General features: G+C 35.2%; 1 long non-coding RNA gene across 2 annotated transcripts; it reads right to left on the reverse strand.

Moving 5' to 3' along the window:
* Window positions 1–20,584: 20,584 nt before the first annotated feature.
* Window positions 20,585–108,161, reverse strand: LOC116873391. Of its 2 annotated transcripts, XR_004383807.1 has the most exons (4): window positions 108,018–108,161; window positions 107,522–107,888; window positions 28,308–28,430; window positions 20,585–20,856 (listed from the first exon to the last, which is right to left on the reverse strand). It is a non-coding gene; the product is annotated as an uncharacterized LOC116873391 (long non-coding RNA). The 2 variants fall into 2 exon arrangements; XR_004383806.1 differs by lacking the exons at window positions 107,522–107,888; window positions 108,018–108,161 and adding an exon at window positions 28,577–28,968.
* Between the last annotated feature and the right edge of the window lie 36,018 nt (window positions 108,162–144,179).

Consider the following 144,179-nt stretch of genomic DNA (forward strand, 5'->3'; position numbering starts at 1 on the left):
TGGTTCAGTTGCCCAAGAGTCTGCCTTCGGCTCAGGTCATGATCCCAGAGTCCTGGGATCCAGACCCTTGTCCAGCCTCTCATCAGGCTTTCTGCTCTCCCACCTCTCCCTCACCCTGCTCATGCTCCCTCTCACTCTCTCTCTCTCAAATAAAATCTTTACCAAAAAAAAAAGAATAAATAACGACCAAATCTGAGTGTATGATAGTTCAAAAAACTTGGAAGGAAACAGCATCTGGATACCCTGGTATAAAAACTTTGTTTCTGGGGCACCTGGGTAGCTCATTCAGTTCAGGGTCCCAGCTCTTGATCTCAGCTCAAGTCTTGGTCTCTGGGTTGTGAGTTCAAGCCCTGCACTGGACTCCATGCTTGGCTTGGAGCCTACATTTAAAAAAAAAAAAAAAAAAAAGTTTCTTTTTTTTTTTTTCCTGACAATGATTTGCTGTGGGATCCAAAAAGAAATATTAGAAAATAATTAGCATTCAATACAATTACGCAAGAATCATTGCTTTTTATAAAACAGAAGGAGAAAGTCATTTAGAGAGACAATGTTCAGATGAAATGGTAAAGAAATGAGTTAAAATAAGAAAATTTAAAGACATTAAAAATTGTATTAAAAGAAAAAAAAATCTATTGATACTCCAAAAAGCTTAATGATGAAGTGATGAATCATTAAATTCTACTTCTGAAACTAACAGTACATTATATGTTAATATTCAGATGTTCAAATTTAAAAATTTGGGGGGAAAAAAGAATACCTGGTTCAACATGTTTGCAAACTGCTAAGCCACCAGTGTTTTCATATTCTGAATAAGAGAAAAAAATAAAACTTTTCATAAGGTAAAACAAAAACAACATAAAATAATAAAATAACTTACATAAGTCACAGGGAAGTAAAGTACAGCATAGGGAATATAACCAATAATATTGTAATAACTTTGATGACATATGGTAACTAGACATAGTGGTGGTGATTTTATAATATGTATAACTGTCAAATTACTATGTTGTACACCCGAAACTAATATAATATTGTATGTCAACTGTGCTTCAACAAAAAAGAATTTTTAGACGTGTTCTACAAAATAAATGATAAAAAATTTAAAAAAACACACAAAAGACAAGAAAAGAGCTTAACAATAACAGAAAATACACCTAAAACAGTCAACAAGAAAGAGAAGTACAATAAAACAATAGAAAGTGACTTGTACTATTTTTAATTTGATGTTTTGGTTAAGTATAAAATGCGGATGGAGGAATTTGAGAATAAGATTAACTCTGTAGATCTTTTCCACAGAAATATGTATATATGCATTTATAGCAAAATCCCATATCAATTTCGAGAGGTTCATAGACCTTTCAAATTGCATTCATGTACCCCATGGTAAGCAGAAGAATTTGCCATATTCAGTGGATCTGAATAATCTAGTTCAATATTCCCAAAACCAGTATTCCATGAAACACATTTTCTTCCCCTGGCTATAACCAAAGTATTCCACAATCAAGTTTGCAAAGTGCTAGAATAATCAATATTAAGCAGATTCCATTACTTTGTTACTTCTCAGAGCCTTTTATATGCAATGTATCAAATACTTAGCTCTTTTTAAAAATGCTTACTCTCTGTTAGGCTCTGTTGAAGGTGTTCAATACATATTCATCTTACAATCCTTATAACACTCCTATGAGATAAATGCTATTATTTTCCCTATGTCACTAGCATGTAAACTGAAGAAAATTGAGATTAAATAAATTGCCCAAATTTACACAGCCTGCCTATAAACTGGGGGATCTAGGATTCAAATAACCTGGTCCCAGAGTCTGTGTTATTAACCTCTACAATAAAGACAGAAAGCAGGGAATATACGGACCATTAAGCTTTTTATTTTGAGGTGAACCTATTAAAAGATAGTATTTATAGAGCATAATATGGGAAGTGGTAACATGATTACTGAGATAGATTGAATAATATACAAATATAAATATATACAAAACTTATACATATATACATAGTTATATATCTTTGAATACTAACAAAATACAGGAATATTTACAAAACTAACAATTCAGGATTTACAAAACTTGATACTTAGTAGGTACGAAAAAATATCTCAATACATTCCAGTCAGAAATTGTGCATATTCTTTATTCTTTGATAATGATCCAAAGATACTAAAAATTATTAACTGCATTATTTATAATTATTCTCATTGATGCAGAGTCTCAAAATAACAGTTCTTGAATGAGATAGAAGTTGGGGGGTTTTCTATTGGTTTTTGTCTCTGTCTCACAAACAATTCTGTCATAAGCCATCAAGATAGATAGAGTAGCTCCTCGATGTCCAGGACCCAGCCATCTTCTATTTGTTTATTCTACACACCCCAACCTGTGGCTTCTATGCTGTACCAGATCCTCTCTCCTTTGTGTTTGTATTCCAGACATTGAGAAGAAAGCATACTTATTTTCAGAGTAAAAGTTGGCATCACTTTACCTATCACAATTCCTGGTTGAACTAAGTCACACAGCAACACCTAGCCTCAGGAGTGACTAAGAAATAGTAGTCTTCAGATTGGTGACCATGTGCTCAACTAAATATTATATTATTCATAAGAATGAAATAACAAATTTGGGGGTCCTGGGGTAGCTGCCAGCTTTGGCCTATTTAAGAGGAAAAACTCTCTTTACTCAGATAAAAGATGAAATCATAACTATAATTACAGAAGGTTTAAAACTGGTGGGATGCTGCCAAATCTATACTCAGAAGAAAATTTAATGCTTAAATGTAGTGATTTTATATTAAACAAGAAAGAATGAAAATATATGAATTAATCATTCAAGCGGAGAAGCTAGAAATAATTCTTTCAAATGAGTGTAAGAAAAGCATAGAAGAATTAATAAAATGGTAGATTAATAATTTATAAATAAGAAAAAACATAGAATGATAAATAAATGTAAATGCTGGCTCTTCCAAAGATCATTAAAAGAGATAAGCTACAGAAAATGCAAGCCAACACAAAAAGATGAAAGTCCTTTACATCATGTATGAAAGAGAGACTGTAATCACAGATATAAAGGGAGATTAGTAATCATGAGCATATACTGGAGCGTCTGGCTAGCTCAGTTGGTAGAGCATGCAACTCTTGATCTCAGGGTTGTGAGTTTGAGTCCCACATTGGGTGTTTATTTTAAGAAAAATAAAATCTTTAAAAAAAGAAAAACATGTATCATCATCTCATCACTCAGTACAATGCCTAGCAGCACACCTGACACAAGTACCAGGATCTTAATTTTAATTAGTTAATAGGCCCTTCCCCCCCCACACACCCAAAGAGCCCTTGTCTATAAAGTATTTAATATATAAATCTGTTATAATAACAAAATCAACTTAAGATGTTGGAAATGTGAATCACCAAAAGCAGAGAAGAAGGAAGGAAATCATTATTTTTGTAGGACATTCCATGTACCAGGTGTTTTACATACTTTTTCTCATTTTACTTAAGCTTTATAATCCTTTAAGGAAGGATTACTACATTTCAAAGCTAAGGAAACTGAGATTCAAAGAGGTTAGTGGTTTGCTCAGTCTCATGATATAAATGATTGAGCAGGTGTCTCTCCTAGTTGGCTTCACTTCGAAGGTGATGTCTTTCCTTTTTGTTCTTCCTGGCTTTTCTTTGCTGAGGAAATTTTATCTATATATCTATATCTATATATCTGAGCAGGTCCATTTAATCCAGTTTATTTTTTTTTCTTCTGATTTTTTTTATTTTTTATAAACATATATTTTTATCCCCAGGGGTATAGGTCTGTGAATCGCCAGGTTTACACACTTCACAGCACTCACCATAGCACATACCCTCCCCAATGTCCATAACCCCACCCCCCTTCTCCCAACCCCCCTCCCCCCAGCAACCCTCAGTTTGTTTTGTAAGATTAAGAGTCACTTACGGTTTGTCTCTATTGTTTTAAATATTGGGACTTTGTATAGACCTTTTTTTGAAAAAGCAGTTTGCTGGTCAAAATATTTTTTTAAATATTTCATGTAGGTGGGAGGGAACTTACCTAAGGCAGAGATTTCTCTCAGGTCTCAGGACAAACCATATTGCTGCTAGTCAATTTTTTTTTTTTTGTTTTGTTTGTTTGTTTGCTTGTTTTAGTCATTCAGACACTTGTATCATAATCAACTCTCCTCTTTGCCTGGTAGGAAGCTCAAAGAGCAGAGACTGGTTTTTCTCCAAAACCCTATAAAACCCATGAATGTTTATAACTAATCGTGTCTCTGATTGTATTTTCTCTAAACATTTGAAGTTTTCTTTGCTTTTTTCCTATGTATTTATTTTACCCATGATGTTCCAAATATTTTTTGTAAGCCCTTTAAAATAGTACATGCACTAAAGTGTTGATCGTATAAAAATATACCAATTGATAATTTCCCTAAGCATTTTCTTACTTTTGAACATTTAGTTGCTTTCATTATATTTTTCTGCTTTTCTAACATAGCTTACTAGCTTGCTCTGACACTAATGATGTTTAAAATTGCCAATTTTACCACTATCATACAAATGGTGGATATCATTATAGTCCACATATACTTTAATATTAGGAATAATAGGACTTTAGCATAGAAAGGGAAGACAATCAGGAATGGGAAGGGGAAGCATAAGGGGATTCTTCTGATAATAGCTTAAATACTTAGGAGGGTGGTGAGCAAACCAAATCATAGTTGAAAAGGATTTGACAGATTCAGGCTTGATTTTGTCCAAGATAATAATTTCTAAGTGTAAACTACTGGGCTGGAGCAAAGCAGCAGGAGTTTTAGGATGGTGTTAATTTTTGTGGTAAGGCCAGTGGTAGTGCCAGGATTTGATGACATCATTTTTCATGTTTTATTGTTTTTCTGTTTTTTAGTGGGGGAAGGGGGAGTTCGGGGAGGACCAAAGGGAAGGGAAGAAAGAGAATCTTAAGCAGGCTCCACATCCAGCACAGAACCCGAAGCAGGCCTCAATCTCACAACACTGAGATCATGACCTGAGCCAAAATCAAGAGTTGGGCCCTTAACCAACTGAGCCACCCAGGAGCCCCCATCATTTTTCAGTTTAAAGGAAAATCCAGCTAACAGCTAGCATTAAGGATCAGGGTCTAATACCTAGGAAGTCATACCTAGAGGTAATTTGAACTGATTTAATGGGCAAAAAAATACTAATTTTCATTTGTGTTTTTTTATAAATTAGTCAGTTTAGCAAATTCTTAAGTGTTAATCAACTAAAGCTGCCTTCACATTAAAACTTTTATAAAGTTTGTCCATCTACTTATTGAGGTATTGTTCTAATATCAACCTCTATGAGCTCTTGGTATAATGAACTCTTTTTAATATTTGCTGAAAATATTTTTCCAATCTTTTTATTTAAATACATAATTATTTACAACTTAGAGATTTATATGTAGATATTAAGTTAATGTACCTTTATTAGTATATTGATCCTTTCAAGAAATACCACTTAAGAGGTATATCCACTTGTTGGTATGATCGAGTATCTTGCAGTAGACCTGTTGAGAACAATAAAAGGAGATTAAAATATACATGCGACCTCTGCACATTCCCTTCCTAATTTTTCTGTAAACCTAAAATTGCTCTAAAAATAAAGTCTATTAATTTTTTAATTTGAATTTTTAATTTTATTTAATTAAATTTTTAATTTGAATGCACATGTCTAAATGCACGGGGGAACTGTAGAAACAGGACTAGGGAGGCATAAGATTTTGGACAGAGGGCAAGTTAAAAGCAGTGAGCTCATAGACTGATGATACTTTTTTTTTTTTTTTCCCTTGAGTGTATTGGATTAGGAAAGGATATGAAAATCCAGACTTTCCTTGTGCAGAATGAAATTAGGAACAATAAAAATAGGAGAGCCTTTGGCAGGCTTCCAGCATAATAAAGGTGAAATTTACACCTGTGGGGCTGATATCCTAGTGGGAAGGGATGAGCTGAAAACTGACATTTGTATGGCAAATTTTCCCCACAGGCTATTTGCCAATTTCTGAAGGTGCACAGATGATGATATCATATGGTGACATTCAATTATAAATTACTAGGCATGCAAAAAGACAAAAATACTTGAATTAAAAAAAAAAAACAGGGTTAAAAACTGGGGAAAAAAGGAAAGAATAACATGATAAATATATGAGAAATTATAGACAAGAACTTTAAAGTAAATATGATTAATGTATTAAAATAAGTAGAGGAAAAGGTGAGCAAAATAGGTGAAAATACTGAGAATTTCACCAAAAATTATATTATGTAAAATAAATGTGAATTTTAGAACTGAAAAATAAAATAGCAAATTGAGAACTTTAAACTTTAAAGAGAGGTAAATAGCAGATTAGGCACAGCAGCATTGAGGATAATAAACTGCAAAATGAGTTAATGAAATTATGCACCTGAAGCACAGAAAAAACGGAAATCCAGAAAAGCCTAAGAGAAATGTATGATGTAGTGAAAAGATCTAATGTACATGTATTTGGATCTCATAAAAAGAGCAGAGAGAACAAGGAAGCAAAATTATTTGAATACATAGTGACCAAAATGTTCAGAGAAGTGAGGAGGAGATCCACTATCCAGTTCAGAAGTTCTTCCAAACTTGAGTAGGCTATATACAAGCCAATCCACACCTCACACCCAGACACACCATAGTAAAACTGACTAAATTTAAAAACAAAAATAAAACTATAAAAAGCCAAGGTAATAGAAATGTTGCCTTGAATGAGCAACAAGATTGATAGTGCATTCTTAAAAGAAACAATAAAAGAACAATAAAACCAGAAGGCAATGAAATGATATCCCAAGTGCTGGAAAGGAATTCTGTCTCGTAAGAAAATATCCTCCAAAAACTAAGATGAATACAGGTTTTCAGATAAATATGGACAGAGAGAATTTTTGCTAGCATAGTTAAACCAAAACTGACACATATCAAAATCTAAACAGAGGTCTTCAGACAGAAGGAAAATAATCAAAAGGAAAAAAGTAATTAAGAAAGGAAAAGTTAAGTATATGAGTAAATATAAATGAATATTGGTATTACATAATAATACTAATGTCTTGAGGCCTGTATAATGTATATATAATTAAATGCATAATAATAACAGAATAATTAACTCAGGATAATTATTTTACAGTATATAGGTCTATAAAATCATAGTGTTACACACTTTAAGTATCTTACAGTTTTGTCAATTATACTTCAGTAGAGCTGAGCACAAATAATAGCACAAAAAGAGAGAGTGGAAAAAATGGAGACAATCCATTCCAAGATCCTTGCATGTCTCAGCAGTGAAAAAATAATAATTTATAGTCAAGGATGTATATTTTAATAACTATGGCAATCATAAAAAAGAAATAGTGGGGAATATGATAGTGGAGAAGTAAAATAATAAGAAATAATTGATCCTAAAGAAGGTAAAAAAGGACATAAAATTATAAAACAAATGGGTTATTTAGACAAGTAATGGTATGATAATACCTATCAATATCAATAATTATACTAAATATAAAAGGATTAAATATTCTAACTAAAAGTGCAAAAAATAAGACAACTATGTTGCTCATTAAAAGTACACCTTACATATAAGAACACAAATGATAAAAGGATATGAAAAGATGTATCATAAAAACATTATTCAAAAGGAAGTTAGGCCTTATATTAAAATAAGACAAATTAGATTTGGAGGCTAGAAGAATTCCTACAAATTATACATATATATATATATATATATATCTAGAGATATATATATATATATATATATATATATCTCCATGGATATTGATGGTTGGATGGATAGATGGATGGATGGATGGAAGAAAGGAAAGAAGGAAAGAAAGGAGGGAAGGAGGAAGAAATGAAAGTGAGCAAGCAAACAAGCTAAGCAAAGATTGACAAGTAAAAAGGAGAAGTGAACAAAACATGTGAGAGTTTAATTCATTAATATGCATAGCTGATAGAATAGACAAAAATAAATTATAAGACTACAGAAGTAGACAACACTATAATTTATTGGCAAAAATTGAACAGTGTGTACAATTATGATAGAATATACATTATCTTTAAATATGTATTGAATAATCTGCCCAAAATCATCTTAATAAGTTCCAGAATAATATAAAATATTCATAAAAATAAAAATTTCAAATAATTTAATAATACAGAGTATAGGCTCAAAGCCACTGCTGAACTATAAAATGATAACATAGATTACTAGGAGATCTCCAACTTTTGGAAATTAAACAATGTACTTTTCAATAATGCACAGTTGAATGACAAAAATCACAAAGGAAATTAGAAAGTTTTATGAACTAAATAACAGTACAGCCTATGAAAACTTTTGGAATAGAGCTAAAGGAAGGTTCCCTAAAGACGATTTATAGCTTTAAAATCTTATATTAAAAAAGAAAAAAAAGGGTGATAATCAGTATCTAACGTTCCATCTCAAGAAACTAGAAAAGTAACAGCACATTAAACGCAAAAATGTAGATTGAACAAAATAATAAAAATAAAAGTAAACATAAATGAAATAGAAAGTAAACACGGAGCAGTGAAATTAAACCAAGTGTGGAGTTGTTTGTTTGTTTGTTTTTTGAATTATAAAATCAATAACCCCCCTTAGGCCTGATCAATTTAAGAAAAAGAGAACATAAACTTACCAATATCAGGAACAGAGATGGAGACATCACTTTAGGACCTACTGATATTTAAAAGAATTAATAATGGATATTTTTAATGACTTTAAACAAATGTATTTGACAATTTAGATAAAAGGAATGAATACCTTGAAAAACAAAATTTGTCAAAGTTATCAGGAGAATAAATAGAATATTGAATAATTAAATATTTTAAAAATTGAACCCATTATTTAAAATTTTACACAAAAAAGCATCGTGTCAAGTTGATTTCACAAGTGAATCTTCCAAGTGTTTATGAAAAAATAACACAAATTCTACACACAGACTTCTAGAAGATTAAAACAACAAAAACAAAAGAACCAGAGGTTACATTTCCTATGCATTTTATGAAATCTGCTTAACCTTGATACCAAAATCTGAATATAATCTTATAAAAATCGAAATCATACAAAATCTCTTTAGTGAGACAGATGAAAAAATCCTGAACCAAAAAGTGCAACTTATCGAAATGGGACCATTTTATTCCATGAACTATAATGGTGTTTTAGCAATCAAAAATGAATCAATATATTGATGGACACTTGTGTTGCTTCCATATCTTGGCTTTTGAAAATAATGCTACAATAAACATAGGGGTGCATGTATCTTTTTGAATTAGTGTTTTTGTTTTCTTTAGGTAAATACCTAGTAGTGGAATTATTGGATCATGTGGTATTTCTATGTTTAATTTTTTGAGGACCCTCCATACTGTTTTCTACAGTGGCTCCACGAATTTGCATTCCTACCAAAGTGCATGAGCTTTTTTGTCCACATCGCTTCCAAAACTTTTCATTCCAAGCCTCTTTTATTTGAGCCATTCTGACAAGTATAAGGTGAAATTTCATTATGGTTTTGACTTGAATTTTAAATTTCTTTTTTTAGCAAGGGGAAAGGCAGAGGGAGAGGAAGAGAGAAAAAAAAATTTAAATAAAGATTTGATTTATTTATTTGCCAGAGAGAGAGTGTGCACATGCACAAGCAGGGGAAACAGGAGAGGGAGAAAGCAGGCTTCCCAACAGGGGATTCAATTCGGAACTCAATCCCAGGATCATGACCTGAGCCGAAAGCAGGCACTTAATAGACTAAGCTGCCCAGGTGCCTCATAAAGTTTATCTTTTTACCACCAATGAAAATGTAAATTGGAATAAGTTTTCTGGAGGCCAATTTGTCAACAGGTATCAAAAGTTTCAGTAATCGGTATGCTCTCTCACAAAGCATGCTAGGAAATGAATAAGACATATATAACAATTTAACTCCAGGTTTTTTCTTCAGAATATAGAATATTGAAATATAGAACAAAACAATTCAAAGAGCCATGTTAAGTGAACTAAGTCAAGCAAAGAGAGACAATTATTATATGGTTTCACTCATATGTGAAACATAAGCAATAGCACGGAAGAACACAGGGGAAGGGAGGGAAATCCAAAGGGGGAGAAATAAGAGAGGGAGATGAACCATGAGAGACTATAGACTCTAAGAAACAATGTGAGGGTTTCAGAAGGGAGGAAGATGGGAAGAGGGGGTAACGGAGTGATGGGTATTGAGGAGAGCACGTGCTGTGATGAGCACTGGATGTTATACTTAACTAATAAATCACTGCATACTACATCAAAAACTAATTATGTACTCTACAGTGGCTAACTGAACATAATTTTAAAAAAAGAATACATCTAGGTTCTTTCCATAGTTTGGCTATTGTGGACATTGCTGCTATAAACCTTCGGGTGCACATGACCCTTCAGATCACTACATTTGTATCTTCAAGGTAAATACCCAATAGTGTAATTGCAGGGTCGTAGGGTAGCTCTATTTTCAACTTTTTGAGGAACCTCCATGCTGTTTTCCAGAGTGGTTACACCAGCTTGCATTCCCACCAATAGTGTAGGAGGGTTCCCCTTTCTCCGCATCCTCACCAGCCTCTGTCATTTCCTGACTTGTTAATTTTAGCCATTCTGACTGGTCAGGTGGTATCTCTTTGTGGTTTTGATTTGTATTGCCCTGATGCCGAGTGATATGGCGCACTTTTTCATGTGTCTGTTGGCCATCTGGATGTCTTCTTTGCAGAAATGTCTGTTCATGTCCTCTGCCCATTTCTTGATTGGATTATTTGTTTTTTGGGTGTTGAGTTTGATAAGTTCTTTATAGATTTTAGATACTAGCCCTTTATCTGATATGTCGTTTGTGAATATCTTCTCCCATTCTGTCAGTTGTTTTTTGGTTTTGTTGACTTTTCCTTTGTTGTGCAAAAGCTTTTGATCTTGATGAAGTCCCAATAGTTCATTTTTGCCCTTCCTTCCTTGCCTTTAGCAACATTCCTAGAAGTGGCTGCAGCTGAGGTCAAAGAGCTTGCTGCCAAAATCCTCAAGGATTTTGATGAATTCCTTTCTCAGATTGAGGTCCTTCATCCATTTTGAGTCTATTTTTGTGTGTGGTATAAGGAAATGGTGCAGTTTCATTTTTCTGTATGTGGCTGTCCAATTTTGCCTACACCATTTGGTGAAGAGACTGTCTTTTTTCCATTGGACGTTCTTTCCTGCTTTGTCGAAGATTAGTTGACCATAGAGTTGAAGGTCTATTTCTGGGCTCTCTAATCTGTTCCACTGATCTATGTGTCTGTTTTGGTGCCAGTATCATACTGTCTTGATGATGACAGCTTTGTAATAGAGCTTGAAGTCTGGAATTGTGGTGCCACCAACTTTGGCTTTCTTTTTCAAATATGCCTCTGGCTATTGGAGGTCTTTTCTGGTTCCATATAAATTTTAGGATTATTTGTTCCATTTCTTTGAAAAAAATGGATGGGATTTTGATAGGGATTGCATTACATGTGTAGATTGCTTTAGGTAGCATAGACATTTTCACAATATTTTTTCTTCCAATCCATGAGCATGGAACATTTATCCATTTCTTTGTGTCTTCCTCACTTTCTTTCATAAGTACTTTATAGTTTTCTGAGTATAGATTCTTTTCCTCTTTGGTTAGATTTATTCCTAGGTATCTTATAGTTTTGGGTGCAATTGTAAATGGGATTGACTCCTTAATTTATCTTTCTTCTTATTGTTGATGTAAAGAAATGCAACTGATTTCTGTACCTTGATTTTATATCCTGACACTTTACTGAATTCCTGTTCAAGTTCTAGCAGATTTGGAGTGGAGTCTTTTGGGTTTTCCACATATAGTATCCTAGATGTCCGTCAACAGATGAATGGATAAAGAAAAGAAGATGTGGTATATATATATACAATGGAATACTGTGCAGCCATCAATGAAATGAAATCTTGCCATTTGCAACGACGTGGATGGAACTAGAGAGTATTATGCTTAACGAAATAAGTCAATTAGAGAAAGACAATTATCATATGATCTCCCTGATATGAGGAAGTTGAGAGGCACCATGGGGGGTTTTGGGGGTAGGAAAAGAATAAATGAAACAAGATGGGATCGGGAGGGAGACAAACCATAAGAGACTCTTAATCTTACAAAACAAACTGAGGGTTGCTGAGGGGAAAGGGGTAGGGAGAGGGTGGTAGGGTTATGGACATTGGGAAAGGTATGTGCTATGGTGAGTGTTGTGAAGTGTGTAAACCTGGTGATTCACAGACCTGTACCCCTGGGGCTAATAATACATTATATGTTAATAAAACAATTAAAAAGTTTAAAAAAAAGAATACAAAATCATTTTTAAAAGTTGGAAAAGTTAGCACAAAAAAAAATTAAAAGTACAATATGACTTAAATTTTATTATTTGTATTTTCCTGGTCTGTATAAATATATACACATATTTACACAAAAAGATTACCTGACATTAAGCATTTTTGCAATTATTATATCATGAACTTCTCATGGTCCTTTCATCCTCAACAGAATTTTGATGATTGAAAAGCATTCTATTATATGGATATACTATAATTTATATTATTCACTTCCTTTGGTTGGTCACATAGGAGAGAGAGAATCTTAAGCAGGCCCCACACCCAGTGCAGACCCTGACATGGGGCTCAATCTCATGACCCTGAGATCATGACCTGAGCCAAAATCAAGAGTTGCATGTTTAACAGACAGCCACCTTGGCACCTCTGAGTTTTGAATTTCTCTAATGATTAGTGGATAAAAAATTTGGATGGAAGAGATCCTGCTATTTGTGACAACATACATGAACCTAGAGTTTATTATGCTAAGTTAAATACATTAGAGAAAGGAAATAAGACATTATTTCAGTTATATATGGAATATAAAGAAATTAATAAAGGAATCAGACCTATAAATACAGAGAACAAACATGATTATCAGAGGAAAAAGGGCATTGGGGGATGGGTAAAATGGGTGAAGGGGATGGGATATACAGGCCTCCAGTTATGGAATGAATAAGTCATGGCAAAAAATATTCAGCATAGGGAATATAGTCAATGGAATTATAATAGCTGTGTGATGATAGATGGTGGCTACACTAGTGGTGAACATAGCATAATGCATAGAGTTGTGGAATCACTATGTTGTACATCTGAAACTAATGTAACATTGGGTGTCAACTATGCTCCAATTAAATTTTTAAAAAATCAGTATAATTGACATTAATGGAAAAAAAAGAAAATACATATATCATATAAATAGATAAAGAAAAATTAAATACCATTGATGGAAAAAAAGTTTTAGTAAGCAAGAAATGGATGGGTAATTCTGGTACAGAATCTACAAATATCATAGTTAATGGTGAATTGTTTAAAGCTTCCCTCAAAGACTGGGGATAAGACAGGGTGGCTGGATTTCCCAGTCAGTACAGAAAGACATGAAGAAATGAAGGAAAGTATATGGATATTATAGGAAGAAATAAAACCATCATTATTTATAAGCAATATAATTATATATATAGTAAATCCAAGAGAATTTGTAGGCAAATTGTTAAATGTATGTCAGTCTATCAGGATCACTACATGCAAGGTCAATATACCAAAGATCTGTAGTACACCTGTATACCAGCAACAAGAAAATATGAAATAAAAATTTTAAAGGTAACTTTTATAATAGCATAAAACAAACTATCCAGAAATAAATCTAACAAAATATGGGAAAACTCTGTATATTGCAAACTGCAAAACTTTGTTGAGAGAAATTAAACACCTTAATAAATGAAAGTTAATATGTGTAGGAAGTGGAAGAAATAATAGTGTGTAAGAAGGCCGTTCTCCCCAAACTGATCTGCAGATTAAATGCATTCCCAGTCAAAATCCCAGAAGAAGGTTTTTTTTGTTTTTGTTTTTGTTTTTTTGGTTTCTTTTGTTTTTTGGGTATTTTTTATTTTGTTTTTTTCTGCTGTAAATTTATTAGCTGATTCTAAAATCTATATAGATATACAAAGATCCAGGAAAAATCAAGGTAATATTGTAGAAAAATAAAATGGAAAAACTTCCTATATCAGTTATCATGTCTTATTGTAAAGCTTTAGAAACTGAAGACAGAATGGCAAAATAATAGACAAATAGACCAAAGGAACAGAGGAGAATCCAGAAACAGACTCACACTAAATTGGCTGATTTACATATGGCAAAGATGACTCCAGGGCAGTGGCGGATAAGGGATACTGGTTCCATTGAATATCCACATGGAAAAGGGATTTCCTTCTGTCTTGTGGCTGAATAATATCCCATTGTGTGTGTATGTATGTTATATATTCCATTGTGTGAGTATATAATAATATCTGGGGTTTGTGTGTGTGTGTGTATGTGTGTGTTCCACCTCTTCTTTATCAATCCATCCATCTACAGATACTTAGATTGTTTCCATATCTTGACTTCTGTAAATAATGCTGTGATGACAGGAGAATACAGATATCTCTTCAAAACTGTTTTCACTTCCTTTGGCTATATACCCAGAAGTGGAATTGCTGAATCACATGATAGTTTTTGGTTTTGTTTTTAATTTTTTGAGGAACATCCATACTGTTTTCCATAATGGCTCTACTAGTTTACATTCCCACTAACGGTGCACAAGGTTTCAATTTCTCCACATCCTTGACAACCCTTATCTCTTGTCCTTTTGATGATATCCATTCTAACAGATGTGAGGTGATCCCTCATTGTTTTTAATAACGTGTATACATATGTTCTAATGATCACAGCTACGCTATTCACTTTAGAAAAAAGTTGCACACAACTCAAATATTCATCAGTAGCAGAATGAATAGGGCACCTGGGTGGTTCAGTCATTAAGCATCTGCCTTTGGCTCAGGTCATGATCCCAGGGTCCTGGGATCGAGCCCAGCATCAGGCTCCCTGCTCAGTGGGAAGCCTGCTTCTCCCTGTCCCACCTCTCACCCCCTCTTGTGTTCCCTCTCTTGCTGTGTCACTCTCTATCTCTGTCAAATAAATAAAATTTTAAAAAAATAGTAGAATGAGTAAATCAGTTGTAGTATATTCATATAATTCATACAATTTAGTATTACCCATGCTATTTAAATGATTCTTTACCCTCAGTTATCCTACAGAGAGGAAATGATAAATCATCATGGCAGAATTTGATATAATCATGTTGGTATTACAGAAGGACAACACTCATACAGATACTGAATTAGAGGGAAGAAAGACTAGGTATGGAGACAATTTTAATATTAAAGACAAAATATAGCTAGGAATTGAGATAAGCCTGAATGCTGGAATGGTGGTAAAGATCTGAGAGATATTCATGAAGTATAATTGGTGGTCAGCTAAATATAGGGACCATGAAAGTAAGGAAATAGTGAAGAATAATTATACTTTGGAATATTTGGTAGATGGTTGTATTAAAAGCTTCTGGTTTTAAACAAGAAGATGAAGAGGTTTGGGTTCTAAGATATTAGAGAGTTTGCCTTTAAATTACTTGTAAGGTGCCTAAATGGAAATATGGAAATTGATGTTAGTTCAGAAGAGATGATGAGGCTACAGGCAAAGATTGGAGAGGTGTCAGGATCCATAGATTAGAAAAATCATTGAAATGACTTTTTTTTCTTTTATCATTAAGAGAAGTGGAAAATAATAAAATCCTTTAAAAAATAATTTAAGGATTGGGTGATGTTTGAAGGGCTGCTACCCTGCAGGGCTAAGATAAATTGTCCCAGTTCAGTGATTTTAAGAATGCTCTCAGTAGCCTCACCAGCTAGGACATAGGTTCCTTGTCTGTAACCTTGACCCCAGTTTCAGCATTTCAACCCATCTTCCTCAAATGGAGGTGTTAATAGAATGTTTTGGTTAATCCCAGACTTACCCTTTGTTCTTGACTTTCTAATCTTTCTCTTCTCTGTATTCTACAAGCTGTGATGACTTTCACCTTACCCCTGTGACCTATTTCAGAGAACTCCAACCTAGGTATAGCCCTCAGAGCCCCTCCTTAGCCAGAAAGGGGATCTATAAGGTGTCAGTGAAGCAGGCAGAAAACTAGCAAACAGAAAAGAACCACGCTGATTGCATGAACACTAGATTTCTAATTGCCCTAACACTTTTTTTTTTTTTTACCACCAATAGTTTTTCCACATTGATGAAAATTAATTGTAACTCTTATTTCTTTCCTGCTATCCTCCTGGCACACATTTATTACCAACATAATTAGTATGTTTTCAGATACTCTACCTTGGGAGAAGGTTCACAGAGTTGAAATCCCTCTTCATAGAATACTGTGCCTTGCCCTTACGATAGCTTTACAATGTTTATCAAAGTATCCCAGAAACTACAAAATTTTCCAATGGCTTTGCTTCTTTTATCCCCTTCTTTTATTTCCTTATTCTCTCTGTTCCTTCTGAAGTTTTATTTCCACATACATGTAGACTTTCTCCTTGTCATAAAATGCTATTCCCATCCCCCTTCCACTAAGCCTATTTTAAAATATATTTGTCCTTTTCTCTCTTACAATATTGAGCTATATCCCAAAAACTTTTTGGTTGACATTTCAGAGGAATTTTTGTATTAAGTATATACTTCATATAGAATCTAGAACAATCAGCTTTCTGTTTGTTTTTTTCACTTATTATAGTGGCTTAACTTAGAGCCCCCTCAGAGTTTCAAGTACATACATGAGAAACTTCATTTTCTAATTGACATTTTCCTTCATGATAGACCACTCATAAGAGGAATCAATTTTAGAAATTACACAACAAATCTATTCTCACTACATTTAAGAGAGGCTTAAAAATAGGTTTTTTCAGGTGCCTGGGTGGCTCAGTCGGGTTAAGTGTCTTCCTTCAGCTCAGGTCATGATCCCAGGGTTCTGGGATCAAGTCCCATATCGGGCTCTCTGCTCAGCAGGGAGCCTGCTTCTCCCTCTCCCTCTGCTGCTCCCCCTGCTTGTTCTCTCTTTCTCTGTCAAATAAATAAATAAAATCTTAAAATACATATATATGAATATATATGTATATATATTCATATATATATTCATTCTAAAAGTATTTATTGGGGGCAAATGTTTAAAAAGTTTAATTCCATAATATATGAAAAATGTTTGACATCTGGTTAGTGGGAGGGGGATGAAAATAAGAAAAAAAAAAGACTAGAGCTTATACAACTTCTGGATTCTGAAAAGTTTTAGGTATTCTAAACCTAGCATAATGCCATTTTCTCTTCTGTCTGAACTTCTATTATTTTCTCACTGAACTTTTTATTCCTTAAATCCTTTAATTACAACACTGGACCAGCTGAAGCAGTAAGGACTGTAACTATGATCTGCTAAAACTCTGTACTACAGTCTTTCAGTTTCCTACAATCCACCACCTCCTAAACAAACTGGACTTGCACTTCAGCTTTCAGAGAAAATGTATGGGCACTTACACTCACATGCGATTGACTGCAAGCAAATCCATATATTGCAGAGATGGACTGTACTGGGCTCAATTTATGCACTACCTGAGTTCTGCATAAAACCACCTATGTCTGCATGAAACCACCTATGCCTCAGCCGCTTGCCTCTCTAGTGATGAAGTGGAAGGAGAGCGGCTCTAGCAAATACTCACACCTTCCACAGTCGTGACGTCCTGGATACCTCCATCTCCATCACCACATATTTAGGTGCTTCCACACTTTGCACCAACTGACATCAAAACACTCCATCAACCTATTGGGTGCACTGGATGCCTAGAGGCTCTGGCTTCACCAGCATCTACCAGGAAGGGCCAGCTAACACAATCCAGAAATTTGGGTTGTTAATACTATATAGAGCAGGCTATATTGCCAACAAAAAATAGTAATCAGGAGTCACCTCCTGGGAAAGGATTGCCCAGACTTCTCCAAGCATAACACCCAGAGTTTAAAAAAAGACAGGGGTGGGGAGGAGGTGGGGTATAAGGACATTGTAGCTTTCACTACTTTTTTCCCCAGGTCAAAATATCTGTGAGGTTGGTGACTATACTTAATAATCCTGTATTATATCTTTGATACTGATGAGAGTAGATCTTAAAAGTTCTCATCACACACACTAACTCTGTGCTGATGGATGTTAAGAAGGCTTATTGTGATGGTCATTTCACTATATATACATATAACAAATCATTATGTTGTTCAAAAACTAATATATCATATGTCAATTTTATCTCAATAAAAAAATCTGTGATGACATAAAAAAAAAAAGAAGGAGCCAGCAAATAAATTGTTTGCCTTTCCTTCCCCCCAATAGACTATTTCAAGTTGAAACAGTTTAATATAGTCCCTCTGGAGATTCCCTGCAACAAGGAACAGTCAACTGTGATGTAGAGCTATGACCAGCTCAGGATATAGGTCTTATTGGCCTCAGTTTTCCCTTCTCCTGCTTCTCTGGGATTGCATTCCCAAGAAAGCTATAGCACATGAGCTTTCGCCTCAAAGTCTGTTTTCTAAACAAGCATATTTAAGACATGGACTAAACATCAGCAAAGAAGACATTTTTAGATCCCCTCTGCTAAGGGACCACCAGTATATATAAGGTTAGGGAAAATTGAAAAAAGTATAAAAATACATATAGCAGGCAAACATTAATTTAAAAACCTGTTAAAAAACTGAGAAGATAAACTTTAATGAATAAAATAGCACAATTAGGAATATAATGACTAAATATGTAATGATAAAAACACACTCCTCAGAAAGATTTCATAATTCTTAAGTTGTGTGCACCTAATAAAACATTCTCAAAATATATACAGCAAAAATGGCTGAAACAAAGTGACAAATCCACGATCATAGTGAGAGACTTCCATTCACCTCTTTAAATTGCTGATACATTAAGTAGAAAGAAATTTTAAAAATAGAATTTGAATACACGAGTAATATATTACTAAGTAATTTTTTAAAAAACTGGGAAAAAAAACAATATTTTTGGAAGTGACTGAATTAGAACCTTATTGTATAGGTACCCAGTGAAATATTATGTAGTCATGAAAATGAACAGATTGCAGCTACCTGCAATATCATGAATCTAAGAAACATAGCCTTGAGTGAGAAAACCAAGATACAGACCACATGTGGACATTATAAAACTCCTATTATGTGAGCTCAAAATTATAAAGTTTAAATTCTAGAGACACATTTATAGTAGAAACTATTTGAAAAAGCAAAGTAACAGTGAAACCACCATTCAGGATATTTGTTACCTTTGGGGATTGGCAAGGGGGTAGGAGTTGGAGAAGAACATAAGCACTACCTCAGTGATATGCATAATATTCTGTGTATTGTGCTGCCCAAAATGTTCATGACTATTTTATTTGTATTGATTTGATATGATTTTTATTATCAAATATTGTTATTGATATATATCAAATTTTATATATCAATTTTGCATATCAAATACTACATAACAAAATAATGCATAAAATTATAAAATTAGTTTTAAAGATCATGTCTATTAAGTAGATCATAATTATTGATAAAATTATTTAGGAAAAGAAGTTTTAATAATTTCATTACCTAATTTTATTCACTCTAGATCTTGAGTTTTGGTCTATTCAAAAAATATCATACTTTACTATTCTGAGCCTCCTATATTCTCAAAATCAAGATGATAATAATTTTTAAAATAATAAACTTCGACTAATAGTTTACTTTTTAATTCACCTTTTTTTTTTTTATAGGAAGGATGTATAGTATGTCCAGGGAAATATGGCATGTTTTATGTAATTGTGTTAAGTGATGTCTATAACTTTGAAACCACCAGTGAACATGTAAAATTTTCTCAGTGTAGAAGAATATCAGTCTTGCTAGATGTCATTTTAATGTTCTTCTTTAATTGCAGTGCTATATATACAGTGCTATATATCTTCCTCATACCCGCAAATCATTAGTGTAGTCCATTCACAGAGCTCTAAGTGGCAAGCTTAGAAAACACCAAGATGATGTGCTAGTCTGTTCCTTTTATTCCTACATGCCATCAAGGGTCCACATATAGACTGTATCTGAAATACACACAAGCATTAAGAGAAAGCATAATGATCATTGGCTCATTCCAGTCATTCCTTGAGTTTATTCATTTATTAGATGTGGGATCTTGGCAGGTTACTTAGAATCCCTTTGCCACGTTTTCTGCATTTTTAACAGTAGGGATAATGCTATTCCCCAATTTAGAGATTTGTTGTGAAGATTAATGTATGTGAAGGTTGTAGCACATTGTCCTTTTTTTATTCATTGAAAGTGCTCAATAATCGTAAGCTGTTGCTCTTATTATTATATAATTAGTGTGGTGCTTATTATATAATTATTATATAATTGGGGTAGGCTTACACCTGTGATCTGTTTCTTTCTCAAAGGAAACTGTGCTGTTGTGTTATTTTACGCTTATCTACGATTTTAGACTGGGTAGGCTCTATAAGAACATGGTGTTTATGTACATGGAGATTGGAAATAAACATGAGTGTATCAATTCAGCTGCAAGAAACAGAAGACCCAACTAAAAGTGGTTTAAACAACAAGGAAAATTTATTATGTCACATATCAAGAACTTTTAATAAAAGTAGGGTGGTACAGGGTTGGTTCAGAGACTGTCTTCTCTGTCTTCCTTAGAATGTCTGATATTCTCTCCAGCCTTACAAGATGGCTATAGCAGCTTCAAACAGCTTCTCGTAAGACTGTTCAAAGGTTGGATGAAAGGCATCTCTTCCTTTTGTCTGAAGAGTGGAAAAAATCTAGAAGATGTTGGCTTGTGTCTCATTGGCCACAATTACATCACATACCCCTAGAAGAAGTGGGGGTGGAAGGCTGTTAAGGTACATGACACTGTCACACTGAGGATGGGAAGGAGGTATTGGAAGCAGCATTGAAAAGATTAATCAATCAGGAAATATTTACTGTATAACATCTAGTACAGAGAACTATTCTATGAATATTTAGGAAGTATTCACAGAAAACACAAAAAAGACAGCATTAAGAAGAAAAATAAATGGTAATTTTTTTATTGAAAAAAGAAAAATACTAGCAAGGACATAGAATTAAAATAAGAAAAATATGTAAAGCTATAAAATAGTATTAGCACATTATTTATCTATAAACAAATGTATCTACCTACTTATCAATCTATCTGTTTATTTACCTGCCTCCTCTTTATCCTTAATAACATTTCCCTCAAGGGAAATAATTCATTTTATTTTCAGTGTTAGCAGATCACATGGTTTGAAGAAGTTCCTTTTTTGGCTTGTTACTTGGATACCAACATTTTTAAAATAAATGGGGGAACCCTAGAGAAGTTATGCAATTTGCAATTCAAGAGGGAAATTAGAATGACAAACTAAGCTCTTAGCGTGTATATATAATATTGTACTTAAATTCTTAGGCTTACTGACAAATGATAAGCATAAAAACATTTGCACAAACAAGAAGATATATTATACTTTAGTTCAAAGCCATCACAGAAGCTAAAAAATTCCTTCATGTACACTTTTGAATTTTGAAAATATTGATGATTTATACATGCCGTGTATCGAATCAAAATGGTCATCAAGAGAGTAAGTAGTGAATATTTAATGGATTTGTGAACATTAGGCCTATTATTTTTAACTTGTTTCCATTATAGGTAAAAGGGAATATTGAAAAAAAATTTTGTGTGATATTTTTTGCTGAAGACACCATGTTTTTAAAGGCTCTGAACTCATAAAAATTTTAAAGCTAATAGCAACCTTATAAATTATTTCATCTTGCCTCCTAATTTTACTAATGAGATCTGGGTAGAGGAGGGTTAAATGACTTCAGCCTGCATTGTACCTTTTTCACAAGCTTCTGCTGTTTTCTCCTTTAATGTATTAATGTCTTTCATTTCTTTCTCTTTTACTTTTAGAATACACAGTACCTTAAAACCTGAGTTTTGAGCAGACAAATAATATATTTTAGTTAAATGTTAAACAATTGTGTCAGAAACAATCTGGAGAGATGGTTTATTTTTTAAGTCAGTTATATTCCCCACCCCAGCTTTATTAAGGTATAATTTGACAAATAAAAATTGCATATGTTTAAGATATATAATGTGGTGATTATACATATGCATTGTGAAATGATTACTGCAATTAAACTAACATATCATCGGGCGCCTGGGTGGCTCAATGGGTTAGGCCGCTGCCTTCGGCTCAGGTCATGATCTCAGGGTCCTGGGATCGGGTCCCGCATCGGGCTCTCTGCTCGACAGGGAGCCTGCTTCCCTCTCTCTCTCTCTGCCTGCCTCTCTGTCTACTTGTGATCTCTGTCTGTCAAATAAATAAATAAAATCTTTAAAAAAAAAAAAAATAAACTAACATATCATCTCACATTGTTATAGTTTATGTTGTTATTGTTTGTGGTGAGAACACTTAAGACCTCCTCCATTAGCAGATTTCAAGTATACAATATGGTATTATTCACTGTAGTTACCATGCTGTAAATTAGATCCCTAGAACTTATTCAACTTACAACTTAAATTTTGTGCCTGTTGACCAACCTCCCCATTTCCTCCACCATCCCACCTTGCACAACCATCATTCTAACTCTGTATTTCTATGAGTTTAACTTTTTTAGATTCTACATTTCAGTTGTCCTTCTAACTGTTCAAGTTTGGATCCTACTATCTAGGACATCACTTATCTGATAGCTGGGAAATCGAAACAGCAGCCCCATTTCTCACAAGCACATTATCCTCAATATTATCCAAAAGAATATTTAATAAAATAGAAGAATGACAGAACAGAAAATCAAAATGGTTCAAAGTCCCTTCCCCAAAGCAATATATAGTCCTTGCAGGGAGACAGGTCTGAATAAGGGCTTTTTATCTCTGATCCTTAGCTCTGCACTAAAATCTACTCCTTTCTCCAAACTAGAATGCCCTCAAGGGGACAAGACCCAACACTACCTCCTGAACCTACCTCTGTTGGATCTATATTGCTTAAGTCATTATATGTTTGACACATTTTTTAGGCTATTTTCATCTGGTGTCCTTACTGTTCATGTCCATTTCCTCTGTTTGTAAAACCAACTAGCTATTTTTCCATTCAGAGATTTATTCCTTCCATAAGTATTAGATAAGTCTTTTGCATATTCTTGGCATCCTAATAAGCTGTGGATATGCTGGTGAGCACGAAAGAAACATTTTTTTTTTTCCTTACAGAACATGTAATCCAGTAGAGGAGACATACAATCAGATATCTAAACTTAATGTGCTCTGATCCAGAAGTTATGGAGTATGATGAAAGCACCTCATATAACTTCCAAAGGAAGTTTAAACTCTTAAACTGGACACTGAATACTGAATAAGAAATTCACAGGGAAAATGGGCCAATTTCATTTTCACTGGTGAGTTTGGTAGTTCTTCCTTATTAGTTTTTCAACAAAATCATTCATAAAATACTTCTTTGAGAAACTTTGATATAACTCTTCTTCTCTAGAATTTATTTGCCACATCGAGTTCCAATTCCTAGAACTGAGTCTTAATATTGGAATTTAATTTCTGCTGTGACTCTGGTTTCTCAAAGAGTCACTGACCTCCTATCTTAGACTCACTCAGGGTACTGTATAAATTTGGAGATATCCACCACTAGTCCTATGATTTAGGGAGTATGAGGAGGATACTTTCATAATCTCTAGGAGGATATACCAATAATCTCTGGAAGTATGAGGAGAGGAAGAGAGCTAATCGAAATCTACATCCCTAACAACTTCCTCTCATATACACTAAAACCTGAGCCTTACTATCTGCCATCATTGAGTATATATTCAAGATGTAACTAAAATCTTCCCCAATTTTCTTCTAGTTTTCTCAAAATGAAATGTATGTGTCTTTTCAAGGGAAAACCATCCCTAGCTCTCCAAGTGCCAAAAACTCACCTTGATTATTTCCCATGATATTTCCAAAGGCACTATGTTGGTATGTAAACATTTCTTGGGACTAAAATGACACATGCCTAGGGCAATCACCAGTTATTGTGGCCCTCTTCCATGGTAGAAGTAGAAATTAGAAAAGCCAGTTTCCAAAATTCCTGCTTAGCCTATCTAGAGTTGTATGTTTTTATCTGGGGAAACAATATCACAGTTACTATAAGTGACTTGCCTCTGGTCAGTTCAGAAAATTGGGGCAAAGTCTTTCAAAGTATCCTCGAGTTTTTGACCCAAGATCCAGTGTTTGCCAACTGAATCATTTTGGTGCCAAATATACTATGTAAGAGTATTGTATTAGTTAGAATAAGAGTAACCTGCTGCAAAAAAAAATAAATAAATAAAAATAAAAACCCTAAGAATTATTCAGTGGCTTATGGAATTTTCAAGTTTATTTCTCTCTCATGTTATAGTCTAAGATGAATGGGCCAAGTTGGAAGGTGGCTCTACTCCACATGGTTTTTAAGTGACTAAAGTTCTCTTGATTGTGTACTCCTCCATTCTCTAGGACATGCTACCTGCCTCCATGATAAATCAGTTTGCTGTAAGTTCCAGTTAGTGGGAAGGAGAATGGGAGCATAAAGAAAGTCCACAAAATGGTAGTCCACATCACTTCCATTCATAGTCTTCAGGAGGAAACTTTGGCCTGTGGTCATACATAACTGAGAATAGAACTCATAAGTATAATCTCTGACTGAGTGGCTACATTCCCAGCTCAATGTATTACTCTGGAAAAGGAGAAGACCAGATATTGGTGTACAACTAAAATCTTCATAACAGTACTTTAGAAATGCAAACTGAATGTATTGCTTTTTGCCATAAAAGAAATAACTGACCCTCCCCAAAATGTATTTTTTCGTGAGCATAGGACTTTATTAGTTTAATAAGAAATGAGGCATATCCCTTTTTTGAAAATATATCTGTGCTCTTTTTCTACTGTTACTTAACAAACCACCCCAAAACTTAGTGCCTTAAAAAACAGGATCAGCAAACTTTTTCTATAAAGGGGAAGATAGATAGGAAATATTTTAGGCTTTGTAGGCCATACAGTTTCTATTGCAGCTACTCAACTCTTTCATTATAGAGACAGTACATAAGCAAAAAAAGAGGAGACAGTACATAAGCAAATGAGTTTGGCCATGTCCCAGTAAAATTTGATTTTCAAAAATATGTGATGTTCTGAATTTGGCCCTTGGGCTGTAGATTGGCAGACCCCTGGCTTAAAACAACAACTATTCCATTTTTGTTTATAATTTTGTGGGATAATAAGTTGGTTGTCCAGTTAGCAGATAGGTCATCCAAGGCTGAAACATCTAGAATGGGCTTGTTCATGTGTCTGGTGTTTGGCAGCTTGGTTGGTCTAGTTGTCCTTAGCTAGTAGAGCTCATTTCTACCCCATGTGGTCTCATTCTCCAGAAAGCTAGTTCAAGCTGTTCATAGTGGTCTCAGGGCAGCAAAAACAGCAAACCCTAACGTGCAAATGCTTTTCAAACATCTGCTTTCATCATCTTTGCTTTGACTAAAGCAAGCCACTGGGCACAGCCTACACTGAAAGAATAGAGAAACTGTAGCTCACCTATGGTTAGAGGAAAAGCAAAGTCATACTGCAAAGGTGTATGTATACAGAGATAGGAGGAATTATTTTAGTCATCTTTGCAAAAAAATCTACCATGTCTTTGGAATAAGAGAGGATATTAGAATTCAGTTCAATTTCAGTTGTTTTTTCCTACTACAAAATACTTAAATGAATTTTAAAATACTTTAAAGACATGCTTTGTGAAGTATAGTGGAAAAAGTATATGTATAACTTATTTTAAAATTTTATAGGGTGCCTGACTAGCTTAGTCAGTGGAACATGCAACTCTTGTACTCAAGTCATGAGTTCAAGACCCATGCTAGGCATGGAGCTAGCTCAAAAATACGTAAATAAATAAATAATAAAAGTTAAAATAGTCTGAAGAATTATATTCCAAGGACAGAAAAATGAAATAACAATCCTAAGAATAAATAATCCACATCAAAGAATATCTAGATGAGAGAACTATTAGCAGAGGCAACTAAGCAGGGTTATCTCTAGACTGGTTAATCCTTTCTTAGATTCCTTATTTCCTGCAGTGCCCACCTTTAAAGTTTCAAGACATACATACTGCCTGTCATCTTGATAGATACAGTGGCCTCTGGCTCAGAATTTTGTTTGAGCTTTCTAAACAGTGGGGTGTATAGCCAGAATCAGTCTTTGTATTAACTTATCAAGAAGGTTGAATAACTGAAGCCATGCATTTAATCTAATTCAGAGAACAGTGGGTTAAAACCCCAAGAGATGCCCTTCAGCTTTTATATATGAGTTACCATAGGAAACAGAAGTTTTCTAAACTAACCATATAGAAGAAATTACTATGCAAGTATTAGTAATTGTTTATCTTCTTTACAAAAATCTTATGTAAGGGAAACCATTTCATCTGTAAAGTCAGTAAAATAATTTTTACAAATCCTTCTCTCCTAGAATTTTAATGAACTAATTGAAATGCTTTCTAGTGTGTTGAAAAGGCAGAATTGTTCGATGTTCTCTGTGATAAGCTGAATTAAATAACTAGAGTGCTACTGTTATTGATGCTTACTAGGTATCAAGCACCATATGAAATATATCATCCATTGAAAGGTCTGCAGAATTCTAAGAAGACCTGTCATATCTATTTTTTTTTTCTTTTTGGATGAAAAAAACCCTAAAGCTTGAGAAGGTTAGGAAATTCACTCAAGGTCCAGTGCTGTACTGGTACACCAGCACATGAAGAATAAGGACTATATCTATAGTGTTTGCCAATTTGGGGGATATAAGTAATTTCAATTTGACTGATTTTAAACTACCAGTGTGTGATGTCATTGAACATGATACTGGGAAGAGATGGAAAAGATACACATAATCAGGAGCCTATAGGAGGTGCCTCTAGCATGCCACTGCCAAGAACAAAATCCTAATAAGTCGGAGAGCCAGAATCTCTGTTCCTGGTTGCCTACAAAAGTCCATCCTCTAAGCCATCAGATAATAATGCTTATTCACCTGACAAATCACAAAAATCATAGATGTCAGTAACGTCTTTAATGCCACAAACATAGATTCATCTCTGTTCCCTTTGAGAAACGAATGCAGGGACTATTCTCTTAGAATTTTTCAATAAGCATATGTGAGCGGACAAGAAAAACTATGCTTCGTCCCTCACCATTTACATTGGTCTTCCATTTCCATTTCCATCCTAACCTTCCAGAATTTTTGCCAGTGTTGGATTTTATTCATATTCTGCTACTACTTTTTATCTTAAAATCTTTATTCTTGGCCCCCAACAAACTCCTTTGCTACTTCAGATGGCTTCTTTTTACTTTATTTTATTTTTGTTTTCATAGTTCTTTTCTTCTTATCTTATGACATAACTTTCACACTTCTGCTCTTTCTTTCTTCAACGTTCTGGCATTCCTTGTTTGAGGAAGTAAGTAGATGGACAGAAGTCAAATTACCAAAATAAAGTCGGTTCATGTACAAATTATTTAAACTCTCTGTACCAGAATATCTTTATCTGTAAATGAGCAGAATCATAACACTTACCTTGCTTTGCATGAGTGGTTAATCTATTTTTTAAAAAATAACTGTAGGAGAAACAAACATAGAGAGCCTGAGATGGGGATATGAATGATGCCTTGAGAATGGGTGAGACCTAATATTATTTTATGTGATGAAAAACATAATTTTCTGTTTGATGGAAACACATCTTAAAAATTTGGAAACAATAGGGTGTGCCTGGCTGGCTCATTTGGTTAAGTGTCTAACTCTAGATTTCAGCTCAGGTCATGATATCAGGGTCATGACATCAAGCCCTGCATCCAGCTCCACACTAGGTATGGAGCCAGCTTAAGAATCTCTCTCCCTCTCCTCTCCCCTCATGCTTGTGCTCTCTCTCTCTCTCAAAAAAAAAAAAAAAAAAAAAAAAAAGTTGGGAATGATAGAACTTTTGAAAGTAATAGTCTTTTCAGAGTACAAAATGAAATTGTATTGGGGTATTTTATTCACATAACAGATTTTATACTAAGAATTTTCATCATTTGTTAAAAATAATTAAGGTAATCTTGAATACCATTTACCATTACCAAAGATCGAAAAAATGACAAATGGCAAAAGTTATTTTCCCAAGTAATATTATATGTATTGAGCTTTCAAAGAGTAAAAAAAAAAAAAAAAAAAAAACAATTTTGCAAATTGGTGTAAATTTATATCTGATTGAGAAGATGAAATTTATGAAAGCATACCTGTGGTGATAGATCAATGCATATTTGTACTACGAGTTTTAAAACTCATCAGAATTTTCATTATTTCTCCAAATGGTTGAATTGAAGTAAATATATACCCAGCAAAATTGTTCTCATATACGTCTGTAGAAAAACAAAAGTAAAAATTAAGTTGATTTTTCTTTTCATAAATATGAGCCCCAATGTATATTTTCTTCCCATATATGCTTTGAAAGAAATAACTTAAAATAAATAATTCTCACTGTCAAGAAGTAAAACAAAAATCTTACCTTCTGTTTGATATATTATTCTTGTGTCTCTCTGGCAAAATTCAGTGACATCTTGACTTTCTGTTGAAGTTATTATTTTTATTATGTAGCATATCCTAGGATCTTGAAGAGTTGTATAGAATGGCAAATAAGGAATTATATATATATTATTTTTTTGGCCTGATACATTTTCTTCAAGGGCATCCAATCAAATGAAAGTAAATAGATAAGAAACAGAGCTAACTTAGATGATTGAGGTTCAAATGAAATAAAATTGGCAGTAGGAAAAACATTGAATTCAATCAGGAAGTAAAGCCATGAATTAATTTGACTTTAAGTAACAGTTAATTATAATTAAATTTCAAACATAATTTGTAAATCATGTATCAGACCATTAAGTGGAACATAAAACAAAGTTTAAAGTTTGTATCTTTTTTTTAATGTAGATTTCCTTCCTCAACTCCTACTCTAACATTGCTGTTATACCATGGGAAGCCAAGTTTGATAGTAACAATAGCAGATAGTTTAAGACTCTAATGATATCAGAGCTAGAAGGGAATTCTGGGGAGAAGAATCATTGACTTAAAGTTTAACCAGTATCTTTCCAATAAATGGAACATACTGATGGCATATACATTGCTTCAACAAAAAGAAAATAAATCTATTGAACATAATACCTCTGTTCTTTCCAAAGCCAAATAATTCTCTTTACTATTTCAGTGGCTTTGCTTGTTTAATTTCATCACTTAGCAGACAGGATGTGCAACTTGCAATAACATAGTCATATTGGCATTTCTCCCCCTACAATGAAGGAACTTGAATTTTCCCTCCGTATAACATATTACAGTATAGACTTACATGTTGTTTCTCTTCAAATTTTGGTATTACCATAAGGTGTGAGTTTCACTTACTAAAACATAATTGAGAGCTTTAACTTTATTCAGGGAAAAATATGGGGGGAGCTTAGTTTATCCATAAAATTTTAGTAAGTCTGATTTTACTCATAATTCTGGGTTAGATTTTTACTGACCAGTAAAATAAAATAACATTTTAAAAGCTTATGATTATGATTTAAAAGTTATAATGTATTTTATCTGTAAAAAAAGTCTCACTGATGAATGTTAAATATAAACATAATCTAGTTTAAACAGATTGGAAAGCAGAAGTAGTGAGAAAGCTAAATAAATAATAAAGAGGAGTTGGGATTAGTCACAAAGTGCAAATGAAAGCTCTAATAATGACAAGGTTGTGAACAAAACATTTAAAGAAAATGCAAGACATATATTAGATTTCTAAATTTCTATTCCCTCATAATTTTTCTGGGCTTCGTTGCATTATTCAATTATGAAATCTAGCCTAATGAGTATAAAGCATCCTGAACTTACAAGGAATGCTACCAAAATTATCCTGCAAAATAAACATTGATTTTGTAGATCCTTAATATAACCACTATATTGTTAAAATGTTATATTTAATGGATTTAATCCTTCAATTCAGACTACTAGAATTTTTCAAACCTTTACTTATTTATAGAAACAAACCCCTTCATTATTATACCTTACTTTTTGTCTTGAACATTTTATTTTTATATTCTAATTTCTAGCAAACAGTGGAAGATGTTTAAATTGACCATTTTCATGGAATACATGGTTTGTCATGAGCAATATAAATAAATACATTAATTGCTTATCATACTTGTATCTGACAGATGGGTCCCCAGGCACAGAGCCTAACCTTTTATTTTGACACCTGCCACATTTTGCCAGCCCTGACCCTTTTTCTTTGCCAGAGTGTTGTGCTGTTCACCATGGTTGCACTAATCTCCAGCTTTTAAAAGGCATAATATTGGAACCCTTCTGAGAATCACTGCTATCAATCAGCTGATACTACAACATGAAATATTTCACAGATCCATCCAACATCCCTTCTCTCCAGTGATTCAAACACATTTTCTCTTATTTTTGTGACCTACTGGCTCAATAAGATTATACAGGGCTTGTTTTAATCTAAGACCCCATGTTGTTAACCTCTGAAATAAACCATTCAATTTAACAGTCATTTAAAATCTGAAATATACTGGAGAATAATAAAAGAAGTTATGCTTCCATTTTTATACTAAAAGATACTTCTTTACTACAAACCAAGTATGTTATAATATAACTAAAGAGATAAAAATAATCTGAACATGTTCATTAAAAAAAGCATCAGGGCAATAAAACATGTTTTGAGAATCACTATGCACTCAATCTCAAGCCTGCACCTTTATTTCTGGGAGGATTCCAGAAACCACTAACACATAATATGTATCTGGATTCATACACACTAAAAGCACATGTCTGGTCCATTAGATCATTGGTCCTGGTTCTAAAAAGCTCTGCAAATTGAAGTCCATACAAAGAGCAGGTGAACTATGGAAGTTTCTCCATGACTGAAGTAATTTGATAGAAGTTTGAAGGAATTCCTCCATATAATTAACTATGGAAAATATTGTAATTAATATATTTCAGGAGTATGTTGGAAACAAAGAAACTGAGAAGTAGTTATGTAGGTAGGAAGGAGATGGATATTTGGTACCAGAGTTCCACCAGATCAGCGCAGTTTTGCTTACAGTCTCACTGCAGACTGAAAATCAGTTAGAGATGTATGCACTACCAACTTGTCTTTCAAATGTGACATCTGTTGTTCCTGGCATAAGATTATTAGGTATAATGGAAAAAGCTTTGGACTCTGTCTTCAATAAACTAAGTTTCGTGAATAATTCAGAGACCCATTTATGCCAGTTAGGATATATATGTACATTGCAAGAAGTATGGGATATGTATCTTGGGACATTGAAAGAAAATGCTACTTAAAGCCTGGGGCTATGGGATATTGGAGTTGAAAGGTAATTCCAGAGTTATGGCAGCTTTCTGTGCCTCAGCATCAGCAGTTTTTGAATCTTTAGTGAGCTGCTATTAATATGACTCAGCTATAGTTCCTATCTTCCCCTTTCTTTAGTGCCCCAATCCACCTTGCAAAGCTTACTCAGAGTTTCTGCTAGCTCATATTTTAAGCATGTACAAAACTTTGGACTGTCACAGAAAATCCTTTCTTTACTTATTAGACCTAAATACAGAGACAAAAAAACTCCTGGGTCCAGCTCATCTTTTCAAGCCTGGCCAGAGTTCATAGTTTTCTGGCCAAGCATTCTTTGGTCTCAGTCCAATCAGCTGTAAATGGTGGATGGCAGAGATCACTTCTGAGTCAACAGGGCCACTTAGGTGGCAGATGTTCTGGATGAGGATAATTCTCCTAGAAGGGGTATGTCATGATTGACAGAGACAATACTCAAAAGTGTGGTCCAGAGACTGGAGATGATCCGTGTGTTATTTGTTCTCCATCCAAAATGATAAGCACATTGAAGATAACCATTTCAGAACTTAAAGTTATTTGTTGAAGTCATTTGATGGCTGTTAAATCAAGTAGTTTTTTAAATGGATTTGTGTTATGTATATTTTTTCAGAGTATTCATTTATACTATATTTTTTAAAAATAATAGTTGGTGATAGAATGGGAGTGAGTGTGAAACTGATCTTTCACTAAACATAGTTTGAGTGGCAGTGGATTAGAAGTCTCTTAGATCCTAGTCGTGGTACCCCCCTGATTAATTCTAAGTAATAATGATCAAATCTTTACAGTTGAGTTATAATTCTCTGAATATCAGTTTTCTCCTAAACAAAACAAGGAGTATAATGTCTGTCACTAACCTTCCCAAGTTATTAAAAGTCATGAGATAATACAGGAGAGTGCATTTTGAGAAGTTCTCATAGGCTAATCAGAATTAAGTTACTATATTTCACTGTTGTTAAAGTATCTACATACAAGTATACACAATTATATACATACATACATATGTATGTATGTATACATGCACATATGATATATATACATACTTTCCCATATGAAATATAAGATACGATCATGTAGATTTTATTGTTTGTTTATGTTGTATATGTTATTTGTGTCATATTTGCTGGATTTTGCAAAAGACAATTAGACGTCAAATCGATAAAGATTTACTCAGGAAGCACTCTGTTCTTAATAATTTTACAATTTAGGGACACCTGGCTACTCGGTAGAACATACAACACTTGATCTCGGAGTTTTAAGTTCAAGGCCCATGTAAGGTGTAGGGATTTATTTAAAAATAAAGTAGTTTTAAAAATAATAATTTTACAATTTACCTTATTGTATATAAAACATAAATGAAAATATTTAAGCAGTGAAACATTCTAAGAACTATGAGGAGGAAGGACATGTTTAATAAACAAATAATACAAATGTTAAAGACAAGATATTCAAAGGAAGGACAGAGGAATTCATGCTATGATGATCAGAAAATTTATAGAGCAGGTAGGATTTGTTCAGTATCTTGAAGAATGGATGAGATTTGAAAAGGTGGAAAGGACAGACTCAGTTATCCTAGACAGAACAAAATTTTTAAGCAGAATTATGGAGTCAAAACATCTATGTATATGTGTGTGAATATGTGTGGTTATTCTGATAGTTAGCTATCAGAAAATAAATGAAATTAGAAACAAAATAAAAGTTTTGAAAATTAAACTGTAATATACAATCTTAATTTTTTTGTAGTTTTCCCCATCTAACACATGATATTGAATTATTAAAAGGGGACTCTTGAGGGGTGCCTGGGTAGCTCAGTCAGTTAAACCTCTTGATTTCACTCAGGTCATGATCTCAGTGTTGTGAGATCTAGCCCTGCATTAGTTTCCATGGTAGGCATGGTCTCAGTGTTGTGAGATCTAGCCCTGCATTAGTTTCCATGCTAGGCATGGGACTTGCTTAAGATTCTCTCTCCTTTTCCGAACCCTGTCCCTCCCCCACTTCACTCTCTCAACATTACTTAATCATTAATTAATTAATAAATTAAAAAGAAAAAGGGGACTCTTGAATTAGAATTGATTTTACATTAATATCATTTACTGTTAATGTTAAATGCAAATGTTACAAATGCAAAATAACGAATTTTCTTCAAATAAAACACAATAAATTAAATGATAATTTATTTTAAATTTCATAAATAGTTCAAGCAATAAAAACACAATTATTAAAATATTAGTATACTTTCCTATGGACATTTGGCATCTCAGTCTGATGTTAAGAACAAAACAAAACAAAAACTAAGTGGCAAGAGAATCACTTCCCCTAAAGAGCACCTTTATAACCTAAGGAATTTTATTACTTTATGGTAGGCTCATAATAATTAAATTACAGAATATTATAGAGCATTGCGTTAATCTGAATTATTTTACACATAGTGCCTCACTTAGAAAAGTCCACCTCGTTGAATGCCGTTTTTTTTTTAAACATAACAACTATGATACTGTTAGAAATGTAATTTAGTGAGTTTTTTGTGTTTCAGAATTCAGCTGTATGATCCTAATTTAAAGTATCAAGGTACTAGTAATTTTGTTTGTGTAACATTTTTTTTTTAAAGATTTTATTTATTTATTTGACAGACAGAGATCACAAGTAGGCAGAGAGACAGGCAGAGAGAGAGGGGGAAGAAGGCTCCCCGCCGAGCAGAGAGCCCTATGCAGGGCTCGATCCCAGGATCCTGGGATCATGACCTGAGCTGAAGGCAGAGGCTTTAACCCGCTGAGCCACCCAGGCGCCCGTGTTTTATTTTTTATTCTGAGATTTTTACACCAGAAGAATAAAACCAATAATTTAATTGTTCAAGTTACACAAAAAGCATTAACCAAGAAAATGGTCTGCAATTCTCAAATGGTCGTTGCCTATCATAATAACCCAATACATCAGGGTGCTTCAAATTCGTACTGCAGAAATAGTGCTACTCTGATGTCTTCTACATGAGACGGTATCAAAAGTGAAAGAGGTGACTGTATAAAAACCTGTAAGTACAGGGGTGCGTGGGTGGCTCCGTTGGTTAAGCTTCCGTCTTTGACTAGGGTCATGATCCCAGGGTCCTGGGGTCAAGCCCCCTGTGTCAGGCTCCCTGCTCAGTGCAGAGTGTCTGCTTCTCTATATCTCCTCCCTTCCCCTGCTCATGTTCTCTTTCTCTCTCTCTCTCAAATAAATAAATAAAATCTTTGTAAAAAGTCTTCAATTACATGAAATAAAAGATGTTAAGATAAACTGGAATAGTTTAAAAAAGACTAATAGAAACTATACCTCATTTAATTTTAAAAACTACAATTCCTGAAAACAAAAAGGTAATAAAGATTCTCAAATTACCAAACAAGAACTAGAATTATTTGAAGATGAAAAAATCGGAGGAAAAATGTGTAGAAATAGCTTATAACTTTCCCTGGCTTTTCCCTGACCATGTAGATATGGAAAGAGTCTATTGGTCAATTAGAAAAATTACAATAAAATGGATTGAATGAAGCTTTGTCTCTTAAGATTACAAATTTATAAAACTGAATAATATTATAATATTATTTTGCTTTCAGTTTGTCTTAAAAGATAAATTTTCTTCATTTTTCTAGTATGTTGTTTATTTTAATAATATTTTACTTTTATTAATTGGATCTATAAATAATTTGTTAAAATGATGTTTAATATTTACGTTTCTTAATTTATGGGTTTTTTTGCATTTTGCTTTGTAATGTACTCATAAATGTTAGTATTCAAAATGTACAGAATATTTAATTTTGACTTTTTTCATTATTTTTTAACAATGTGCAACCTATAGCATCAGTCTTACCATTTTATCTTACTATTAGTTGTCTGTCCAAGTGAAGTTCAATATTAATTAAGCTATGCTAGTTGATCTGATTCAAGGTCTCTATTAAGGAAAATGTGGCAAGAAGATCATGGTTCTCAAGTGATTTTTTTTTTTAGTCAGCTGTCTAGCTTCTCTGCTACTTTTATTCTTTTCACTTACAGTCTCTCCCTTCCGTAAATTCCTCTTCAAAGAAGCAATTAAACTTATTCCTACAATTAAAAAAAAAACATATCCTTATATAATACGAAGAAGAAGTCGTATTTATTTTTAAAGATTTGATTTCATCAAAGAATAGTCAGTGTTCCTTGCTTTGCTGTTCACCACACGTGTAATCCTCAACAACTTTCAGCTTGGTTTCCTGTGTCCAAACTTTTTCTTAGCAAGACTGGTTATCGAACTTACGGCCTTGTCTCAGAATTACTTCTGAATCACCTTTTTGATGTTAATCACTCTCACCTTAAAAATTACTTCTCTTAGGTTCCTTGATTCTCTTCACTCAGTTTTCTGACTCCCTCCTTTTTTTTTTTTTTTTTTTTTTTTGTCCTGGCATTCAGGGATTCCCTATGGAGCAGCTTGCTTGCTTTCCTTTCCCAGCATTCTCTCAAATGTAGCTCTTACCTGCCCCTATGTCAATCTCTATGAGGCTTTCTCCAAAACCAGTATCTTTTATTCCACGGGCCTGCTGGACATCAGCCTGACATCCCACCAGCACTTCAGATCCAACATGTCCAAAAGCATCTGTCTTGCCCCTCCACACACCTTTCCATTTCTCGGGTAGCTGGACCATAATTCCAGAAAACCAGGCTTGAATATTGGACTTGGGTCTGATTACCCATGCCACCCTCCTCACCACATGTCTTGAGCTTACAGATTGTGTGGATTTTGCCTCCGTAACATCCCTAACATGTGTTCTTCCTGCTGGATTCTCATTTTTGCCATGAATCTCTCGTTTAACTTTGATCTAAAATATCAAAATAATTATATAACTCAACTCTCCATATCCGCTTCCTTCTTGCAAAACATAACTGATAATGTTCAGTCTCCAATGATTTTTTAATAAGAATTCTTTTTTTAATATTTTATTTATTTATTTGAGAGAGAGAGAGCACAAGCAGGGGGAATGGCAGACTCCCCACTGAGCAGGGTGTCTGACGACAACACAAGGGGCTCCATCCCAGGACCTTGGGATCATGACCTGAGCCAAAGGCAGACACTTAACCAACTGAGCCACCCAGGTACCCCTTTTTAATTTTTCTTTTAGTAACCTCCACTATTTGGCAAGCCATCCTTGTCTAGCCTTATTTTTTATTCTGTATCTTTTCAGATACACCCCATTCCCGTCTTTTCACCCTTATAGTGGACTGTAAGTTGCTTGAGAACCAGTGCTTTGTGTTATTTGTATTTGGGTCACCTAGACCTTCATAGAATACTTTATTCTAAGATCAGTACATGTTTTCATGGTGGGTGAATAAATAAATGAAGTAGCTGTTGCCCACCATCTCCTAATCCCAGAGAGTCTGTCATTTCAGACAACCAATACAATTCTCTTAAGATCAAAGCTAATAAAAAAGACCAGAGTGAAGGTTCTCAGCCTTGGATGCATGCTGGAATCACTGAGAAGATTTTTGAGAAACACTAATGCTCCACCTCCAGAGATTCTGATTTAATTTTCCTGGGCAGGATTGAGTAAATGGTATTTTTAAACACTCCCCAGGCAATTTGAAGTATACCCTAAGTTAAAAACTTTTGAGCTAGAGAGTAAGTGTAGGCTGGGAAACTTGAATTTTGAATATAGTTTAAGATTAATTTTCACATACTATATTTACCCCAACAATCAAATCCACGCAGATGAATCCTTTCACTGTCTCTAGCATCAGAATTTGATACTTAACAGCTAATGGAAAATACACATAAAAAAACTCATTTTAATAGAAAATTAGACTTTTAAAATCTATATATAAGCTGAGATTAGACTGTTCAAAAAGAGTATCAGATTAGAAAGCAAACCATGTTATAAGACCAGAAAGCAAACGATCATAATTTCTGCTGTGCTTTTTATTCTGTTCATGCAGTCATCTATTCATGCAGCCAACTTTAATATTCAATTATTTGGGGTCATTTATAGTTGCAATTTTAATTCATACAGAAGTGATTTCGTATCAGGCTATTTTAAATTCCAGAATTGATTGAGCTTCAATGTATCTTATGTGATCATTAACAGTATCAATTATCTTTGGAGTCATTGGGCCTCTGGTAAAAACTTCAAGCTTATTCTGAAATCTTGAATCCTTTAACTACCCTTTAAAGAGGGAAAGGGTATAAATGACTTTATGACTTTTGAGTTTTTAATGTTCCTATTATTTTGTCTTGCTCTCTCTTTAAATACAGATACAACATATGTTTGGAAATACTTTTTTATGTCTTACATATCACCAAACAGCCAATCAGTATAGTTTAACTAGGCTTTTTTGTTTTAGAAAGTAATTGAATGTTTTTTAATACCATCATTGATGACTCAATAATTCATTAACTAGTTTTGAGGTACTAACCAATTTTTTTTCTTATTTTTTTTTTTAAAGATTTTGTTTATTTATTTGACAGAGATCACAAGTAGGCAGAGAGGCAGGCAGAGAGGGGGTGGGGAGAAGCAGGCTCTCCGCCAAGCAGAGAACCCGATGCGGGGCTCGATCCCAGGACCCTGGGATCACGACCTGAGCCAAAGGCAGAGGCCATAACCCACTGAGCCACACAGGCGCCCCACCAATTTTTTTTTTTTTTAACAAATTCCTCCTTTGCCACTTTCCTCCCTTCTCTACCCTAACTTTGCTCCAAAGCTGTCAATATTTCAGGATAATATAAAGGTAAAAGCAGAAAAAATATTTACTTTGTTTTTCTTTTTCTTTTTTTTTTTTTCTTTCTGTAACTGGTTACAAAAAAGCCTGAAGCCATCAAGGAAATAGAGAGGATTCTATTTTTGGGGAAAAAATTTTTTTTCCTTAAAACCCAAAAACGCACCACTCCCTTTCCCCCATCCAGACTTTTTGGGGATGAAAGAAGAGGAGCAGAAATCACATAAAGAGGTTATTTTTCTTCAGATACATAGAAGGGATGTAATAAAGTGAGCCACTTGAAAGAATAAGCAGATGGGAATAAGGAGAATGCCTTTGTGCAACTCTTGATCTTGGGGTGGCGAGCTCAAGCCCCACACTGGGCATAGAGCTTACTAAAAAAAAAAAAAAAGAAAGAAAGAAAAGAAAAGGAAAGAAAGAAAGAGAGAGAAAGAAAGAAACCAGATGGAAATAAGGAATATGTAACAGAGGGTTACAAGCATGGACTTGAGCCAGACTGCCTGGGTTCAAAAGCCAGCTCTGGCATTCACACTAGCTATGTGACCCTAGGCAAGGTATTGGCAATTATTGTTGACTAATTTCTCTAAACTATAAAAAAAATGTGGATAAATGAAGTACATCTCTCATAAAACTGTTACAGGGATTAACTGATGATGCTACAGAGAACCCAAACTTCCCAATTCCCCATAAAGACCACATCATCTTTCTCCTCCCTTAGCTCTGTGACGATGCTTCATCCTCATTCCTTCCTACTGTTTTGGCTATTGTCTCCAAACTCAGCTCATGAAAGACCACTGTCTTCAAGAGCTGTCTTCTGGCTAACCATCCAGGTCATAGGCATCCTAGAAAGCCCAGCAACCTGCTTTAGAAACTTCTCCAAGCTTTGCCAACTAACCATTTAAATTGAATCTTTTCATTTTTCTTGGCTCAGTCTCTTTACATGGACCTTATATTTGGATGGGATACCAGCCTTTTTGTTTGGCTTCTCTCCCATTTTGTCCTCTTAGGACCGAGCAGTGCTTTCTGTGATGGAGTGGAGCATACACCCATACCCACACCCACCCTGCACTGGACTAGGCTTCCAGATTCTGTTCTGGGCCCAACCACCCCTTAAAGGAGCAATGATCTTTCTGTTTTCTCAAACCTCACATTCCCAAAGGCAATCTCCTTTTCCACCACTGTTTCCACATTCATTGATAGGCTAGTAAAAATAATGACTTAACATCAATTGAATGCTATTATATATTAAGCACTCCCTGGAGACAGGCAGTATTATTATCCCTCATTGTGAAAATAAGGAAACTGAGGCAGAGGATGGGTAGGTAACATGACTTAAGTCACACAGCTAATAGATGGGGGAGGAGAGGTTGGAAGTCTGGGTGCCCATACTGGTTTATACTGAGTGTGGTGTTTAGAAGTAGACTGTCAGGGTTTGAATCCTGTTTAGCTGGGAGCCATGTGACCTGAGGTAAACCATTTAACAGATCTATGCCTCAGTTACTAATTCATAAAATGGGAGTTATTATGCCTGTCTTGCAGGGTTTACGTGGGTGTTAACTGGGATAACATATGTAGGACACTTAGAACAATACCAGCATTTTGAAAGTACTTTAATAGTTGTTGCTGATGTTGATGATGATGGTGTTGATTACTCTGTATTGCCTCTCATGATGGTTAAATCTCTGTCTTTGTTCCCAATTTCTCGAGCTCCAGACCTATATATCCAACTCTACTAGACACCCAAATGTTCCATAGATGGCTCAACTCATTTTTATGTCCTCAACCTATTATTCTTGAATAGCTTGCTTTAGTGAATGCTATCATCACACCAAACACAGAGTCACTCTGAACTCCTTTTTTTTCTTTAATACCAACAATTAATGACCCCTCACTTTATATGTTCCTCCATCTGCCTTCTCTCACTCCAACTTATAAGACTTGTTTCTAGTATATTGAAGTACCTAATGCTAGTTCATTATAAAAAACAAACTAACCAGGAACTCCACCATGTGCCTGTTAAAGATGACCCAGATTTCATCTCTGAACTCCTCTGTGAAAGCAAATGTAATTTATTTTTAAAACTTGATTATCTGCATTGTAATCTTTCTCCCAACCTATTATTAAGTGAGACATCTAGTTATGTGGGGAGTTTGCCAATATAAAAACCTCAGTTTTCTTATAATAATCAACCATATCATCAAATACTCTGCCCAGGTAATAGCAAATTATACTTGGTGACTTCAGAAATTCACCATGATGGAAAATTAAAGTTAAGGATGAAGTTTACATTTAACCAAGATGTTCATTAATACAAATAGTAAAGATGGGTATAAAAATATCTTCAAATAATAAATTACTTTATTATTAAAGTAAACATATTCCACCTAAACCTCGTTTCTATTCAGGCTAATGAAAATAATCACTTAACATTGATTGAATGCTATAGTTAGCAAACACTTTTTGGAAATAGGTAGTACTTTTATATTTCCTTGTGCAAATGAGGAATAGTTGTAATATTATACATAAATAGTAAAGTCTAGTTATTATTGTTGTTAAATCCCTTGTTACTCAGATTTTCTTCATTGAACGTGAGATTTTCCCCAGGGTTTTCTATGTTCCAGTCACTAGACAATCAGACCTGAAAGGGCATTTTTGTGCAATATGAAAAAGGAGACCTTCCTCAAGACATTTCATGTCCACCTGTAGGTAATTTGTCATAATGAACTAATTGTATTGGAACATGGTACTAAACTGCCTGCAGAAAATTGTTATAATACTTAAATCTGCAAAGTCTACAATGTGAACAGCTCCTCTAGAGTTGTGCAGTGAGCAACCTACACAACCATTTACTGTGGTCCAGTTTAGTCTATCCTTATAGAGATAAGAAAAATGAGTGTTTCAATAATACACTAAATCAGAAATTTGAGGTGTATATAAGGAAGCAGTTTACTACAAAGTTATTACAAAGAAAGACCATGTTAGTAAGTAATGGGTATCTGTGTGGTTTCAATTTGACAAAATGCTGTGCTGACTAAAAGACGTAGAAATCAAGCTGTAAAGATTTTTGTGTGTGATTTTGTGCTTTTATGATTTTGACTACAGTCATTGTTTAGAAAATCTGCTATTCAGTAAAAATATCTGAGAATCTGTCAGATACAGAATTATTAGCTTGAAATTGACCTGAATAAGTCTCCAGAAAGGACCATCCTTAAATCACCTAAAATAAATGAGTATCTATCTCTGTAAAATAAAGATGAACAATTTAAGTAAGAAAAATTCCTTATCATTACATCCAGTGCCTAAAATTTAATCTCTTTTCTCTTATTCTCTCAATATAAGAGTAAGTAACACAACAAATATAAAGTGCTTAGGTATAGAAGGCTATCTATAAGTGGTAAAATTTTTAAATCCATGCAGTTTTTTCTTATTAATGCATTTAGAATACTTTCCAGGCTTCATGTATCATGCCAAGTTACACTATTAATTTCTTTCAAACAAATATGAATGAATAATCAACCAGTTGATTGTAGTATCTGAATTTTTTTTTTTAAATGAATACGGTAGTACACAGACCCTGAAGTTCGTATTGGAGCATATGCTGCACAAGTATACAATTTAACAAGGAAATAAATGGTAAGCAACATTGCAAATCTGAAGAAAATGACTTCTTGAGATTTATAGCAATCATTAATTTGTAAAAAATATGAATGCCTAGGTTTGGTGAATTGAGACAAGGCAAAAATAGATAGATAGATAGATCGATCTGAACCATGCTTTTTTATTACCATGGCTTCCTTTTGCCCATTCTCTATTTCTTCATGTTCTCTTTCTTCCAACATTTATCAATTCTTTTCCCATTTAGCTTTTTACTTCCACATAAAACTGTAACACATTAAAGTTTCCCGCAATTTATTTTTTTCTTTCTTTAGATTCTTTTCTTTATCATAGATCATCTTAGATGTATTAGAGTACTTAATGTATTTGGAGTACTGCAAGAATGATTCCATATGGCCCCAATGTCTCTATTGACCTATTTTCTTCAGTTTTATGTATTAAAAGGAGATTTTTTTTTTTGTTTCTGAATTTGAACATTTATGTGTAGAATGTTTGCATTTGCATAGTTTTCTTTTCATTAAGTTGGCACTTTTGGTGTATTTCTAGACTCTTAACTGCGCAGAAAAAAAAAAAAAAACCTTCAAATGTGGCAGCAGGAGGGATAAAAAGGACATTTCTATCTTCATGTTTCATAATCACACCCTGCACTGGAGAATGGAAGTCATGGTCACATCACCAGAGAGTTGCTTATCAGGCATATAAGATTAGGGAGTCTGAGAAGAATGTACCCATTAATTGTAGAGAAAAATAAGAGACCATTTTCTTCATTATATGGAAATGTAGCAAGGAAAAAAATCTAGAAAAAAAAAAACAGACTAAAAATTGTATTTCTGTACCAGTTAGCAGAACAAAGAAACTTGAATCAAGCAGCAGTTTTTCACACTTCCTACACAAAAAGAGTCAAAAGAATACTACCCACACCAAAATGATTTGATTATTTTGTCAGTGAATTGAATAACTATTTCTTTTTTCCCTAAGTGAACTGATCAAGTGCTTGATAACTCTTCATGTATGTTGACAATGTATGATGTCAGCATTGCTGACAATTTTCTTTTTAATTAAATACTGAACTGAAAGCATCCTTCAAATTCCTCATTAAATATGTAAGTTCATATTTATTTCCTGGGTGTCCTCTTAAAGAGACTCTTCCCACCCCCACCTCTATTGTGGGTGAGAAGTATGTATGTATGTAGGTATGTATTTGAATTTAGATAATTACTTTTTATTATTATGTTTAATTAGCCAGCATATAGTACATCACTAGTTTTTGATGCAATGTTCAACAATTCATTAGTTGCATATAACACCCAGTGCTCATCACCATACCTGCCCTCCTTAATTTAATACCCATCACCCAGTTACCCTGATCCCCCACCCCTCTCCCTTCTGTAACCCTCAATTTGGTTCCCGGAGTCCAGATCTCTCATGGTTTGTCTCCCTCTCTGATTTCTTCTGATTCAGTTTCCCTCCCTTCCCCCGTGGTCCTCCGTGCTATTCCTTATGTTCCACATATGAGTGAAACCATATGATAATTGTCTTTCTTTGCTTGACTTATTTCACTTAGCCTAATCTCCTCCAGTTACATGCATGTCGATGCAAACAGGGCCTATGCATCCTTTCTGATGCCTCAGTAATATTCTGTTGTATATATGAACCACATCTTCTTTTTTTTTCTTTTTTTCTATTTATTTTTTTAATCATTGTTTTTTATTTATTTTCAGCATAACAGTATTCATTGTTTTTGTACCACACCCAGTGCTCCATGCAATCTGTGCCCTCTCTAATACCCACCACCTGGTTCCCCCAACCTCCCACCCTCCCACCTCTTCAAACCCTTCAGATTGTTTTTCAGAGTCCATAGTCTCTCATTGTTCACCTCCCCTTCCAGTTTCCCCCAGCTCCCTTCTCCTAACTCCCCATGTCCTCCATGCTATTTGTTATGCTCCACAAATAAGTGAAACCAAATGATAATTGACTCTCTCTGCTTGACTTATTTCACTCAGCATAATCTCTTCCAGTCCCGTCCATGTTGCTACAAAAGTTGGGTATTCATCCTTTCTGATGGAGGCCACATCTTCTTTATCCATTCATCTGTTGAAGGGCATCTCGGCTCCTTCCACAGTTTGGCTGTTGTGGACACTGCTGCTATGAACACTGGGGTAATGTGCCTTTTCTTTTCAGTTTGTATGTATCTTTGGGGTAAATATCCAGTAATGCAATTGTTGGATCATAGGGTAGCTCTATTTTTAGCAGAGCCAAACATCTCTTAGGAAAAAAAGTAATTTACTTCTTTGACTTTACTGAAAACTTTTACTCAAAATTTTTTGTCATTGTTACTATTTTTAATTTAGGGGAAAACTCTATACTAAGGGAAAAAATTGAAATGATACATATAAATATATAATATATATTTATATATTTATGTATAGCCACAGTATAAATGAGAGCACACCAATCTGGCTCCATAAGAAATCCCCTAAATTATATAATAAACAAGTTGCTCTTTATCTGCCACAATGGCCACTTCACTGTCCAAACAAATACACCTCAGAGATATTGCTGGTTTGGTTCCAGACCACCTCAATAACATGAATATCACAATAAGGCAAGTCAAATGAACATTTTGGTTTCCCAGCCCATACAAAGTGATGTTTTTAAGAAAAAAGTTATGTTTATACTGTATTCTGATCCATTAAGTATGCAATAGCATTATATCTTTACGAAAAAATGTACATTCCTTAATTTAAAATATTTTCTTGCTAAAAAATGTTAACCATCATCTGAGCTTTTGGTGAGTCATAATCTTTTTGCTGGCAGCGGGTTTTGCCTCAGTGTGTATGGCTGCTGACTGACCAGGGTGGTGGCTGCTGGAGGCTGGGGTGGCTGAGACAATTTCTTAAAATAAGCAATGAAGTTTGATGCACCAATTTAGTCTTCTTTTCACAAATAATTTCTCTGTAGCATGCAATGCTTCGTGAAAGCATTTTACCCACAGCAGTACTTCTTTTAAAATTGAAGTCCGTCCTGTCAAACCCTGCCGCTGCTTTAGCAACTAAGTGTGTGTCATATTCTAAATCCTCTGTTGTCATTTCAACCATCTTCACAGCATCTACAGTCCAGCTCAGGAAACCACTGTCTTTGCTCATCCATAAGAAGCAGCCCCACAGCTGTGAAAGTTCGATCAGGAGATCGCAGCCATCCAGTCACATGTTCAGGCTCCCCTGCAGCTTCTAGTCCTCTCGCTGTTTCCACCACATCTGCTCTTCTTGCCTCCACTGGAGTCCTGAGCCCTCCAAGTTACCCATGAGGGCTGGGATCAACTGCTTCCAGACTCCTGTTCATGTTGATACTGTGACCTCTTCCCATGGATCATGAATGTTCTTAATGGCATGTAGAATGGTAGATCTTTTCCAGAAGGTTTTCAATTGACTTTGCCCAGGGCCATCAGAGGAATCAGTATCTGTGGCAGCTATAGCCTTTCAAAATATGTTTCTTAAATAAGAAGACTTGAAAGTTGAAATTATTCCTTGATCCATGGGCTGCAGAATAAATGTTGCTTTAGCGGCATAAAAATGATATTAATTCCATTGTACATCTCCATCAGAGTTCTTGGATGACCAGGTGCAAAATATACATATTTTGAAAGGAATATATATAATTTTTTCTCCTGAGCAGGAGGTTTCAACACTGGGCTTAAAATATTCAGTAAGCCATGTTGTAAACAGAACATGCTGTCATCCAGGCTTTGTTATTCCATTTATGAGCACAGCCAGAATGGATTTAGCATAATTCTTGAGGGTCCTAGGATTTTTGGAGTGGTCAGTAAGCATTGGCTTCAGCTTAAAGTTACCAGCTGCACTAGCCCCAAACAAGAGTCAACCAGTCCTTTGAAGCTTTGAAGCCAGGCATTGACTTCTCTCTAGCTATAAAAATCCTACATAGCATTTTCTTCCATTAGAAGACTGGTTAGTCTACATTGAAAATCTGTTGTTGATGTAGCCAACCTCATTAATGATCTGAGCTAAATCTCCGGGATAACTTTCATGCAGCTTCTCCATCAGCACCTGCTGCTTCCCCTTGCACTTTTATTTTATGAAGATGGCTTCTTTCCTTAAATCTCGCAAACCAACCTCTTGCTACTAGCTTCCAGCTTTTCTCCTGCAGCTTCCTCACCTCTCTCAGCCTTCACAGAAGTGAAGAGAGTTAGGGCATGGCTCTGGATTAGGTTTTGACTTAAGGGAATGTTGTGGCTGGTTTGATCTTCTATCCAGATCACTATAACTTTCTCCATCACAGCGATAGATTGTTTTGCTTTCTTATCATTTGAGTGTTCACCAAAGTATTGCTTTTGATTTCCTTCCAACACTTTTCTTTCTCATTCACAACTCGGCTAACAGGTGTAAGAGGCCTAGTTTTTGCTCTCTCTCAGCTTTTGAAATGCCTTCCTCCCTAAGTTTAATCATTGCTAGCTTTTGATTTGAGATACACACAATTCTTCCTTTCATTTGAATGCTTAGAGGCATTCACTCTAGGGTTATCATTTAGCCTAATTTCAGTATTGTGTGTCACAGGGAACAGGGAGGCCCAAGCTAACAAAGATGGGGGACAGTGGATCAGGTGGAACAGTCAGAGTACATACAACGTTTATTGATTAAGTTCTGCATCTTATATGGGCACAGATCATGGTGCCCCCAAACAATTACAATGATAACATCAAAGACCACTGACCAAAGAGCCCCATAATAAATATTTTTAAAAAGTTTGAAATATTGCAAGAATTACTAAAATTTGACCTAGAAATGCCAAGTGAGCAAATGCTTTTGGAAAAATGGTGCCAAGAGACTTGCTCAACACAAGGTTGCCACAGACCTTCAAACTCTAAAAACTGTGATATCTGCAAAACACAATAAAGCAAGGTATGCCTGTAGTACCCTAACAGTAGCCAATGGGTACAACATTAAAAAAGTAGACTCTCAAAAAAAAGTAGACTCTCTCTGATAAGTATTTTTATTTTGTAAACAGGGCCTTAATTGTTTGTAAAGAGTTAATCATTCTACAGTTGCATAATCGACATATTTCACATGTTCAAAACTACCATAACAAAACTGACTGTTGTTTTAAACAAAACAATCTTTTTAGGGGAAACTGGTAAAAGAAAAATCTGTTTTAAAATCTAGAGTTTAAGTTGCTATTAAATTAATGATATTAAGGAAAATAAACTGATTTTGATTACACATTTAATGTTAATTCAAGTGCCTCTTGATATCTCCTCAAATTAATTTAAGCTATAAAATTGCCTGTTGACAATCCATTTTTATAAATCTCTTGTCAAAAGAGATTTGCATTATCCATAATTTAGTTCTAGTTTTTTATTTAAACAATAAAAAATTGTGTTTCTAATATGATTGTCATTTCTAGTTAGATTTAGCAGTATATCTTTGCAACTTATTGCACACTGTTTCTTCCTGAATCATATTCCTTCTTTATGGATTCATTTATTTCTTAATGAAGTATGTCCTTCAGTATTTCTTCCAAGTGAGGGTTAGAAACTATGTGTCATTGTATGTCCTTAAGCTTTTTATTATCCTCTCTCTCTTAAATGATTAACTTTACTTTGAATGTTATTTTCTCAACACTTTGAAGTTTTACCCTAGTGTCTTCTAGTCTCTCCTAAAGCTGATAAAGTCAGTCTGACTCTTCCTTTGTGTATGAAGAGTTTATTTCTCTTTTCACTCTAGTTGATTCCAAGATTATCCCTTTGTCCCCTGATGTTCTGCAATCCTTCTGCAAAACAACTAGGTATAATTTATTTCATTTTTATCTAACTTTTTGATATGAGGACTCATCACTTTTTTCAGTACAAGAAATTTTTCAGCCATCATTTCAAATATTTGCTCTACCCTATGAACACCATTCTTTGTTACTGGAATTCTTATTCAACATATGTCAGAGCTTCTCGATTTTGCTTTCTCCACATCTCTTAAATTCTCTTTTATATCTTTATTTTCTTTCTCTTTCTGTGCTACATTTTGCATGCTTCAATCTTCCTAGTCACTCATTTTTTTCTTCATCTATGTGTAGTCTACTTTATATACTATCTCTTACTGTTTTATTTCAATGACTATCTTGCTTTATTTGAAAGCTCTTTTTTTGACTTATACTTGTGGAAACAGGGAACTCAGGATTCTATACTACGTCTGGAAGAAATAATACTATAATATTGAGATTGTATTTCCAGAAAGGAAAATCCTATGATTATGCTACAAGATGCATGAGAAAAAAGATGTGTCATTATTTTAGTAGCCCTCGTACCTAGCAAACAGCCAGACGAATTGTATATCTCCAGTAAATGTTTTCAGTAATGAATTAAATGCAAACCAACTGAGTATTAAACCTAACGGTAGGTTAGCATCTTTACTGCTTGTCAGTAGTTCAGGTACAGTGATTCACAAACCAGAGATATGTATAAATACCTTGGGCGAACATCAAAATGCAGATTCACAAACCTACCCCATGGAGTTTCTGATCCAGTAGGCCCTGGGAAAGATCTAGAAATCTTATTTCCATAACTTGCATGATTTTTATCCTGGAAGCTCAGGAAGCGCCTTGAGAGAAGCATTCCTAAGTGCAATCAGCTTTAGGAGTGGTAGTGATAGATAAACCAAAGATTCCTTTATGTGAGTTAGTCAGCAGAGGGGGCAGTGGAGACTGACAGGAAAGAATCACCTTGGAGTGAAGAAGCAAAAGCTGAATAGGAGAAAACTGTGAGAAAAGCTGATCCTGGTTTCATCAAGTATCATACCAAAGCTAGAGCATTTAAGAAATACGCAGATAACGAATGCTTTGTTGTTTGCTCTAGGAAAAAGCAGCATTTTACAGCATACCTGTGTTTGTTTTAATTCTTCATACAGTTTCCTTTATTAATTAAAACCATTCTGAAATGGGTAGAAGAGGTTAATATTCAGCCTGTTTTCTTGTGGATTTATTTCTCAAAGGCTTTGCATTGAATTTTGTAACGTGATAGAATGATAATGTAATGTAATTTAGCTTAATATCTATTTTGTGTTAGATGACAGTTTTATTAAGCAGAACCAATAATCATCATTATTCAGAGTCATAACGACCCATTATAAATGGTCTCATTTTTTTTAACTTTAATTTTACCTCTTAGAGTATGCCTTTATAGAATTGCTAAAATGGTTACACTTGGTTTCTTTTATAAATATAATTTTAACAATCACTATGGAAACATAAGTCATCTAGTAGTTAAGTACCGCTATTCTATATATTTGATACAAAACTATTTTACTGTCTTGGTTTCTGTTAATTAAACTTTCAGATGAGCAAATTCCAGGAAATTAAATTACCATCCTTCATGTGTTGAAGCCTTACAATTGAGATGAATAGCCTTTTCTTTCTGGGATGCCACCTTTCTAACCCCTGTGTTTATTAGAGTAGGAATAAGCAGTCAAATTAGACAGAAAAGGACTCATCCCAGCAGCCTCCGAAATAACTGAATTTACAATACCTTGTATAAAAATATTAACAAATTAAGGTGGTTTCATGTTTATTGGGCACTTTAGCTTAAAGTGAATAAATGTAGGCAACAATCAGATTTTCAGTCCCAACAATTGTACTGAGAGGAATTTGGAGAGAAGAGAGAATGAAGTTATTTAGGTCATGGATACTTCAGAGCAAAGAGGACGTTAGAAGTTCTTCAATTTTAAGGATGTTTGCTATAACATCAAATATCTACTTAATGTTTCATAGTTTGCGGAGCATTCTCACTTGCATTCTTTCACAGGGGCCTAAACCCTTCCTCTCCAAGGAAGATTATTATGATTCTAAATTTACACTGTGGGTACTATGTGCCAGAGAAATGAATTCACACCCAAGCCAGTCGCCTAGTTCTCATAGAGGCAAAGCTGATGCTTTTTTCCACAACATCAGAGTCTTGACAGTCAGAGCACATCCCAAAGGCTCTGGGTGTATGGGAACAGAGGCAAAAGGTCAAAGAAGTTCAAAAAATGAAGGGTGAAGGTCATCTTAAATACAAACTTTACCAGCTTTATATTATTGTCCAGGGACCAGCATGCAACAATTGCTTAGAATTCAAGGAAAGTCAACCCCTTTCAGCTTCTGTCACAGCACTATAGGTGGCTCCTGTTGCTTTTGAGTAATAATTCTATTTCATCTATACATGATTAAACATAACTTTCTTCTATAAAATTTGTGCCTGGATGAAGTGAAGTATTTTCAAGCATTCGAGGATGCGTAGGAAGAAACCAGATCCATTCACAGATGCAAACATGGATTATAATCAATGATGCCATTATGTAATTTCATATTTCACTTTAAATTATTCATTTGCTTATTCAATAAGTAATCAGTGAATGCCAGAACTACGTTCATACACTGGGTCATAGAGAAAAGACAGGCTCTGACCTCACAAAGCTCATATTCTAGTTGCGGAAAAAGGCATTTACAATACAACATGGTAAGTGTTACAATAGAATTCATTGGAGATCATGACAGTACCAAGGAAAAAACTTTAAAACAACCTCCCAATAACTTTTTGAAATGATTGTTTCACTGTGATTCATTTGCACACAATTCTTATCAATGATTGAAAGTTTGCGTGTACATATATAGGTATGTAATATGTAGCTTTACGCTTGCTGAGTTGCCACTGAACTTGAAAATAAAATAATGTTTCCAAGTTTGTTCAGACACAGGAACCTCACAGAGAATGTTAGAATTGCTTTGATTGGGCTTGGAGCATGTGGTTTAATATGAGAGATACTGGGCTGTCTATATTAATCAGGGTCTTGACAAACCACGTTGATAATAGCATTTTAGAAAGCCTTGGATAAATTAATGAAAGAAATGCTTCTATTTCTACCCTCACAGATGTTTAGTTTCTGGGTTATAATCATCTCTTAAAACATTAGAATCACTGGAATCCTATGACTACCCAGGAATTCTGCCAGTCTAGCAAAGTCCTTAAGATTAAGCTAAATAAATAAGTAAGTAAGTAAGTAAATAAGAAATAAATAAATAAATAAATAATAGGGCATCTCTGTCAGTATGTCCCATGTCTATAAGGCTCTTGGTCACAAATTATTGTCATCTGAAATCCACGTTCTCCACTTGGGTTTTTAGGTCAATTAGTTATATCCACTGGAAAATATAAATAATACAACTTAAATGAATCTTATTAAGTTGGTGGGTTATATTTATATCATCTCTATGTAAAAACAATCATGGAGTTTGGAGTAACTCTTTGCAGCCATCTTCTGAAGCCTTCATGATTTTTGACCCTGGATAAGTTTCTTACCCCAAGACTTAGTTTCTTATCTAGATAATACCTACCATGTAATTCTGTTGTTAGAATCAAACATATTATAACAGGAATTGGGATAGCATGTGGCATGGGGTAGTTTTTGAATATCAGTGACAGTTCCTCTTCATGTTTGGCTATAAGACCTGTGCTGGATTATGCTTTTATCATTTAAACACACCTTCTTCCACCAGAGGCACTCAGTCAAAAACTTTGCTTTTTTTTATTTTGTGGGGACATCAAACCCACCAGCCAGTAATTGGGCTGGCCCGTAGGAGTCAACCACTCAAAATATTACTTGGGTTGTGTTTTCCCATCAAAAAAGGCTGAGACATACTAAGCATTTTCCTCTTCTTTTCTCATAGTTCTAGTGTTAAGTGATGCCTGGTGCTCTATTATAGCATGCATGCTGAAGTATGTACAGTGAGGAAGCACTGGGGATGCTTTTTGAAATTCATCAAGGTATCACAATACCATTTTTTAAACCCTGGATTAAATAGAGATGCATTTTTTGACACCATCTGGATAGTTAAGCTCAGTTGGTCAGAACTTGGGGCTAATATGTCAGCTTAGGGTATTCAGTCTCGCCTATGCACTAATTACAATCCGATTGATTTTTCACTCACTGGGTTTTTGTCTTGTTTTGTTCTGGGCTCACTGACTGCAGCTGTAACTTCAACTTGCCAATGTACACCACTGCTCACAAGAGGACCAGATGAGAGTGTGTGAATGCATTTATTGCCAACCCTTCCCTACTCTAAAAACAAAGCGGTTTTGTAGGTTTGTTGCTGATGGGTCATAGCGCCATCTTCATATACAAATTACAGCATTTCATATGGCACTGTTTTCCCTGTAAATGATAACAGAGATCATGGGGAGGCAGTACAAATTATCTTGAGCCATTGTCTTGTTTATAAAGTACATTATTTATATTATATTCTGACATCTTAGTTAGTTTTGTTATTTGCTTCTTTTATGCTCATTCTCCCCTTAGATCTGATTTGACTATTCCTTTCTTTAGCATTCGTTCCCTTGTTAGATTATTTTCTCTGAGTGGCAGAATACCTTTTTTTAATTATTATTATGAGAATGCTAAGTATTTACCTAATTACCCTTTAGAGAACATTGGAAGACAATGCAGTTGAACAAATGGATGAATACTGGAAAGGGATTACTGAATAATTGTATTATTTCTGGAAGTCTCGGTGACTGTTATTTTTCTTACCTTCACATATTTTTCTTCTAGGTTACTTTTTTTTTTTTTTTACTATTTTTTTCATGATATTTTTTCCTGATAGTTCTCAAGCTTATAGCTAGTAACCTTTTTGTTCCTGTTCGAAAAAAAATATCCTGAGAGTGTGAAAGTGCTCAGATAAATATTATCCTTAAAAAGATCAATATTGTGAGAATATATCTGTTCATTTATTTAGAATGGAAAAGCATCTAATTCAGTATTTATTACATTATGGATTTCAGTTCATATCGAAGTTTAAAGAATTTCAAATCAAATCTTTCATGAACCCCCAAATTGAAAAACTAATGTAAATGAAAGCGCATAGGCCCAACACAAACAATCAAACAGAAAAGAATCTCACTGATTCATTTAGGGAATCAACTAGCCATCCATTATACAATTATTGAGAGCCTAAATTTTGTGCCAAATATTTCTGTAGATAAAAGATGAAAATACAGGGGCGCCTGGGTGGCTCAGTGGGTTAAGCCGCTGCCTTCGGCTCAGGTCATGATCTCAGGGTCCTGGGATCGAGTCCCACATGGGGCTCTCTGCTCGGCGGGGAGCCTGCTTCCCCCTCTCTCTCTGCCTGCCTCTCTGTCTACTTGTGATCTCTCTCTGTCAAATAAATAAATAAAATCTTAAAAAAAAAAAAAAGATGAAAATACATAGCAAATCCCAACCAAAAACACATACTTTTATCAGAAAGGGAAATGATATGAATGTGTAAATAAATCAGCACCAATACAATATAGCAGATCTATCACACTGATACACAGAGTCACTGAGAGATCACCTAGCCCACTGGATAATCCAGTCTCGCAGACAATTCAACTTGAATGTATTCTGATTGTCGCCAAGCGATTTTTATTATTATTATTTACTTTTGTATTGGATTGATAATCTTTAAATTGGTTTCATTCCTTATGTACATATTATCCAGGAGTAGGGTGAGTAATAGAATGATAGAATCAAGGGTCATGTGGGATTAAACATTTGTAAAAAAATAATTCGAAAAGTGGAATTCATTCCTAAATTGGAGAAGTGACTGCAAAATTAGGAACATGTTTGCAGAAACTCAATAGCATAAGCCGGGCATTGACAATCTGATTCACGGCTTTCTTAACTATCCATTCACATTATTCCTTTAGGGGAAATTTGACAATGATGTCTCACAAATGTGTTGCCACTTTCAAAGCTTCTTGCTAGCATTTTAGCAAAGTGGAAAGCAGTTCTGGCATTTTGGATAAATGTTCCCCAAATCTTCCCTGCCAGACATCTCATTAAGTAGAAAGCCTCAATAGAGTAATATGGAAAAGCAATTTTAAATAGAAGTTTGATTCACAACATAGTGATTTTTGTAAATAATATTCTGGGAAGTCTTCCGTGCTTTTCTGGATTTAATTTTACTGTTGGAGTTGTATGCCTTTTCTCATCTATTGTGACCAGTAATATTCACCCAGCCACCTATCACTCCTTTTCAAAGAGAAGGGACTACAGATAAATGTTTAAAATGATTCCTTAATTAACAGAAGACTATGCAAGAAATGACTATTTTTGAAAGGAGTATTTACTTATTTTGTTCTCCCATACATATTCTCTAAAACATTAAATGTATCTCCTACTTCCTAATGGGATGATACTTTCTAATAATATCATTATAGCCCTTCTTTTAAATATTGTGTTATTATAATTGTCTCTATATAATTGTGATTCTCTTGCTGAAAGTTGATGCTTGAGTATAGGGATTTTTATTGTATACACCTTTGTATCTCCAACCTGGCCACAAACTTTTTAAGTACTTAATTTTTGGTGAATGGCATGATTTATCAATGTTTGATGCTTGTTCATATCCACTTATTTTTTTAAAAATATGACTTTCACCTCAACGTGAGACATGAATCCATCAGAATCCTAGAGGAGAACATAGGCAGTAACCTCTTTGATATCAGCCACAGCAACTTCTTTCAAGATATGTCTCCAAAGGCAAAGGAAACAAAAGCGAAAATGAATTTTTGGGACTTCATCAAGATCAAAAGCTTCTGCACAGCAAAGGAAACAGTCAACAAAACAAAGAGGCAACCCAAGGAAAGGGAGAAGATATTTGCAAATGACAGTACAGACAAAAGGTTGATATCCAGGATCTATAAAGAACTCCTGAAACTCAACACACACAAAACAGATAATCATATCAAAAAATGGGCAGAAGATATGAACAGACACTTCTCCAATGAAGACATACAAATGGTTATCAGACACATGAAAAAATGTTCATCATCACTAGCCATCAGGGAGATTCAAATTAAAACCACATTGAGATACCACCTTACACCAGTTAGAATGGCCAAAATTAGCGAGACAGGAAACAACATGTGTTGGAGAGGATGTGGAGAAAGGGGAACCCTCTTACACTGTTGGTGGGAATGCAAGTTGGTGCAGCCACTTTTGAAAACAGTGTAGAGATTCCTCAAGAAATTAAAAATAGAGCTTCCCTATGACCCTGCCATTGCGCTACTGGGTATTTACCCCAAAGATACAGATGTAGTGAAAAGAAGGGCCATCTGTACCCCAATGTTTATAGCAGCAATGGCCACGGTCGCTGAACTGTGAGAAGAACCAAGATGCCCTTCAACAGACGAATGGATAAGGAAGATGTGGTCCATATACACTATGGAGTATTATGCCTCCATCAGAAAGGATGAATACCCAACTTTTGTAGCAACATGGACGGGATTGGAAGAGATTAGGCTGAGTGAAATAAGTCAAGCAGAGAGAGTCAATTATCATATGGTTTCACTTATTTGTGGAGCATAACAAATAGCATGGAGGACAAGGGGAGATGGAGAGGAGAAGGGAGTTGAGGGAAATTGGAAGGGGAGGTGAACCATGAGAGACTATGGACTCTGAAAAACAATCTGAGGGGTTTGAAGTGGCTGGGGGTGGGAGGTTGGGGGAACCAGGTGGTGGGGATTAGGGCACGGATTGCATGGAGCACAGGGTATGGTGCAAAAACAATGAATATTGTTATGCTGAAAAGAAATAATTTTTTTAAAAAGGCAAAAAAAGAGAAAGAAAAGAAATGGAAAATTTTAAACTGAAAGATAAATGAATTATGAAAAAAAATAAATAAATATGACTTTCAATGTGTTTTCTTGTCTTTGTCTACTATGTCTGTTTGCTAAAATTGGCTGAAACAATCCTATGCCATTCTCCTCTCTATCTGGATTACCTTTGTCCTGGTGCATATTCTTTTTTTTTTTTTTTTTAACATATAATGTATTATTTGCTTCAGGGGTACATGTCTGTGAATCATCAGTCTTACACATTCACAGCACTCACCAGTGCACATACCCTCCCCAACATCCATAACCCAGCCACCCTATCCCTCCCCTCCAACCCCCCAGCACCCCTCGGTTTGTTTTCTGAAATTAAGAGTCTCTTATGGTTTGTCTTCCTCCCGATCCCATCTTGTTTCATTTTTTTCCCTCCCTGCCCCCCACGACTCCCCACCCTGCCTCTCAGGTTCCTCATATCAGAGAGATCACATGATAATTGTCTTTCTCTGATTGACTTGTTTTACTCAGCATAATACCTGGTGCATATTCTCATCCTCTCTTGGTTGGCTGCAGGAATAGCCTTCTTACTACTTACTTGACATAATCAAATGTTACCACTCCATTCTATGTCTAACTTTACTCCCAGAGTGCTATTTTCAACACTCAAATCTGATTATGTCACACTCATGTTTCTGAACCCTTCAGTGACTGCCCAACACTCCACAGTGAATCTAGATTCTGATGTTATCTTACCAGGAGTCCCAGGAATATGTGTGAAGCCCCTTCTTTTCATTTCCTCCAGGTGCCTCACATATGGTGCTCATTAAATATCATTGAATAAGCGCTGCATGACTGAATAAATGAAGATGGCTATTGTAGATCATTTGTGCCAAAATTTGGACAGGTGAGTTCATTCATAGAAGTTTCTAATGGAGCTGTCTGAAAACGGGGGTGGAGGTTTTAGGAAAGCTTTTCACACACTTGCCTCTTCATAAAAATGATCTGAAGTTTGTTTTTAAAATAAAGATTTCTGGAGTCTGAATTTCCAAAGGAAACTTGAGAATCTTTGTTTTTATAAAAATAATTACACTAAATGATTCTCATGTTTAGATAGGTTTGGGAAAGATCTTAGAGCAACAGTTAATATCTAGACACACAATGCCTACTCAATGTGGGAAGCTGGGCGTTATGACCCTAAATTCATTCACTTCCACGATGTTTAGGGTACTTGATTCCGGTGGAGATCACAGTTTTTACATGTGTAGATCTCAGGTAATTGACTTGAGATTTACCTGAATGCAGATAGGAGTTTGGGGACAAATGATTGAATCCAAGTATTGCCAGATATAGAGAGTTGTGACCAGTATGTACTAATCAATGTACTAGTTATGTACGTACTAATATGACTTGTTTTGACTCATCTGTACTAGTTACCTACATTCCCAATATGTATAAGGTATAATTTCAGGTGTTGGCGATATAGGAATAATAACACACACAGTCTCGATGTTCTTTCTGCAAATGTGTCTCAACTTGCTATGCTTGTCTCCAGAACTCTCCAGTTAAGCATTATTTTCATAGTGACTTGGCTCTTAGGCAAATTGAAAATGATCATCCCCAAAGAGCCATCAGTATCCTTGTCAAAAATGAGTGTCCAGGTGTTTTTAGTCTGACTGGAAACTTCAGATGGGTTCCTATGTCCTCTGAAGGTATAATGGTTGAGTTCAGATGATCAGACACCGTTTCTCACCTTTTGGAACCTATTTATATCCTGATGAGAAATTCATTCGAGGCCAATCCCTGAGTCTCTGAACACTAAACGTCCTATCATTTTAAGTGGAAATGCATTGTATTTTTTATTTTTACCTTTTCCCCCCTTTTAATAGTTTGTTGTCTCAACCAATACAGGAATTAAGTGTACAGACTAGTACATAGACATTTACATTTTATGTATGTTACAGGAAGCACAAAAATTTATTTTATCTAAGACTGCTATATTTTGCTAGAAAATGGTTGGTAAAAGTTTAAACCAAATACTTTTCGACCTCTGGAGCTATCCTAGAATGGTAAGAACTATTGGGGTTGTGTGAAAAATCATGCATCCATTTATAATGTATTTTACAAACACTGATTATAGCAATCATGCTAGATCTATTTCCATATATCACAATCTCCATGTCAGTTATAGGGTACAGTTACATGGAACAATTATGAATCCTTTTCTTAAAACCCAGTCCTTAACCATGGGTATTCGTCACTCTAGATTTCAAACCTTGACATTTACATCTACTATATTAATGTCTGTGGTGATAGAGCTGGACCCTTGGGACCTCAATCATTAAGATTTTGCCTTTCCTCTGAGAGAAATCTTTTAAGAAAGTTGAACTTTATGAACATTCTCTTGAAAGAGCATTGATTCTGGTCTGTTTAGATTTCAAACACTTGCTGAAATACTCATTTTAATTAGGGATATAACACAAGAAATAGAACTGTACCTAGCCCTCTTCTGTAGGAAATACTACTACTGTTACTTAATTATTAAGAATAGAATTTAATGTACCTACTCTATTATAGTCTTTGGGGCAATGGATTATTTCATTGTCTCTTAACTCATTTTAAAGATATTTTTATCTTTTGAACTTGGCATTTTTCTCCTCACTTTGATAATCCTATGCATATTTCAAGCTGTACAAGGTAGGAGAGTAAAGTAAGGAGAATAGATCCTATTTCACAAGCTGTGAAATTAAATGACGTATAAAATACAATAACATAGTGACTGGGACTTAAAATCTATACATTAAAATTTCTGTGTAATTTATCTGCAGTTTATGGGATGTTAAGAAACAGAGGTTTGAAATGCCTATGACTTGTAAATTTATACTTGTGGTAATGGAAGCGTTTTCAAACATTGTCAGCTTCTTAGTACACCTAATGTTTATATGAAATATGGTGAGTTAAAATGATGGCCCTGAGGCAGGTGATGTTTTCTAATCTACATTTTTGTTTTTAATCCTATGTGGTAGTCAAGGCTTAGATTTCTTGGTATTTCATTTCTCCATAGTATTACTCCCATATTAAAAAAAAAAACAGATTATGGCACATGCATACAATCAAATTGCTACATTTCACAAGGAAATTCTTTTAAAAGCAAAGTCTACTAAATCAAATCTAAGGACAATAAAAGACCATATTGAAATAAGTCCAATTTAAGAATAGAACTCTGCACATACAAAAACTGAAAACAAAATAATAAACAGTTTTGTTTGTTTGTTGTGTTTGAGCAAAACAGTTGTGTAGGTGGAGATGCTTTGGAAAATGGAAGAATTTTCAACAAGAGCCAGGAATGTTTTGGTGATTTTTGTGGATGTATTTCCAAAGATCAGAAAAAAATATACAAGTCACTACATGGGAATTAAGAAACATAAACTCTTACATACACATTAGAGCCCCAGTAAAGCAAATGAACTAGCTTAACTTGGAGATTTCTTAAAATTTCATTTGTAGTTTTAAAAATAAGACATGGAGAAAATGGGCTTTCTCAGAACTGTTCTATATGTCCATGGAGTGGTGCAATTAAAGAAAACTAGGATATCAAAATAAATATCCTTTTTTGTTTTATTTATAAGAATGAGGGAGATTTTTCCTAATCACCATGTTGTAAGAGAGTTAAAGCTTTTAATAAATAATAAATTCCTTCACTGTTCACATTTCCCTGGGATTTTTTGAAGAGGACTGCATCACATAAAAACATATTTATTAATTTGGTAAATTTTGAAAAAAGGTATCTCTCTTCTTTCCATGGGTTTTTTTATAAGCTTACATTTATATATTTATCATTGTAATTAGGATAATTCCCACTACTACCACTGACACCTCCATCTACCATGTATATTATACAGCAGGGTTTCTCAAATTTTTCCACATTGTAACACTCATTGAAAATAGCATTTGTATAGCACACTGGGTGAAAAAAAAAAAAAATAGAAGGCTTCTTCCAGCAGAGATTGAAAGCTAGGGAAGGTCTGGGCCCCAGGCCCAAACCCAGAAGCCCTGAGGGTTGTAGGCATCACTATCCTGGCACACACATAGCCCATTTGCACACATCGGGGTGTATCGATATACCAGTTGGGAAGCTCTGGATTTGATACGAAAGAAGTGGTAACATTAAAAAACAAAACTACATTCTCCTTTGTTTGTTTGTTTGTTTGCTTGAACCCAAATTTTAGCAAGAGATATTTCTGTATTTTGTATCTCACCTTTCTATTGAGATTGTTTTCAATGTCCCTAGTGATGAAGAGGATGAGAACTACATATTTGAGCTTTATGTCTCCAGTAAATGCAATTAGCAAATGTGAATCTTTTCATGGTGACTTGGGTTCTTCTTTTTTTCCTGAAATTTCTCAACAAAAAATTGAGAGTTCTAAGTCACAAACTGAATTTCTAAGCAATTGTACCTGAGGTAATTATTGACAGTTTGAGGAGAAAGACTAAGGGGCCATACTAGGTAACTTGATTTATTTTAAACTTTTATTTTTTAATCTAAAATATAATGTTTTCATCTAACTAAATCTCATGTAAAAAGGGATCAAGCTTGCCCAGCAGTTTAACTTTAGAGAGAAATGTCTTTAAGATGATTAATGAGGTAAGAAGGAAAGAAGAGAGGAAAAGAGAGGAGGTGGGAGAGGCAGAGACTTATCAATTTCTCTTACTGTGTTCAAAATTTAACAATTCTTTCTGTCTAGAAATTGTTATATGTAGCTTTAATCTCTTCTACTACAATGCAACTTCATTTTCTCTTTTTATGTCTTGGAGGGCAGAGGTTCCCAAGAGTGTAAGAGAAGTTAAAGAATAACCAGCTCTATAACCATGATTGGGTAATGTTGACACAACTATAAAATAAAAGCTATTCCACTTGTTCTATAGCCCTTAAACTTTGGAAAAGTGTCCAATAGTGGAAAATTTAAAAAAAAAAGTCTTCCTTGTTTTGCAGAGGAAAATGATCATGAGTCTGTCTATCCATGATAGATTGGGTCAATTGCATTTCTTTCCAAAGCTTTTAAAAACATAACTGAAGGCTAAAAGAAGTTGTATGTCATCATTATGATGTTGGTAACCTGTGACACTTAAGTAATTGATTCTTATGTTCATTGTGCTTTATTAATAATCCTTTGTATATTTCCTGACACATTATCCTGCTCCTACTTCCATAACAATCTCTTCAATTTTAAAGATAGTCTCATTGCAACATGTACTCATGAGGTCTGGTCTCATCCGATGAAGAATGAGATCATGTATCAGGAATACCCTCTGAGCTTTTGTGACCTTAAAACCAGTGTGAAATTGGATCACAATTACAGAAAAATACCCAGTCTGTAACTATTTGTCTCAGACCTCTTAATGGCAGCTCTTGTACTTGAAATGACTTAGGACTGTTTAACATCAAATTCTTTCTGAGGAACTTACTGAAGTACATTTGAAGTTTGTCATACTCCTAGGAAGTTTTGGAGGAACTGTTGGTTTCAACATATGTGTTGAAACAATGGGGTTCTTCTCATCTTTATTGGATAGGACGGATCCATTTTTTCACTTTGAAATGCACAACACATGAAACTATACCAGCTGTTTCTAACATAAGATTTCTGATGATCCTCAACACATATAATGTATTAAATTTACCCAATATAGTCACTGTTTATTAGAGCTTTATTGCAAACATTGAATTGATATAAACATGGTACAAATGTCTAGAAATTATTAAACACATAAGAAATGCACACTATCATTATTCCATAGCATTTAGAGAAACAAGGTGAGTTTGTGCTGTGTCACTTATTATCTAGAAAGTCCTTCCTCTCATATTTTTCCAAAATGATAATTAACATACTCTTTTTTAAAGTATTTTTATTTATTTATTTTAGAGAGAGAGAAAGAGAATAAGTGCATATGTGAAAGTGAGGGAGAACAGAAGAGAAGGAAGAGAGAAAAAAAAACTGAAGTTGACTCCATACCCAGCACAGAGCTGATGAGGGGTTCAATCTCACAACCCCAAGCTCATGATCTGAGCTCATGGACCAAGAGTCCAGTTCTCAACCAACTGAGCCACCCAGATGTCCCTCCAAACTTATAATTAAATAAACCCTGGGCATTAGTAGATTTTGAGGAGAACCTTATTTTCCTTCTTCTTTCTTTATTTTTTTAAAAGATTCATTTATTTATTTGAGAGAGAGAGAGATCACAAGCCAGAGGGGCAGAGAGGGAGAGAGTCTAAAGCGGACTCCCTGCCAAGCTTGGAGCCAGATCTGGGGCTCAATCTCATGACCCTGAGATGATGACTGAGCTGAAACCAAGAGTCAGAAGTTTAACCAACTATGCCATCCAGATATTATTTGGGTGAGAATATTATTTTCTCCATTTTTAACCTCTGAAGTTCTGTTTAAAGAAAAGATTTCCAGATGCCCACACAAGAAAACTTTCACTTGTAAATAAATTTCCATGATAGTTAAATTTATTTCTAGAACACTCTCAACTAATGTTTCTTATTAAGCCATTTTACCATTTTGAGTTGATATAAAATATGCCACTTCTGAGTTATGATCCTTACAAAGTGAACATATTTTCTATCAAATAAACATTACCATTTTTCTGTTTCTTATAGATTCTTGATTGAACTTTCAGTTAATTACAGTACTACCTTTTCTATGAATTTGGCAGGTCTAAAGTTTTCTTTATAATTCAGTAACCAATTTGAGTGAATTCATTTTGGCATCACATGGAATTAGTTTAAATGATTTTTTTTAGGGTAAGTTTGGATTAAATAACAAAATTCAATTTCATAAGTGTAGCTCCGTTCACCCATTTAATTGATTCTGATTGCCCAAAATATGGACAAATATAGTTAGTGAACTGCATTCATTAGAAAGTAGAAAAGTCAAAATAATTTCCTAACTTGGTTATTAGTGATACTGTTACATGTTCTTGCCAGTTTCTGTATATAAAGCTATATAAAACAAAGTAAAGTTATAGATGAAGTGTTGTTTTTAGACAATCACATTAAATTCCTTTTAAATCATTCAATAGCTATGCAGAAAACTTCTATTTTTATTGAATACTGTTTTGCAAAGTAACTAACTCTATTGCATTTAAAAGCTTTGCTGTAGTATTAATGGATAGATTCTGTCCCTGGTTGCATGCTGAAGAATTTTCTCCATTTATAGATTTATGAGGACATTTTAACATGAAACCCATATTTTAAAAGTATGAAGAAAGGGGGTGCCTGCGTGGCTCCATCAGTTGTGCATTCGTTTCTTGACTTTGGCTCAGGTCAAGAGCTCAGGGTCCTGGGAAGGAGCCTAGCATAGGGCTCCATGCTCCGTACATAGTCTGCCTGTCCCTCTCTCTCCTCCTCTTCCCCTCCCCTTGCTCTTTCTCTAAAAATGAATAAATAAAATATTTTTTAAATAAAAATATGAAGACAAAGGGGGTGCTATCCTGATCTATGGGTTTGGGAAATTCTTTTCTTTCTGCCCCAAGAGAGGTTATTTGTTTGGAGGTCAAGTTCAAAAACTACCCAGTGTAAAATTCCCATAGTTGTCTGGCCCCAAGCTTCACTTGGAAGACCAATTATATACCTTTATTAATGAGAAATTCTAGCCAGAGCAGATCACCTGCAGAACCCCACCATCTGCTGTGAGCCCATATTTTTAATGCAGTCTGGCTTACTCTTTAGCTAATGGTTGATACACATCTAAACAACATATGATACCACTTCCCAATTGCCAAATTAGCAACACTTTACTGAAATTAGAAAACACAAATGATGTAAATACAGTGGGATCAACACTTTAAAACAGGGACAGTGGAAATGAATTGATAGTCCCTTTAAAAATCAATTTTATAAAATGCATCAAGAACTTTTAAATATTTGTATCATTTGAAGCAATGAATTCTATTTCTGGAGATCTATCATAAGGAAAAACTAGAATACTGATCAAAAGTTGTATTGAGAGGTGTTTATGACAATGTTGTTCGTAATATTAAAATAAATATATCATTGAAATTAAACATCCAACAAAATGGAACTGGGTAAATATATTATAATACACTTATATGGGGAAGAGAGATTACTAATAATTAAATTATCTGTAAGATTATTTACAATATGGGAAATGTGTTGAAACTGAAAACTGACAATTGAAAAAACAACTGTTAAAAAAGAAACACATTTATGAATCATTATATCTGCATGGGTGTGCATATCTGTATTTGCTCCTATTTCTGCAGCTTTTGATCTGACTATATTTAAAGTGGGTAACAACCTTCAAAGAGATAATGAAATAACTTGTCTGTTCTTTTAAATTTCTTTATACTTTTCTTCATTCTCAAAATTGCATAAAATTAGATGAAATTATTTTTATAATCACAAAAATCTTATTTTAAAAATGGACTCAGCTCTTGGTAGTGGAGAAGAAGAATACCCTTCATCTGCTCGTGTGGCCCTGTGTGGCCACAAAAAACACTATCAGATCATCCCCATATATTGAAAAGTTCTATCACTTATCATGGGTGACCAGATGGGATACATTTGATAACTTGGTTTATAAAATTATTATCAATAGTTGGCTTATTGCATACTAAAATTCCCAATACTTCTCTTTTGTCAAGTGTTAGAACAATAATAGTAAGTTGAGAATTTTTCTAAAATCACAAAGAAGGTGTGAAAATAGTAACTAAGAAACAATTATAAAATCATACAGAACAAGACTTTTATAACTTGTCAAAATACTATAAAATTATTTTTTTTCCTGTGAAGATGATTTCAATGTATACCTCAAGTGCTTTTTTTACAAACAATATTGACTTTGGAGAACTTGAATCTGTAATGTTTAGCAACTAATTTCTTAATTTCACTTAGCATATATCAAAGCCAAATCTTAGAGTAATTAAAGGATCTTTGTCTTCGTACTAACAATTACTCTGTTTTGTCATATTGCCCCTAAACTGGGAACTAAAGGAACAGAAAAATGGTCTTAGGAAAAGAATAACTTGGAATTATGCATAACTTCTCAATTCCGTCCCAGTAACAGAAGTCTATGGAACTCAGTGGTGCTATCAGATGATTTTTGTTCATGCGAAACACCGCAGCTAACCTTTATTTTAGCACTTTTTTATTGAATAAATATAGGTATGGAAAATGTTTGTGAATGAATTGAATTGAATTAATGTGTATGAAGTTTGATGGGCTCCTGGCACACCGTAGCACAGTGTTCCATGCATAATAAGAACAAGTTGAAAAGCATGCGGAATGAATGAATAAATGATAGGCATTTAATGAACCCTGACTCCCTCCCCCTTCATCCCGGTTTCTTCCTTAACTGATAGCTATGTCAAAAATTCAAGTCTGCAGTAGGGCCTGAAAGATTTCACATTTAAAACAATACAAAACAGGGGCGCCTCTGTGGCGTCGTCTATTAAATGTCTACCTTTGGCTCAGGTCATGATCTCAGGGTCCTGGGACTGAGCCTGGCATGGGGCTCTCTGCTCAGCAGCGAGTCTGCTTCTACCTCTGCCCCTCCCAACCCCAAGCCCCCACCCTTCATGCGTGTGCCTGCTCTCTCAAATATTTTATTTTTCAGTGTACAACCCAACAAAAATTAAATTTATCTTAATTAGCATAATTTTTAAATTTCCAGAGTATAGTAAGTTTAAATAGTAGGCAGAATGCTATGGTTTTTAGTTAAATTCAAGCCTCAGAAAACTGGAAAATTTTACATGTACCTAAAAAAATAACCCCATAATATATGTTTTCATGATTACAATAAAATTAGTGATATACCTCTGTAGTTGTATTACTGTATTGAGAGATACAATCATGATGAATTTGCATGAAGAATGCAAATTTTGTTTTTACTGTAGTGATATGACTTTTATCACATGTGGCTACTAAATTTTTAATGGATGCTTAGCAATTGAATCTATAGCTTTTGTTTGATAATGTCTATTTTAGGAAAAAAATCACATTCAACAGGAGTTAGAAAAAAATTTGATTTTATATTGATTGATGCTCATTAATTGTTTACCAAGATATTTAAAGATTCCCCAAACTCATCTTCTGAACAGATCATTTGCACAATCATAGGGAAATAAAGCATAATTGATGGGACTAGCATTCAACAAATGCCTTGTAACTTGAATTTTATATATACTTTATATACGTGGTTTTATGGATAGCAGGAACCAAGTGACATATTCATTTTTGGTAGAATTTTCAACAGTGAGCTAAGAACTTTCATATCTTTGTTTTAGCTAATTTGAAGATTTGTGTTTGTTCGAAAATAATTTTAAAAAATTGAACTACCCAGTACTGAGTTTTATTAAAAATTACAAATGCAAAGCAACTGAAATACTGATCATTTTTTTAAAAAGGGGGGGAAAGGAAGGAAATGAGAAATTGTTTTATTTTTCAGTCAAAATGCCATTGCTGATTAAAGAAAAATATGAGACTTCATTGTACGCTACAAAGGAGGATCTCATCAAAGTGTCCTCTTGGTAGCCAGCTAGCTATATAAACCACAAAAATAGAGTTGCATTAAAAATACAATATATTGAAACAGTAATTTTTCAATGCTATGTAAATACTATGGACATTTTATATTCAAAGATAAGCAGAATCAGCAGATAGTGACAGTTTTAAATTTGCTAAAAATCAATAGAAGAGCAGTAAAATGCATTTTCCTAAGCCGGGCTGTAACTTCAAGTGAGCTGAACCATTCTTGATTCAACTGAGAGATTTCTTAATAGGACTTAAGAAAGTGGATTTAACATTGTTTCATTTTATTATGAGTCGAGGAATACAAATGTGATATGCTTTGAAGTAATCTACATGCTATTTTTATTAGCTTTAGAGCTTCTATATACATATTTTATGTTCTTTCAGAAGCTTAAATAATATTACATTCTAATTATTATTTGCAGATGATATTTGTTTTTCTCATAATGACCAGTCAGAAATCAGTGCTCTGAGTTCCATGAAAAAGAATCATTTCATGTTGAGTAGCAGTTACTCAGTATGCATTCTAGCTCTTGCTCTCTCAGAGGGAAAGATTTAAATAATGTATGGAGGGTTCCTTTGTAATGAGGCGTTCTTTTTTTATGTTTTGTTGTGATTTTGTCACTTTAGAGGAAATGTCGTTAGTTAAAGGGTCACAAATCATATCAAGGATTTCATCAATGCCATATAATTGATCTATATATCTTTTAATGGGGGGGTGAATGTCATTCAAGGCTCTTGGGTATTTAATTCAAATGCTAAATTTAAGAACCATGAGCATATTGACGTGTTAGAAAAAGATATAGAATTGTGTGCATAAAACAAGACCTGGGTGAATTTTTTTTCCCTTCTTTCTCATTAAAGATTGATCTAAAGATTTTTTTGAGGGAGAGTTATTTGATAGCCATAGTCACTTTTTTTGTTTCCCAGAGTGGTAATAAAAAAATTATTCAATAAAACACAATTTCCCTTTTCTCTTGTGTCCGGTACTCCCTTCCCCTTCAAATGCAGCTGTTTTCTTAAAGCATCTTTCAAAAGTGAAGACCATGGGAGAAAAGAAAAAAAAAAAAAAAAAAAAGAATTTCTAAAGAGCCTAGAAGCTTTTTAAACATCTGATTGAAGTCTTGCTTCTAAGTGTGGCTTCTAAAATATGCTATCTTGAAATAATAAAAATAACAAATCTCTGTAAATTTTAACAGAAGAGTATGCTTCCTAAAGGTATCCTTCATTATTCTGTCATCTCTTTTCTTAAATATTTCCTGTATGTGAAGGCACTTGTATCCTCTAGCACACCTTCCTTGTACAGGTATTGATACTTATTTTGTGCCTTTGTTTTTATTGCCTACACACCTCACTATTATGCCATGTCAGGCCCTTTGTCAACTGACAGTATGTGTAGTCTGTATTTGGGATACATATTTAGGAGGTATATAAGTAGCAGCAACATATAGAACCCAAATCAGCAACCTCATATGCCAGAGAAAATTATTTCTTTCACCAAAGTTCCGTAATATTCTCTTAAAACACTAGCATGTTAATTTTACCTGTTTTCCAAAGAGCATGTCATTATTATTGACGTGCTGCTGGCTTTATGGTCCCAGGATGCATGAATTATTAGTGTTGCTTGACATTTTTAAATCCCCAACTCTATAGCCTATAGCTATATTTCCCGTTAGCTATTACGGGCTTTAAGAGGCTGTGCTAGTTCTTGATCAATGATTGCTCAGTAACTCAGAGGTGTCAGATTCTTTTGTGGGCTTTAAAAAAAAAAAAAAAAAAAAAAAACGAATCATGGTTATTTCTGGACTTTATAAGTCATTATCTAAATAAAATTGTTAAGTGTTGTTATGTATCCAAACCCTAGAGGACATCTATCCTGATTTTTGTAAAGAGGGCTACACTTGCTTTTCCTTTTTAACATTATTTTTTAAAAAATAAAACAGTATTATTCAATGCAATTATTATTCAGTTTTAGTGTCGTTAGTCTCTAAATGCTTTAGTCTCAAAGTATTCAATGAAATATTATAACAGCATATCATACATAATTGAGTATGTCTGAATATTTATTATCCAAAAAGTCCACCTGATTAGGAAGAATAATGAAAATATTTGAGTTACAAAAATGCATAACATATTTATGAGTCTTTAATTTTCTAGGGACAACATACTGATTCTTACTAGACTGAGTTTTTAAGTGGTTATTTGCTTGTCATGGAAAGATATAAATCCTGAAAGCATGAAACATAAAAACAGTAATATCAAGACATCTGCTTTTTTTTCCCCAAGAATTGTCTCTCCTTTTATTTATGTATATTTGCATTCTCAGTGTGTTTTTCAGTGTGAGAAGATGGTAACTGACTCCCAAGTTTTTAAGTAGTTAAGCAAATCAATGTATTCTTGGGGGATCCTTAATTGTTAAAGAATCACAATAGAGATATATTTTATTTCATTTTTTCCCTTTAATAGACACTTAGCCTCACCTATCAGCAGGAAGCACTTTAAATTGGGACACCTGTAATGAAACCAGTACAGTTAATTGCTTGTTAGTCTTTTACACTACCAGTTTTGTTGCTAAATTGTGGGTTTGGAAACGTGCCTTATCCCGATTGACTCCCAACTCATGAAAGGATGTATTCCAAAATCCCATTGATTAGTTCCAGTGATAAGTTTAGAATACGAAACACATTTTCCAGTGTTCTCCTATTCTGAAACCCAATGGCCTATTTTAAGTCCCGTCTGAAGCATTTCAAGCCCTGTGATGCATCTCTCTGTTTTGAAATACCCTTCTCCTTTGGCTTTCATTCTTCTTTTTTCATCCCATCACCTAACCAGTCTTTCTCAACTTCCTTTCTGGGCCCCTTTCTTTAGATCCTATTTTTCGATGCCCTTTTCATTTATTTACTCAAAGAAACTTTATGAACTATTTACTATGTGTACTGTACTGTAAAAATATCTGAAGGATTCAAAAGTGCAGGCAACAAAGACACTGTCCTGAAGACCTTGATCTTTAATTAGTGAAGAAAGCTTGAAACATATCATTCCAAATGGATATCAGTGCCTCCCTTCTCCCCACCTTTTACCTGAATGATCTCCCTGATCCTCAGGACTTCAACCATAGTATGAACTGGCCACCCTGACACTTCTCATCCACAGCTCTATATCCAATTCCATATGGACCTCTCTCTTTGGATGTCCTTGAGGCACTTAAAACCCAGTGTGCCACACTCTAAAATTTCTCTGTGCCAATGCTCCTTTATAAAAAAAAAAAAAAAAAAAAAAAAAAAAAAAAAAAAAAAAAAAAATTCTTGTTCCTCTACTAGATTCTTAGTCGTGAATGTTCCCACTTGTTCATCTACTAGATTCGTAGTCGTGAATACTTTCCCATCTGTGTTAATACAGATTGTGTTAATACTTGTGTTAATATTTCCCTTCTTATAACCTCTAAATTATCTTTTACTAGTGCATTCTGTTTTGTCTTTTTATATTGAATCTGATTTTTGTTTTTGTTTTTTTACATCTCATTCTTCTCAGAAATACCTTCTGAATATCAATCCTCATTGCCACTTTCTTATTTCAGGCCTATATCACCTCTCATCTGGACGAACGGCAGTAGATTTCATATCCTATTTCCCAACCACACAGACCAGTGGAAATTAAAAAGAGGGGTTGTAATCTTTCAAATTGATTAAAAGCACAGCTACACCACTGGCTAGGTAGTGCTCCTGGATAGTGAACCGCTTGAAGCTTCAATTTTGCCACATATGACATGAAGTGATAATCTGAACATTTTAGGTTCATTGAGAAGATCATTGTGTAAAACAATCCCTAGCATATATTAAATGCATACAAATATAGGTTAATTTTTTTTTACTTTAATTTATCCTGGACAACACCATAAGAATTATCTCCTTTAAAAATTTGATCGTGAGGTGCCTAGGTGGCTCAGTGGGTTAACCCTCTGCCTTAAGCTCAGGTCATGATCTTGGGGTCCTGGGATGGAGCTCCACATGGTGCTCTCTGCTCAGCGGAGAGCCCGCTTCCCTCTTCTCTCTGCCTGCCTCTCTGCTTACTTGTGATCTCTCTCTTTATCATACATAAATAAAATCTTTTAAAAAATTTGATCGTATTGCCCTATTAAAGATTTTCATTGACTTCATAATGCTTACAAATCATACTCGCCAGGATATTTTAACTCCAGGTTACTTCTCCAGTCTCATTTCCTGCCTCTTCTCTCCCGGCCCGTATTGAGTAAGTTACGCAACTTTGTCAACCCTCACTGAGCTTTCCAATCCCTGTAAATATTTGATGTCTTACCTACACTGTTTCTGCCCCTGAATTTGAAAAGTTTTTTGCCCACCTTGTCTCTTGGCCAGACTCTTACTCATCTTCAAGGCCTAGATCAAATGGCACATCTTCTGGAAGTCTACACTGACTCATCCAAGAAAAAAATTGTTCTTCCCCCTATGCTTCTGCATCACCTTGTTTACAAATAGTATATTAATTTCTTGCAGTTTTCCCTATGTGTTTCAGTTTGTTAAACAACAATAACAAGGACAGTGACAGAAATAATTTATGGAGTGCACACTATATGGAAGGCGTTGTGCTGTGCCCCTTCTATTTGCTTGTCTCTAATTAGACTTCACTACAACAGAATGAGGTAGATGCTATTTTACCCCTGTTTTACAGATGAACAAACTGAGGCTTAAGAAGTTTGCAGTTAGTTCCAAATGAATCATTTATGTAGCTCTAACTTCAAATCCATATTAAACATTACTCATTTATTCTAAATAGCCTATGTTGGCTCACCAGATCCTTGGAGAATATTATAAAAGTAATAAAAATGCCATTTGCAGATTCTTTCCATGTTGGGTAGCTCATGGATCCTCTGAAACACTTCTGTGGACAGCAAGGAATCCGCTGGTCTGAAGATAAGGCCCCTTTCCTTACAGATCAAATTTTAAATTTTATAATCTGATGAACAAATATTCTCAAACTTTTTGTTTTCAAGCTATATCCACATTTCAAATGACAGCCTGCAGCTAATCTGTATAATGTGGCTTCTCAGGAACTCCAAACCCTTTAGGTTCCATAGAACAAAGCTTGAAAAACACTGAGTTGAGATAATGACACGTTCAATTCCTTAGAAAATGTTGATTTCTCTTCATGTTGGAGAGCAAGCTGTTAGGAACTGTACCTGACTTATCACTGCATTCATCATCGGCTTCTTAAGGGGTTATTTACACAATCAAGATTTTATATGAATATTTCAATGAGTTAGGATTTAAAAGAAAAGTAAAACATGTCTCCACAAACCAAGGTAAGTAGGGCAAATTGCTTTTTATCACGGAAACTGAGCAGCATCGGCAAATAGCTGACAAAAATGGAAATGTGTTGATCCAGATTATTGAGACCACCCCTAGACACATTTGGATCAATGCTCAAACACGTGAATTATAAATTAATCAGTGGATAAAAAGAACAAAGTTGTGATTATAGATGGGTGGCAGCGATGGTAAGCTGACTGCCAGTGGACTGAGTTTGGCCCACAAATGTTGTTTGTCTTGTAATTTTTTTTTTAAATTAAGCCAGTATTTAAACACCAGGGTATTTGTTTTTTTACATGAGTCTCTGGGTTTTCCGCTTCTCTTGAAAATTTGGAAGCTCTGACAACACTGGGCTCAGATTCTCACATGGTGACGATTGGCTAGAAGTGAACAGCAGCTGTTCCCTCGACACAGGACTTGTACATTGCATCATGGCCCCCGGCAGACCCATTTAACACATTTACCATACCTGCCTGTCCCCTGTTGACAGTTGTAACCCTAGAAGACTGGCCTGGAAATCTGAAGAGTTAACAATAAAACTGTTATTTTTAATAATGCATCATATGTTGCAATGAGGAAAAAGTCACTTCTTCTTAAGTGCATATGTTAAAGATACCCACTCCTAGTCACAGGGCCTGCTAAGACTCCCAAGAAATGATGTAAATAGAAAAGTCCCACATTTTGTGTGAATTCATACCGGTTTGACTCTGGAGGAAAAAAGACTCGAACTCTAGCCTACCGGTTAAAGGCAAATCAGTTCTGCAGGTAGTAAGCGGCATGGCATTCAGGCAGTCCATGATGAGTATGAAATCAAATCCAGAAGCCAGATATTATTTCAATGGCTATGGTATCCACATTTAAATGCAATTTTTAATGCCTGTTGTCTATAAGAAAGACAGGGAGTGGGGGCGGGGGAAGGCGGGGATCAATTTTCTTTTTATTCTCTAGATACTGGTTTTAAATCTGTATATCACCTTGTAATTAAAAACAATAATGTAAACAAAATGTAAATGAGCAAACATTTTAGTTCATCACATTTTATAATTCTTTGTTTTCTAGTGTTTCTATGGAGTGATGATGCTGATAGTATTATTAAAATGGTCTAGTAGGTTATAGTACTTCCAGCTATTCTAAGTCCTTACAGTTCTGTAGGGCCTTGAAGGAAGTTTCCTCTTGAGAAAAGAATAAAATAAATAACTATGTCAAGATCTAATTGTTTGTGTTGGCTAATAATTGTAACACTAAATTTCTATTCCTGGGGCTTTGTTGAAGCTTAGACCAGGGTGTATATATTAAAGAACTGATTTGATTTAGGATGACTTTGAGTCCCGTACATTATCATGGAAAAAACAGCTCAAATCTCTTTGATGTGTCACTCATCTTTTGGCAAACCTGCTAATATTAGAGCACTTCATTTTTTTCCAAAGCACTTTCACATACTGCAAACTTGCCTTTAGGTATTGCAATTAAGTCAATTTTAGGATATTTACCCTAATGGAAGTATAGACAAGGGTGGCTCAAAAAGGAGGACAACTGACTGATTCAGGAGTTTTCTTTCTGCTGCAGCAGTCCTTACGACTGAGAGACTTAATAATTCTGCCTAGTAGGTAACAGAAACAATACCTAGGAAGACTCTGGAAATGTAAGACTTGGCATCTATATAGAACCTTACCATTTATTTACCATTTGAGATTTGACCATTCACAAACCAGCCCAAAAGTTTATGACATTTAAGAACTGTGATCATTTTTTGAAGCTGAACATTTGAATTATTTTCTTTTCAACTCTGGTAATCTGGAGAGAATCACTTAGCTAGAATGTGAGTTGAGCCACTCACTGGGTATCACTGCGGTCTGTTCTCCAACCATCTCTGTATACAAAGCATTTCTCTTGGTATGGTTAAAACACACACACGCAGACACATGCAACTTGTGTGTGTCTGCATGTGTATGTTTGTGTGGAAATAAAATTTGGTCTTCAAAGAAAAGAGACACTCAGCAAGACAAAAATAAAAGGAATAACTTCTGGTGAAAGGACGTCTCAGCTGAAATAGGCCAACTCTATCAGTGTTTCTATGTTTGCAAATGTAGAAACTTAAGATTTCAAAAATTAAAAATCTCAGGGGTCCACTGTCCTTTTGGTATGTTTTTTTAATAATAATTCTCTTTAACAATGCACAGCCTTGAGTTTGCCAGTCTAATCTTCAGTCAAATCAGAAAATATTCATTGAAAGCCTATTTAATCAGATTATGGGAAAACAAAGCATTGTATCAAATAAGTTTCCTTCCAGAGGTACTCCTTCCCCTCAAAATTTAAAGGCTTCTCTTTCTGGTCATATGTTCCTCTAATTATTCACATTCCTTTTCACTCTGCTGTATTTTTGCATATGTCTTTTTTTCTCCTTTAGATAATCTCTATGCCTAAAAGCTATTTTCACTCCAGACTCAGATCAGGTGGTAATTTCTCCAGGAAACTTTGCCAAGGAGTCTACCCAGCACTCAGTCAGATGTTTTCTATTGTATGAGATTATCCATTTGTGTGCTTGTCTCCACTCTGGTATCACCTGCCATCCCTCAATCTTTAGCTGAATGAGGGGTTAAGCCATGTTTGTTTGTTTGTTTGTTTGTTTTTCATTAGTGGGTATCTGCAGTGCATTTCAAAGTGCCAGAAACATAAAGATTCATATAATTTCTGATAAAGTTTGATGGAGGAAACTGCCCATCAGGGAGAATGATATGAGGAGGTGAGGTGGACACTGTCCTGGATGTTTTTAAGAAAAGCTAGAGGCAGCAGTATTCATCATAGACAGAGTATAAATGTGCAGTTAATTGAGAGCTGACAGGACATGGCCAAATGAGGAAAGAGCAACTACACTGGAGAATAAACTTGCAACAAATCTAAGAAATATGGTGGCCATTTGTTCAGTGACCGTATGATTGGGTTTGAGCCTGAGCCTATCAGGCAGTACTTTGTCAAAATGATCCTACCAGATGTGTTTTAAATCCAGAGGAAATAAAACATTTAGGATAACCCAAAAATGTTTCAAACTTCTTAAAAATTCAAATGAAATATTTTTAAGAAATGCATAAATTATAAAATTCAACCATATATGTAATCCTAGTAATATCTGTGCTGTCAAAAGAGAAATTATAACCGTATGCTGCTGACTTAACTTTGTAATGATTGTAGTGTTCTTACATGTTTGCTTATTATAATATTAAATAATAGAAATAACAGTTCCAGACAAATTATTTCTTAGTTTGATAATTGCTCTAATTATGAAAATCTGATGAAGCAAGGATTCAACCTGGAATCGCTCAAGTCTTTTGATTCTCCTTTAAAAATTTATATTTATGCTTCCCTAGGTTTGAGGGAAAAAATGCATATATATGTTTATGCCATTCAGTGTAATTTGCAGTCTATTGATATAAAACAGTCTTTAGCACATTGTTCTATTTACAAAGGATTACTTAATTTTGTGTGGGCTCTTTTCAGGATTTTTTAAAAATAATTGTCTCAGAAAAGTGCTGATTTTTAAGATTGGGAATCTTCTGTAATGACAGCATCTCCAAAAAATGAGCCTAATTATTTGTTTTTTGCCTGAGGATGTGATTTAAACCAAGATTTTCCAATTGTAATCTGAGGAAAGAAAAATAGATTATATAACATTATTTTATAACCACCAATTTTCATCTTTCATCGAGTGCTGTGACATCCTGAACAGAGTCCTAGAACCTACGACAACCAAAATTCATTAAAGAAAATCCTTGCTTTTGAGGCACTCATAGTCAAGTAGGCAAGATAAACACAAGAACAGAAAAAGACAAGATTTGAAAAATTATTAGCTAGAGGTTTGTGTAAGTGCTAGGAGAGCAGAGAAAGACAGCATTTGGGCCAGTATGAAGGCCTAATGAATGTGTGGTAGAGATGAGGCTGAGTTTTAATATTGGATAATAGGAGGCTGAGAAAGGAAAAGAATTCTAGGCAATGGAAAAAACAAGTACCAAGACATGGGGTTGAAAAATATGGTATCTGATGAATCAAATCCTTGAACACACCAAACATGTTTATATCCAAGAGCCTTTGCACTTGCTCTTTTTCCTTCTGGAATGCTTCTCCCCAGAACATTACATAGTGAATTCTTTTATTTCAGTCAGTTCTCTGAACATATGTCATGCAGTACTCCTTAATCTGTAATTTCTATCTCCTTATTCTGCTTTATTTCTTTACCAGAGGAGTTATTACTATATGCTTATTACTTATTATCCACATTAAAGCCTGCATGATGGCATGAACTTTGTATGTAGTTGGATCCAGAGTTCCTAGACCAGGGAATGGTTCTCAATAAGAACTTGCTGAATGAATGAAAGAATGCATGTGTAAGTGTTGGTAGCAAGCGAGCATACCTGTGATTCATCTGTGCTTCTGTGATTATTTCAATGCATAAATTACTTAGAGTGTTAAACATGTTAAACAATCCTGAACTTGAGGATAGACGCGTAGGCTGCAGAGATCAATAAAGCTCTCCATATCCATTCCTGGTCCTGAAACTGTCCCATCAGTTTCTTAAAATTTTTCTGAGTAAACCTCATATACCTCATAAAGCCTCATATACTTGTAGGTTTAAGAATTAATCATGCATGTTAAAAGTTAACTTTCAACCCCAATTGAGTGAGATTACAGAATCTAGATAAAAAATATTTTTGAAGGAGGTTATGTCATAAATTATTCTTGCAATATAGTCATGACTATAATCTCCTTAGCAAGATTTTCTGGACTAGAAGCCCTATTCTTATAAAACTTTACCTTTTTCCAGGACTTCTCCATTATGAAATAAATGAAAATACAAACTCATAATGAAACAAGACATTCATACTTATTTCCAATTTGGTGCATGCAGTTCCACTTGAAATTCCCAAGAAATGTGCATTTCTTTTCCAATGGAATGATATTGTATAATTTATATTTATACATGTCTAAATGTTCTAGAAATGCTTAACTCAGATTGTGGGAAAATATTTAAATTATATTAATAGGAAAAGTGATCTGGTTGTTATAACTAGGCTGCTAATTATTAATATCACATACTATATATTTGTAGTTTATTACTCCAACTTAATAAAAAAGGTAGCTATTTTATTTGATTATACAGTAAGTGAAAAGATCTATTTTCCCAATTCTAGCAATGTAAGTCATGTACTTCTAAAATATTTGAGAATATAATTTGATTTTATATTATTTTATATGCTTGCCAAACTTCAGGCATGAATATAATACTGATGCTCCATAACTCTAGGTTAAATTATATTGTTTAAAGAACATATATATTGGGAATGTACATTAAGAATATATAGATACATATATATATATGAAGAATATACACATACAGTTTTATGTAGTCCCACTTGTCTTTTTTTTTTTCCTTTTGTTGCCTGTGCTTTTGGTGTCCGATCCATGAAATCATTGCCAAGAACAATGTCATGAAGCTTTTCTTCTATGTTTTTCTAGAAGTTTTACAGTTAGACGTATTACATTTAAGCGTTTAGTCCATTTTGAGTTTTTTGGGGTTTTTTTTGTATGGTGTAAGGTAAGGATGCAGTTTCCTTCTTGTGGATATGGATAACCATTCTTTTCTAGCACAATTATTAAAAATTGTCCTTTTTCCATTATGTGTTCTCAGTATCCTTGTCAAAGATTAGTTCATTGTATATGTATGGATTTATTTCTGAGCTCTTTTCTGTATCTTTGGTCTGTATGTCCATCTTTATGCCAGTACCATACTGTAGCTTTATAAAGTATTTTGAAATCAGGAAGTGTGATGCCTTTGGCTTTTTTAATCATTCCCAGATTGTTTTGGCTATTTGGGTCCTTTATGGTTCCCTAGGATTTATAATTGTTTTCTCTATTTCTGTAAAAACAAACAAACAAACAAACAAACAAACATTGGGATTTTGATAGGGATTGCATTGAGATAGCTTTGGGTAGTCTGAACATTTTAACAATATTAAGTCTTCCAGCTCATGTACATGGGATAGTTTTCTATTTGTTCATGTTTAATTTCTTTCATCATCAATGTTTGTAGTTTTCAGTCTACATGTCTTTCATCTCTTTAGTTAAGATTTTTTTTTAAGTTAAGTTTATTCTTAAGAATTTTATTTTAATGTTTTCATAAAGGGACTGCTTTCATAATATCATTTACAGGTAGTTCATTATGAGAGTATAGAAACACAATTTTCATATGTTGATTTTGTATCCTGCAACTTTAGTAAATTTGTTTACTAGTGCTAATGTTTTTTGGTTTTTGGTTTTTTTTGTGTGTTTGTATATGTGTGTGTGTGTTGTGTGTGTAGTCTAGGGAACAATAGTCAATAGAATGAACAAGCAACCTATGGAAAGGGAGGACATATTTGCAAGCCATACATCTGATAAGAGATTAATTTCCAAAATATGTAGGAAATGACTACAATTCCATAGCAAAAAAAAAAAAAATCTAATAACTCAATTTAAAAAAAAAGAGTTGGGGACTTAAACAATTCTCTGAGAAAGACTTACAGATGGCCAATATGTATATGAAAAGATGTTCAACCTCAGTGATCATCAGGGAAATATAAATCAAAACCACCACTCACCTATTAGGATGACTATTCTCAAGAAAACTGAAACAAAGCAAAGCAAAAACAGAAAATAAACAAAAGATGAGTGTTGGTGAGGATATGGAGAAATTGAAACCCTTGTGCACTGTGAGTGGGAATGCAAAATCATGCAGCTACCATGGAAAACAGTATGGAGGTTCCTCAAAAAATTAAAAATAGAACTGTCAACAGGACCAATAGACTCCCTACAGGACCCAGCAATTCCACTTTTGAGTACTTATATCAAAGAACTGAAATTAGGATGTCCAAAAGCTGCTAATATGTTCATGCTCATGGCAGCACTATACACAATAACTAACATGTGGAGAAACCTAAATGTCCATGGATGGATGAATAGATAAAGAAAATGTGGTATATACATACAGTGGAATATTGTTTACTCTTTCCAAAGAAGGAAATCTTACAATGTGCAACAACATGGATGAACCTCAATATTACACTAAGCAAAATAAGCTAGCCACAGTGGCACAGGTACTGCATGATTCCACTTGCATGAATCATCTAAAATAGTGAAACTCACAGAAGTAGGGAATAGAATGGTGGTTTCCAGGAACTGGGGATAGGGAGAAATAAGGAATATTTATTCAGTGGGTATAAAGTTTCAGTTGTGCAAGATAAATAAGTTCTACCAATCTGCTTTACAACACTGGGCATATAATTGCCAATATTGTATTTCACACTCATGAATATGTTAGTATAGGTCTCATGTTAACTGTTGTTATCACATTTTTTTAAAAAGTATATGTACATATACATAATTTTAAAATCTGTAAGTTGCTTAAAAATACTGAAATGTTGTCTTCTCTTTGTTTTGAAAAAATTAGTTCCATTATGAGAAGTCATTGGTCATTTATTTAAAATCCACATCACAACGGAATGAGGGACATTTTTTTTAAACTAGATATCTGAAATAGTCATTGAATTTGAATTACTGAAACTGGGAAATATGCAATTATGAAAATTTAAGAATCCTTCCAAATATGAGTATGTTTCAGATTTTTTCAAAGTATATCTCCCTGAAGCCAGCAGATGTTGGCTGTATGTATTCATATTCTTTATAAGTAGTATAAATAGCAAGTATTTAGTATTTATATACCACCTGACAGAGCAGTCAAACACCACAAAGATATTTATTTGTTAATCATAAAGAAAATAGATGTTAAGAATAATTTAGAACATGTTATTTATGTTACCAACAGGTTAATTTTATAGAACTTAGAGGAGTGGAAATAAAAATGCTGCTCAGGGAAGCAGTCTTTTGGTCTTCATAGGTTAGGGAAATTGGACTGTTACTTATAATAAACACAGAACATGTTAAGAATTTTCACCCCTATGTTATCTTGAAAAATAGTTTTCCATGCATAGTAAAAGCTCAAGACACACAGAGAGGGAAAGAGAGGGTGTGGAGAGAGAATGGGAAAGGGAGGGAGGAAGAAGGGAAAGAGGGAGAGAGAGTGGGGGAGATAAGGAGAGAGCTATCACATAAACACATCCATTACATAACTTTACTTGCAGGAAATGAATTGGCTGTAAGATTATGAAGCAGGAATAGTGCCTAACACCTGTGCCTTAATTGCTTTCATGAATGACAACTGCAGACATACACACAGTCACAAGGAGAGAAGTGGAGTGAATGTATCAGACTTATGACATCTCCATAAAAAAATATTTAGGTCTGACATAAAACTGGTTTCCTCTTTTTCAAATGTTCAACTTAAAATAGATTCCATAAATGAAAAAAAAAAAGTATATTCCTTGATGGTATAGTTTCTAAGTTGATTTTTTAGTTCATCAGTGTAATAATATCTCACTAGCAAAAAGTATCAATTTTATCAGAGCCAATCTATATATCCCTTTTTCATTCATAGCTGAGATTTAGCTCTTCAGGTGAAAGGGAAGTGTTACTATTTGAATAAGTGATGTTGCCCATTTAAACATAGAACATAGAGTGTTAATTTTTTACATATTCATGACTGCCAATATTTTGATTAATTCTCATGACATCCACTGGCTCTGACGCTTGAAGTAAGATTTCAAGATCTTATGAGTTATTCATATAGGCCTAGGCATTATCAATATTTTCCCTACAAAGAAAGACTATATTCGAAGAGTAAAATACCTTAGGAGTGTATCGATCAGTTTATAAGTAAAAATAACAGTAAAGTTAACTTTTTATTGAATTGGCAAAATGATTTATATATATCAAGAATTCTTAGCATATTAATTTTTGCCAAGCCTTAGGGGAAAAAAATCAGCTATATCAAATATCATCGAAAAGCAAATAAATCTTAATGCCTCTTGTGAAATAAAGACAAAATTCCTTTTAGATGTTGTAAATTTTCTTCATCTCTAAATAATAAATTTATGACAATATGGATGAATCTTTAGGGTATGATGCTAAGTGAAATAAGTCAGATAAAGATAAATACCATAGGATTTCACTATAAATTAAAACAAATGAACACACAAAACAGTAACAAATTCATAAATACAGAGAACAAACTGATGGTTGCCAGGAGGAAGGGGCATGAGAAGATGGACAAAATAGGGAAAGGGGATTTAGAGTTACAAACTTCCAGTTATAAAATTAAAAAAAAGACAGGAAGTACAATGTACAGCATAGAGAATATAGTTAATAATATGTAACAACTTTGTATGGTGACAGATGGTGTAGTTAGATTTATCCTGGTGATCACTTTGCAATGTATGTAAATGTTGAATGATACACCTGAAACTTATATAATATTGTATGCCAAATATACTTCAATTAAAAAAATGAATGAAGGAATGAATGAATATTAAAAATATATGAGCACCAGAATGTTTTGGGTAGATTATTCCAAGGCAAGAAGCATAGCATGATGATAAAGTCCAGAAAGGACTTTTCAGTTGTAATGCTTTTTTTAAAGCCTGCTCTCACATTTCTAATGTTTTCTCTTGGGCAAATTCCTTAACCTATCTGTGCCAGTTTTCTACCCATAAAATGGAGGGGAAAAGTGTCTATCTCACAGGTGCTTGTAAGAATTAAATAAGACAATCCATTCAAACTAAGCACTGTGCCGGCACATAGAAAATGTTCCAATTTCCATATGATAATAATTAATAATTTCATTAAAATCGAAGTAGACTCGGTTTACTTTTTTAAAGATTTTATTTATATATGTGAGAGAATGAGAGAGAGAGAATGAGAGGGGAGAAGGTCAGAGGGAGAAGCAGACTCCCTGCTGAGCAGGAAGCCCAATGTGCGACTTGATCCTGGGGCTCCTGGATCATGACCTGAGCTGAAGGCAGTCGCTTAACCAACTGGACAACCCAGGCATCCAGAAGTAAACTCAGTTTAAAAATAAATTATTAAATTTTAGGACTGTGGCATTTGAAATGTTTACTTACAATCGGTTTGAGGGTGCTGGTTTTAAGAATGTTGACAATTATGTTTGTGGGAGAACGTATTTCTGACTTCTCTCTTCCCTGCAAACTTAGATGTGGAACTTCAGTTATTTGCATAGCATCTGAACTACCATTTATATATGTTTCTAAGATACTATCTCTAAAATTACCTTTAGAAGCCTTCTATCTGTTTCCTTGGCTTGTATTCTACCCTAATGTAGATGAGATAAGTATAGCATTGCATGCTAAAATATTCTGCAAAAGTCAGCATAGGTTTAAACAGTCTCATTGGTTCAGCTATCATGCATCATTTATAGTAAACATTCCAAGTAGCTTCATAATAAAATTCTTAGTGGGAAAAGTAACTAACATAAAGTAAAATCAAAACATATCTCTTTACGCGTATATTTATTTTGTACATCAGGGGGTCTGTTTTTTGGCCGAGCTTTCTGATCTTTATTCTGATATTGTGCTGGGTGCACAATTAGTGAACTTGGCATTGACACATATTTCAGAGGTCAAAACCATGCAAGAGTATAATTCCTTGCTTTGTCAGAGATTGCCCCAGACTTCTGTGATAAATAGCAAATAAATCACCCGCTATATTTTTTTGTAAAGCAAGAGAAAAAAGCTTCACTATAGGCTTCTATTAGATTAAATTTTCTTCTCAATGACAGGATTATGTGTAACCTAATATTACAAACTAAATAAACTCTAAATATTAGGCCTTTCAATATTTTTTTTGTTTTAGGTTACTTTGTTCCATTGAAATTTTAACCAGAAACTGTAACCTCAAATATTATCAAGTATGGGCTTTATACCTATTATAAAGAAATAACATGTAACACCTGAGATTTAGAGTCTTTGCATTTTTATTAACTTTGATCTGAAAAAAATAAAAATTCACTTAAAATTAACTCAATACATTTCAACATATTCTCTAAACTATTTTTATCCCATTATTTCATAAAGGATACTTTTTTGAAGTTCTAGGACATTGTCATGATTATCATAACCCAAAGTAAATTATTTTAGATAACACAGAATTTAACAATTTAAATCCGCAACTTCCTGTCAGTTAACACAGTAGTAGCTTTTAGTACCCTCATTTATCCTCTTTTTCCTCTTAAGAAATAGGTGTCCCTCAAATATCTACATCTATCTTTCTGTGTCCATATGGTTTTGAACAAGTGGTACAAGTATTCACTATTTGCTGTGTACCCACACTTGTATAGTTCAGCTGGAGTACCATCTGGTGTGGTACTCTTCCCATTTTCCCCATTTTGATTGCTTTCTCAATCTGGAAAATGGTAGCTTGATTGTCCATCAGGTCTCCATATGGCTGCTGGATCATTCTATAAGGTATCCATCAGCAATATTTGACAGGTTGTTTAAGGTTGATCCAGGGTGTTCACAAGTTAATAATCTAGTCATAAAATACCAGAAATTTTGTTTGGAGAAATATCATAATCTTAGATTTTAGGAATGAAATCTTTTGGATTGGTTAAAGATAAGAAACAAGAAAACACATCCGTATCTTTCTGAGAAGCAGATGGCTACATTTATAGTGTTGGTTATCTAAAATTGTTTCTATTTTTACCCTTCTATACTGTCTAAGATGACATTTCAGTGGAAACAGCATCCTTACATACAGATCATCTTGGTTGCTTGAAGGACAACTATTAAAATAAGAAAGCATATGAGATTAAATTTCCGCAGAACAATGAGGCAGCCTAACAGAGCTACAAGAATCAATCAATGAAAAATGGAATCAGATCCTAATGATAGATACCATGAAGATATGATAGAAAGCCATACTGTAAAGATGTGAGGAAAATATGTTGAATATCTTCGTGTAAATATAAACTTGCCTGAAGGAGATTATAGTTTAGCAAACTCCCTTTGTGCTTTCCTATCAAAATAAGCCAAATCCTTAGTAAATTTTGGAACACCAAAAATGTATAGTTTCATAATTTATCATTTAACATCCTCCATTTCTCCATGGTTTTCTAAGTGGGATGGAGTAAAAAAGGTAGTTTTCTCCTCTCTTTCTCACTTTATGCTTCATGCTGGTTTTAATTTTATCTCTTTTCCCATTCTCTCTTCTCATTCATTTATCCTTTCCTTTCACAGTTATTGAGTACCTACCAGAGATTCAGGAAAGATAACAGGTAATTTGGTGAGGGACCACTGTGTACTCAGGGAGCTCTTAGGAGAAGGAAGGCATGTGAACCAATAATTACAATAAAATGTGATTGGCACCAGAAGGGATTCATAAGGAAATAGAACACTACAGAAAGCTCCTACCTCTGCCAAGTGGATTCTAGATTAATACATCTTCATGTTTTCCTGAATCACTATCTGCACATAAATATCTGCTTTATTTTATCTTTCACACAAAATTTATTGAAGTATGTTCAATGACATCATTTGTTTTATAAGTGGAAATATTTCTAGATGGCTAAAAACCTCAAAATGCAAACCCTAACTGAAATTGAAACATAATTTTCAATTTACCTCATCTATGTAATACATGTATAAAATATCTCTGAATTATTTATTCCCTCTGTCTTAAAATTATTCCTTCTTATGTAAAAATGGAAAAGATGTCCATGATTCTTACCTGGTGTCTATTCATTCTTTGTATAAGGTTTAATTTTATAACACTTAACATGAGACCAGAATGTAGCTTTCCTTTTAGATAATGCTTTAGCCTTCATATTACATTACTGCATGTCTTATTTTATGACCTTACTAACAAATTCTTGATATCTCCATGTTTTGCAAAATGCTTGCTCTAGGATCTACCTTCTTCAAAATAGATTTGGATTCTGTTACTTTTATCTCAGAAGAGATGTGTTAGCTACCTATTAAACTCTTAAGTTTATTTCAAAATTGATTGAAAAATGACATTTAACTGATGTCTGTGTTTTAGAGTTGTACTTAAATGAGAATTAGAATTGTCAGAAATAATTAGAAGACTGAATGATGCCTACTCCAAGTACTGTACTAGGCGAAAGCTTTATAAAACATACTAGTTTTACTTAAAATCAAACTAAAAGTTTAAAATTTCTATTCAAAATCTGGCAGCATTATCATATGACTTTAAAAATGTACAGTTAGTGAGTGTACTCATTCAATTTTGTGTTCAATTTTTGTCACTTTATATTAGTTGGTTAAGAACAAAGTAGCCATTAAAAAGGCAGATCCTTACATTTTGTACAAAAAAACAATTTAATAGATTTTTCCTTTACTGTTCATTAATTTGTTGTGGTGTTATATAGATATGTCATCATTATCATGAATTTGTATGTAAAATTTATTAAAATTAATTTTCATTAAAACATCCATAATAGTTTTATAAGATATTATTTAATTCATTTGTTTGTGGTATAATGTAAATATTTCAAAACAAAATAAAACACTCTTTAACTAGCACCTGTGTATAATATAGTAAGATGAATCCTTATCAAATTAATCTTTGAGATTGTCCATGTATTTTTTCTCAAAATGGTGAGTTCATGTGAAAATATTTGTAGATGTTTTTGACAGGGAATTTTTAGTTTTTCTGTCTTCCCCAAATATGGTGTGTATTTTGGGAATAAATTGCATTCATACATAAGAAGCAGTTATTACTCTAAGGACAAAAATTTATCAAGTTAAGTTATATTCAATAAACACACATTTATCGTTCTCACAGACTATTATAAATAGAAGATTCAAGCACGGATCATTGCTCTGAGATATTAATTTCTTAAAAACATAATATCTACTAAAGAATAATATTTTAAGTGTTAAGTATTTCACCCATTCCCACTTTTAAAGTTGTTTCTTAGGAGTAATTTATTTATTTTTCCAAATTACTACAACTTTTCAAAAAAGCCTATCTCTTCAGCAAATCTTTGTGCAGAGAGCAGAGATCTTCCTGAGACTCATGCTAATTAGTGAAACTGAAGGACAAACCGGAGAATATATTGCTAAAATATTTTGATATGTATCAATGTCTATGCACTTAACAAAGCCTTTGCTTAGAGCACTTCATCAAAGATAGGTTTCATTTTTATCTATCAGGATCTCAGTAATAGCCCCATTTCACCTTATCCAAATTGGCCTCCCTTAGTTAATCTCTGTCTCCTCAACGCGTTAATTTTTTCTGTGGAAGTTTTCATAATTTGTGATTATTTTTTTCTTTATTGATTTAATTGCTTACTGGTCTCTCATATCATGCGGGAAGCTTCGCATAGGCATCAAACTTTGTATTTCTTAATAATATAGCTTCAGCAACTTGCATAGTACCTGGCACACAGTAGGAGTTCAGTAAATACACACTGAATACATTAATGAATGAAATCAAATTTAACATCTTTTTTGGGCAAAATTCCTACTAGCTCAAAATCACCTTACGTGATTTTCACACACATGTTATAGTGTGTGAAAATCACTTATTCCAAGAGGGTGTCCTAGGGGCTCACAGATTATGTGAAGCAATTATTTATAATTATTTTTAATACAAAAATTGTGGAATTATGACAATATTTATGCAATAGCTATAGGAAAACACACAGTAATAACTGCTGAAAGAAATGATAATTCTTTTCACTTTGCCATCATTTACATTTTTGTCAACTTTAGAAAAGGAGAAAATGGTGAGAAAAATCTGTAAAGAGTTTACACACAAAAGAATATTTCAACGAAGGAAAATATGTCAGCTTACTATACCATATTTTGTTCTTTCAAAATATTACAAAATTGACATAGGACATAATGTTTGATGTTCTAAGAAAAATACAATATGTTTAGGAAACTGTATATGTGATATGGATGCATCACTATGAGAACTACATAAGGAACGGCTAACATTTCAAAAGCACAGATTTCAAAATGGTATGTATATGTGTCTAAAATTGCTGGTGTACTATAATTAATTTTTATTCTATTTTAAAGGGTCATTCACTTATCTTTTATAGACAATTTTCACAGCTTATCATGAATCCCTAGAGCTGCTTTGGTTAGGCCAATATATTTACATGAATAGTATGTAAATGCATTTAAGTATTTAAGTATAGTGTTCTTGATATAGCCTAAGGTGTTTCTTATGAATATATCCAACATTTTGCTTTTTGAGGGAGATAAATGTATTTTTATGCTTCATCACACATACTATAAATATCCTTTATATTTGTACTATATTCCCACCTTGCTTCACATCATTCATTTTATTTTTTTATATATGCAGCATAATAAATGCATGATGCTAAATTCAAACTTTGTAAGAGTCTGACCCACGATAAGTCAATTTCATATCTTTCTCCATGCTTTACTGATCTGGTCAGAATGTGGCCTTCTTTGTATATCAACAAGGATTCTGTTCTGTGATTGAAGCCATGAATCAGATGAGAACCTGGGAAATACCAGAGAAATATCGTTCAATGGTATTATTACTGTGAATAATTTTTTTTCAATTTTCTTTCTGAAAAAAAAAAAGGGAAAAGGGAAAAGAAGACTTCTCTGAGTTTACCTAAAACCACAGAAGGCTTAAGCTAGTTCTATCACCTAATTTGACATATGAAGAAAATGACACACAAGTACTCGTATAGGATCACATTTCAGCTGGTGGCAGAAGCAGGAGGAGAAGCCAGTTCTACCAGTGCCCAAATTGATCTTCTTCTCAGGCGTCACACTCATTTTTGCTGGTTGTTTCAGGAAGACACAGACATGGTAATGTGGTGGGAAGAAGTGAGCAAGGGCTTTAATATAAAGTAGACTTGGGCTCCTGTACCTATCAGCTGTGTGTCTTTGGGCATGGGACAATCCTTGTGAAACTCAGTTTTCTTATTTATAAAATGTCAATAATAATAACTGACACGTAAGATCGTTTTCAGAAATGAATGAAAAGAAATAATAGGTACTGTATACACTGCTACCTGGTAGGCATTCAAATGAAATGTATATATTACTATTATGATTATTTGTGATTGGCATTATTTTTGTAGTTAAATCATTACTACAAGCATGAGTAATCTTACTAGCATCCTACAATAGGAAATCATCACTTGGTGGGCAGAGCTCGCCTGACGTTGGAAGAATCCAGCATTGGTTTGGCAGACCGTGGCTGCACCCAGTTTAGAAGTAATTAGTACTACTCAACCAAGGTAATCTGGAAATTGGCTCTCAGACCACATTTGCAATTTTATGTGGAGAGAATGATTCAATATTCAGTAATGGTTAGGTACTCTCAATGTTCAACCCTGAGGTCCTTGTGTAAATAGAATTGTTGTTGAAATGGAATAGAAGTTTTGTGTGCAAAATTACAGCAGGAACAGCCCGATAATCAGATTTACATGGAAAAGGAGGAGATTGTGCCATCATGTGAATGTCAATGAGAAGATTCACTGAATGTGAAGATCAGTTATGTTTAATGGTAAAATAAATATTAGCAGTAATAACTGAACATAGAGTTGCCCTTCCTGCCTGTATGTTTCATAATGCAGAAGAGAATCTAATGTTTGTGGGTCATGTTATGTTTGATACTTTTACTTCAAAAAAGTCATTGAAATAACTTATAAATTAAATGTTTCATAAGACTATTCAGTGACTGAGTACAGAATGGGAAAATTAGGGATAAGCTATATATGTGAGGAAGAAATATTTTCGAATAATGGTCACTTTTGGAATAATAAAGGTGATGATAATGAAAAATACTTGAGAGGCCAAACCACGTGTGTGTTGATCTGGAGGTGATCCGATCCATGACTTTGCAAAATTTTATTATTACTATCAGCAGGACTTTCATTGGAGAAAATACTGTCATATTAAGAGTGTAAGTTGTAATATCTCTAAAGCTGAGTTTCTCACATTTAAAATAAGAGGAATTGTACCAAAGGACCATTTAAGTCTCTTCCAGCACTAAACTCTGCAAACAATTCTATCATTGATACAAAGACAGTCTCTCTTCCTATACCTGGACCCGGAATCCATCAGGACCGGGACCAGGACTTTGGGGAAACATTTCACGCTGTGAGGTTCAGTTACAGATCAGATCATACCCGGGAGTGTTGGAGGGTGTCAAGAGTGAGCACAGAGATACTGTTTCCATCATCACTGCCTACTTTGGTCCTGACCCTTCTGGATAGCATAAACCTAGTTTTGTCTTCAAGAGGAAATCCCGAATTCAGGGCCAGAAGCAGATCTGCACTGTCTTCCAGAACTGGGAAGTTAGTTGCATTGTGTCAGCCCACTTTTGGTGGCTGGGATACAAGTGAAATCACAAAATTAGCTTCTTCTTCTTCTTTTTTTTTAATGCTCACATATCTTGATATTCATAGCTAATTACATCACAAATGGTCCTCCATCCATGTATTGTCTGGAATATGACTGAAAATATTCAATAGTCCTCAAGCCTCAGGATTTCAAAATCGCAAAATTTTAAAGAGAATCCATTTCAAATTTCCTTTGTTTAACCTATTCTAGAAATCGAAGTGCCTTTAGGTGTAAGTGACAGGATAATAGAATTCTAAGTCTTCTCTGCAGTGAATATTATACTTTCATTTTGCACAGTGGAGCTTAAAATGCCTCACTTTATGCTGACGGTGGGCACTTTTCGAGTTTTTCATCCTCTTACAGTTAAAACATATGACGAAGTGGCCACTTGCAAAAAGAGATGAAGAGGATAAGTGAGCATGAAATTCACAGAAACTGAGATCATATTAAACACTAAGTAGGTGTACTTCCATCTATCTCTATTTGTAGATAAAATTTTTAATTTGCTATACCAAGAAATTCACCTGGGCAGATTAATTTTTCGGTCAGAAACCTTGGGGGAAATATAATAATCATAGTAAAGACAGGTTGGAAACACAATAATCCTCATAAATAAAGTGTAGATCAAATACATAGATACATATAACATAGATATGTACAACATTTAAGGATACATAAATAATTTTGAAAAAAAAAACTACTAGGGGAACTTACATCTTAACGTTTAATGCATTTTTATAAAAGAATTAATTTCTATACCCATATGGGTCTGGCCACAGTAAGCAAAATATGTGTAATGCAAAATAAAAAAAAATAAACAAAGAAAATGTCTTTTCTGAATATAAACTTTATTACTTAAATCAGTGTAATTTTGTATTATAATAAGTGTGAAAAACAAAATTCATATAAATACCCTTCCTACTAAAACATGGAAAGAATTCAAAATGAAGCTAATTCTTTTAAAACAAATTTCTGTAAACAGATTTTTACCATAAGTGTTCTTTCTGCTGATAAACAACATGTAAAGTTAAAGAGAAGAACATAAAAGCAGTAATCACCATGTACCAAATATCATTTTGAGAAATCATTTTAGAATCTTCTAAGTCAAACTGGATTTTTATCTCTTGATTAAAAATAACTAGTGCCTTTCTTGACACAATAGGGCTAGTTTTCAAATAAACCAATATAATTAACATGTGAATATTATTTAAAATGTTATTTTACATTTTTAAATGTTTCTAAATAAATTCAACTAATGTATATGAAATGCCTATAAGGTATGTGGGATTCCTTTGTATAGACTAAGAAAAAGATAAACTAGGATAAAAGTTAATGAATGAGAACAGAATTTCAAATTTCATCTACAGTTTCTTTAAGAAAAATAGATCATAATTTAAAAAGGATAACAATGATAAGTCCTTATATTTTATAATTGTTTCTACTGTAGGCCGAGACACTGAGTCACCCTGAAGAGTGGACATCCCGTAAGTGGTTATGTTTTCCTAAGAGATGTAAAATTACCATGTGATGGTGATTTATCGTGGCCTAGCTTTGATTTGTAACACCTAGTCCCCATTAATTTAGCTGTAAAAGATATTTTCAATTATATCTGTTGATTTTTTAAAGCATTTCAAATAGCATAGTAGTAGGAAAGGATTCAATACCTTGCTTTATCATTATCTAGAAGTACTTTGCAATTAGTTTTCCTGTTTTATCAGCATTTAATGGAAATCTTTGAGCTAAAATGTCAACCCCTTGGTTTCATGAATCATTATAAAAACATCAGGGAGTATCATTTATAATGTACAACAGTCTATTTTGATCTAAGAAAATAGACCTACTTGCAGTTTGGCATTTTTGGATTCTATTTTCATGTAATTTGAAGTAAGTGCTAAAATTATAATCTTGCCAGATACTTAGTGGTGTGGTAGTCATAGTATTAAAAAAAAAAAGTTCATATAAATCAAAAAGAAATGACAGAAAAGAAGGGTAATCGAAATACTTTGATTTAACAAACATTACACCTAATATTTCCCATTTTAGTATGCTAACTTTAATACCTAGACTTAATACCTGACTAAAGTGTGCTTTCACTTTTATTACCTTAATAACCTTTTCCAATTATCTTTTTCTACATGACCAAACATTTCAAGTTTTCTTTTTTAAAATAAAATGTATGATATATAAATACTATTTGAAAGTTTTAGTAGGAAAAAAAATCAGGATTTAGGAAGACTGTGAACTCTATGCCAGAAACCAGTATATAAAAATTAAAATTATTTTAAAGATAGTCTTAATAATACTTTATAAATGTATAGTTACCTTATCATTATAATTTCAACAGATCCCTATTATAAATAAATACCCTAGTAATAGTTCCTAATATAATCCACTATTTATTTTTGAACAGTAATTTATAACAAATAGATTAAATACTTAGTTTTTTTAATAAATGTGAAATTTCATTTACTATAAGCTTTAAAACTTGCACTATTTAAAATTAGAGTTCAGAAACTATAAAATAAAACATTTTTAGTTGAATAGTTGTTTACAATTTCCCTCATAGATCTGCTTTTATAAGCATATTGAAAACTCTGTAAGTAGTATAAGGTATCAGTCTGCAAATAAAATGGTCAAGAGATGTAATTACACCAGTTTTGCAGAACACTTCAAAACCATTCTAGAAGAGATGTTAAGCAACTAATATTTTGTTGCTGATAATTAATAAGCTCACATCTGGTGGTAATTTTTCCAGCTATCAACAAACTAATTTATATTAATGATAAGATCATCAGCAATATAGGCCCCCAATAAGCCAAAGGAGATAAGAGTAAACAATAAATCTATATACGCATTTGTAAAAGATTATAATGATTTAACACAATTTTTTCAAACTGACTTTTCCTTTATAAAATGTTTAAAGAGGGCACCTGGGCGGCTTAGTTGGTTAAGCATATGCCCTCAGTTCGGTTATAATCTCTGGGTCCTGGGATGGAATCCCACATCTGGATCCCTGCTCAGTGGGGAGTCTGCTTCTGTCTCTCTCTCTGCTCCTCCCTGCACTCATGCTTTCTCTCTTTCTCTCTTCTTTCAAATAAATAAATAAATAAAATCTTTTTTAAAAAGTTTAACATTTGTTACGTAATAAAAGAATATGTGGGGGTGCCTGGCTGGCTCAGGCAGTAGAGCACGCAACTCTTGGTTTGGGGTCACGAGTTCACCCCACGTTGGGCAGATAGATTACATTTAAAAAAAAAAAAAAGGGACATGTGAAACATCAGCAATATAGTAACTGAATACCTCGGAATCCACTGTACATTGTAAGAACTAGAACCAATAATAAATGGAAACATTTAATAAAAATATAAGAGGAAAAAAACTGTTTTGATATTTCTGAATTTTAAGTATCTTCTCTGCCAAAATATAAACCACTTGGTACTTATTTTGCATCCTTGTTGCAGTCAGAACTCCATTTGAATTTTGAAGTACTAAGCATTAAATTAGTGTCTACTTAATTTAATGACTAAATCCATCAAACTACAGTCCTACTAAAATGATTTCATTTTCTTTTCTGGTTAATCTGAAGTCCTTAATCTTAAAATGTTAACTGTCAAAATAATGGACTTTTTTTTTTCCTCCACAAGAAATAACTTGGATTTCTTGCATGTCTCTTGTCAATCATTCTATCAAAACAGGGTGTGCATAAATTGTTCCACCACTGAGACTCTCTTAATGTTCGCGTTTAAGTCTGGACAGTGTTGCTCATCCCTATTGTGGAAAAAAAAATAATATCCTAAAATGGACTTACAGTTCTATGCTTATATTCAGAATATATTTTTAGAGAGGGAAAGTCCTATTATTCTGTCAAGTAATGAAACAACTCTAAAAAGATAATATTAGAGAAAACAGAATCTTACAAAACACATTAATGCATTAAAGTTATAAAGTAAAATACTACCTAATTTATTATTTAACGTTACACACATTCTCCATCAAGAAATTTTTTGATACTCAGGCCATCACCTACTCTCTTTACATATTAGTAAATGTTGTATTTTTACTAAGAAATAGTATTATTACTATTAATACTTCCTTATATATTCTGACATCCTATAATGTATGTGATTAAATTTATGTTTTAACATAAGCAAGCATGTATAATCAAGACTGAGAAAAATCCTGGTTATATTGTCAGTCAGTTACTTTAACACTAAATCAAAGGTAGTTAAGATTATTTTGTGCATTAAATACAAAAGTCAGCTTTTATGTATCAGAGGACCATTCTAGCCCTTACAATCCAGAGTGATACGGTTTAATAGTCACCTTTTTAAAATTTGAAATTAAAGCATAAACAAGAAACAATTTGCTGCCCTTTGGAGCTGCACTTTAAACATTTCAGCTTTTGAATGTCTAACGTTTCCATGAAAGCTTGAATAGAAAGCTGTGGTCTGACGAACTAAGAACATATTACAACTCTGTGAAACAGTCTTCAGTTGGCATAATGAGAACTGATATAATCTAATTGTTTAACCAATAACATTCATTTTTACCATCCTATAGTAATCTAAGTTGCAAGCAGATTTTTATTCAATATAGTTCTAATACACACATTTAGGAAATTTATACTACGGTATTACTGGACCGTTTTGTAAATGCTCAAAGAATTTGGTCAGGGCATTCCCTTACATGAAAATTTAAGAATTCCTTGTGGCATAGATGAATGAGAACATTGTAACGATGATCCATGGGACAGTCACATCACATACACACACACACACACACACACACACACACAGACAAGATCCAAAGTTCTGGTTTTATGCCTTCTGTACAATGGACCTGTTTGTCCTTGCTTCTAAACTGGGATATAACTTAATACCAGAGTAAAATTTGGGCAGCTATTGGAATAATAATAATAATATTACACCTAATAATAATAATACCAACACAACAATAATAACTTAAACCAAAAGAAGAGTTTGTCTTGGAAAAACTCAATATATATGATCATAAGTATAAAGCTAAATAAGAGTATTAGTAAGAGTATTATATAATACTAATAAGAGTACTACCTAAGTTCTACATAAATAAAACTCCAAGTAAAGTAGAGTATTTGGTACTTTAAAATGTTTCCCAAAATGTTATAGAATTTGCCAGTCAGGTAAACAAAGTCCTGATTTTTAATTTAAAATATCTGCTAAAATTAACAATTAATAAAAACTTGTTACTCTAAATCTACAACAGAACCTAAGTAATTTGGATTAGTGTTAAAGTCAGAACCTCTTTAATTGTGATTTTTTAAAAATCAGTAGAAAGCAGTGATTCTCAAACTCCAGCAGGCATCAGAATGAGGCTTGTTAAAACACAGGTTAGGAGCCCCAGCTCCAGGGTTTTTGAGTTGGTGGACCTGTGATGCCATCTGAGAATCTGCATTTCTCACAAGTTCCCAGGGAAGTCTGAGGCTACTGATCAGGGACCACATTTTGAAATCCATAGCATAGCACTTTTAGCACGTTCTTTGATAAAGCGATCATCAAGTTCTCAAAAGACATTTACTGAATCTGGAACCTATTATTATTAATGGATTTGGGAATCAGATGCATTCACTATCATCTTACAGTTACTAAAATAAATTTTATTATAACCATAGATACACTAGCAATTTTTGCTAGGATAATATAGTTTTGTGTAATTATAAATGCATTACAATGACTTAGGGATATTAACAGAGTAACTTGCTTTGAGATGAAAATATGTGTGTTTTATTCTTTTCCTATCAGGTGCTTCCTTGATCTATTAAGTTGTTAAAGATTGTCTATGCTCAGGAGGGAAAATAAGAGTAAATCCACTTCTATAGAGAACTTTATTATTATCTGTGATCTGTAAGGGTCTTTTTGTGAACAGAGATAACAGTGATGGCTTGTAGCAACATTTGCTTTTACACTATTTCATATTTGCTCTATTAACCACAAACTAGTAAGTTACTTGGAAGGAGGATATTGCTTTACATTATTTTGAATTCCCCAGAGAGCTCATAAGAACCTCAATTGTGGCCTGTCCTATAGGGCACGAACGCTTTCAGGGCAATATAACTCCAACATTGAGAAGAATTCTTGGTACACAATAGGCGCTTAATAAATGTTGGGAGACCTGAATACCACATGAGTTGTACATGCATAATGTATATTTATTGATTTATTCTGAAAGACATCCTAGCTCTTGAATATATAAGCTGCTTGATCTCAGCATGTTCATCAGATGTTATAAAATGAAAGCCAGAATGGTCTCAATATCCTTGGATTGGTGTAGGTAACTTGGTTAGTGTCAAATTGACTTTGGAATACTAATTCTGCCCATGTCTCTGCTACAGGCATTAAAATAAGAACATGTTTCTACATTTTAAAAAGTTTTGTTTTTAATAATATAGATATTACTTTGTACACATAAAATATATATTTAAACTGTGCACATTGTCATTACTTGTAGTATAGGCTACAGGCTTAATGAGACTAGAATGGTAGGAGGCAGATTTTGTTCTGTTTATGACTGTGAAAAGTGGCTTTATAACCTCATACTAGGACTTCTGAGATTTAAATAGACCTATGTATTGCCCCTAAAATGTTAATCTAATTTCTGCCCCTAAAGTATATTAACCCAGATATTATCTTCGGTTTTTCATCAGTTCTGAGAATTATACCCCAAAATATACAGGGGTAATTAGCTGCATACCTTGAATGACAATTGCATCGGTATAAAGCCAGGATGAGCGTGAAATCCAATGACAAAAAAGTTACGGAGTCCCCTCCTTCTCTCACTGACTGGTAACCCAAAAGGCCAAGAAAAACATTACAGTATATAGGATGAGTGGTAGGGGAGAAATTGCAGAAGGACCTGATAAACCCAAATGTCCTGATAGAGCTGAACTAATTTTTTCCTAACACAATATGAAAAACCACGGAAGACAAAACACTTTAATAACAGAAGTCATTTAAGGCCTTAAGAAAAAAGAAGAGGAAACGAAAAAGTACTGCTCTGCATCTGTTTTTAATTGACACCCACTCTGCCAGTCCCTGGGACTCTGTACGGAGGCCTGCTGCCTGTGTCTCCCCCCAGCCCCATCTGATTCTGTAAAGATGCGCAGCCCACACTAACAAGCCAGCAGCGTCGCTTCTGGAAAATATCCTTTACTGATGTCAAAGAAAGAACAGGGGTGGAACAGAACTGCAATGGTGCTTAACACGAAAGACTGCCTTTCTACTTCCTTCTCCCTTTTCTCATAAACGGAATGAACTGGTGTTATAAGACAACATACTGCGGAGTTAATGTAACTGAAAAATTTACAGCAGGTTGTATGCCTGGAGGCACATTATGAGGCCACCTGTAGGCATCTAATTCCACTGAAAATAATAAATAATTGTGGAGAATTCCTCAGAGTCTAGAGGAGAGTGGATAAAAATCGTGTTGCTGGTTCACTCCAACAAGGATTCTGTTGTGGAGCAGGATTAGAGAACGGCACTCTCTCCAACAAATATGAGTAATCCTTCTCCCCACAAAAGAGTCCGCTAAATGCAACACCAGACACCTGGGTGCCAAATCTACGCAGCCATTTCTTGGGTACTTTTGATAATCCACTGGCAGAAATGGCCACATACGGCAATTGCTTAATATAGCGGGTTGATCCATTTAAGAACGCCTTTTTTTTTTTTTTTTTACAGTAAAGAAAGCTATTTTGTTTGCTTCTACATCCTGTTTATCTCTTTGAAACCTCCTCCTCATATTTTGGCAAATGTAGAAAGTGACAGTAAGAATATCCCTGATATGATTCCAGGCTTTTTTATTTGGGAGAAATTAATATGTGTATTTTAGTAATGCTCAGCAACCTTGACCTTTTTCAAGTGGAAGGTAAAAGTAATTTACTGCAGAGCTGCTTTAAAGAAAAAGTAAAAGCGTTTGTTATTATGCTTTTGTCACAAGGTAGGTGGATTTGGTACTTATCCTGTAACTACTCAGAGTATATATGTAATTTATTTCAGGTCAGGTTCTGCTAGAAGATCAGTGAAATTTTACACACACACACACACACACACACACACACACACACACACACACTGACGAACTTTTATCAAGTAGATTCCAAAAGCTAGTCTAATTTTTGTTCAGTTGGGTTATAAATTACCCATAAACTTTATTAGTCCTTAGTCTTAGAAGCACTGCAAATGATGTTCGGATTTCAAATCTATGACAAACTTTCTCCACAAGGATCCCATGGCTTTGCAATAAGGAAACTACATTTAAATGATCACTTAAGTACTGAAGATTGGATTCTTGGTGGTACTAAGGTTGACATTTCCTTTCTATTTGTACTATACGAAGGGTTAATATGGTTTGCATAACCTTATTCTCTGACGTCGTTTCAGCACAGTATTTCAGAATCGCTGCCAAAACAGATTTTAACCCTTTTAATCATGCTGTTAATAACCACATTGTGCAGAGTACAGCACACACGGCCCATAAGGCTATATAGCTCTGAACACAGTTTGATCTGATATCCAATCAAGGAAAGGTTCTTTGAGACGCTTGCCATTTTGGTTGCTATGGTGAGTTTCATATTTTGTGGAAACCACTGCTAGATGTCTTAAAATAGACCTTTGCCAAGAAAAACACTGGTCCAGTGGCATATGCTGGCAGAGCACTGCAAGGTTGTTCAGATTCCCTTCCTTTGTTTTTCCCTCTCCCCCCTGGGGCAAATGCTCCAAGCATCAGCCCACTAGTCTGGCAAGCTGAGAATCCAGAAACTTGCTGCTAATTACAATGTTGACAATTCCCAACCTGTTTACTGGCGCCAGCAATCAAACCGCATCCTCTCGAGTGAACCGAAAAGCACTTGCTGGCTTTAGCTTCCTGAGGGTCCAAGCTGGCTATATTAATTACTGTTAACTTAAACTGTATGCTGTACAGAAGAAGCTTAATTAGCTGGTTTGAGGATTAAGATCTATTCTTCACAAATTTTAAAGCCTTCTGTTCTTGACCAAATTATATGAATCCCTAAAACATCTTTCCTTGAACAAAATGTTGATTAAGTATTGCTTCTCAGAGTCAGTTTTGCCACAATATTACCTTCAATTCAGCAACAAAGTAGAACAGAAGATCTCTCTCTCTCTCTCTCCCTCTCTCTTTCCCACCCCTCCCTCTCCTCTTATTTCTATCCACCTTACAGTTATATCTACATTTTGCTCTTAAAAATTGAGAAAAATAGTGGATGTAACTACTTTACGGTTATAGTTTATAGTTAATAAAAAAAGGAAAACTCTTGATGGGGATAAGAGATAACTTTCTATCTTGGTGAATTTTAAAATGATGAAAGTTACTTACACCATTTTTTCAAGTGAACTCTTATGCTGTGATAGGGTCTGATTTGGGAGCAGTAGCCCTTCATGTATAAGAGGTATGTTTCTTTGATTGATAGGTTGGGTGACCACTGCAAAAAATCACTCTCTCAGCCTCCTAAATGGTTAACACTATACTTAACCCAGATGTGGCCATGGAGGACCACCATGACATTTGCATAAATAGCACACCAGCAGTGGACTAGGGTGTAGTGAAATTGAGAATCTTGTTTTGATTTTTCTCTGAGCCAACAGTCAATCTGTCTTTCTTTATTCAACAAGACAGTTTTTGAATATTTGAAAATGGAATAAAAGAGTAAATATAATTTATTTGTATATTAATATATGATTTTATTTATGTTCTTTGATGTGAGAACATCACTGGGTCAGCATTTGCTAACCTTATTTTTAATTTTCCATTGAATATACTACATGACAAATACTTGTCATGCCATTCTCAGAGCCAGTACTTTCATTTGGAAGCTTACTAAATTGAGTTGGTTTAATTGAGATAAAATTTTTCTTTGTTTTACAAAAATATTTGCAACGGGTAAAATATCAACTTATTCCTATAATTATGACTGCTACTTGTTTCTACACTAATTTGGCCTATAAAATCTTCCTAGATTTTGGAAAAAAAAATGAATAAGCACACTATACACCTTTGGAATCTATTGGCATGTTCACATCTGTATATATAATATTTAAGCTTGAAAAAGGTTAAATCAGATGAATCACTGACTAGTAAGAGGAATAAGAGAATTATTGCCAAATACCAGGAAGAGTAGAATTGCAAAAAAACCTCAATATTGAAGTTTTAGTGTGATGTATTAGAAAGAAAACCTCCAAAGTGGACTCAGAAAATGGGTTCCAAATATTATTTGGGTATCCATAGGGAAGTTACTTAGATTCTCTGTATGAAAATACCATGTATAAAACATGGATGTAGGACCATACACCAAATAACTGAGTCTGAGATAGAAAATTAACATAACAACTAAATATCATCTGAATTTACTATGTGTTTATCTAAGACTCATGAAATTCTGTATTCTATGTGGATAATAGACTGGAAAATAATTCTATCAAAAGAAAACAAATGAAAAAAAAAAAGAAAAGAAAAGAAAAGAAATGATCAAGTGGAAATGCTGTGTCTTTGGAGACACAGGCCAATCCAGATATGAACTAGCATGTCCATCTCCTATGTATCTTTACCACAACTAATTAACAAACAGCCCTCATCCCTAAAATCTAAATCAATTGCAGTGAGTAGGAAAAACTGAACTCTGTATTTTATAGTGAGAGAAATAGTGCTAATACAGTCTTAAATAAATTCCCTGAGGTTACTTTATTTCTAAAGCACAGTCTCAAATATAACACGTATCTTTTTTCCATGGAAAAAATGGATCAAAAGGCTCTCTCTTTTAAGCTATGTGTCCCTTAGGCTTAATTTTCCGTAAGTTTGTCTTTTCAAGACTGATGATCTTTTCTTTGACGTGAAACATCCAGATTCCATGCCTTTTTCAATGTTCTACCTATAAATTAGGCCTATTTTACACGGACACTATTTCTATTTTGATTGATTCATAGCTCTATACCGGAGCATGACTTTTGATCTAAAAAAAAAAAAGAAAAGAAAAAGAAAAAGAAAAAAAAAAAAAAGCAAGGACTTTTGAATACTATGAAAGAATTCCTACTATAGAAATACACTACATAAAGTCAATAATTGTCAACTTCCTATCACAAGCTATTAGATTTGCCAGTAAAATAGCCACCAATAATTTCATTATTGTTTCTTTAACACATCACCAAAACTGCACAATCCTCTCCACAGTCCACATCCTTAATATTGTTACTTGCTATCATTGTCCCTTGTCTCTTGTCAAAGTCAATTGTTATCTGCACAAATTGTCAGATCTAAATGTGAAACTGTCTCAGAAATTTAGCATCAACCCTGATTTTTAATATAGCAGCCAAAACTAACAAAAACCTCTTTTCTTCAGGGTAAAGAATCCTCCTATTTTGACCTGTCCTAATAGCTAGTATTAAACACTCCCAAAGTTGTTTTGGACAACCACATCCAGCAACAGAAAGGAATAGGAGACATTTTAATAAAAATATAAGTAAATGGTTTCCAAACTTCACATTCCCACCACCAGAAATCTATTTCAAATCAAATGCTTTTGAAAACTTTATAGAATTTTTACTGAACCTATTCTTAAAGTCCTAAATGGCCATAATGTGTCATATCCATCTTAAACTGTGGATGAAGCATTATGTAAATTATCTGAATAAAGCTATAGCTGACAGACCATGTTATTTTAATTTTTAGAGAACGGGAATATTATTTTGTGGTTAAAAGGTCAACTTGTATATACTATACTTGGAACACCCAGGACAGTCACACCTTTCAAATAAAACTATAATTTAATTTTGCTTGTAACTTAAATTTGCTTTGCTAATAACTATTGGAAAAAATATTGTACAATCCTTATCATTGAAAATATATCAATCATTATAATTATACTGATAAAGTGAATTTCAATTATTTGTTTAAAAATTTGTGAATTATATGTACTTATACATATAATTCATATGTATTTATACATATAATAGTAAATAAAATATATCAGGTAACATATTTACATCAGAATTCACATGGAATAAAACAATTCCAGATTGAACAGTTACTTACAGTTCCAAAAAAAAAAATATTACTAAAATGTTCTCATAGGTTCTTCAACTATTTAGGAGTTATATCTGAAAGTCAGAGAAAGTAAGTTTTCTATATGAACAAAGAATAACTGCACTATCTGTACATAAATTTGAGAATTATAATTTATATTAATATTAAATTAAACTTAAAATATATGCACTTCATCCATTTTATGTAATAGCTACTTTTAAAAGGACATTAACCAAGGCGGGGGGCGGGGGGAGGATGTAAAATTCTGTATAAAGATGTCCTGAAAGAACATAATTGCTTTTACTAATTTAATAAATATTTTTGAACACCTCTCCTGTGCCAGACACTGGATCAGGTATTTTAAAAGGCTATACCACTACTATGCTGTTTCTGAATTAGACATCCTAGACAGATATCAGTCCCTCTTCTTTTTTCAGAAAAATGAAAAAAAAAATAGTAATTTTCCACTCTTTTAACAATTGTAATTAAATTTACCAGCATAAACATTTGCAAACAAAATATAAAATGAAAATATTTTAAAAGTTTCAGTGTTTATTCTTCACCGACTACAATTATATACTTTGACTTGGAAAGAGTTATTTGTGATTTGGTCTCTTTAGGCTGAAAAGTTTCTGAGGTTGATCCCTAGTTTGGGGAGCCTCAGATGTCTTACACATATGGAGACATACATGTATTCCCACAATAACACACTAGGATGAATCTATAACTCATTCTTTGGGGCTTTTCTTTCCTACTAAAACTTCAAATGAAAACCGAATGATGAAGAAGTGGCAAAAATATTTCCATGTATTTCATGTTTTAAAAAGTTAAGTAAAAATCTTAAAGACCAATTTCCTGTTTGATATCAAGAAAAATATGTTGGTGAATGCATTTGAGAGATTTTCTCTTTTTTAAAGCTGCTTGTTTAGTTGTGGTATTGATTTGCACATCATCTGTATATAAAATAAAGAGAAGAATTCAGTCCCTTCCCACCCTCAGAACGGCTTCCTTTGAAATGGAGTCCATAGGAGGTGGAAGGGCTTTGAGAGAATATAAACGTAGCCCTCCTTGCTGTGATGAGACACTGAGGGCCAGGTAAGCTCTCTGATTAGTCTGTTGTCATAGTTCACAACTGAACCTGTACTCAAAATCAGATTTTCTAGCTTTTATTCCAAAGTCCTTTTTACCTTAAGTATCCTATAATTGAGGGAAAAATGAGATTTGAGGTTTTTCCATAACTGCCTCAATTCTCTAATTTGCTTTGTCTTTATAAACACTTCCATAGCCTGTTTAAAAAAAAAAAGTTATGAAAACAAATTATGCATGAAACTGGACCCATAAAGTAACCATTCTTAAATTTAATTCCCCTGTGGTTATGCAAAAAACAATCCAGAATGCTTGTCTTACCCTAATACATTGCTGTTATAAAGGAAAATATTTTTGCATGCATGCTTCTGATAGGACATCAGTTATGACATTCATTTATTCATTCATTCATTCTTCTTAGAGTCCAAAAACGAATGTAACGTTTGGTAAATATACAGAAACTATCTTGAAATCTGAAATAAGTAACTTTAGTTTCTTGGGACCTGTTTGAACCAATCCATGAAATTGGCCACATTTTGTTCACAAAGATAAAAACAGACCTCAAGGGGTGCCTGGGTGGCTCAGTGGGTTAAAGCCTCTGCCTTCGGCTTAGGTCATGATCCCAGGGTCCTGGAATCGAGCCCCGCATCGGGCTCTCTGCTCAGCAGGGAGTCAGCTTCCCTCTCTCTCTCTGCCTGCCTCTCTGCCTGCTTGTGATCTCTGTCTGTCAAATAAATAAATAAAATCTAAAAAAAAAAAAAACCTCAAACAATTAGTTTTATATATTAAACAAAAATTAAAAAAACAAAATTGCATGAATATCAATTTACCCATTAAATTATATTATTGTTACAAAAATATTTTTTTAGAAACTGTATCTCTTAAGAGCATACATTTTATTCAAGTTTTAAAATAGACACTATTTTCAAATTCGGCAATCATGCCACTATTGTAATATAATTTGTCAACAAAAAAGTGTATTATGATACAAACTGTATTTTAAGCAAGAATACAGTATTAGTATATAGATTACAGCAATATGTGTGTTTACAGTTTGAAATTTAATTGAGATTTGGTATTGATTTGAAGCTAATAAATATGGAAAGCCTTATTTAAAATCATTATTTGAAAGTTTTAAAATTTATAGTTATCCTGTGTTGTTTTGCTTTATTTTAACTTTTGGTTCTAGTTTAGGTGGCATGTATGTAAATTTGCAGATAGTGTGGCATATCACTGAGCCTCAAAGGGTATTTACACAAACATAGAAAATGAAAATTATTGTCTTCATACTTACGGAGCTAATAAAATACTTTTTGTTGATTTTGAAGATCAGATTGTCTTACTTAGCTCTCATTATTAACTAGAATATAATAGAATTTAGCCCTCAAAAGATTTAGGTAGTCACATATTTGTAATCTGGACAACAATACAAATATTAGAGATACAATGTTCTGTTACTAAGTTGCACTCACCAAACTCAGCTAATCACCAGGTACTAAACATGTTTCAAGAAACTTAGAACTCACAATATATTTTTTTAGCTGGTAGCTTTTTGGATGAGTTGCAATGTCTTCTCAGTTAAAAGGCTTATACATTCACACAGAGTATTTTGTAGATTGAAATTTAAGAACTGTAAGTCATTTAAATATTGGTGTCAAGGGAAAAATCTCAAAATATCTTTTAGAAAAATTATACTACAAAACTTTTTGCTTAAAATCTATCTAGCATTTACTTTATAGATACATAACTACTGATAATGTAACAGCTAACTACAATAATAAAAGTTTTGAAGTATTCTGACATTGTTTTTTAATTAAAAATGTTTATTGCCAAAATAAATTTACTTTCAAATAGTCAGTCAAACATGTAGATAACACTACTCTCTAACATTGTAAGATCATCATTCTGTCATTCCTATGGTATCATGATAGCTAAAACTGTACATTACTAAAAAGTTGGTGAAAAATTGTGATAGTCTTACACTGTCTTCTGTATTCTTAGGCCTTCTCCTATGTCCTACATAAAAACACAAAATATTCCTCAATATATTCAGCACCTCCACCTACACACACAAAAGTCTATTTTTATATTTGAAAATTTACCATTACTGATGTGCAATATAAGAAAAAAAATGATTATATGGTTTATGGAATTTTCTATCCATCGAAATGCTATTTCATCATTGCTCTCCTTTACCTGGACATTCATTGACAGATCTGTGCTGGTTCTAGATTGGCCCTGTTGTGACAACAAGAACCACATCATCCTAAAACAAGCAGTGGACTTGGGGGAAAATCCTGGCTCCAGAACATGATTATCTCTTTGAAAATGACCTTGGTCAGAATCATCTAATATATATATATGTGTGTGTATATATATATACACACATATATATATAGTTTTTGTATTTACATAGAGGCTGTCATGATCCTCAGCAGATCTCTAATCATGAATATCACCACTCCCTGGAGTTCTATTCAAGCAAAAATACAAGAACACAATTTACAGACACAAAGAATAAAATCAGTAAAATCTTTGTAAAACGCAGTTTCCATCCAACTCCTTACCTGAGAGTCAGTAGTAAACCATCAACCAAGATGATGTTTCTTACACCTACTAATGAATATCACAGTATAAACGTGAGTGTTCATAGACATTATACAAATCTCAATGGGAAACCTAAAATCTTCCATCTATAAGTCATTAAACTGTGTTCATAGAATGTGAGTACTTATGTAGACTTAACTAAAGTAAAAATAGTAGTAACAAAGGGAATTTTCATAAGTTTTCTACCACTCCCCCCCCAAAGAGCCCTAAGTGTTACTGTCAAACAATAGTCTAAGCTATATCTATATCCTTTTCTCAGGTAGAAATTCTGTCCCTTTTGTAAAGCAAACCAAATTTTAGAAAAAGGTTGCATAGCCATCTTGTATTTGGACATTAAATGAAAAAATGCAATAATTTTAATTCCTTAAAATCACCTGGATCTAGTATGAAAAACACACAATCATTTCGTACTTCTTTAATACTGTCTATGAATACTGACAGGGCAAAAACAATAACCGGCTAGTAGTGATATAATTTAAAATTCTATTTTCTGAGGAAAACAGGTTGTCTATAATAAAACAACTACAGCAATTTCAATTGAATAAAGTTTTGGGTTCTCCCTACCCCCTTATCTAAAAAGGCCTAATCTAGTTAAATACAAAACAAAACAAAAAAAACACCACACACACACACACACACACACACGCACACATGCACACGTGCGCGCGCGCGCACACACACACACACACACACAGAATTGTTGTTGTCTTTTTTTTTTCTTTTTCAATTTAAATAGGAACCAGCTCAGTCAGACTGACACCTAATGGAAACTTTTATACGAAAATAATTCTGCAAAGGAAAGAAAGCAATGAGATAAATATTTAAACCACCTGAACCAAGAAAATCAAATACTTTTTGTTGACCATTTAGATTTCATCACTCGGATTTACAATTATTCCACTCTAACAATTATTATTCATTTATGAAGCAATTGCAATCATAAACTAAAGTACCAACGTCCAAGAACTGAATAAAATAGTTTATTTTAAAAAGTTCTTCCTCAAATCTCTCAACGAATGCCAGAGTATTACTTTTCATTTCTGGCAAACTCTATCACTAGGCCCCCAGCTCCCTTTCTACCTTTCAAATCTTACATACTTATTTAGTCAACCAGCAGCATGAGGCCAACTTTCCAAAGATCACCTAGTTACTAGATTATGTAGCTCTCTCTACTTTCCTACTTTCCCAATAAAACAATGCCACCAGCAGACATACTGAATTTTGTTAAATACATAACAAGCCCTTAATCGCCAACTGGTGGATCCCTAGAGAAAGAGGGTAATTCAAGGAACAATGAAGTAAAGAACAGTAGTTACATATTCTCTTGCTAGTTGTAGAATGTCGAGTGCAGAGGTATCATTTGTGCTTTTCTCTTCTACTTCAACTCATTCTTAAAAGGGACTCGCCCTGGGAGCTTCTCGGAAGGTCCCCACGCATTTTCCTTGCAAACAACCCTCCCTGAGAGCAAAAACTGTGAGTGTAGACACACTGAGAGTAACTGAGGGATCAGACCCGGTGTAGTGGAAATAGGGACAGGAGAGGAGTGGCGTAGTGCACCCCTCACTAGGAATCCAAAGTACTGGAAGAAAAGCAAAGCTCTAGATGGGAAAGCATGAGAGCGCGCCTGCCTCCTTCGAGGCACCTCGCTCTCCAGGGCTCAGAGCTGCCCCTGTGGAGCAAGATCTCAGTGCGGGTAGTACAAGCACTTCGCTCCCGGGAAAGGCGTCCTCCAAAGAGAAGAGGTGTCTGGGGCATAACTCAGCTTAGAGCTGGTCTGGGAACGCTGCGAGGGAGAACGTCGCAGGCTTCCCATTTTGTTGTTTTTGTGTGTTTGTTTTCTCCCGCAGCTTCCACTTCTCAGGAATTCAGTCTTCGCAGCCTGTGCACAACCAAGGCTCCACGCAGGGAGGGAACCTGGTTTTAGAGTCCCAGCAGGTTCTTGCTGACCCTACTGGAACCTTCTGGTCGTCTGTGCATTCTTGTCCCCAGCATTTTCTCCTCCCACCTTTGAAGCGCCACTACCGGGCGGGCCCTGGCGCCTTGCAAGAGGAAAAGGAGAGTTGCAGAGCTGCGTGGTCCGCCGCCGGCAAGAGCTGAGCGCTCCAGCCTTCTTGACCTTCCTCCTCTTTTATGGTGGATCATCTCTCCAAGCTCCATCTTGGACATATCAACTCCTGCTACATCCGGCTGTCCACAGGAGTGTCTGGGTGTGCTGGAGGGGATCGTGGGTGGTTGCTTGTTCTTCACTAGGAGGGGACAAATCCGTATGGTTTTATCGTCCATTAATATTTGAAACAAACAAAACTGCAAGTAGAAAAAGGGAAAGGCTCGCTCTTCCTCTCGTCCCTTCGCAGCAGATCTGAGAGGGGGAACATGCCTTGGGTTTGTTGGTGTTTGAGACTCGTCCTAAAAGCAGAGGCAGGGAAGACAGCGCTGAAGAGGTGTCCTAAAGAAACTGGACGACTGAACAGTCACTGCCTGCCCCAACCACTTTCAGGAAGGTTCCAGTTCTGTGTCACACCGCAACCAATCCGGTTTCCATTCTGTTTCTCCACCCCTTCGCGGAGAATCCGAAAAGAAAGTATGGGTCCCTGAGGAGACCCGCCACACACTACCAATCTCGAAGTTCCGCGGGGACCCAGGCCCCTGTCCCCCGCCCCCTTCCCAGCCCCGGCCGCCACGTCTAGCTGCGCAAGTGGCACCGCCGGGGGGTGGGGCTCCGGCACCGCCCCGGGCCGGGATTCGCGAAGTCACGAGCTTCCGCAGCTTGCGGGGGCACCTTCGCCCACGGACACGCCCTTTCTGCGGAGGCAGCCCCTAACGACCCTCTGCCGAGCTCCTGCTCCTCACTCGCGACGCTGCCAAACTGCTCAAGGCCTTTCAGTCATTCTCAACTTTAGAGACTCGCTCAGTCCCCGTCTCTCCCCCAAGCCACACCCCGGCGAAGAGAGGAGGCGAGCAAGCCAGGGACGCCGAAACTCCGCGCAGGCTCCGCTGAGCAGACCCCCATCCTTTCCCCGCCCCTCCCCTCCTCCTCGACCCCCGCGCCCTGGCGCGGACCCATTCTACAGCCCCAGTCACCAGAGGCAGGGCGCGCAGAGCCTTTCTGGTGGGGTGTGCCTTCTAATCAAGGAACACGCGACCCAGAGCGAAAACAACGAGGAAAGGAAAAGATCAAAAAAGTGCTACCTTGGCAACCACAGGCGTTTAGAGGCCAGCTGGTGGGCTGGAAGGGGCGGCCGCTGCCCGCCTGCCGCTGGTACTCTCCTCGACTACGCGTATTCTTAAGCAATAACAACGTAATCCGTATTATCCACCCAAGAATACCCGTCACCGAAGAGAGTCAGAGGACCAAGCTGCTGCTGCCGCTGCTACTGCTGCCGCTGCTACTGCCGCCGCCGCCACCAGAACTCTTGCTGCTGAGCCCGCCCCTGGCTGGGGCTGGGCTGAGCTTGACCGGGACCATAAATCCATAACTCGATTTCCCTAAAGAAGGATCCAAAGCTGTGCTCTGCTGCTTCCTGCCCAAATCCAAATGGCTGCTTTATTTCCAGTTCTGAAAGACAAATCACAAAACCAAGCACTTAACACAGAAGGAGAAGAATGCTCTCTTCCCAGTGAGGAAGGAGGATGTGGGAAGGCTCTTTGGGCACAGGGTGGGCGTGACAAGTAACCTTTAGTTTACCTGGTGCTCTCTCAGTGCCTTCCTCTGTACTTGTTCTGCTTGGTACCCGCTCTGGTCTCGGCCAGCCCACTCTAGGTGCTCTGATTGAGTGTCATGGCAGCGAGAGAGCCCTGTAAGAGACATGCATAGTTAAGCACACAAATATTACAAATGTATTTGCCTAGACGGCTTTAAGAAGAAGTGAGGCTCAAATAAAGATAGGGTCATGCATGGGTGAAATTTTCAGCAGTGTGTTTTGGAAATGCATTTTCTCAAGCCCAAGATCACAGAAAATAAACACTCATTCAATTTACTACTTGAAATCAAATACTTATAGATCTACAAAAATAGGCATCTCTCCCTTGAAGGCCTTACAGCTATCCAACATAATGATTTTTAAAGAAAAAAAAAAGCTTCAAAGCACAAAATAATTAAACTCATTTTCCATAGTATCAGAACTCACTGAGTTGACAAGCTGGTAGAGTTTATATGATTTAGGTAGGCATCGTTTTGTAGTACCACAATGTGTAATTCCATAGCCCACCTTTTTAATATACAATATAAATGCATTGCTGTGCAGTTGTTGTGAACACCTCTATAGGAAAGCCTTTGAAGCTCTGTCTTCATAAAAATTGTTTTAAGGGGAAAAAAAAAACAAAATAAAAACTCATTTGTAAAGTGACTGTAATTTTGGCTTTCAGAGAGAGATTCTTTGATGATCAATATGGCTCTTACTGGAAAAGCTTTGTCTTAAGATCCTGCAGTGAATATTCTGATAATAAGGGTTTATTGTTCACTAAATAAAATGAACAAGTGCAACGTCACTACCCAAGACATGTTGTAGCTCCATTAGAAAGTTCTCTATTTGCTTTTTCCATTACTCTCAAATATATATAAGTACATCCATGTGAGTGAAATAGGGAGGGGATATGGAAACATGGCAATAGACATTATGAATCCTTAAATTATGTAAGTGCAAATAGCTCTTCATCAAGGAGTAATTATATAACAGAATCTCTCCCACTACCACAACTCATATCTAACTGACCTGGTTGCAATTTAAGGCACTTAGTTCATGCTTGCTCTTATATTTTTTTTCTTTAAATATATTACTTCTCCAGACACACCAACTCATCATTTTCCTAACACATTACAAATAGAAAAATCAACATGAATTCTAGGTTTTATGATCAGTTGTTTTATATATAATACCTGATGCTTAAAATAACTCAAAAGAAAAGCAGCATTGCCCAGTTAATAGCCTATTTTATGGTATTTTCAGATGACTCTTAAGTACACCTTTCACAAAAAGACAGATGCCAATTAAACAAATAAATAAGCACTATTTTCTGTCATTATCTAACATAGCTATAAAGTGGAGCTTTTCTCTGGGGGTGCTACAACCAAACACACACACACACACACACACAGAGAGAGAGAGAGAGAGAGAGAGAGAGAGAAAGCTGACAGGTTCTCTTCAGCTTGAACTCCTAGAAACAAAAGCCCTTAGGGAAAGTAATGCAATAGTCTATGAGCAAAGTGTACATTTGCTCCTGAACTCTTCCATTTAAATCTCAACTAACGTTAAAAGGAAAACAAGAAACATATTATCCAGATAGATTTTGATTTACTAAATGGAGCATTCCTTTTGAATTAAAAAGGATTACTAAAACATATATACACCACACACACACACACACACACACACACACACACATATACATAATACATACATACACAGCAATACATGGCATACCATAATCACAGCATAAATACCCACACAGATTTTCAGTGCTTCCTGAGTAATCTCCTTTAGTTTTGCTTCCTTATAATTGAAATAAAATACATGCACACACTGACCCACAGACTCACACGTTTTAAGAAACTAGAACAACGTAGTTGATACGTTTTCTTTTTATCCAAGTAACCAGTGCCAGCCCTTTCTCTACCTACCCAAGTGTTTCACCAGCTTCAGCACCTGGACGAGTGGACAGCTCAGCCCGGGCCGACTGCCGGCAGCACTCGCAGCAGAACTGACGCTCTGAGCTCTAACCAAAGCTCTCTCGTGCTTCAGCGGGGCAGCCTGACTTACGAGAACACCATTTCCTACGAGACCACTGCCGCTGGGTGCATATTCAATTCAAACCTCCTTAAGCTGTCGGATTTCCCCCACCCATCCACCCTCCTCCCTTCTCCACCCTCCACACAAAAACAGAAAAGGGAAAAAGCCCAATACCATCAGGGCGTTTGTTGATCAACTTACACTTTGCTTTTGAATATTTAGATACCGCTAGCGGAGCAATAGCAACGGGGGCTTAGGTCCGCATTAAGTACCTTTGTTCATCGACTCCTGCAAGCCATGTTTATTAGAATCTACATTTCTCTAGCTCCCCAATAACCAGAGGTGTGTTTTGCGGGCAGGGGTTTTTAGCACCTTTTGATCTCCCAAGGCCACCGCGACTGACTGCCAGTCCCCACTACTTTCCCACCCTGTCCCCCACACTCCAACACCCATCCCAGTTAAATGCTTGGTAATTTGCAACCAAATATACATAAAGAAACGCGACAAAGCAATCGGTTTGAGGAAATAAGCCAATTAAGCCAAAGCAGAAATGCTTCTCTCTCTCTCCCCCTCCCCCTTGCCTCCCTCCCTCTTCCTCTCTCCTTCCCTCTCAAGTAGAAAGGGGGAAACACCAAGGAGAGGGAAAAAATCGGGAGGAGGATGGTAGTCGACTCTTACAATCAATGGAAAAACACTATACACATCCTTACTGAATAATACTCTCCTTCTCAGACAAAAAGAAACACATTTATCGATGTAAACATAGTCTCCCTCTTTCACACATCCTACATCCTTTACATTTGCTGAGATTTGTCTTGCGGTATAGCAAAGTAACTGTCACAAATCCATCTCGATTGAAGTGCTTACCCTCTAAATCCAGGTTTCAAGCGGGACTCCAACCGTGTGTAGAAGCCAGAGTCATCTGATGAGCGGTGAGGTAGGCTCCGGGCAGTGGGAGCTGCTTCCCTCCGAGTGCCGGGTTACAGTGTTAACAAGCCCTGGGAAGGGACCTCGGTGCCTCGCGCTGGCTGTGCCCCAGTGCCTTCGCGTGGTGGCGGCTTGCTCACGCTTCCAAGGAGTCCCAGGCGATAGCCTTCAGCTGATGCGAGCTTCCAGAAAGGAGTGGGGAAGGGGAAAAAAAAAAATCATCTAATGCAATCAAATCGATCTGATCTACACCATCTGTCGCCTGCCACTATACACAAACGTTAAAATAGGAAAACGGAAAACACTGACAGCCCGAGAGGGTTGGTCTGCAAAGAGTTCATTTTTAGCAGAGCATAATTGGGTATGGTCGGCATACAGTTACAAAAGCTGCTGTTAACCATCCAGTAGTGGATCCCAAACATGCTAATGGTGGATTAATTGAGGAAGATCTGACGTGCAAGCTTCATAGTCTCTTATTCATGACTTCCCAATGGGAAAGGACCAATGCCTTGTGGGACTATGGTAACATACAGTCAAAAAGCTGCTAAGAAAATGGCTGTGTGTTCACAGCACCTCTCTCTGATAACAAACATATGTCGACTAAAACGGTTTAGTAGAATGGGAGGGGGGGTGTTAGAGAATAAAATTTTCTTTCTCGGTATAAGCAATTCCCATCTTCTTTCTTTAAAGAAAAGCAAAAATAGATACCATATCTTTACCATAGTGGAGGGAAAAGGATGGTTTAAAAGGTTTTTATCAAGATTAAACTCTACTATATAAAAGAAACGGAACATTCCTGTGCAGCAATTCTTAAAAAAAAAAAATCTATTATCATTTTTTTCCTTACTGTGATCAAACTAGATCCATAGCATGTGCAGTTTATAGAAACTCAGCCCAGTTAATCCCACCAGGATTGACTCAAGGCTGTTTAATGCCAGGTACCCTTTTGACTTCTTGAAATCAGGATGCCTCTTGGGCAAGACATTTTGCATTATTGAAAACTGACATAATGAATGTTAAGTGTGATTGCAGTGAGGAGAGTTTTCTTTTTTAATTCTACAATCATTCTCTCCAGCCAAACCCCTTTTTTGGTCTGTTTCCAGTCTCCCGATCAGCTGATGGGGGAGGTATAAGGATTGGGGAAGGAGTGGAGATATGGGACAGGGGAGGGAGATTGTAGGTTATCAATAGCCAATAAATTCAAGTCTATCTGTAATGAAAATTATGGAAATAAAAAAGATCACTTATTAGTTGTCCATCATGATATTTAAATATAAACCAATTTTCAAAATTGTTGTTTTATATGTGGACAGAAAATATACTGCAAGCAATAGTGTGATGTCACCCACCCTGTTGTAATTTTAAGACTAAAAAAAGAGTATATTGAGTTTATTATCTACATGTGACATTCTTTCATTGTATATATATATCTAAATATTCCATATTTCCTCTAATTTTGTCACCTATCTGAACATTGAAAACTGTGTTCATTTTGATTTTGCTCCCTTTTTTTGAGAACATAAATTATGTATTTCATAGTAAACAATTAGTGTTTAGGATAATTCTTGAGATAGCTGAATTTGGCTAGTGAAACTTCAATAATCTCTTTAAGAAAAAACCCCCAGGAGTTATGAATTAGATTAGTTTAAAAATATAGCTGGAAGACAAATCAAACAATTTACCTGATCTTTTGTTTCAATATACATTAATTAAGCACTCTTTCCAACCTACACAACATTCCAGGGTCATAGTCAGAAATCCAAGACTAATAGCTCAGCCTCCTTTGTTGTCATTCGTGTCAAGCTATTGCCCCCTGCAGGTTAGGCTGAAAGTGCAGGCAGGATTTGGCCAAGTCCTCTGGAAATTTATGGTAGTCATGTTTATCCTCTCCCAATATTTAAGTAGGGTCAACTTTTTTTAAACTTTAAGTTGTTTGCATTATGAACTATTGATTTAGAAACATCTGGTAAGTTTACAAAAAAATAAGATTTAAAGATAGGCAATTTTAGTTTTCCTTCTGAGACTTTTGCTGAGTGGAACAAACCTGTGGATACTTTGTCACATAGATAATACCTTGATGCACTTAATATAGTTTCTTCATCTTCTCTGATCCTTTTTGCACAAGATCCAGGACAATTAAAGAATGGATATAACAGAACTGGAATTTTGATTTCTTAATAATAAAGAAATAATCTGGGACAGTTTATTACTTGATGTCAGTGTGCTCTTTGTAGACTCAATGATGAACATTCAAATCAAACTAATTTAGATTCTTCCTACTGCTAATAAGATAGGGACAATTACACTGTTTTTCTGGATTATAAAATGAAACATTATTTAAACCTTCATCTTCCTGCCATCCCATCCTCCTTTTCTACAATCAACCTTTCCAAACAAGGAAACTTGCCAAGATGAAATAAATTTATTGTTGACAAAATAGAAATTAAATTACATCAACTTTTCCACAGTATTAGAAAGTGGAGCAGGTTTATGGGAATGATTTCAGAAGGTTTGTGGGAAGATTCCTTTATATTTTCTAAGTCATGATATGATTATTCACACTGAGTTATAAAAAACCCTGCAATGTTATATACCTATTATTTAAATACATATCTCATCGAACAATAGGATATCATTATGCAAAATAGCATCAATTCTAATGCTAAATAAGCAGTCAATAAGAATTTTACCCAAATGTTAGAAGTATTATTTCCACATTGTGCTGAAGTAGTTAGAAACGTAAAATGCCTTCTGTTATCTCGGAGCTACCTGAAATGCTCACAAAAGACTTAAATAAACTATAGTGGCTAGACTCAGGGCTTTCTTGGGGGATTCCCCACCCCACCCCGTAACTACTGATGCTTTTCCCAGATCCTCCAGAATAGAAACATGGGATAGGAATTGGGGATGACTATATCACATTTTAAACAAACCTAAAAACAAAACCAACTAACCAACCAACCAATGAAAACCTGATTGCCTATCATTGTTTTATTACATTTTTAAAACTTGTTGTTAAATTTCAAAAAGACTTTACATCTATAAATTAAGATCTTTGCCTCTGCAGTTCATTAACACTCTTGCTCTAAGCAAAGAGAAGCTTTGGACTAGGCTGTTGGACTATTAATTGCACAACTTGTTGTAGCCAGAGTAGTGACTGGTTGCTTGCAGCTGACATTTCTAGTTGTCTTCGAGTGTACTTTTTTAAAGGAAATAAAATTCACCTCTTTCAAAATTATATATTACATATATGATATGATTACATATGATTATAGAGAGAAGCACATTGCTCCTGAGTCAGAACATTTCAACTATTTTGATTCAAATACCTATCAAATGCTTATCCACCGAGTTGCTTTTAATTAGTGTCCAGAAAAGAGAGATGGTGTTATTTGACCTGTAGGTCTGAATCAAGGGGAACTTTTTTTTTTTTTTTTAGTTCTCCCCAAGTACTAAACAGCAGATTGCCTGCAGGTGCCCTGAAAAGCACACTCTCGTTCCGCTTACTATCGCCACTATTGTTCTAATTGCTTCTTAAAGATCCGAATAGGCTTCTAGGTACCTTGTAATGTTCTATCATTGGCGGAATCCTGAGTTATTAGACATTTTTGTCCTCAGAAGCGAAAGACCAGGCAATCTTATTCATATGCATCCTATGACTCAACTCAGTTTCCACTTGGCGGGCACGCGCTTGCTTGCGTGCGTGCGTGCGTGTGTGTGTGTGTGTGTGTGTGTGTAGGTTCATCCCGAAAGAGCTTGTTTCCAGTGGTTTTCAAATGCAAATGCACTGGGTGTGGTGGGGGCGGTGGTGGAGTGCGGTGTATGGGTATGGGGGGATTTGGGGAGAGATGGTAACTTTATACAAATTGAAGGCCATCACTACTACTGCAGATGAAAACAATTTAGATCTGAGGGACCCTTTAGAAAGATACAGTATCATCCTGATCTAGAGGCAGGTCCCAATGCTCGCGTTATTTTGAGAGAGGGTCCCGAAGCCCGCCAGAGGCCAATTCTCGCGGGCGGGTCTCGGGGCTAAACTCTCGTTCGGTGAGGGGAAGCGCGCCAGTCGCCAGGCCCGGTGCGCCATCGCGGAGCAAGGCCAGCCGCCCCGGGCCCGGGCTCGGCTCACTTTCCTCGGACGCCCCGAAGCAGAGCCAGGGCTCCGTTTAGCCACATCGACTCTAGTTTCAGCAGTCGCCTCCCGCCAGCGCCGGCTCGGACCGGGCTTCCCCAGGGCGAGCGAGGGAGCGAAAGCCGCCTCCAGCCTGGACCTCAGATGGAAGGTGTGGTTCAGGACCACCGTAGAGGAAGCGTTGCCTCTCTTGGCCAAGCCGGCCCGCGCTCTGCAGCCCCAGAAGCGCTAGATGTGGTCGGCGCGGGGGAGAGGGCGTGGAGAGTCGCCGCCCTTCTCGCACCCCCCGCCAGCGACCTCGGCTCGCCCCCTAACACTCTCGCGAGGAAGGCTGCCCCGGGCCAAAGGCAACCTGGGCCGAGGCCGGAGCCAGACGGCGCCGCGGGACTCGGGAGCCGGAGCAAGGCGGTGCCTCGGACTCCGTTCCTGAAAACCCTCGACTTCTCCAGGATTTGTCAAGTCCTAAGCAGCTCCAAGAAGGCTCCGCGAGCTTTCGGGGAAACCCACTATGTGGCTCACCCCTGTTGGTCTTGCTCCCTTCTTCCCCTCTCCAGATGCACCACCCACCTCAGATCTCGGGCCCTGCGGGCTGAGCCCGCCAAGCCGGCAGAAGCGCGGTTTTAGGCAGAGCGAAGGAGCCCCCTGCTGGCCAGACGCGGCAGGCACGGCGACCCCGCTCCAGGTTTCCTCTGCCCGGCGGCCGCGGCCCCGCCCTGACCCACCTCGACCATCCGGCGCCCCCAGCGCTGGGGCGTGTCCAAAGAAACCAGAAAACCAAACCAAACAAAGCGCCAAAAGCCACTCTCACCTGTGGACTGCTCCGAGGTAAGTGTGAGTCCAGCCTTTCCCACGCCCATCTCTGACCCTCCTCTGGTCCTCTGGGCTGAGGTCTGGGGAGACAAAGGGGCCACCCCCCAAAAACGAAATCATGGCTGCTTCTGAAAGCACGTTTTGCAAGCATGAGGATCAAACATACATACACTCTCTCTTACACACACACACACACACACACACACCACTGAAGCAAACCCACACTTACCAGTCCGAAAGAGGGCTACTGATGTGCATGTTTCTGGAAGCATTTCATTAGCCGTTGGAGCAAATGTTTACTAATACTTCAGGTTGTAGGCTACAGCAATAACTGGATTGCGAAGGGGAGAGAAGAGGAAGGAAGATACCCCTTAGTTTAGTCATCCCTCGCATACCTGGACGTGAGTCCTACTTTCAGTCTCAAGTCCTAGCATGGCCAGAAAAGTTTTCATCCACCTACTGAGAAGGAAGAGAGAGATACAGCCATTTCTGGTGGGTTTCCTGTGTCCTGTGCCCGTTCTTCACCAGACAACGGGGGAAGAGATTGTTTTATTTATCTAGACAATTTATGAGTTAGTTCTGTATGGCTTTCTGAAATTAGTTTAACCTTGAAATAGGCTATGTGCTTGAGTGGCAGGTTTTTCTGTGCTTAGGTAAAGGTTATTAGAAATCACAATGTTTCATTCTATTCAGGCAACCTTGAGTTAGAGATGGGCATAATATCTTATTATTGTGACTTTCAGTAATGTCTGTTGCCTCTGGATGTTTACTGTCTTTGGAGAAGGAGCATAGCTAAAAAAAAATTATAAGTTCAAGCGTATAATAACTATAGGTCCAGTAAAGGGTCAGTGCCATTTGCTTCTGTTTTCTTCACACACTCATTCTGGAGAAACAAACTAAAGGATTTGTTTTGGACTGCCCCTGAGATTAGTTTATAGTAGGTAAAATTTAGGAGAGTTTTTTAAAATGATGTCTGTTTTCTTATTCAGTATATTCAGATGGATGGCAATATTTGACCTCCTAATTCGTGAAAGGAAGGGAATGAGGCTGTTAGGGAGTGAGAGCTGATCTCTCTCTTCTATATCCACCAGTCCAGGAGATCTGAGCAGGTCATAGAATTAGAACTCTTCCAAGGATAACAACAGCTGTAATAACAAAACTCATAGGTACTGCAGCCTTCACCTTCATTATCTCAATGAATTCTCACTGTAGTCCTATGGATAATGTAATATAAGCTTCTCTTTTTACAGAACAGGAAAGTAAGGCTTAGAAGTTTTATTTACTTGACCAAAGCGACAACAGGTGGCAACCAGAAGAGCAAGGATCTGAACTCAGGCATTAGAAGAGTTATCTTGAGAAATCATGCTCATTGTATTAAATTCAGGCTGGTAATAAAGTAATATTTTTGGTCTGAGTTTTAGCCTTTCATAGCAAAAAACAAAGGTCATCTTTTCTGGAGAGAGAACATTTGGTGTATTTGTTCTGAAAAATGCCTTTCCTATCCCCATTTCACAGATGAGAGAACTGAGAGAATGAATTGACTGAGGTACCATAGTGTGACGTGCATAGCCAGGTCTTAAAACCAGATTTTTTGGAATCTAATTCCTGTGTTCATTCTGCTTAACTACACTGCCCAAACACAGAAGGATTCTTGGTTTTTTGTTTTGTTTGTTTTTTTCTGAAACGCTAAACAGTAAATCATTAATAGCTCAGAGCTCGCATTTCTCGGTGAGGAAGGTTTCTTTCACGTTAATTGTGAATACCTTTTTATGCTGAAAGGATGCAAATGTTGAAATAATGCTATTCTCAGTGGTGAATTAAATGACATAAAAATGGCAAAAGACTAAAATAACTACATCAGCTTTACTTGAAAAGCAGTTAAAGCAGTTAAAAAGATATCTGAAAGGCCTGTCTCAGTGCAATTTTAGTGTTCTCCACCCCCAAGACCTATCCTACCCTGCCTTAGGAAAGTCATTCCACATTACATTTCTGCTAGCTTTTGTTCACGGAAGACTTTAACACTCACAAGGTTTTGGTGCTTTTCATCTCCATTCATATATTTCTTTTTTGCTCTGTGAATGGTTACAGTAAAAATGTCAAAACAACTCTCTGGAGTGACCACTTTAACAGGCAAAAAATTATATGATATTAATTGGCAAGAGATTTTTGACCAGCATCCACATTTTAACACGTACTGACAATGCCCTGAAGTATACTGTGTAGAACTGATTTACTCTGTGTTGTAAAGTTAGCTCAGGTACAGAATGTGCTTCATAAAATGGTCTTACGTTTCCTCCATTTTCAGTTTGGCTCAAAGCACCAGCCAAAGCCAGATGAACTGCCGTAAGTCACTGATTGGACTGTGGCCCGTCTGCCTCAGCTTTCTCAGTCATTCGTGTGCAGATTATTTGGCCACATGGCCTCCTGTCATGTTGGGGATCTGTGATTTTTCCAAAGGTTTAATTTAGTTGAATATGATTGTTAATGTCAAGTTCGAATTTTCTCCCTCCCACCTCTCATTAAAACTCTTAATATCAATACCAGTTTGGAACTATTATGTTATATACTGAAGCTTGCTTGTCTGTGTGAATTTGTATTTTCACAGATTTTTAGACTTGAAGGGCTTTTTGAAATTCCCTAATCTAATCCTTCTATTTTGCTGGTGGATAAATTGTTGTCTTAAGAGGTGATACAGAATTTTCAAGGTCACTCATCTAGTTAGGGGGAGAGTGAGAACCCAGTACCCAGACTTTTTGTATTTAAAGTCTAAGACCATGTTCCTTCTTTATTTGATTGTCAGAGATTCAGGCATTCATTTGACAAACTAGTTATTGCCATGAACTTGGCAACTGTCCTAGGCATTAGGACTCCAATAAAGGTAAAAGAAAAACAATCCAGGAAAAGGCCTTAATTTTTTGAAATTTATAATCTAGTGGTGAACAAAATCAAATGCTGGTCTTAAAAAAGTTATAAGGACATTTTATAAAGATATTTTTCTTAAAAACTACCCTTAATGTATTATATTGTACAAAGCAGACAAAAGCAGGCTAGTGTTCTTCCACATCTCCTGTTAAAGGAATTTGGGGGAACCCTTAATGCTAAATAGTGAAATCATTAGTGGTAAATTAGTATATGAACAAAGCAGACCTTAACCAGGTAAGCAGGGTCCCCTTGGGTGATCCATTCATGGGTCAAGGATAACTCTGTCCCAGAGTCTTTTCATGATTGGGGGTTATGTTCCTGTGAGAAGACATAGACTCAAGCAGGAGCTGGAATAAAGAAATAATAAAGAGATTAAAGAGGAAATTATTCAACAAGATGTTTTTTAAAATGACATATTTTCAAATGTGTATTAGATTGTCCTGGCAGATGAACCAAAAGGCCAGGAGAGCACTAGTGCAAGAATTTAAGGCAGAAGCCTCAGGGTCTATTATAATTGGTTTTTGTGATTAACTCAACTTTCCCCTTCTAGAATATGATATATAGTAGTACCCTCCTCCCCACTTTGGAATAATTGGGAAGGGAAAGATACAAAAAGTTCAATCCTCTAGAACCCTGGGTTTAACTCTTGTGAGATTCATCAACAATTTTTTCCAGAAAGTAGAACTGGACATTACAAACAAAATGCACACTGGACATTAAAAAGAAAAACTTACCAAATGATTAGGGTATACCAGCTTCCTAAAATCCCTCCCTTGCTGTCTTCCTGACCTGAATTTTAGCTTGTCAAAGTTTGGACAATGAGGACCAAGGGCCAGGTGTCTTATATTCACATATATGTCTAGTGAGGGGCATTTTTTTTTTAAATAAGGTTATACTTTATTTAACTGAAAAATGAAATGAAGTTCCCTTTTGGCAGATATTTAGAAGGACATTTTTAGTTAATTAAGGGGTAGGGAACAGGGCAGGGAGAGGAGTGTTTTGTCTGATAATGAAAGGGGGAAAAGTACATTTACCCACTGAAGTTTCTTTTGCACTCTTTTCTGTCAATTTAGTTTCTATTTTGTTCTGAGATCCAATAATCAAGCAATAATCAAGCAATAATATATCAGTTACACTGTAGTTAATAATATAGTATAATGGTATAGAATATTAATAATGTAATATAATAGTTGGCTGTTTCACATTTTGGTCTTCACATGATAGGCCAGCCTGGCTGACGTGAACTAGTGGATGGCAGTTCCATAACTGGGGTCTCCCAAATCCAATTCACTGTATTGTGAACTGTTGAGGAACTCTTGCAGAATTTCTCTTTCACCTTGCTTGGATGTCATGCTTGGTAATGTTAAAGAAGAGATAGCAGACCCACAATGGAGTCTCTTGTACTAAGCCCCAAGTCAGCAAACCAAGACTTACTGCCTATCCTAATTGCAATTTCATCCCCTCCCAAGAATGTTACTTTAACCACATGGTCTGGAATTACCTGGTCAGAGCCAATGAGGTGATCTCTCTAACAGACCCCTTCCATCCACCACAAGAAGGTTACCTCACCTGAAGCAATCCACTCATTGCTAGAATTTTTTTTTCCCTTTCCTTTCCTTTTTCCCCCTTTTCTTTTCTTTTCTTTTCTTTTCTCCTCCCTTCTATCTATAAAGCCTTCCATTTTTTATAGCCCCCTTTCTACTTGCTAGATGGGATTCGGTCTGGTCTAGGAATTATTGAATGAAGCCAAGTAGATCTTCAAATTGACTTTGTTTTTTAACAGTATCAACCAAGGATATGATTAAATCCGATCCTCGGGAGAGTCACTGATCTATTTCCTACCTCCAGGTATAACTGAAACCAAAGTACAACCACAGCAAGTATTGTGTTGTAGAAAAATGGTTAAAAAATACTACCTGTAGTACTGAGATTAGAAGTTATAAGGAAAGAAATCTGAATCTCCCATTTTCTTTCTGACTGCAGGCCAGGTGAAGAAGCAGCAGCGTAATCCCTTCCGTGATCACTGAAAAAAATAGCAAATCTTAAATAAAGGAGAACATGAGACCTGAAATCTTTTTGATCTGCTTTAAGATCCAAGTGAGCTTATGGAACAATTATGTTGGAGCTCCCGAATGACTCGATTAAGGTTGTCTTTCTGGAAGGGTGGAAGGGTCTTTGAGAACCATATAGCTTCTAGAGCCTATTCTCTGCAGAAGGAAAACCAGCAAGACCAAAAAGAGGAAGGAAGGGAAGTGTAGGGAAGGAAGGGTGGAAGGGAAAAAAATCTCTTTTGAAGTGGAGGTTGAATGACAAGAGGAACTTTTAGCCTTCGGGTTTATTTTCTCTGCACTAGTTATATAATATTATAGTTCCCAAAATCCATACTTAGCTAGGCGTTAAACTCTAGGAATAATCTGTTTATAGAAAATAAAGCCATTTCTATTTGAAAACAAATGGAAAAAATAATTATTTTTCCCCAAATGTGTACCCTTTTAATTGATCAAATGCATCCAAGAAATTCTTCTGGCAATTTGAACACTCTGTAGGTGTTGTTGCTGCTCTAAATTTGTCTGCAAGAGGAATTGTAAATGGTATTTACCTTTTAATTAAACAAAGCATCTTGCAAATTAAACACATGTTCTTGCACATCAAAATTTAGTTAACATCCTTTTCATTGTTCATCCTGCTGACACTCTGACAGCATCATGAGTCCACACACAATATAGAATCACGCTGCCTCCCCCTCCCCTGCACTTCGCATTCCTCAGAGTAGATGATATCACATGCTAGAGTACACTCTGTAACTGACTTCTAATAACTGAGCAGCTTTTCCCATTTAATATACTTAATATTGTGTAAAATATGGGGCTGCATTGGTGTGTCCAGAACCTGGAAAGCTTTGGACACTGATCTGACATATGTCTTATAATCTTATACTGGAAATTTGACAGTGAATGACAGAACACCTTAGAGGAATATAAGAAGATGATAAAGGCAGAAGCACCGCACATGAATGCAGAGTCTGGTTTCTAATAGCTACATACTTTTTTACATGCATACCAGTAATTTGACATTTATAATTCACCGTGGAGCTGAATTTCTGTCATTTTCTTACTGTCAAGTTCTCCACATTTTGAAATAAATGTCCCTTCTAATTATTATATGAATTTGAACTCCAACATTCAATTTTTTCCCCTGTCCCTTATAATGGAGTACTACATTTGGCTGAAGTCTGATTTGCAAGACCATTTAGGAAATGCGATCATTCCACATGTATTCCCACAAACTATACAGGGGAACCCCTTGATTGTATTCTGCCTTACTGTGAAAGTACGATTTAAAACTCATCCATCAGTACTATTTCCAAGAAAATAAGGTTATTAATGGCAGAATGAAACTGAGATAATTAGGATATAGCCTTAATGGAACAAAAGTCAAAGAGAGGGTTTTCAATAAAGGAAAATTGTAGTTAACGACTGTCACTCACTTGTACCAATGCTCATTAATCTCTTTTATTTCTGTTTATTTATGGTTTATATAATTGAAATAAAGTCATTTGCTTAGAGTATTGCCAAAGGAGAAATGCATTCTGCTTTGAAAAGAGGCATGTCAAAATAAAGTTAAATAAATTCCAAGGTGAGATGAGATATCCCCTTAGCATTATGGCACCTCCAAGATTTTCCTTTTTTAAAGTTGAGGGATTATTTTTACTGTCAGTATTTAGTTTTAAGGTTCAGGTAAATAGTATGTTGAAGAGATGCTACTTGTGTAAGAAAATGCTTTGAGGCACAGAAATGATTGGTGTGGATGTGAGTGGAGGAGAGAGTGAGTGGCTTCTTAGTGTCATCATAAAAAGCTTCAGCTTCAAGGAATACACTAGCATCTTGCTTTGTCTTAACCAAGCTTTAAAATACAGAAGTAAATAATGAAAGAACAATGTGCAAAAACAGAATTCATGTTTTAAATAGTGCTTATAATAAAGTAATGATGATACAATGCTTATTTGTTGATTAATAAGCCTTCAAACACACATAAACATAAAATATTCTTTTTTGATTTCAAGGAAATGAATAGAATGTAAATGCTGAATACACTCAAATAGGACTTAAAAGAACCAAATTCATTTCCCTAGATTCAGATAAGACCCCAAATTAAGGACTTTGTCGGGGGCGCCTGGATGGCTCAGTCGGTTGAGCTATCGGCTCATGGTTTCGGCTCAGGTCTTGATCTCGGCTCAGGGCTTGATTTCAGGCTTGTGAGGACAATCCTCTACGGCAGGCTCCTAACTCAGCACCCAGTCTGCTTGAGATTCTCTCTCCCCATCTCCCTCCACTTCCACCCCTTCCCCCCACTCGCATGCGCGCGCATGTGTGTATGTGCGTGTGTGTGAATGTACTCTCTCTAAAATAAATAAAATCTTCAATATAAAAAGATTAATGACACAGTTTTAAAATATTATCTACTTTTACACCAGCTCTTCTGTCCCATTGTTTAAACATTTCACAATTTAACTGGATACAATTTTCCAGCTACAAAGAAAATCTATGCCAGCCAACAAGTTTCAGAAATATTGATTGGAACTTTCACTGATGTGTAAAATGTGCCTGACTATAGACGTAGATTTTCTGTCTGAAAAAAAAAAAATTTTTTTTAAGTTTCATATTGATTCTTGTGCCATTTGGTTTTCACTAGGCTTATGAAAGATAAAACATTGATTTAACTCTTCATAGAGCCATTCAATATGTAATAATTTTTACAAGTGATATATAAGTCTTCTTTCTTTTAGACTAATTTTTATACTGTTTTCAATAATGTGCTTCCATCTTATCAATTTCCAAAAAGATAAATGAGTAATTTTTTAAAAATGAGCAGTGCCTTCATGAATGCTGACAACATGGCCAGTGTTTCTTCAGTTCTTGCTAAGTACCAGGTATTGTGCTGGATACATGGCACATCTTGTTGCCTTTTGTAGCAACCCCACGTGGAGCTACTCTGAGGGTATGGAGACTTATCTGATTTATCTGAGGGGATGGAGACTGAATGCCTTGTTGGAGGCCATCCATCTAGTAAAAAGTTGAACCTGGTCTCAAACCCAATTCTGAATTACAAGGCAAGGGCCTTACATGTGTTGCTATGTGGCTACTGCTGAGCACTTACCTTGCACTGGGCACTGTACTTCATAATTCACAGGCTGTGAAGTGTGTCTTCTTTAGCACCAAATCTATATCATAGATCTTAGTGTGATTAAAAAGCTACTTCTGGGGACGCCTGAGTGGCTCATGGGTTAAAACCTCTGCCTTCAGCTCAGGTCATGATCCCAGGATCCTGGGATCAAGCCCTGCATCGGGCTCTCTGCTCTGCAGGGAGCCTGCTTCCCTTTCTCTCTCTCTGCCTGCCTCTCTGCCTACTTGTGATCTCTCTCTGTCAAATAAATAAATAAAATAATAATAAAAAAAAAAAAGGGTACTTCTGGGTTTAGGCTGAGTGTGAAAGTGATAGGGTGGGGTACAGCCTAAACCAAACCTGCAAAGTGGAGTATCTTTGGTGCCTTTTCCTTTCCACTTTCACACTTTCTCCAAGTTTGCTTTTCATTCCTATAGAGAAAACCTTCAGAGGGAGGTACTCCTGCCAAAATTTGAATTTGACGAAGGGCATCTAGAAAACTAAAGAAATTGATTTATTTGTGCATTTACTCATTCATTCATTTTAAAGTATGAAAGGGATGTGAGGACTAGAGAATGTCCTAGAAATCATATAGTTTAAGGGTAGGAAACTGGAGGTCCTCCAAATAGAGTCCCCCACAATGTGATTTCTTTCTAATATAATTTATTTTGCAAAATGAAAAATGGTGGGGTGTAGATTGTCCATACAGCGTGGCCCCTCACCATCATTACCATATCTCATCCTTGTTCCATACATTCTCTTACTTGGTTCCTCAGATCATTTTAAGTTTATGACTGCAGATAGACCTAGAAGTGTGTGTGTGTGTGTGTGTGTGTGTGTGTGTGTGTGTGTGTGTAGGACGAATCCAAGTAAGTTTTATTCTTTTCCCAAGGTCAATGTCATTTTTTTTTCTTTTCAACACATAGGACAGTACTTGTTGCCACATAGGAAGCTTAATATTTATTGAATGAATGAGTGAATGCATGAATGAATGTGATAGAATTGAGACTATAACCCGGGTGTCCACAGTCTTGACCCATTGTCGCATCTTAGCGCTTAATTCTCAGGAGGAATAGTGTAACATCTCTACTTTTGTGTGCAGGAAATTTGGCTCTTTTAGTACATGATTTTTCTTTTTCTGCCTAAATCAAATGAGGCCTACACTAAAAGCAATTCAACCAAAGGATACTCATTCAAAGGTTGGTTTCAAATTGAAATCATGTAAACACAGTGACTGAATGTACGATACTTTCCAGAAGACCCAGAAAATCACATTTACTTCCAATAAAGTCATGATTATTGATGTAGTACACTGTCTTCATCCCTGTGAGTGAAAGGGGCAAAGAAGTATAAGACTAAGTAAGTGCCTTTGCCAGGCTTATCAAGAATGTTTAGAAGCCTGGAGAAACCTTTGAATTGAACTGATTCTACATCCAAACATGCAGAAGAAAAAAAAAAAGAATAACTGAGTCATTTATATATCTCTGTGATAGATAATCTGTACTATACCAACACCTGGCTATTTAGGAAACTGTTTATTCATCATTCATTTGTATATTTAGTGTGAGAGTTTTGGGCTGATTCTTCTATCATTGTTACAGTGTGGCAGCCAACTGACTGCTCTGAAAAAACTTGGGTGTCCATAAGGATAATTGTCTTAAGTAAAAGAAAAGTTACAACTTTTTTTTTGGTAAGATTTTGTTCATTTATTTGACACAGAGAGAGAGAGAGAGGGAGAAGCAGGCTCCTGGCTAAGCAGGAAACCTTATATGGGGCTTGATCCCACAACCCCAGGAGCATGACCTGAACCGAAGGCAGATGCTTAACCAACGGAGCCACCCAGGTGCCCAAAAGTTACAACTTTGAATCAGGAATGAGCTTTTAAAGCAGTAACCATGTGGCCACAAATGTGAGAGTTATACTGGTTAGGTGTATCAAGTGTATGAAATGAAGGCAGGATATGACATCTGATGTTGAACTGAGACCAGGTCCTTATCTTCCATGTAATCACCTGCGTGACCACCATGTTGCCATTACATGCGGCTTCGAAGCCTTCAATGCTCTGTGTCTCCTAAGGACAAATTTTTAAATCTGATCATGTCAGTCAAGGTTCATCATCATGGATGCTCAATAAATATTTTTTACGATGAGGTCCTGGATATTTGCTGCCATACATGGTGTCCTGCACCCACCCACAAATTCTCAAAGGCCTATGAGACTTTATTTTGTTTTTTTCTGACTGTAGAACTTTTCTCTAATACTCAGGAAAGCCCTTCTTGCACTTCAGACATGCCCACAGGCTCACCTCATCTATGAAACCATTCCTATCACTGTTCCTGAGCATTCTCTGCAATGTTTGGGGCAGCCACTATCTTCTCTGTATTATGTTGCACAGCACTTTCTCTGCTGCTATTATGTCGTATATCACACTTTACCTAGTTAATAGCTATTATGCACATGTCTGCATTAACTATATTACAGAACCTTAGGTGCATGACTATGACACCTAGCTTGTAGGTATATATTTGTTCCCTAAAAAATGTATGTTGTATGAAGAAGGGCTTATATATTCTGTAATCACTGATTTCTGTGGTAGATTTTCCTAAGTGTTGTGTCAATCAGTCAGTCAACTACCCACATTGAACTACTTGTGTAGGAAAAAAAAAAAAAAGAAAGAAAGAAAAAAGCTGAGAGGAAGTGGTTGTATCTTTACAGATATGTCCACAGTTGTACTTTTTTTTTTTTTTTTGCTTTTTTTGGGCATGACTATAAATTAGTATGTTTTCTCTTTTTCCTAATGTTTTTTCTTTTTCTTATTTCTTCTTTTAAACAAACTGAAATTTATATAGCAAATATCATTTCCTCTTTCAAGGACATCATATTCAGTTTATTCATGTTGGTGTGGTGAAAACAGTATTTTAGGTTATCTTCTCTGGAAAAAATTTTTTTAAGGTTTTATTTATTTATTTGACAGAGAAAGAGAAAGCTCAAGTAGGGGGAGTGGCAGACAGAGGGAGAGGGAGAGGTAGACTCTGGCTGAGCAAGGAGCCCCATTGGGGCTCGATTCCAGGACCCTGGGATTATGACCCAAGCAGAAAGCAAATGCTTAACCAACTGAGCCACCCAGATGCTCCTTTTCTGGAATTGTTTTAAAAGTCAGTCTCAGTACTTTCTTTTTAAAAAAATTATTAGAGACTGTGTGGCATGCGCAGAGAAGGGAAGGGCACAGGGAGATGGAGGAGAATCCCAAGTAGGTTCTGCTACCAGCACAGAGCCCAACACAGGGCTCAACCCCTTGACCCCAAGACCATGACCTGAGCAGAAATCAACAGTTAGATGCTTAACCGACTAAGCCACTGAGGTGCCCCAGGCTGACTACTTTTTTTTTTGCCAGCAATTGGTTAAAAAAGCAACAGTGTAACAATCCTTAGAAGGATTCTGTACAACCATTAAAATAATATTATGTAGAAAATTAGTAAATTATTTATGTAAAAAATGTGTTCATTACCTTTTCCTTTTTTGTTACTAGTGATTTTTCTCTTTTTTATTTTTTAAAAAATTAGTCCCACAGAGAATTTTAAAGAACATCAGTGGACAACCATATATCCTTCTCCTTGGTTCATCGATTATTAACATTTTATAAACACTCACCTTCATCTGCTTATCTGTTTATTTTTTCTATAGAGAAAGTTATATAGGTGTGTGTGTATTTATATATAGATGTATGTATATGTATCCTAGGCTTAGAGTGTGTTTCTTTACCTTTAAAATGTAAAGTCTAAAAAGTACTAGTTTTATTAGAATTTGTTTTATTTATTTATTTATTTATTAGAATTTGTTTTCATTTGTTTTCCCAGATACAGAGTAAGCCCTTTTAATATGGGAGTCAAGTCTTTTTTTTTTTTTTTCCAGGATTTTTTCCTTGGATTATGTTGTTATATATTATATTCCATTCCTGTCCCCCCAGGGGATCAAATTATTTCTGTTAGATGTCTTATATCTATTTTATATATTAATGATGTTTTCTCTGATTATGTTCTGCTTTATTTTGTTTTTATTGACATAGTTCTGTGCTTGCATTATTTCAATATCCTTTATAATCTATTTTTTGTTGTTGAATCTGTTCTCCCTTGAGCATCTTTAATTAGTCTTTATTTCTAAGACGATGATTTTTATCTTTTCAGAAATACATTTCTTTCGGAGTTTGTCAATTCTCACTTCATCTTTATAATAATTTGTTTCTGATTTGAAGTTTATAAAATATGACTTAAAGTGTTTTTTGTTTTTTGTTTTTTTAAATTTTGTTTATTTATTTGGCAGACAGAGATCACAAGTAGGCAGAGAGGCAGTCAGAGAGAGAGGAGGAAGCAGGCTACCTGCTGAGCAGAGAGCCTGATGCGGGGCTCTATCCCAGGTCTCTGGGATTATGACCTGAGCGGAAGGAAGAGGCTTAACCCACTGAGCCACCCAGGCACCCCATGACTTAAGTTTTAATAAAATATGTAATAAATATGTAAATTCTTATTTAAGGGTATTTAATTCGGTTTCCTTCTGTTTTATTGTAGTTTCGTTAAGGAGAACATAAACCAAAATATTTTCATGTGCATTTTCTATTTTCCTTGTATAATAGTCATGTGTGAATGTTGTTGTTTAACATTACCTTTTTAAAAATTTTAAATATGGGGCGCATGGGTGGCTCAGTGCGTTGGAGCCTCTGCCTTCGGCTCAGGTCATGATCTCAGGGTCCTGGGATCGAGTCCTGCGTCGGGCTTTCTGCTCGGCGGGGAGCCTGCTTCCTCCTCTCTCTCTGCCTGCCTCTTTGCCTACTTGTGATCTTCCTCTGTCAAATAAATAAATAAAATCTTGAAAAAGAATTAAAAAAAAAAACTTAAAAAAAAAACTTTAAAAATTGTAAATGTGTTTGATTTTCTTAGACCAGAAATAAATTTTATTGCAGACAAAGAACATACATTTGGGTGGCTTATTGGATTTCTTCGTTCAAGAGTACTTCCTTCTTTTGATATGGTGATACTAATTTTCTTTATTCTCGGTTTTTTTTTTTTTCCCTCTTGGGGAAGTAGATGATCATGTTTTTTGATTTTGTGACTCTTTTGTTTGTTAGGCTATTAACTTACATTTCTTGCTTCCTTATTTTCTCTCACCTCCTACCCTCCAACCATTTTCTTGCCAGAAATGGTGCTTTCCCAAGGGTACTACTCTCGTATTAGGCACTTTACATCTTTCCTTTTGGTTTCCCAGTGGGTGGTACTCTGATGCAGCAGATCTCAGATTTGTTTTTATAGTTCCTCATTTCCAGGTTAGACATTCTCTTTCTGGGGTTGTTTTATCTGTATTCCACATCTGAAAGCTCATGCATCTTTCTTTGTTGTCGTCTATACGGCCTGTGCTTGAGGTGGGCTCAGAAGCTGCCTCTGCTAGATTTGGGTATTTATTTCTGTACCAACACAGAATTTAAAATGTGTCATGTTCCTTGTATCCTAGTTATTCTATAGGCCTGAGTTTTGAATGGTTTAACTTATTCTCTTTGTTGGCATGTTTGGGCATTTGGACATAGTGTGAAAAATTGAAGACTTACATGGCTGCATTATCATATAGGAATCAGAATTCTTCTTGTGCTCTTGTGATAAATTTGGCTTTTTTTTTTTTTTGAATGCATCAGGAATTATTACTGGAAGCTTTCTTAAAGAGGAGATAAAGAGCAACTTGTCACAGATTGCTTGACTGATCTCAGTCCCCTGAATTACACATGTGATGTTTTTAAATTATAAAAGAAAGCAACAGAACAGTATGCATAGTAAGGTACTATCTTTATTAAGTATATATATGCATATATATATACATATATATATAAACAGACAATTATCTAGAAGCTTGGATACATTAATTTACTTACTGTGGTTGTAACTGGGTGGTAGGATCTTACGTTTTCTATAACAAACAATAGATTAATTAATCACATGTGCAAAAATAGAAAAAGGCATTTCTATTTTAGGAAAAACAAAAGTTGTCACAAGTCAATTAAATTCAGCAAAGGCTTTTTGAAAAATGCATTTCCATCATAGCAAAAAAATTAGATATTATATTCTATTTTAAATTCATGTAGAATATGTTAACTAAATGAATTATAATTATAATTGCATGGATTATATAGGCATACATATACACACATATTTGTATATACATTAAAGAATATTTGAGTAAAAGGTAGTCCTATCACAGTTGATGAGATGGGCAAACAATAGTGATAGGCACAGGAAATGAGTCCTAGGCAAGGGCACCTGGACTGAGAGCCACTTATGGGACTTTACCTCCTGGCAGAGCAGGCAGCCAGATCAGTCCTGACTGAGCCATAAAGGGCGTACTTCACAAACATTCCCAAAGGATCAGTGACCCTCTTCTATTCCTGAACAGTTCTGATCAAAGCAAAGGAATGGAATATTGAAGGAAGAGAATAAAACTCTGTTGAAGGTAGACAGTTACACATTGCAAAATATTTGTGCAATGTTAACAAAATGTTTAAAATGTTTGGGTAATTACTACAAACTAGTGACAAGGAGTATGACCTTGTTTTCCCTCAAAAGACAATAGTGGAAGTAGATTGAAAGTCACTAAGAAAGACAGTATATTATCCAGGTGATAACAGCCTTTATTCGCTGGTGCTTTAGTTCTGAAGTTACATAGTTCAAAAAGAAAGAGTTAAAAAGAAAATCAGCTAATTCACAATGAAATTAAAATATCAACCATTAGAGAATTTGATAATTTGTAAGATTGTAGATTTGTGTTTATTCATCCCATTTCAAAGCTACGTATTTCCTCTTAAATGGAAAAACCTAATGTTTTATTTTGAACTGAATGTTTAATTTGTTTTATTTTGAGCTTTCTCGTGACAATATCATAATCATTCTCTCCCCTGCCCGTTTTCTCTCCCATCCCTCCTCTTTCCCTCTGCCATTATTCAGAATTAATCAGTGCTGTTCAATATGCATTTCTTATTCTCCTTCAGGGCACATGGAGTTAGTCATGACTGTGTTATCTTTGTTGATTCCAGCTCAGGTCATGATCTTGGGGTTGTGAGATTGAGCCTCATGTTGAGTTCTGAGCTCAGCACAGAGTCTGCTTGAGATTCATGAAATTCTCTCTCTCTCTTTCTCCCTCCCCTGTCTCACACACACACTCTCTCTAAATAAATAAATAAGTAAATAAAATCTTGAAAACCTAAAATCTTAAAAGAAAGGAGGAAGGGACAGAAAGGAAGGGAAGGAAGGAAGGAGGAAAGGAAGGAAGAAAGAAAGAAAATGGGAGCAAAAGTGTGCTGTCCTCCATGGAAGGTTTTTTTTTTTTTTTTTTTTAGATTTTTATTTATTTGACAGAGAGAGAGATCACAAGCAAGCAAAGAGGCAGGCAGAGAGAGAGGGGGAAGCAGGCTCCCCGCTGAGCAGAGAAGCCGATGTGGGGCTTGATCCCAGGACCCTGAGATCATGACCTGAGCCGAAGGCAGAGGCTTAACACACTGAGCCACCCAGGCGTCCCCCTCCATGGAAGTTTTAAGAGCAGTGTACCACAGAGTGCAATGCACCACACTTTTTGCCTGGGAAGCTTCTCTGTTCCACTTGGGTCCTGCAGTGAGGGAGAAGAGTAAGGCCCTCAGCTTTCCGCTACCACCACTCCCCTATAGACAGACAACATGTAAAAATTCATGAGAAATTAATGAGATCTTGTGTTTGTTTTGTTTTTAACTCCATGATTATCTCACCTATCAAATAAACGTATGGACAAAGGAAAAGTAAAATTACATTCTCCATGCAAGTTTAGCATTTTGGAGTGGGGAGGAATTTTACCTCATGGTCAATTGTATTATGACTTAATATTTCATACTGTATGTACATATAATTATATATACATAATCATTTGTTATGTTCTAATTTAATTTAGTTTAATAACATTTTATTTCTTTAAACACTTCAAATTAACTCATTCTTACTTGAGGATCTTCGCAAGACCAATTCCTTTCACAGGGTTTCCTTGCATATTTGTATGGTTGGCTCCTGCGCATCCCCCAGACTACTGCTAGTCTGATAAGTCCCCCTGGAGCCCTTCCTGGCCATCCTCTCTAAGTAGATTTGGGCCTGTTACCTTTTATTGCAGCACCTTGTCTACATTTTCTGAGCTTGCAAGTAGATATTTATCTGTTATCTTTTTATTGTTTGGCTCACCGTCTAGCCTGCCAGCTCCATGAGTCTCTGTCTGTCCTCTGCACCACTGCATAACCTGTAAAGGGCAAAATGACAGCTTCAAAGTAGACAATTCATATGCATTGATTACACAAATGACAGGATTACTGTAATAGGTATATATGGGATAAAAGTAACTTTAGTTATATAATATTTTATATAGTCATGAATTATGTTACTTTTTCCCCTATACCTCAGTTCTTTTAAGCCCCTGGTAGAAAAGTTTGGAAATAGAGGCCGTTCAGAGGTTTTGTGTTTTATTTAAAAGGAGTTGATCATTATTATCATCATCATCATCAATATTATTATTACTATTTACTTTTTTGAGGGTCTATCAATTTCCAATTACTAAAGTTGAGAAGTATGTATGATGGTACTAGGAAAGCCAATACATTGTCTCATCTTTTTTTTTTTTTTTTTTAAGATTTATTTATTTATTTGAGAGAGATAGTGTTTACATGCATGTGCGTGAGCCGGGCCCTGGGTGGGGGACGGAACAGAGGGAGAGGGAGAATCCCAAGCAGACTCCCTGCTGAACATGGAGGCCGAAGCTGGGCTCAGTCCCATGACCCTGAGATTCTGACCTGAGCCAAAATCAAGAGCTGGCCACTTAACCAACTGAGCCCCCCAGGCACCCCAACCATAAATGATGTAAGCATTAAAAATGTCTGTTTAATAGTAATATGTTTTAGTAAAAAAATTCTATGCACATATAGTATCTAAATATATGGTTTGAACAGTTTCTGGAGTATTTTGTTTTTAGAAAAAAAAGATTTTTTAAAATTAAAATTGTTATTTTAGAACGTTCAATCAACTTGACTCTACCAGACCAACACCAACCCTGATCTTTGGAGTTTACAATTTATATTAATGCTTTTTGTTAAGAATCATAAAAACATCTAGTCACATGTTTTTGGAGCATAGCTAATGTGAATATAAATACTTTATGTAACAACATTTTCAGAGAAGTTAAAATTTCAGTGATTCCATATTATCAAAATCATAAGATTAAAATATGGCTAAACAAAAATTTCAGGAGCAACTAGGACATTAAATTTGAAGTTAAAATATTTGGGGAGAATCAGTTTTTTGCATATAATCAAAATAATAATAATTGCAAGGATCTATGAATCAGACTCAGAAATTGTTTTAAGAAACCTTTAAGGATTCAGAAATACCAGTGTATACACACACACACATACACGCACACACGCACCATTTTATGTAGTTTTAAGCACAAACTACTTTACTATAGAAAATAAGTAGATCACAGTTTTGGGAGGGTTGTAAAAATAGTCTCAAGTCTAAGCTTTCAGAAATGACATAATACCACAGCAGAACCAAAAGGACTGTTCTGTCTGCCGTCATCAGGAAACTGCAGATTAGAAGGCTTTCCTCATGACTGCTGGTTGTAGCATCTTCTCCTACCACCCTGATCAACACCCACAACCTGAATGGGTGCCTCGTACCATGCCTCTCTCTTGCTCTCTGTATAACTCCATCAGATCAAAGAGGAATCCACATCATGTGTGAGGCCCCAACTACAAGTGGGTCTAGAACAGGTTGTTTTTAGATTTTGAACCTCTGCTGCGGAAGCAAGTAGGTGTTGAGAGAGCCTCTACAACCCTTATAACATCAAACAAAATTAGAATTATACTATAGAGATGGTTTCATATCTTTCATATTCCAATTTAAATTACATCACTTATTTCTCACATAGTTAAATACGTTATAAAATCACATTTTTTGGAGGGCATGGTTTATTGAATTTATTTACTGAAATTTATTGAAATATTTAAATTATTTTGGTTAATTAATGAACTAAATTTCATAAATTGTTAGAACCATAGAGTACCTAGCCCATCTGAAGCACTTAGTACATATTTGTTGAAAGAATAAATAAAATTAGAGGACCCAGGTTGATAGCAATACCATCTTAAATGCTTGATACTTGAAATCATCATCATTCCTACCCATGGGATGGAGGGAAGAACCCAGAGGTGTGTTATGGGCCGGGCTTGGAAGTGGTGTAACTTATACAGAGCAATAACTTTTGCTCACATTCTGTCAGAGAGGAAAAGTCATGAAGCTCCATCTAAAGGCGAGAAAGAAGAGAGGGTAGGAAATGAGTATAGCTGGACCTACCTATGATACTACTGGGGTGAAATTGTGGAGAACAGTCTTCACCACAGCATGAGAAGGAATTAAAGCCAATTTTTCTACCTGTCTGTAAAACCCTTTGTGCTTTGATTATTCATTGGTTAACATTATCTTTGAAACTGCTAATTGTTCACTATGTATACTGTTATTTTCTAATTTACCCCTAACAAGGTATTTTCTCTAGAAGGAATGAATAAACATTAAGTGGAGACATGATGCATTTCAAATATTTTTATTAGAGGAGTTGACTGTATAGCATAACTAAACAGAATCTTTTTCAAACATCATGATGCATGGTTTCTAGCCAATGTACAACTCTGTTGAGACAACTGAAATAGTTCTGCAAGCTTCCAGATCTTCCTCATTGTCTGTAGTATATAAAATGAGAGTTGAAATTTTCTTTTTTATTTTTTTAAAGATTTTATTTATTTATTTGAGAGAGAGAGTACATAAGTGGGTAAGAGGGGCAAAAGGAGAGGGAGAAGCAGGCTCCACACTGAGCAAGGACCCTGATGCAGGGCTTGATCCCAGGACCCTGAGATCATAACCTGAGCCCAAAGGCAGATGCTTAACTAACTGAGCCACCCAGGCACCCCTAAAATTTTTCTTTCTAAATTTCCCATAAGGAGTCTGCTAAAATACAACCGAATGGTTTATCTAATCTAGATTTTGTCACCAACTGTTAGGGATGTGCCCTACCACACAATCGCTTTTCCAGTTCTTCATAAGATATAGGGAGTGCTCCTTCCCCTTTCTGTCACAGTCTGTACCTTCCTTCTGTCATTAGGAAGATTGTTAGGTCCTGTTTAGTTCATCCCTAACTACACTATTGCTCAGCAAATTACTACTGTTTCTATGCCTCTGATATACAACCAAACATAAGACAAGGTAGGTCAGCTTGACAAATGCTGACTTTGACTAGAGTGAATTTATGTCTACTGCGTTGGTGAGAAAGATTATTACTTATACTTACCATCATCATTAATTTTCTTCCTAAATTTCTAAATGATAACAAATCAGTTAAAATGTGCAGCTACTCTCAAGTGAGAACTCAGCCTTGGGGTTATTATACAGCAGAAGGGATAGACTTTTCAAATTATTTTTGTGAATAACAACATGTCTTAAAGAGATAAAAATGTGTATGAAATCCACAGAGACAGGTTAATATGAGACTCATTTTAGCAAATTATCATCCAGTTTAGATATTTGTTATAATTTTTGATTTAACAACTAAATTCCTTTAACCAAATAATCTAATGGATTAATTTGTGGCCAGTATGCCATAGAGTATAGTTTTTTTGAAGATTAGAGTAGTATTTATGTTTATTATTATTTTTTTTAGGTAATTGATCTAACCAAATTTAGGTTCTTTTCCTAAAAAGGATAGAGGCAGATCTTCCTTATTCCCATTATCAGTAGCTTTAGGAAGATCCTGATTTTACACAATTTGAGAAAAAAATGAATAGAAAGAAAAAGCATAGCAGTTATAACAAGTAATTTTATTGTATGTCTACTCTGTGCCAAGTACGATACCAAATCTTTATTCATTGAACAGATATTTTCTGAGTGTCCAACAGGCATTGAAGACACAGCGGTCTAGAATTTATATCTTAGCTGGTAGAGACAGATAATATCTAAGAATGATAAATAAGTAGATTATGTAGCATGTTCCAGTGTGGCAAGTACTATGAAGGAAGTTAGAAGAGAGGAAGGTGTGCTAGAATGGGGCTGCACTTTTTTAATTGAATAGTCAGCATAGTGTTGACCGTATAGGTAAATGAAGAACACCACGGATTTGCAAGCTCACTCTCCCTTTCCTGGCTTCTCCATTCCCGGGCCAGCCTGGGCTCCATATCACTGGCCTGCTTGCCTTTTGAGTTTGTCTTCACTGTCTTCCTTCTAGTTAGACTGAGCCCCTTCTCAGGATGAGTAAAGTCTTTCCATCTGGACCACAGTGTACCTTTCCAGCTCAGACTAAAGCTACTCTTAATCAGCTAAGTCCTAGTTCAACCAGAGTTTGTTAGTGAAATTCCCTTACAGTTTTTTTTTTTTTTTTTTCTCTTTTCAAACATATAGCTGAGAGGCCAAATTGTCTGAACCTCTTAGCTTCTCTAAAGCTATCTCTTTACTTCTTCAGGTCAATGCTATTTAAAATGAAGTGGGGTTGTTGACTATTATTATGTCATAGAGTATGATGCCTGCTTATTATAACATTTATACATGTAAAAATCCAAAGAAATAGATAGTTTTATTCCCATTCACAATTGAGAGAAAAAAGTCTTAGTGAGAAACTGATTTGGGTCTCAAACCCACACCAGAATTATTTTATTTTATTTATTTGAGAGAGAGACAGAGACAGGTGTGGGAAGGGGCAAAGGGAGAGGGAGAAGCAAACTCCTCGTGGAGCAGGAGACCAGTGCTGGGCTCAATCCCAGGACCCTGAGATCATGACCTGAGCCAAGGCAGAGGTTTAGCCCGCTGAGCCACCCAGGCACCGCCCCCAACCCCCCATAGAGAGTTGCTTCCTTTATCCAATCTTCTTACCCCAATTCCTCAAACCTCCATTTTACCTCTGCCACTTTTTGAGAAAATACAGAAATCAGATATTTGTAGGGTTTGTATTATTTGAAACTGTTTAGTTCAGCATTAGATTTGATTTTCAGAATAAAATACACTTGAATGTAGAATTACAATTTTAAAAGAAATAGGAAAGTATATGCATTATACTGGCATTTTCTGATTTTACCTTCTCAATAATCCTGTAGTGTTGGTATTATTATTATCTCTCTTTTACAGGGAAGCAAAGTGAGGTTTGGGAAGGTTACATAAAATGCCCAGGGTGACGTGTCTATAAGTGATGGCACTTAAGATGATAAGAACAAGTAATAGTTCAACTAATTTTTTTTAACAAAAGCATTAACCAAAATACCTCCCCAAATTGATTGTGGAGGAAAATGTTACTACTTAGATTTTGATAAAACATAATGATTAAGACTGAAGAGAAAATCTAAATAAAAATCAAATGGGAAATCTATATATGACTTACATTTAAAAAAACATGGAAAATAAATAAGCTTTTAGTGTTTCAAATGAAATGGAATTTTAAAAGTAGCAGTCCTTAAAAATGAAAAAGACAAAAGACAACAATCCTACAACCATAGGTATTAACATGCCCCTAATATCTCATGTTTTTTCCTTTACACTTAAATATTATTTTTGGCACACACACACACAGATATCATACAACAAAAAAGAAACTGATTTTAATTTAAAATAAACTGAAAATATAAAATGTGCCCTTACATAATGAAAAATGAAATGTTCTAAAAACTCTTTTAATATTTTAAAAATGTAGTCTGAGCATGAATGTTGCTTTAAGAAAGGTACTCATATTACAAAAATAGAACTTGTGCCCGTGATGTTGCAGTTGCCATGGTTACTACAAATTTGTTACTTAATAGCAGAGCAAATAGATTCATAAACATGCTAATTATATCTGATACATTTTTCAGACTGTTTTATATGAATATGCATATAGTTTGCATGAAAATGAATGCCCCTATCCAATAATTTTGCAAGTTTGGGAAGGTTTTTCTGTGTAAGTTTGGGAAGATTTCTCTATGATGTAGTATATGAGCATCTTGACATAGGTAAAAAGAGAAAATTTTTCAGGCAAATGATTTTATGATTCCTGGGGTAGGCAACTATTATTTTTAAGGTAAATGATATAACAGTTTCCAAATGCTAAATATTTTACTATCCAGTCAGGCCTTAGAATGGTTAGTTTTGGATTTATAATAAAGCGCTTTTTAAAAATTCTGTCTTTCCGTTTAAAGAAAATTATTAAGAAAGAAGCAGGTATGACAAAGGAATCAATATAGTCTTGAGTTTTTTACATGGATCAGTGGTCTATAAAATTTACATATGAAGATAGACAAAGATTTTACAACTACAGTGTTTTCCTTTCTATAGCTTAAGTATTTGCTAACACTGAATGCACACTGAACATTACAAAAAACTCAAGGGCCCTGCTCTATCTTTCTCTAAAAGGCAAAACCATCAACATAATGAGAAGGGAGGAAAAGTCTTCTGCAGTTACAAAATCACAAGAAAGGGGAAAATTTGGCCCAGATTAGCTATTGAGCGAGCACTGTTATAACTCAAAATAGATGTAGGAGAGAGGCTGTGACCCTTCCTGAGAAAGAGGATTTGCTTGGGAGATTTGTGACTTTTTTCAGAGCCTAGTATAGCTCTTTGATGAAAGAGTGGGAATATATGTGTCTCCAGAGAGTTACATCAGGAGGGGGTCTTTGCCCTAATCTTGTGATCGAAGATGTTACCATTCTTATAGCCCCATTTAAAACAATGCCCCACTTACTCTTTTATTGACACTGATTTTTCTTTATTGATGAAGTTCTAGGTCAGAGTACTAGCTAGGTGCTCAGAAACCAAGTGTTATTTAGCAGCATGTTTTGTATTAACAATCAGCCACTTATCTGTTTATGCTACCTTTTTACTTTTCACAACCAAAGCACAAATAAGTTGGTTGCTGTATTTCAGATGTTTGAGCATGTCAGGGATATTGACTGAAAAATCTGCTCTGCAGCTCACTGTCACCTAGTGATTGATATCAGCTGTAACAAGATAAAATGTTATGGCATCATAATTCTGTTTGATGCAAGGTAATCTTTGATCTTTTACTATCAACAGAAGATTATAATATATACTTAGTGTGATAAATATTACCCTTTCACTATGTCAGAGAAAGAGCAAGTTAAATTGGTAATGGTTCCAATAGCTAACATCTTATTTGCAATTTTTATTTGAGATGCCTTATAAACAGAAAGACTAGACTCCTAAAATGTATTGTTATGTTATTACAACTTATATTTGTTAATAATTAATAATTTTCTCTTTTTCTGAAAGGTGCAGTTTAAAAATTGCTAAATGCATAGCCTTGAGGTAAATTTTTATTGGAGGGCATCATGGTACCAAGGTGCCAATAGTGGCATTAATTTAGCAAAAGATATGTAAATTAAAAAAAGAATTGAGGATTTGGTATGTGAAATACTCTAAATAGTAGGAAAAATTGTTTTCCCTTTCCTTTGAAATATAAAGTCTAAATTCCATAGCACATAACAAATGCTTGGTAGATGTTAGCTCTTAAAATTTTAATTTTTATCACCATTAATTACAGTTCTTAGCATATACTGGGATCTTACAGTTTACCTCTAATGTCCCTTGTCTACCTTAACAAATTCTTCTCATCTTTCAAGATACAGCTCATATACTGCTCACTTTGAGGGCTGTTCCAGTGTGTCTTTCTCTGCCCCTGGAAAATATAGTAGTTCTTCCTATCTGCTCTGTTAGCATCTTGGCCATATTTTCATTATTACTGTATTTCTTTGCCTTGAGATGACTTACTGCTCGTGTGCATTCATTTGAGTGTGAGCTCCTTGAGCTGGGAATCAGATCTTGACCAACTCTGCTTTCCTTGTGCGCTAGGTGTTCAGTAAATGTTTATTACTCAACACATGAGTAAGGCGAATTACTCAACACATGAATAAGAAGGCCACATGGTACAAGAAGCAAAAGGGCAGAGAAATGAAAATGAGAAAAAAATCAATTAACAAACGAAAATGGTCATAAAAATGAAAACACAAAGTCTACTTCTGGTATTACTCATTTCTATTCCAAACCTTATAGCTTTATAGATATACAGCAGATTTTCAGGCTTTGCCTTGGTTTGAGAACTATCTAGGCCCCTTACTTTTCCTTTGCTTTGGATATTAACAATAGACCATTTGTAAAAAAACCTTTCCACTAAATCCTCTCATTTGATCTTTACAATATCCTTATGAAGTAGTCAGGTCAGGTATCATCATTGCTTTTTTATAGAGCAGGAAACTGCAGCTCAGAGAGGTTAATTGTTTGTCCAGGGTCACACAGCTAAGAGAGAGATTTGAGACTCAACTCTGGATATGTGACTCCAGATAAAGGGCACTTTCACTGATGCCATGGCCTTTTCTGAAACTAATTACAAATGTTTTGTCTGGGAAATATTTACATTAAAAGATGTGGCTAACATTTAGCCACCTATTAAACAAGTAGATTTAATGATGTCTACAATTGAACTGAATTTTGGATAAGACACAAAGTGTCATTTTTAGTTCTTGCTACCTAAAATAATATGAGAACATAAGGAAATGGGAACTATGAAAACTTGCTATGGTATTTTCAGTCTAATATTTCTGTATTTCTGAGATTCCTTTACTGAACAATTTATTGCCATGGCTAAGGATTGTTTAAAATAATTTTGCTTTGGGGCGCCTGGGTGGCTCAGTGGGTTAAGCCTCTGCCTTCAGCTCGGGTCATGATCTCAGGGTCCTGGGATCGAGTCCTGCATCGGGCTCTCTGCTCAACAGGGAGCCTGCTTCCCTTCCTCTCTCTCTGCCTGCCTCTCTGCCTACTTGTGATCTCTGTCTGTCAAATAAATAAATAAAATCTTTAAAAAAAAATAATTTTGCTTTGAAATAGGGAGAAGTTTAAAAGGTTCTGTACATTCATGTTTAGTTTAAGTTTTGTACAAACAGGCCAGTGCTATTCACCTGGTCATATTGCATTTATTCAGTTTGTACAGGAGAACTATCTCAACGACTTTTGGCAGAATCATTGTTCTCAGAGAGAGAACAGATGCCATCTTCCTTTAGCAGATGAGAATCTGAGCTTTCTAGATAGTTGTGAGCAAAAATCCGAAATCAAAGCTTCAGTTCATTTGGATCTACAACTGCTGTCAGCTACAGTAACTTAGAAGCATCAACTTTATAGCTGAGGTGACTTAAAAGATTGTTCAATGCGATCTCTGTTTGCGCAAGGGGAAATTGTGGTCTGAAGAGGTGAAAAGGTTCATCCAATTTCCCATGGCTAATCTATGGTGCAATCAGGACTTAAACCCAGATTACCTTCTTTCTTTTCAATATTCTTTGCTGTACAATATGCTGACTCCTTCTTCATGGGTATATTAGCTATCTAATGCTGTATAACAAAGTATTTCATATGGTGGTGGCTTGGGGAAGAAGCCATGGCTACTGCGTTAGAGCTATGCTAGTGATATTGTCACAATGATAAATTTGATACTGCTAAGAAACAGCCTCTTAACATTGTGTATAAAGACTAAGTCACCAAGTGATTGAGATCTATATCTATGTCTTTATCTATATATTTATACAACAGTGATATAAGTAAAATGTATGGTCGTTCAGTTTCAATTTCTGTTTCTCCAAGGGAATGATTGAACACCAGTTAGCTGGAACTACATGTTTATTCAAGCATAAAATACCCCAAATCCCAAGAAGAAAACCAATTTTAGAGACAGGGACCATGGATTTTCCCACACTACCTGTGGCATTTTGCTCCCTCCTGACAAAGCAGATATTGAGGATTAAAGGAGCCAAAGGTGTATCTTCTTTAGCTTCTATTTCATGGCTTTCACAAATGAAAGTGAAGACGTAGGCTGGAACTTAATGAAGCCAGGTATTTATGCAAGAGTTTTGGATTTTTTGCATCTTGTTTCTGAAGAAACATCTCCAGGAGAAGTAGGTTCAGGAAGCAAAATGAAACATGAAGTTATGGCAACAATAAGAAATTGTTAGAGATTAGAATATGGTCAGCTCTGTGAGAAGGAGAAGTGATGATCTCTGGAGGACCCGAGGAGGCTGCTGTATAGCTGATGTGCCAAGGTTCTTTACTAGCTGCCCTGGTCCAAAATTACTCTGAGAAATGGAATTCAAAACATGCTCAGCAGAAGTAGAAGATGTAAACAAGTTACAGATGATAAACCAGAACAATAGAAGGCAACAGATTTTGCTATTTATAGTCTGGTTTTCTGTGGGCCCCAAGGTCTCAATTTTTAATAATATATTTACTGTTTAATATCTTTAATCTTACATTCTAAGCTTCTGAAGAACTTTTTTGAGAGTTAATAAAATGTGTCTCTTTTTTCCTCCTGAAAAACAAAACCAGACCAAAAACCTTAGTAGCTTAAAATAATCATTTTATTTGCTCTTATTTCTCTTGATCAGAAATTTTATTTGGAATCAGCTGGGTGGCTTTTCTGGGGGGTCTCATTTGAGGTCACTCATGTGAATACAATAAGATGGAGGCTTAATGGTCTAAGTGAACCAAGATGGTCTCCTTCACACCTGCTGTGGCTGACAAGGCTCTTCTCTCTCTGTCGTCTATAATTTTCAAGAAGGCTAGCTTAGGCTTCTTTAGTAAACATGGTGTCATTTGGTTTCCAAGGAGGTGACAATGGAAGCTTCAAGTTCTCTTGAAACATAGACTTGGAACTTCCCTAGCATAATGCCCACCACATTTTATTGGTCAGGGTGAGTCACAAGGCCCATCCATTTATAACCAGGCAGAGAAATCGACTGTACCTTTTGCTTAAAGGAACAGCAAAGTCCTATTTCAAAGAGGCACGCACCCAAAGATGACAAGCATTGATCCCCACCCCCAACTGCACTTTTTTTGTGACCTGTGTTAGCATATATGCCAAAAGTTCTTACCATTCTCTTGCATCTGTATTTAATACGAAATGATACTTTAAGGTGTAGAGAATTTAGTTTCTGTAACTCCTATGGTCACATACCATAAGACAGCCCTTTTCTGACTAAAAATGATAGTGACATTAGTATTTCAAAGTGTTTTTTCCCCTTACTACAAGTCAGTGGGGTAGGTTGACAATTTTATAAATATGTATTTCTCAGTTCTTTCAGGAAGAGGTTGAGGGCAAAATTGGTTCTCTAGTGAGTGTCTGTATTTTGGTTTCTGTTAAATGATGATCTATAATTGATTTGTGTGCCAACTACAACTGCCTCAGACTGTTTTCAGCTATTTTGCTCTCAATTCAATATGTGGCATTATTCACAAAGAACATTACCGGCCTTCTCCCAGATAATCAATCATAAACTAAAGAGAAAAAGACTGTTTTTAATGTAATATTTAGAAAAGAGGAAGTGACTAAATAATGTGTGCTTTGAGGGGGGTGGTGGAGAATAATCTCAGTAACTGTAGGGTTGTTTTTTAATAGGTCCAAACTTCTAAAATTTCCCTTGTTATTTAATCTTATGCTGTTAGAGATGCCAGGGCAGAAAACAATGTAGGTGGTTAGGGAAAAATATTTAAGCCTAATGTGGTTATGTGCTTAATAGACAAAAATGTTATTTAATCCTACAACAGTTCTTTTAAATAGTACTATATGCCCATTTTACAAATCAGAAAACTGAGGATTAAGGTTAGTAATTTATCCAAATTCATGCAGACAGAAAATAACAGAGGTGGGATAAGAATACAGAAAAGCTTGACTTCAGATTCTTATCCTTTTCTTCTTTTATATACAGTCTTTTGATTTGGGGATATTAACATTATTATCCCTAATTTTGTAGTGTCATAAATAAAGGATCATAAGTAAATGAGCACAATAAGCTATAATTGTTAAATATAAAGAAAACAGGACACATTGTAATTGGTAATTGTGCTACTAGAAACATTTATCAGTGAGTATTGTCTAAAGAGGCCATGAAATATCTTGTCCCTCCTTTCAGGGTGAATACATTTTGACCGATTTATTTCACTGTTTTAGAGTAATTTCTGAGAGGGATGTGGTAATGAACATTAACAGATTATAGTTTTGTTATAGTAAATTTTTAATTTGGTCTTAAAAATATTAATTTGGAAGGCCTACATTCCATGGT

The sequence above is a fragment of the Lontra canadensis genome, unplaced genomic scaffold (assembly GCF_010015895.1).
Source record: "Lontra canadensis isolate GAN:19392208 unplaced genomic scaffold, GSC_riverotter_1.0 scaffold33, whole genome shotgun sequence".
NCBI lineage: Eukaryota > Metazoa > Chordata > Mammalia > Carnivora > Mustelidae > Lontra > Lontra canadensis.